The sequence below is a fragment of the Eptatretus burgeri genome, chromosome 4 (assembly GCF_056783735.1).
Source record: "Eptatretus burgeri isolate ZD-2024b chromosome 4, Ebu_testis_v1, whole genome shotgun sequence".
Classification (NCBI taxonomy): Eukaryota; Metazoa; Chordata; class Myxini; order Myxiniformes; family Myxinidae; genus Eptatretus; species Eptatretus burgeri.
In genome coordinates this window covers 5259712-5403890 of record NC_140964.1, presented here as the reverse complement: position 1 = coordinate 5403890, position 144179 = coordinate 5259712, and the positions used below count along the sequence as shown (strand labels likewise).

At 42.7% G+C, this 144179-nt stretch overlaps 1 protein-coding gene, 1 long non-coding RNA gene and 2 pseudogenes across 3 annotated transcripts; 1 reads left to right on the top strand and 3 right to left on the bottom strand.

Moving 5' to 3' along the window:
* Positions 1-22946: 22946 nt before the first annotated feature.
* On the bottom strand, positions 22947-44410 carry LOC147027388 (uncharacterized). The gene is made up of 2 exons (XR_015057024.1): positions 44217-44410; positions 22947-23244 (listed from the first exon to the last, which is right to left on the bottom strand). It is a non-coding gene; the product is annotated as an uncharacterized LOC147027388 (long non-coding RNA).
* Positions 44411-62698: 18288 nt separating this feature from the next.
* On the top strand, positions 62699-133235 carry KBTBD2 (kelch repeat and BTB domain containing 2). 2 transcript variants are annotated; one of them, XM_085876746.1, is made up of 6 exons: positions 62699-62880; positions 74659-75180; positions 82487-82652; positions 83017-83361; positions 95765-96238; positions 130537-133235. In XM_085876746.1, exons 2-6 carry the CDS (start codon positions 74987-74989, stop codon positions 131281-131283), a joined length of 1926 nt encoding a protein of 641 aa, XP_085732872.1. In that variant the 5' UTR covers positions 62699-62880; positions 74659-74986; the 3' UTR covers positions 131284-133235. The 2 variants fall into 2 exon arrangements, with proteins under 2 accessions (XP_085732872.1, XP_085732871.1); XM_085876745.1 differs by having other exon boundaries at positions 62700-63097.
* Positions 105989-107536, bottom strand: LOC147027387 (uncharacterized; annotated as a pseudogene).
* LOC147027386 (signal recognition particle RNA) lies at positions 111096-111236 on the bottom strand (annotated as a pseudogene).
* Positions 133236-144179: the final 10944 nt, after the last annotated feature.

Below are 144179 nucleotides of genomic sequence, written 5' to 3'. Positions count from 1 at the left end.
TCCTTCCCTGCATTTCCACCTTCGTCATGTGGGCCAACACTTCTCAAGAACGAAATAAAGTACGACGTTTTTTCCATAAGGGGTAAAGTACAATGCATCTCGCATACACAATACAGTACTCATTGTACAATGGAACATTTGTGTGCGAGAGAAGTAGCGGGGGCTCTTGTCGCTGCCTTTGGCACGTGAAAGGAGCGATAGATGCGCCCGAGGATGGCACCACAGCATGAAGTGAGATTATCCACTGCTTGCTCACGACACACACGCCCATTGAACACGCACCAATGAGGAGGATGCTCGCGTGATGTTTACTCCTGTGAAACCATGCCCAGCCGAAGCCTCTTTCAGAAACGAAACGAAGACGCGTTCGAAGCTGCTGGAGCTGCTGCTGCAGTTGGTGATGTCCTGAGAGGTGTTGTTGAGGCACTAGGAACCGCTGTTCATCGATACTCTAGAGATGGAATGCGAAGAGCTTTCGCGCCTGTTGCGGAAGCCCTGGGGCCTATTGTTGATGCACGAAGGGTGCCGCGAGTGTGTCAGACTGCCTGTTTGAGATTGTCTGCCAGAGTGCGGGTTGTGCTGGACCCATCTGCACTGGGACATGTAGCACAGGGATGAGTCATGCGAGGGCTGGAGGAGAGCGGGCCACGACCGAGGAGCACGGGGAAGTTCCCAGATGTCACACGGCTCCATACTCGCTTGCAACACACGCTTCCGACATGCTTCTGTCACTCCATTGCCCATCTTTCCCATCATAACCTCCTTTCACAATATTTGGCCAGACTAAACCCCACATGGCTGCATGAGGTAAGGGAGGAGTCGCCCACACACTCCGTTCTGATTCTTTCTCCTCAGTTCTTCTTGTCTCTTCTTCTCGGACTGAATGATGACAATGTCTTTTTTTTCCTTTTTTTTGTGTACCTTGTCGAGGCTCGTATGAGAGGTAACACACAATGCACATCAAGGGGGGCATGAGACAAGAGGGGCGGGAGTGGGAAGGACAAAATAATGGGGAACAGAGACATTAGAAGATATGTGGAAGGGAGAGGGATGGGGCGGGGAACATGGGGAACACAAGATGGACATTACAGGGACTTCCAGGAAGGAAAGCAGGAAATTTGAAGGAGGTGGGTTTGGGGTGGATTAACAGGGGTAGAAAAGATCAAGGATTTGGATGGGGGACAATAAGAAGTGGTGGTGAACAGCCGTTTTGAAGGACTGGAGGGAAGAATGGGATTGAACAGAGTGGGGGAGTTTATTCCAAAGACGGGGAAAAAGAGGGATGAAAGAGTGAAGGTGAGCAGTGATTCGTGATTTTGGTACTTTTGCCAGAAGGGGGTTTTTGGTGGATCTTGAGCACCCTAAGGAAATATGGTGTGGACATATTGCAGACACAGCAGAGGGGGAGGGGCGAGACCGGAGAGGAGATGGTAGAAGACAGAAAGACCACCAACCTGCCTGTGGTGAGAGAGTGAGAGTGAGAGGTCCAAAGACTCAGCCTCATCGCGGGATCTTAAATGCCTTGGTTTCCACAGCATGAAGCCGAGAAAGGTGGGAGGCAGGAGAACCAGCCCAGAGGGGAGAGCAGTACTCCATCATGCTGCGTACAAAAGCTTTGTATGTGTTCAGGAGCTCAGGTTGGCCAAGGAAGGACTTTGCACGACGGAGGATTCCCAGTTGGCAATTGGCTTTGGAGGCCAGGTTGGAAATGTGGCTTTCCCAGGAAAGATCATGGCAGATAGTGAGATCCAGAAGCTTGAAAGAAAGGACTTCTTCCAGAGGATTGTTGAGAAAGTGGATGGGGGGGGGGGGTTCAAAATGGTCCTTTCGGGGAGACATAGTGAGAGTGTGAGACTTTTGTCTCAGTGAGTCTGTCTAAGGGGAATAATATGAGGGGCAAGTCTGCTCTTCTGTGCCTTTTGCCTTTTGCTTGCTTGTAAATACATGTTTGATGATTGCTTGCTTGTGTGCATGTAAATAAATAGTTGTTACATTTTCCAATCTGTTCGGATGTGCTTTCTTCCGTTGGTCCAACAAAGTGTGAACGTAATAGGTAGACGGGAAGTTTTTGCCCTCCGAATTGGCTCCACAGGTTAGCCAGTGCTGCACCTACTGCCCCACTTGGCAGTAATAATTATTTGGCTGCCGGCTGAGGATGTGGACCCCAGCTCAGGTAGTTGTACCAACGAGTAGGTGATGCGGTTGTGGACAGTGCAATTGCTTTTGCCGACGTCCACGGTTGCTAAACAACCCATCTGACCATTGATTTATCCACACCACGTCACCCGACAGGGCCGGGCATTCGGCAGGGATATGAGTGCTTCCACTTGTGGAAATCCCCGAACCCCAAGTCCACAACATTTGACGTATGGAGGGGGGCCTTTCGAACCCCCCCCCCCGCCCCCCGACTCCGTAACATCAGGCATCAGGACTGTGCAAATTCGAAATTGTGTCGGAGCATGAATGAAGTGCAAAATTTATTTGAAAGGTTATTGTGCAGAGTCGATTCAAGTTTCTCCAAAATTAGCATAATGGGTTTGAGGGTGATAAAATTTTTTTTTTTTTAAATGTTGCAAATTAAACTTGATTGATAATTAACTTGAAAAAGTAAATGTTTTTCATATACAGCACAAGTTATTGTTCTCACCCTTTAATGGAAATGTACTCAAATACAACATGATTATATCATCTATGCGCTTGAACATGTATATTTTAAGAAGATATATTTGCATTTTAAATGACCTTGTATCTCTTAGGCCGAGAAAATGTTTGCTTTTGTGCTGGGAACATATGACAGAGCACTGTTATTAAACAACAAAGATGGCGATATCTTGTGGTTATCTGCCATGATTGAGAGAGGATGCCATCCCCACAATTAAGTGGAAGAAGCAACCATCGCTTGAAGCTGCAACACCATTTAAACCCAGCGACTAGCACATGAACATGGCCGATTTGAGTGGTGAGTCAAACACCTGTTGCCATTTCCCAGCAGTTACCACAAGAGCACCCGAAACTAATCATCTATTATCAACACAAATTTCGACAAATCGAATGAACCACAATCTATTTGTAGTGGAGAGAAAGTATGTATGTATCATCATCTACTTCTCAAAGAGGATTTGACCAAGGATGCAAAAACTTTCAGGGAACCCCTCCCCTCCCCCATCTCCCCCCCTGTCAATCATCACCCCCAACAATACCAACCACCATCCCACACTTCCCCTCATTCCCCTTCCACAATCCTCCATCCACTGCTGAGGGACATCAACACCTCTCGGACATGATGGTGGGACACGGCACGGACACAAATGGCGTCCGGGAAAATTATGAAACGGGATGATCCTGTAAAACACACGACACCTGGTCTGCCTGCATTGGTGGGCCACAGCATTCGTTGCCCATTTTGTCTGCGGTTTCTGAGTCTGCCTTGGCGGTGCCAGTGCTGTCTGACGATGACGGGTATTTCTGCCCGAGTCATATCCGTGCAAAAACCGATTTATCAATTAATACAAAATCCCTCCCTTATAAACCACCGATTTAACGGAAAATCAAACCGTACCGAGCTAAAGTGAACATGTGAGCAGCTTTTTCATCTTCACGAACACCTCTGCCTTCTTCGTCTGAATTGCTCGCACAAGGCTTGAAACCCGAAAGCATTTCCATCACTAATTTTGCCTCCAATAGTTTCTTCAAAAATCACACTGATCAGTTTCAACATTCTGAGAACCATCAGCGACTAATGACGGTGGAAACAGTATCTGAATCTGAGCGTTGCACGCACAATTCCTCCATATGGAAGCCGTCGTTCAGATAAATATGGCTTCAAGGTGTGACATCACTGGCGATATCGAAAATTAACACACTAGGGCTTCTTTCGATAATCTATTTTCCCCTTCAAATTAGACCGTGATTAATGATTCTCAATGGTTTTCAGAAGGAAAAAAAAATTGCGTTGGGGTTCCTCTTTAATTCAGAAATGTTCTCTACGTTTAAATTATTACCTTCACCGAAGGAGAGGGTATTGCATTTGAGTCCGTCTGTTTGTTTGTTTGTCCGGATAGAACTTTTGTGTTTTTCTCTGCAACTGTTTGTTGGATTGAGACGAAATTTTCACCATTGGTGCGACGACTCGTATGAAATGTTTTAATTATAATTATGACGTCATAGGTCACGTGGTGTACCAGCCATGTTGGAAAAACGGGAAAAAAATTGGACCTCTATTTCTGAAACCATACAAAGGAAAAAATAGAAATTTGGGGCATCGCAAGTACTCCTCAGGGGGAATGAGTGATATCTTATATCATCATAGGTGCCTTCATTATGATGTCATAATTGCATATGTAGAACGCTATATCCGATCAGTATGAAAATTTTTGAGGGTCATCTCGGGATAAAATGGTCCACAAAATTTTTTGATGATGTCATCAGTCACGTGATTCGGCAGCCTTATTGTTAAAAAACAAAAACAAAAAAAAACACCTTCAAAAATCTCTGAAATGGCTGAACAGATTGAGGTGAAACTTTACACAGATGACTGCCTATTCATGATGAACAAAAGGGTCACATATGACATCATAGGTCACATGGTTTGGCAGCAATATTGGATTTACCCAAAAACCTATGAAAATACTCCACTCAAAAGAAGTCCTGGCGTGGGTCTACAACTGATTGCTCTTTTAATTCTTGTGTGATTGTTTTATCTTCCATCCCATCATTTTTTGGGCCATTATCGCTTATCTTTTCTCCAACCTGAACAGTGAAGCACACATTGTTACAATATCCATGTGTGAAGTGACGAGTGAGTAGTGGACAACCAGTGGTTTTATCTGAGATTTTCGACCCACTCCTGTGTGCATTCATTCTTACATTACACCTCTGCATCATTTCACCAACATATTGCACCGCACATTTGCTCCAAGTCAAAAAGTAAACTATGTTTAAGGTTTTACATGTCATTAATGCTTTGTTTTTTTTAATTTTTAATTTTTATATTTAGCATCTAAAGGCTCGTAGTGGAGCTGCCACACACATCTCTCATGTGTGGACATGCAGGCGAATAGATGACACAACACTTTTCGACAAGACAAAGACAGCCACTGAATTTGGGAAAAGTTTGAGAAGTGTCGTCACTTCCCAGGGAATTCTGGATACCAAAAGCGGCACAACAATAGCACCACATTTCTAACCACACCGAGCAGGACAATTCCTAAAGAGGAATTTCCTCCTCCCAATGGATGCCAGTCAATGGGGATTGTCTGTACTCTATCCTTTTAAATTCTGATCGTCAAGCAAGGAAGCAGCACGTACCATTTTTAAAGTCTTTGGTGTGATTCTGCCGGGGTTTGAACTAATAACCTCCCAGACTCAGAGTAGACGCTCTAACCAGTACATCGGCTGGTGGTGGCTTATTTTAACTTGAAAGATCTTGCCATTGCTGAACAAATATTCTCGTGTTTGTGGAAAATATAGGACAATCTCACATTTACAGTTTGGATTTGAATGCATTTTGGACAGACAGACAGACACACACACACACACACACACACACACACACACACACACACACACACACACACACACACACACACACACACACACACACACACACACACACACACACACACGTAAATAATCCAGTGCATTTGTTGTTCATGTGGATTGTGGAGGATGGAATTTTATTTATTCGAAAATGAAGTGTAGATGTTAAAGTCGTACATTTGTAATACAGTGCTCATGAGGTTCAAGACGCCTTGTTTTGGTAAATATTTCCTGCGCGAAGAAAGCCAGATCCCAATGAGAACATGTGAGCGATGCAAGTGCTGTTTAGATCGTTTCAAGCAACTATCAACTCCAAGGAGAGGTTCAATCTCAAACTCGGCCAGATTATCTTCCAGTTTTGTTATCCTTCATCCGTTTAAACATCATCGACTTGCGGTTCTTTCGCTTGTCTGCAAGCGTTATCTGATGTTATAAGAAGGATTTTATAAGGTTATGTTATCCCTGAAAACGGAGCAGTCATATTTGGTGTACGAATCTGAACTGCATTTCTATGGCTGATTATTTTTATCCAGCAGGACAACAATGGACCTGGGTCAGAGGCCTTGCGTTTCATTGCACGCACTAGGGCAGCACAAATCGATCAGAAAGCCAGTAACAAAACTAGGAAGTTTAAAGAAGCGTTCCATGATAGTCAGATTTGTCACCACCATGACCCGAGAATGCTCGAGTCAGATGGATAGCCATAGGCAAACCGTCCATTTAATAGTGGCCTTGTCTGCTTACTTGTTAAACAACCATAATGGAGTCAGGCTTTCGATAAATGGGCTGTCACTTATGGAGGTCCAGATCGTGAAGACGAGAGCTTTGTCTCCAAGAATACAATATTTCACTTTTTACCACTCTTCAATAAAAAAAATCGAGATTTCCTTTTCTTTAGAGAATGTGTCAAGTAATAAAACTGTTTGAATGTGCTCGAACAAGCAACTATTACTTTGACAAACCCCATATCGCAATTGAGATTTTGTTGGGAGACGTTGACATAAAAAAAAAAATTATTCTCATATTTCAACAGCGACTTCCATAACAAGGGGAAAATGAAGTTATTGTTATTAGAATAGGTATGATCTATCTCAAAACGAGAGAAAGAGAGAAAGAAAGAAAGAAAGAGAGAAAGAAAGAGAGAATGAGTAACAATTTCAAATCACACCTGCAAAAACCATTTATACATACTCGCCTTTCAAAACTACAAAAATATTGAGACTAAGATGGGTTCGGAGCTACAAATTTAATAAATAAGGAAATATGGAGAAATATGAAACCCTTTTGCTCTTTCTCTTCCCTTACTGCTGTCTCCTTTAAAAAAAGAAACAAAAAAAACTTCTCTTTATCAACGTACCGGTACTCCTTCGACTCTCATCATTCTCCCTTATTTCCACGCTCATCCCACACTCCCCAATTATCCATTCTCTCTTCCCTCATACACTCCTCTCCCCTCCATAATCCTCCTTCATCTCCACTCATTTTGCACTCCCCTATCTCCCATTCTCTCTTCCATCATCCTCCCTTATTTCCCCACTCATCCCACATTTCCCAATCCTCCATTCTCTCTGCTATCATCCTCCCTCATCCCACATTTCCCAATTCTCCATTCTTCCTGCTATCATCCTCCCTAATCTCTCCACTCAATCCAACACTCCCCCTTCTCCCATTTTCTCTTCCATCACCCTCCCATATTTCCCCACTCATCCCACATTCCCCAATCCTCCATTCTCTCTCCCTAATAAGTCTCCATATCATACAGCACCTTGACTTGTTAATGCTCCCACATATGTACATACTTCTTGATGCTCGGATCCCAGGTTCAAACCATGTATGCTCTGTTGATTTATAACGTTCTTGTAGCTCATTGTAGAAAAACTACGTTAATAAAACTACCTTGTGCTTCATCCATCAAGTATGATAAAATTGAGGTTACGGGCCTGATTGAAAAGGTTAACAGGTTTAACAAAGTGTGTTTCGATGTTATAATGGACGTCCCATCTGCCAGCATTAGTTGGTGGACATTAACGATCAAATTTCAAACTCCTGCTCTAACCTACGAGAGACACTGCATAAGTAGCACTGCTGCGCTTTAATCAATTTTCTTGTGGACAAATTCGACATTTGTGGATGAGCGAGAACATAGAACGGATCAGGATGTCATCGGAACACAAGGAACAGGAGAAAGAGAGGGGGGAACACACCAACAGCAGGGTTGAAGGACAAAATAGAGGGAGACGGATAAATAAGGGATTTGGGGGGGGGGCAGGATGGGGGGTAATGAGAATAAGGGGTAGGGGAAGACACACGGCGGGGTGGACAAGATGGATACAGCTGCAATCTCTCAGGAAGGAAAAACTGGAAACTTGGAAAGACGTGGGCTTGGGAAGGATTAGCAGGGGTAGAAAAGATCATGGTTTTGGAATGGGGATGATCTGAGATGGCAGTGAACATCCGTCTTGATGACCTGGAGGGAAGAGTGAGATTGAAGAGAATGTGGAAGTTGTTTCCACAGGCGGGACCGAATGAGTGGAGTGGTTTTTGGAGCGTGTGCACCTCACAGAAACCTGGAAAAGAGGGGTGGCAGAGCATTGAAAGAGCAGAGGGTGCAAGACCAGAAAGGAGGCAACGATGCAAAAGACAACCATAGGCTGCAAACAAAATAAATAATGGCTGTGTTCAAGAATTCACACAAAATCACTTCACACTCCATCCATGTAAAAGAAACACAGAAAGTGCTCCTAATGGTCTAAGGTTAGTCCTTCATGTACAGTTTGAAACACTCACAAAAGCCTAATGGTTCTGGTGACAGAGTGTGATAAGTAACCTACAAGGCAACAGATGGTTTCGACGAACAATGGAAGCAAGGTGGAGAGTGTTTATTATCTTTCTGAAATTCAAGGGGTTCCTCCGACCCAGCAGAAAATTTGTTGATTTTAAATGAATCCATTTTACCACCTGTTATTACTGTAGGTGGGAGACCGCTTAAAATGTGACCGTCACCGATTTCATAATGAAAGACAGGACATGTATCTTGTTTAAAATTGCTTTTCAGCATTACGCACATTACTGTGGAAAAGGTAATACTGTAGTGGGGGTCATACAGCATTGATGGGATTTCAAATTTTTGTTTGTATGCAGAGTCGAGGCTCATGGAAGAGCAAGAACACTGAACGGATCAGGATGCAACAGCACAAAAGGAAACGGAAGAAAGAGAGGGGGTGGGACACAAACAGCAAGGTCAAAGGAGAAATTAGAGAGAGACTTGGACAAATGAAGGATGTGGGGGAAAATGAGGGGTACGGGACGATGCACGGTGTGGACAAGATGTAAACAAGAGCAAACATTCAGGAAGGAAAAAAACGAGAAATTTGGAAGGAGGGATTGGAGTGGGTTAACAAGGGTAGAAAAGATCATGGTTTTGGATTGGGGATGATCTGACATGAGCGTGGTTAACAGCTCTCTTGGAGAACTGGAGGGAGAAATGAGATTGAAGAGAATATGGAAGTTGATTCCACAGGCCGGAAAATAGAGGAACGAATGAGTGGAGGTGAGCAGCGGTCGTGGATTTAGGTAGTTTCACCAGATCGTGGTTGATGTTGGACCATGTGCACCCTGCAGAAACATTGGGGACAAAGCATGCAAAGAGCAGAGGGTGGAAGACCAGAAAGGAGGCGGTAGAAGACAGAGAGACCGCCAACTAATCCTCCAGGAGAGGTTGGGTGTGACTGAGTAGGGTGGATACATAGAGCAAAAGGGTTGGGGACACAAGATTTGGAATCAAACACAGAATTGAGGCATTTGGATTTCTCACGAGCAGAGTCAGCTGTGGTGCCATTTGAAAGGAAGGAAGGCATGGAAGGGGGGGGAGCATACTCCAGAGATATATTTATCAAGGTGCCATCACGTTTTAGAGGAGGGAGACAAGTTTGAAAGTTCAATGTTGAGGTTGGACAGATGTTGTGTTCTGATTCTCCTGAGAGTGAACACACTTGTTGCGTGCTTTTTGGACTGAGCTCAGATTTCCTTTGGTTGGATTTGCTTTCCAGGAAGAGAAGGCAAGTTTTATCAGAGCAACTGCCTCACCACAGGATTTAGTGTACCATGGTTAGGAAGAAGAGTAGAATAACTGAAGACAAGATGGGATGGATCTGTGCATGAGAGAGCAGGTGCCTGTGGGAGTATTCCCAGGCTGAGTTAATATCAGAGGCAGGAGATATGGAAGACCAATCATAAAGAGAGATTGCTGCTTGCAAGTTCTTGCCAATCTGCCTGAGTGAACTGCCAGACTCGCCAGCATATCAGTGGGATACAAAACGTAAACTGTTCAGCCAGGCAGAGGTATATTCCCTACCGATTGCCATTCTAATTCTAAACTGTATTACCAATCCCAAATGTAAGCTAATTGCTCACCTTCATTCCTTTGTGCTACATATTCTCTCATCTGTGGAATCCCTCTGCAGTCTGTCCAGTCAAGTTCATCCTTTAAGATAGTGAGGTATTACCAGATCACTGTCTTCCCTATTCCATCTCACAATGTTCTCTGCCCTCTGTGTTTAACACACACTCCATCTGCACCTCCTTTGTCCAAATTTACTCTGTTGGCTTTGCTTGGCTGATCATATGTCTTTTGGCTATGTATCCACTTGTACTTCATATTTGACTGTACTGTACTCTTGCACCATGGTGCCTGTCTGTTTTCTTACCTTACCTGCCCATCTTTTGGACACTTATTCTGCTATGGTGTTGGTGTGGCGACTTCTCGCCCCGTGTTGTTTTACCTTTTCATGTTTGTCTGCATTAAAATTATGAGAGAGGGAGAGAGGGAGAGAGGGAGAGAGGGAGAGAGGGAGAGAGGGAGAGAGGGAGAGAGGGAGAGAGGGAGAGAGGGAGAGAGGGAGAGAGGGAGAGAGGGAGAGAGGGAGAGAGGGAGAGGGAGAGGGAGGAGAGGGAGAGGGAGAGAGAGACACTGTTAGAGTTTAGTGCTGCATTCACCCCTAGAAAGCAGCTGAAGGGCGCAGATTTACCATCGTGGCGAATCCATCTCCGAGAATGGATATCAAGTCATTACACGCCTTTATCCGCAGCCCAGCCCGGCAGCAGTGTCTAACATTGAAGGGCAAGCGTGGCCCATTTATCTCTTTGCCATGTTCGTAGGTGATGGTGCATTATAGCTCTCATGGCTGGCCCGCCGCCAGCTGCCCTCCCTCATCCGCGTTTGTCGGGGTGGGCAGGAGAGTACCCAAAAGGGACGATAGCTCTCGTTCATCCTTCCCATGGGTAACAGGCCATGACACGGACTATGGTGCAGTCACAGGCCTGTGTGGTCGGTCTTGTACTCCATCCCCACTATTACTGCAGCGCTGTCATTCACCGCTCACCGCCAATAGTATCTAACGACTTGATTCCTCGCAAAGCGTCAATCGTGGTGCAATGCACAGTGATGCTGCCAACTGGAAGCAGTTGGAGGTTGTCGTGGTAATAGACATCTGGAAGCAATGAAACAATGAAATTGGTGAAAAGATAAAGTGAGAGGCTTGACTGCATTATTTTACAATAAAGTAAATAAATCGCATTTAATCACCTGCTTTTTAAATCATCTTCGCATTGCAATCACAGTTGGTTTGGCCTGTTGGTATTCCCATCTGATCCCCCGGCTCAAGTTCCTCCAAGAGCTTTCGACCCCTCTAAAAAAAAATTTTTCATTCACTTACAGTATATCCGTTGCTGGTACTGATATTAAAAAACATGAAGACGTCATCAATCAGCAAAGCTGCTCAACAGGTAAGGTCTGGCATTTCGACCCTTGAGTTGTCTTCAGCCAAGATTTTCAAGTTTGCGAAATGCTGGTTGTCGTTTGGAAGTTCCTTATTAAAAAATGAAGGCACCACCAACTTATAGATTTCCCAAATATTCCTACCTCGAAGGAAAGGCTCATATCGGTTGTTTTCCCACGCGATGCCTGCACACTACGGGGTGAGCACGGTCTTCATCCAGCAGCAAGTAGGAATCATTGTGTTTCCTTTTAACAAGTACAAGCAGTTTTTTGCGAACTATGACAAAGGTAATATATCACACGGGTGATGTGAAAGAGAAATCGTAAGTATATGTTGCATTCAAAGCAGAAACACAAGTGGGATTAAGTATCATAGAGAGGCAACCGTGTCCTTTAAAAAACATCCACACTTCGCGCGTCCAATATCATGTTTTGTTTCTTCTGAACAAATGGGAAATATTAGACATTTCCTGCTCTTCTCAAGTGTTGTGCACGAACACAATCAGAGCAAATCAGAGGTTTGGAAGCTGTCACTGCTGGCTTCTCACCTATCAGCAAAACACCTGAAAGACACATGGCAGGAAAGCTCGACATCCGAAGCTTGTCTCTTTAACCTTGTAGGCAGGTGACAGCAATTTGCATACCTTGTTGTTGGCTGCCAAAGGCTTGATGCTTCAACCCACCTTTGATGTGATTTCAAACTCTTGTGACCTTCTGCTCTCTCTAGGAACATTGGTAGCTTCAAGTTCCCCCAAAATTGTATATTTTTCAATAATTCAAAACTTTGGAACTTTGTTGAACTTTTTTTTTTTTTTGAAAACTTTTCATGCGTGTCTGCACAAAACTTTAAGAAAACTTTCTGAAAGATAAATGCTTTATTTATTTATTTTAACTTTCCGGAAATTATTTTCACCATTCGCGCGCTCCTATTGTTGTTCATTGCACTCAAGATGAAAGTGAGCTTGGGATCAATCGAGAATCAAAATAAAACTTCCCAAACAAGTCGCCCACCGTTTCACGTCTAGCTCTCCATTTGCTGGAATCCAATGCCATTTCCAGTCGGCACTCAAATCTTCATAGTTAATTATGGTGATCTGGCTAGTCATGTTTCCAGCAGTAACTTCAGCTTAAACAGGAAAGAGGCAAATGCATACAATCATTCATCACCCCCAACCACTCATCTCAAATTGCTGATGTGTTGGCATATACATCGAATCAAGAAATGTTTTGTCAAATTAAAAATCCTGCTAAATAAACTCCAGCTATTCAAACTACTAGAATCGACTGAACATGCAAAGAAACTTCCACAACTGAGCAGGCCGTTGGGCCTATCATGCCTGTGCTTCATTCATATCACAATAATGGAACCTAAACGATCAATTCACTTGTAGACAAACAATATCATCCTTTCAGCAGATACAGTGAGATCTTTAATGTCCGCAACTTGCTATGGACAGGACAGCCGGCTTTATGTCTCCTCCTTAGGGGAGTGTACTTCGAGATGCAGCACCCCCGTGCTTGCATTGCATCAGAGCATTAACCTTTAGTGAACTTTAACCCCGTTGGGGATCGAACACAGATTTCGTTATGAACTTTCGTTGTTGAATTGAATCGTATCGTGAAGAACCAATTGCTCACGAGGTAATGCGAAACAGGCTGAAAGTTTCTTCAATATCCTGGTCACTACAGACTGCACGTTTTGATCGTTTGACTGACTCACTAATGGTGGACATGCTCCTACTAGCAATTCGAAAAGATTTTTAAAAAAAAGAAATAAAACCTAAAAACTTGGAATATCAACCAAAGGTCAGGACGGTCTCACTGGCAATATCGCACGGATGTGACACCATCTGTCACTATGCCAATTAACTCAATACCAATGGTATCCAAGGTGTTGCTCACCACATCACCATCAATACACTTGCTTGCCTTCACAAGAGAAGCACTCGTCGGCATCGCATTACCTACTGTGACCTGGCATCATTGAAGGTCGTTTCCTGGGAACAATTTCGCTCCTTGGTAGAATGAAAAATGACCTTTTTAAACTCCTTAGAACAATTCCTCAGCAGACGATTCCATTATTTTCCCAAATATTCCTCATTCTTGCAACAAACAAGCTGCCGCTGTGTCCCATATTGCATGGCCGATGCTGGTAGAGTTCACCTTTGCAGCCAACATCGATATCTGTACAAAATTTCAGGCCATGAGCCTTGTTGCTCACACAACGGCAGACAAATCGAAAGCCTCAAGGTCTCAAGTGTTTTGTCTTGTCTTACTTACATCACATGGTCTTCAGCCATCTGCTGATCTTCCTCCTGATGATCCACCAAATCATCATCCGATCATCCTCTGAAGGTGTTGACTTTAAACTTGCCTCTCTATTGTTTTTCTTTTGTAACAATGGAATATTCTCTGTATGACCAACTGTTCAACCGCATCCTTCCCTCAATCATTTCAAGATGGCAGTTCATGACACTTCATAATCAACTGCCGTGCCTATCTGGATACTTTTAAAACTTTTCCCTAAGTGCAGAAAGTGCATCAAATAATAATCCTTGGACATCAATGTGAACTTGAACAAGATTCCATTATCCTAGCAAGCCCATGGGCCCCAGGACCACTTTTTGTTGCCTTGTTTGTAGTTCAATGTTTTATTTTTTTGAAATTATGAGAAGGGTAAACTGATTTTGTGAGTGCGTATTGAAATGTCAGTTGCCAGGAGCCAATCACAATGCACCTAGCCTCACACAGACAATCAACGCTTTGCGTCTAGTCATCAAACCACACGAAGCTTGCTCTGTCTATCGATGTGAAAAATTCAAAAGAAAACATTCAAAAAAAATTGTCAAAAATAAATTATTTTTGACCTTACACTGCCCCGGGTCCATAGTGTTTAATGTGGTACCATGTTCAACGATGTGTGACTAGTGGGTTGGGAGTAGATGCAAAAATGACACACTTGCACTGGATCTCATCACGTAGATTCCACTAAAAAGACTCATCATATGTATCATATATTAATCTAAGTTCCTCCAAAGTTATACGAGATATCCTCGGCATTAAAACAAGGACGATGGAGTCACGATCGCTTCCCTTACTCGTTCAATCGAGCATCGAAATGCAATTCAAAATATCCCAACTACCCATCACGACATCCTCTAATCCCACATTGACACGACATTTGTTGTGAAGATAAGTTCACTTGATTGACTCGAGGTGGCTGTGACTTTCAGACTCTTTTGCCATTACTGGAAGACCTATATAAACTGCTGCCCTTTGTAAGAACAATGCTATTGTTATTCTGCCTTCTCTCGGTATAGAACACCAAAAGCTTTCAATAAGGTCGTTATTCATTATGTGCCAGTGGTGGGGCGGGCAAGTGCGAGAGGGGCAGAACCGTTGTAAGAACATTACCACCCATGCCAATACATCCTGCCTATTTCCAATTAGCTTTTGTAAGTGACCTTAATTATTACACAAACTGACATGTATTAATTCAGGCAAAGGCTTAGCTTAATTATTGCAGTGTGATGCACTGGTGTTGAGGATTGCTTCATTGGATAGTTAAAGTCTTTCACTAATCCAATAGCATGGAAGCAATATCCCTTACACTCTGACGTCATGGTTCAGCAATAAAAGATGGGTACAAAACACTCTATCCCTGGGGGACAGTTAACCTTGTGCAGTGCTGCTCATGTTGTAAGGTGCAGATTTATTATGCTGATTCATAGCTTGTGTGTGTGTAAATACATGCTTACTGTAATCGGCCCAGCAGCAAGCTGTAATTACTCAAACACAAAGCAGTCTGTGCCTGCCATGGCACATTATTTATTTTCTGAATCATCACGACGGTACAAAATACCTTTTGTCATCAGAATTCGGAAAATAAACTTGTCGCGGAGATGTGGCGCTTCTTTTCACTCGTCGTGTGCAATATTAGTTCAAAAACAGGGTTCACCTGATAGGATTACCACCTCAACGACTGTCTGATCGATATGCAGGTAGGCCAGGTTCCCATCTCAAATGCTGTCTCATCAAGATGCAGGTAAGCCAGGTTCATATCTCAACGACTGTCTCATGGAGATGCAGGTAAGCCAGGTTCCCATCTCAAGGACTGTCTGATCAGGATACAGATGAGCCAGGTTCCCATCTCAACTGCTGTCTCATAGAGGTGCAGGTAAGCCAGGTTCCCATCTCAACTACTGTCTGATTGAGATGCAGGTAAGCCAAGTTCCCATCTCAACTACTGTCTAATCGAGATGCAGGTAAGCCAAGTTCCCATCTCAACTACTGTCTAATCAAAATGCAGGTAAGCCAGGTTCCCATCTCAACTACTGTCTGATCGAGATGCAGGTAAGTCAGGTTCCCATCTCAACTACTGTCTCATCAAAATGCAGGTAAGCCAGGTTCCCATCTCAACGACTGTCTGATCGAGATGCAGGTAAGCCAAGTTCCCATCTCAACTGCTGTCTCATCGAGGTGCAGGTAAGCCAGGTTCCCATCTCAACTACTGTCCGATTGAGATGCAGGTAAGCCAAGTTCCCATCTCAACTACTGTCTAATCGAGATGCAGAAAAGCCAGGTTTCCACCTCAACTACTGTCTGATCGAGATGCAGGTTAGCCAGGTTTTCACCTCAACTACTGTCTGATCGAGAAGCAGGTAAGCCAGGTTCCTACCTCAACTACTTTCTGATCGAAATGCAGGTAAGCCAGGTTCCCACCTCAAATACTGTCTGATCGAGATGCAGGAAAGCCAGTTTCCCATCTCAACTGCTGTCTCATCGAGATGCAGGTAAGCCAGGTTCCCATCTCAACTGCTGTCTCATCGAGATGCAGGTAAGCCAGGTTCCCATCTGAACTGTTGTTTCATCGAGATGCAAGAAAGCCAGTTTCCCATCTCAACTACTGTCTCATCGAGATGCAGGTAAGCCAGGTTCCCATCTCAACTACTGTCTCATCGAGATGCAAGAAAGCCAGTTTCCCATTTCAACTACTGTCTGATTGCAGAAAAGCCAGGTTTCCACCTCAACTACTGTCTGATCGAGATGCAGGTTAGCCAGGTTTTCACCTCAACTACTGTCTGATCGAGAAGCAGGTAAGCCAGGTTCCTACCTCAACTACTTTCTGATCGAAATGCAGGTAAGCCAGGTTCCCACCTCAAATACTGTCTGATCGAGATGCAGGAAAGCCAGTTTCCCATCTCAACTGCTGTCTCATCGAGATGCAGGTAAGTCAGGTTCCCATCTCAACTGCTGTCTCATCGAGATGCAGGTAAGCCAGGTTCCCATCTGAACTGTTGTTTCATCGAGATGCAAGAAAGCCAGTTTCCCATCTCAACTACTGTCTCATCGAGATGCAGGTAAGCCAGGTTCCCATCTCAACTACTGTCTCATCGAGATGCAGGTAAGTCAGGTTCCCATCTGAACTGTTGTTTCATCGAGATGCAAGAAAGCCAGTTTCCCATCTCAACTACTGTCTGATTGAGATGGAGGTAACCCAGGTTCCCACGTCAACCACTGTCTGATCAAGATTCAGGTAAGCCAGGTTCCCACCTCATTGACTGTCTGATCAAGATACAGGTAAGCCAGGTTCAAATTTGCACAACACCAGATGTGTTGTTTGTACATTGTCTGTAAATGTCCTTGTCAGTCACGTAAAACGTACACCTGTGTCTACCAGCATGTGTCTTGCAAGTAAGTGATTTATGTACAAACCCCTCGATGAGCCTTATTTCAGTGTATAAGCGACGTTAACGATATGCCCTAAACGGGATTTGAAAATGTGGGATTTGTGGATGTCATGATGGGTCGTTGTGATATTTGGAGTTGTATTTCGACACTCAATAAAACAAATAAGGGAAGTAATCGTGACTCCATTGTCCTTGTTTCAGGCCTCGGATATTTTACAATTTTGGATGAACTGAGATTAATATGATGAGTCTTTTTAGTAGAATGTATGTGATGAGATCCAATGCTTGTGTGTCATTTTTGCATCTCCACCCAACCCAATGGTCACACATAGTTGAACATGGTACCATGTCTATCACCAAGGACCCAGGCAGTGTGGGGTCAAAAATAATATATTTTGGACAAATGTGACAGTCTTCAACTCCCCACCCCTCACAAACCCCAAGTCATCAACCACCCCTCCCAAACCCCAAACTCCCCCTACCAAACAAGTCATCAACCTCCTTCTCCCAAACTCTGTCCCATTTTTGCTCTCCCTCCTCTACAAACCCCAAGTCTCTATCTTCTCCTTCCCTCTTCCCCTCCCTGACTCACCCCCTCCCCCTGCTCGTGAAAATAAAAAAAGAATTCTTACATGGATCATTACATATTTAATATTGTCACCACAATCCCCAAGTTTGAAGTTGCATTACTGGGAAACCTCATTATTATTACTCATAAATAAACGACTATCTCAATATTCGGAAGTATTCTTTAGTCCATTGGAGATGGGGGAGAGTGCTCGTCACGCTCCACACATTTTGATCTGCCGGCATATCACATCACGTCCCTTCTGGTTGAATGGTTTGAATTGGTGGGAACAAACATCTGGGTGGCAGACAGACTGTTGTCCTTTGTGGATTATGCGGTTTTACCATGCGAGACATAATCCACGGTTGATCCTGACCATAAGAGCTAGGAGGTGCGTCGTGTGTGTGTGTGTGTGCGTGTATATATTTATATATAATACCAGGCTTACACACTAAAAACTCGGCTTGCCATCACACAATCCCTATAAAATTGCTGTGGCACTTCGCGGACATGCCGACAATGTTTGGGAAGTCTTGGCGTTCCATAGTACCACTTGCATTTTGCACAATACGTATTTTTGTCATTCCCCGTGTACGGTCTGTCGTCTGCTACCAGCTATGTTGTCCTGCTATCCCGTGCATGTGCACGGGTATCGCTAGTATATATATATATATATATATATATATATATATATATATATATATATATATATATATATATATATATATATATATATATATATATATATATATATATATATATATATATATATATATATATATACATACACACACACACACACACACACACACACACACACACACACACACACACACACAAAATACTTCTACTCATCACAATACATGTCGTAAATGAATGGTGACACCTTGGATCAAGACGACGAGGTACCTCCGCAATCAGCAACCCTCCACTCCTAAATTGCATCGACTCTTCTCATCACCCAAAATGTCTCTGCGATTCACTTTGTGGAACATTGCATGCATTTTTGTGAATGAACCCATTCTAAATAACACAAGACAAATTGGATCCACACTAACAAGAATCCATCCACCTCTCGAAAGATTCTGTTCCGGCTTAATGATGTCGTCGGGTGTTCAACATTGGAAGATTTAACCGATAAGCTGATACTATCCTGATATTTTACATGTTTATAAAAGAGGCTTGTTGAACCTTCCGTCAATCTGGTGAATGTTCAGGATTAAAAAAAATCGGGTCTTACCTCTTTATTTGTCATGGAGATATTGATGACGTCACGTGTGATCATATATGATGTAATATTTTCATTTTCGTTCCTCCGTAAGGATAACAAATTACCGGATTTTCATGCAACTGCTTTATTGATTTTGGCTCCGTACGTTGAGTTTGAACACAGTACGGTTACGCCTGGAAAGCCAGTTGGATGAAAATAAAATTAATCTCCTTGGGTTTAAAGTTTCATTTTGAAAAGCTATTTTGTGATATGGACGCGTCACAAGTCTGCAATTTAAAGTCACATCTCATTCTTTACAAACAATCGAAAAGTTGCGACTGCTATGATTACTACCTGTATTACTATGCCAAATAATGCCACCTTATTGTGGGTCCGGCCGCCATTAGTCACAAAAACAAAAGTGAATAAGAATAAAAGGCAGCAGAGCAGCTGAGCAAACATTGTTCCAAATAACCCTTAAAAGGAAAAGTACAAATGACAACCTTGCAGTACTTAAACGGTGTTGCGATAAAAAGAGAAATATTTCCATGAATATTAAACCTTTTCACAAAATGCAGGTGGAGGATTGAGTCGACGCATTCTCTTGGGGGGACTTGAGGGGTGACTGCTCCGCATGGCCATCGGTTAATTAGCAAGATGACATCGAGAGCACCACAAATCAAGAGAGACCGATTTCTCAACCGATGTATTTTTATCAACTGCCACAGCGAGCAATGCGAAGTAGACGTTTCGAGCATTCTCCCTTCGTCGGAGCAACTTCCAGGCTATAAAACCCATCATTGGAACCATTGTCCGCTGATGTCCATCGACACCAACATTGACAAAGAATAGTATTCCCCAATTTGTCGACCTCCTGATCACTTGCTCTTTGGGCCTGGTTTTAGGCCCAATTCCACAAGAGACCCTGAGCCAACACCTCATGGTCGTGGCCCGGGTATATCACAATGTCAGAAAAATGCTCAAAATTCCTGAGCAGAGGAACAAGAACTGCTGGTTTTGGACGACTGTTTATCTGTCCGAGTCGTATTGTGCTGGCCAAGATTATTTTAATGGCAGCTATAAAAGCACAGACAGTGCAGTGGCAGGGTAATACATTTTACGCATTATTGTGGCACATCAAAAGCAGAATAAAATGAGAATCCCAAAGGCATAGTATCAACTGCAGGTGACCGCACACACCGGCGGAATTGCTGCTGTTTCATCGTCACGATTTATTTCGACTTTCCGCAACATGTCAGCTCATGTTTTTTTATCGAAGAAAACAAGCCACGAGATACCTATTATATTTGGAAAAATAATTTGATTCTCCTTAACTGAAACGTTCGACACAGCCAAGCCCCCCCACTGAGTTACAAAAACTTCCAAACTCAACGAAGCTTAAACGTGGAGAGGACGATTGGCCCAGCATGCTCGTGTCACACCATTACTTCATCATTCACACGTAATGCCCGTTACCAACACAAACAAAAGCAATGAAGGAGAAAGGATGTAGGTTGAGGTGGGGAGATGAGTGACAAAATGGTCACTCTTACTAACAACTTATCGATGATTTATTTTTCTTCGAAGAACACAGTTGTTCAGGCAATGTCATCCTGGTACCAAATGATGCAGAACTATCGACGTCGAAGGTATTTGGATTATTTTAAGCATCTCAATCATTCGTCATTTTACCTTGTTAAGTCTGTCTCTGGTGTATGCTCCACCTCCATCACTTCCCTCTCTTCAAATGACACCATTTATAACCGACGTTGCTTGCGAGAAGGCCGAATACCTCGATTCGTTGTTTGCTTTCAAACCTTGTGTCCCTTACCCCTCTCTCTGCACCAACACTTCACTGTCACACCCAACTAACTGCTCGTGGACCCTGTGTGTTTTGCATCCGCGAAGGTGGACAAGTTTCTGTCAACCCTCGATCGATTCTGCAACTGGCCTGGATGGCATCAGCTCACGTGTCCGAAAAACCTGCTCTGCTGGTCTTGCACTTCCTATTTATGCTCTGTTCACCCCACCATTTGCCCACCGAGGTAATATTTCATCTGGTTGGAAATCAGCCAACATCCCTGCATTATATAAATAAAGTGCAAAACAGATCCCCTTGACTACAGACCCATCCGCTTACTTTCAATCATCAGCAATGTCATGGAATTCATCATCAGAGTTGAGATAAAATCCTTCCATTTCTCCAACAATCTCATCTCAGATCATCAATTCGGATTGAGACCAGGTCACTCCACCCTGGATATGCTGCTTCTACTCACCCAACAATGGATGGAAGCCCTCAATGACAGGCACAATATCAAGTCCGTTTCTCTCGACATATCTCGAGCATTCGACACGGTCAAGAATCCCGTCTTACTCAACATGAATACTGTCTGTCTGTGGCATCCAAGGCCAACTCCACAAATGGGTCACTGACTTTTTTCCACTCTCATATCCAATGTGTGGCTCTGCATGGAATCCTTTCATCTCTTCTGCCTCTCAAGGCTCGAGTGCCCCCCAAGGCGGTGTTCTGGGCCCAGTCCAATTCATAATTTTCATCAATGATCTCTCCGATTCTCTGGAAAATCCTCTTTGTCCATTTGCTGATGACTCCACCCTCTGCTGTGACATCCCTCATCCTTCAGGTAGGCAAAGCAGCACCCTCTTTTCTCTTTTCAGACTTCGCCAAAATCACGATCTGCTCAAACACTTGGAATACGTCTTTCAATCCGAACGAATCTCACACTCTCACTATTGCTCTCCAAAAGACTGTCTGTTAAACCCTCCCATCTATTAACTTAACGATACTCTTGCATTAGTTCAGTCATTCAAACGTTTGGACCTCACAATCAGCCATTAATATCTTTCCTGGGCAAAGCACGTACCTAAGTACGTGTCCAAAGCTAATCACCAACTGGGCTTCCTCCATCTTGCAAAGTTTTTCATTGGCACACCTGAACTTTTATCTACCTGCAAGGCCTTCAGCCGAATGTTGCTTTCCCCTCTAGACGGGAGCCTCTGCCTCACATCTTGCTCAGTTTGATTCCGTGGAAACCAAGGACTTCAAAATCAATGGACTCTCCCACAATGCAGCTGAGTTTCTGGGCCAATCACTGGGAGGTAGGTGGTCTCTGTCTCATACCACCACCTTTCCTCTCTTGCACCCTCTCCCCTTTCCGTGCTCTATGCTCCACCCCCTTACATATTTCTGCAGGGTACACGGGGTCTCCCAGTAATCCCCTTCTTGTGAAATCCCCAAAATCCAGAGTGACTGCTCATGGATTCGTTCGTTTTCCCAATTCCGCAGTCTCTTCAATCTCATTCTTCCCTCCAGGCCTTCAAGACAGCTGTACACCCCCCATCCACAACCATGTTCTTTTCTACCTCCATTTACCTTCACCAAGACCACATCTTTCCGTGCTTTCAGTTTTTCCTTCCGCTTCGGTAATCGAGTGTTTGCAGTGTCCTCCGCTTGTTGTATCTTATCGTCCACTTGTTGTAAGATGTATACATATTGTCCACCCACCTGTGTCCTCCACTTGTTCTCGCATTTTCCCACATCCCTTGTTTCTCCAAGTCTCCCTCGATTTTGGCCTGCAACCCTGCTGTTTGTGTGTCCTCAACCCACCCCATCACCCTCCCCATGTCCCCTCTATTTCTACTGTTCCTTTTGTTCTGTTATATCTGATCCCTTCTATGTCCTCGCTCCTCCATGAGCCTCGACACTGCATACACAAAATTTTTTTTTTTTTAATGCCCACCGTTGTCAAATCAGTTCCTGTTTGAAATAGGTAGGGACCTCATATGCAGCTGAATAAAGATGGGGTATATCATTTGGTCCATCAAACCATGGTCACTCGTAGCCTATGCACTCTCTGCACTGGCTTTCATATTTACATAAATGTTCCAACGACTTGTATTTCCATATTTATAACAATTTCCTTCAATTCAAACCCTCCTTTATAAAGCATGAAATGAAGTCCTCGTGAAAATCTGCTCGCTTCACTCAGGTCTTTACTCACCTTGATGTTTTTCACCCAAGCCAACCTTGGAACCCTCGTCGTTACTTTGTACCACAATCATACTGCAAACGTTATTATACATATACATTATGCAAAACTGTCATTATTATGCATCACAATGTTTAATGTGCAAAGAGAGCAATTTCTGATGACAACTTGGGACTTTTTAATTTCGTTAAAAAAAAAAAAAATCCCAAAAAAGTAAATCACAATGCCTCGTATGTTCAAATAGACGTAAAAATTGCTTACAATTTATGGGCTTGAACAACGCACCTGATCCAACCATGGGTACTCAGCCGGGATGCATGGTCGAGCCCAGTGATAGTACTTGGATGGCAGGCCTCAATCGAAACGATGGTTGGAAGGTGCAGTAGTTGGTATATCCTTCCTTCTGAGCTGTTTGACCTTTTGAGTGTACAAAGTTGAGGCTCGTCGAAGAACTAGGACACAAAACAGAACATAGCAAGAGAAAGAGCAATCAGAGATTGCAGAACCACGCCAGGACTTGTTTTTTGTGGTGTTTGTGTACTGGTGTGTTACGTAATTAATAAGAGACGTAATTAGAACTGCCACTTTATAACTGCTGGCACTGATGACCGGGTACCAAGACGTTGCACTTTGATGGGACACGTGACGCTGACCCATGACATTTTTTATTATTCAATTTAATTTTTTTGTATAGATTATCGAGGCTCGTATGAGAGCTAACACACAAGGGACAACGAGGGGGGTGGGAGAGGGAAGGACAAAACAGTGGGGAACAGAGACATGAGGAGATCTGTGGAAGGGAGAGGGATGGGGTGGGGAACATGGGGTATACAAGATGGACACCACAGGGAGCTTTTGGGAAGGAATGCAGGGAATTTGAAGGAGGTGGGTTTGGGGTGGATTAATGGGGGTCGAAAAGATCGAGGTTTTGGATGGGGGAAGATAAGAGGTGGTGGTGAACAGCTGTTTTGAAGACCTGGAGGGAAGAATGGGATTGAATAGAGTGAGGGAGCTTATTCCAAAGGCGGGGAAAAAAAAAGAGTAATGAAAGAGTGAAGGTGAGCAGTGATTCGTGATTTTGGGAGTTTTACCAGAAGGGGGTTGCAGGTGGACCTTGAGCCATATCGTGGGGACATATCGCAGACAGAGCAAGGTGGGGAGAGGGGGTGAGACCAGAGATGAGACTGTAGAAGACAGAAAGACCACTGACTTGCCTGTGGTGAGAGAGTGAGAGGCCCAAAGACTCAGCCTCATCGCGGGAGATATCAATGACCTAAATGCCTTGGTTTCCACAGTGTGAAGCCGAGAAAGGTGGGAGGCAGGAGCGCCAGCCCAGAGAGGAGAGCATTTCTCCATCAGGCTATGGACGAAAGCCTTGTATGTGGTCTGGAGCTCAGGTGGGCCGAGGAAGGACTTTGTACAACGGAGGATGCCCAGTCGACGACTGGCTTTTGAGGCCAGGTTGGAAATGTGGCTTTCCGAGGAAAGATCATGGCAGACAGTGAGATCCAAAAGCTTGAATTAAAGGACTTCTTCCAGAGGATTTTTTAGAAAGTAGATTTGGGGGGGGGGGTCCAAAAGGTCCTTTCGGAGAGATGTAGTGAGAGTGTGAGATTTGTCAGGATTGAAAGACATGTTCCATGTGCTGGACCAATTCAGAATGGAATCAAAGTAAATTCAATTCAAATCAAATGGAAGACCAAATAGGTACAGTCCTGCATTGGAGTCATCAGAAAGAACCCAAACAAACAAAAAGGAAAGATGAAATCATCAGGAGGAACCCGCATAGGATTCACATTTCCACTGCTACTCTACCCTCAAACTCATCCAAGCACAGCCAAGTGAGCCTTATTCAAAATAAAATAAAATAAAAACCCAGATCAAAAAAATTAAATAATTATGCCTGCCAGACCATGTGTCTGATCAAGTTGAAATTTAAAACATGTATTCCCCATCACTACAAGATCACAATTGTGAAGTTTCTGTGGGGAGTGTCAAGCTTGCAATTTGGGGTTGTGAAATCAGATAGGCAGGCATTTGAATATTGTAATATACCTTTGATCGAACGTGATACGAACTTTCCTAATTGTGACGGGGAGAACTTCTTCACCTGACATCATGGATGATCAATCGATGTGACGAGGTATCGGGGTATTTAGCTGCGTTGACTGTTGACGAAATCCAAGTCATCAATATGAATGGTGGTGTTGGTGAATTGGTTCCTCTGATAGAGCATTTCGTTGGAGGTAAAACCGCACCGACCCAGCCAAGAATTTAAGCGAGAACACACCATAATCGAGGGAGACAAGCGAAAACAGGGCCACTAGACAGGTCCTCATGCTTTAGTTCAGACCGTAATGCACTGATAGTGCGTTCAGCTACTGGGTTTTTGTTGGGGTTTTTCACACGATCGACTTCAAGGGTGATTCTGAAGTGTGAAAGATGGCCGCGTTTCCTGATGGCAACAAATCCAGGATGAGGGTCAACTCTGATCATAGCCGTGGGGCCCTCGATCGGATGGATATGCAAGCAGAGCCGAGTCAGGGCCGAAGCTAAAGTGTCCCCACGGTCTGCTCAACAATAAGTGGAGGTAGATGTCGCAGTGAGGGGAAAATGTGACATCTTCTGCTGACTTTGTCAACATACTGGTCGAGGTCAAAGGCATAGAAATATCTCATGAACATCTGTTTCAATTGATGTCATGTGGGATGCTGAAACCAGATGTGGATGGCTGACAGTAATCCTTTGATGGCTTGACATGGGATAATGATGCATTCATGGCATGGTGACAATGGGTCACTGTACAATGAGTAAATTGTCCCTGGAAATGGAGGTGACACTGAAGTGCCACTTAAGATATTGAACATTTGTGACCACCTTGGACAATCTAATGCCCTGTTGGAGATGGGCACAAGTCCGTCGGAGGTCGAGGCATTCTGGTTGGGTAGACACACACCATGCGTTTGGTGTAAGGTAAACTTGTGGAGCCCGAGAATACGTCAACAATTGTGACTTTGAGGATAGTAGCATCCTCTAGTTGGGACAAGAAAGAACATACCTGGCATAAACATGACAACATCCTCGCACTGAGGCAAAACGCACGTGAGAGCATTTCAGCTCGTAAAATCGGAGGGCAGATTGGCCGAACCGGCTAGATGCATGAGGGTAACATGGCAGGGGCTCACAGTTGAAAGTGAAGTAGGAAGTAGAAGACTAGCAGAGAATTCACCCCAGCATAGCTTACGGTAAGCATCACCACAGGGTTTGCTGTTGGTCAGAACATAGGCGGGTTGGCTGGATTGGATGATGTACGAGAAGTATTTGATGAACATAGCGATATTGAGGGCTTCAACTTCACAGGGAAGCCATGACACCTGGTGTTTCTCCATTTTAGCGATGAAGAAACCAGCAAGCAGAAGTTTTCTGTTGTACCACGTACAATGTGGCGCCATTGGCGGCGCGTCTAGTAGAACCATCAGCAACAATCCACAACTGGTCTGACGCTTTCAGTAAGGTTATTGTGCAATGTGATTGAAGGGCTGCCTGAGCTTTAGCGAACACAGCAGTTAATTTGTCCGTCCATGACACATGGTTCTGTGAGGGCCGGCTGGCACTGGCATCCTCCAAGAGGGAAACAAGGCAGCCACATTCCGTAAAACACACGCAAAGGCCTTGGAAGTGCCAACAAAATTAATGATGGAAACATGTTCAGGGGAATTGTGCAGCCGAATCGTTTCGAGCCTTGGGCAAGCAATTGAGATGAAGAAGGTGGAGGTGTTTTTGAAGATGAAAACGCTAGTCACGCGATCACTTTAGCGCAGTAAGGTTGGATTTTCCATTCAATTAACCAGGTCATAAGTAAGGGATTTGTATTTTAATTGATAAATAAGTTTATATATTACTCAAGCAGAAATACCCATCATCACGTGACAGCACGGCACCCGCCCCAGCACACTCAGACACAGCGGACAAAATGGGCAACAAAATCTTTGTCCCACCATTGCAGATTGACTCGGTGTCTTGTACGTTATGGGATCGTCCCGTTTCATACTTTTCCCAGACACCATTTGTGTCCGTACCGTGTCCCACCGTCATGCCAAACAGGTGACGATGTCCCTCCCCAGTGGTTGGGTATTCTGGAGGGGGAAGAGGGGTGTGGGATGGTGGTGGGTAATGTGCGGGTGGTGATGGGTATTGTGGGGAGATTGTGGAGGGGGGGTGGGTTGGAATGGTGATGGATATTGTAGAGGATGCGTGCGATATGGTACTGGGTATTGTGGGCTAATGGTTGATGGAGGGGGACCCTGAAAGTTTTAAGTTTTAGCATCCGATGTCAAATCCTCTCGGACGAGTAGATGACGATTATAAACATATATATATATATATATATATATATATATATATATATATATATATATATATATATATATATATATATATCTTCTCATCAATATAAATCGATGGTTCATTTGATTTGTAGAAATTTGTATCAAAAAATAATTAGTTTCAGGTGCTCTTGTCTGGTGGGCAATGGCAACAGGTTTTTGATTCACTACTCAAATCGTCCGAGTTCATGAGCTGGTAGCTTGGTGGAGATGGTTATAGTTTTGAGCGCCTGCTGTTTCTTCCACTTATTCGTGGGGATGGCATCCTTTCTCAATCATGGTAGATAACCACAACATATAGCCATCTCTGTTGTTTCATAACAGTGCTCTGTAATATGTTCCGAGTGCAAAAGCGAACATTTTCTCAGCCCGATCCACATTCGGGTATTTCGGACAAACCTCGTCCAATTTCTGGCAAACAGGGTGTTTCATCCATTGGTGTAACATAAACCCCTCTCGGTTTGTATGACTACAAGCACCAAGGACACATCGACTCGGAATATTTGTGGAAAATCGAAAATTATTCTCCGTTTGAGTTCAACCATCCCACGATGTAACCCAGAAACAGTACGGATGTGGTGGTCTACTTCCATGCGTGATGTCAAAGCTAATCTGAGGAAGAAGAATATTTGCACTTTAATCGCAAATTTACCAACTTTATTATTCATAAATCGGAAAAAGACATCATATCTATTTTGTGGGGTATCAAGTGTTGCATCCCGACGGATAGACCACACAAACAGACGGGACCAGAATTAACACGACTCGTGTATTGCAGCCAACATGGCGGAATCTCAATCACCGGCGAGGCAGGTCAAATGATCTGTGATCCACTGGTGTATTATGCGACAATGCAAACGCAACATATTTCCCCCCGTTCCCCAAAGGTTAAAAACATTACAGTCTCTGTAATAAGGGGCTCAGTGACAATTAAGCTTAGCAACCAACAAACCAAAATATGATCAATGATGCCCATGAATTAAAGTCTTGGAACCTGTCAAAGTTGCCATCAAATCAACTTTAAAAAAAATCACTTGCTTTGTTACAAAGTCAGCAAGGCATCTTGGAAGATGCTAATTGCACCTTGGACGTAGAGGCGGTTGTCTGGTCAGGTCTGGATTATGAGTAGGAGTATCAAGCAGGTTAACAGCGTCAATATTCCCTTTGGAATTCAAATGGGTATGACCAGTCTGGTGAGACGTAACACATCGTCGGGAATTCCGAGAACAATCTTTGATGACGAAAGTATTTGGACTGCCTTTGTGAACAATGTCTTGTGGCTGTGATAGAGATGATACCAATTTGTGCTAATGAATTGGTTGCTTATTTCAGACTCATTCACCTTGGTTCAGGGTGGTGTCCACCTCTGCGACACAGGTCTGTGTACTCTTTCACCTGTTGCTGGTTTTCTAGAATAGCACTTGCTAATCCTGTTATGGGCCCTGTCACACCTTGACGTTTTAGCCAGCATATGGCAAGGTATCAAAATGTTTGTAAAACGCTGGCGTACGCTGAACTATTGATGTTTTTTTTTAAGTTTTGGGCATATAATAATGCGTTGGATGTATGCATAACGTATTAGGAAGTACACAGAACGTTTCAATCACAAAAAGATAACTTATACCAACGAATGCTGAGCGTGTTGTCGGCGTTCACAACCTATGCCCAACGATAGTCTAACTTATGCATAGCGGGCGGCAGCGTATCGCCGACGATCACATGGCGTAGGCTATTAATAGGCTGCGGCTCGACGATTCAAATCATAACCGCACGAGACATCGAAGTGTGAAGCCGCTGTCACACCTTGACGTTTTAGCCAGCGTATGCCGACGTATGAAAAATTTGCCGAACCAAGCTGGCACACGTCGAATACGTTATGGGTAAGTTTTGTATAAGTTAAGAGCATGCTGGCATACGTCGTAGTACACTGGCAGACATCATAGTACGCTGGCATACGTCGTCATATGCAGAGTACGTCGAGAAATTTTCAGCATGTTGAAAATTTCTCGACGTACTCGGCGTATGACACACGTTCCGCATACGCTGGCATAAGTTGTAGGCACGCTACGCGATCGTTGCCACACGTTACTCATAAGACAAAACACATCAACGTAATGGTTAGCGTCAGTGTTCCAGACTCCCTGGTTTTTTTTTTTTCTTCGGTATGATGGTGATGTTGACACTTCCATTTCTAGTGCGGTTATGATTTAAATCGTTGAGCGGCAGCCTATTAATTATATTATATCATAACCGCACTAGAAATCGAAGTGTCAACATCACCATCACGCCGAAGAAAAAAAAAAAACCAGGAAGTCTGGAAGACTGACGCTAACCATTACCTTGACGTGTTTCAACTTATGAGTAACTTACAAGTAACGTGTGGCGACGCGTGTCAACGACCGTGTAACGTGCCTACAACACGCTACTCATAAGTTAGAAATAAGTTTCCGGTACGCTAAACATTACTTCGACGTGTTTCGACTTATGAGTAACTTCCAAGTAACGCGTGTCGACGTGTGTCAACGATCGTGTAACGTGCCTACAACTTATGGCCGAGCGTATGCGGAACGTGCGAGTCATACGCTGGCATACAACGAAAAATTTCAAGCGTGGAAAATTTGTCTAACACCTTGGCGTACTACGACGTATGCCAGTGTGGGGGAAAAATTTATATTAATGTATTTTAAATTGTAACAAATGGAGTTTCAGAAATGTAACTTTTATGCTCCAAATTGAATTGGCTGTCATTTCTGGCAAAAAGACTTTTGCCCTAAATGATAAGAAATGTGTTGTTCTGGAGCAGAGTGACCGAGCTGATAAATGAACCTTTGCTTAGAAAGTGTATGAAGTGGCTTTTTGTCTAAAGGACACGTCTACACTCTGGGTGAATATCCCCCCAACCTCTCTCTCATGGAAGTATAAAATGCTTTGAAAGGCACATTGTTCTTAGTGCAAGCACGTGAGGAAGTATAGTTTCTCAGTGGCTTGTACTCATTGGAACTGACCAAGTACCAAGTTAGAATAAAACTCTCTGATGTAATGTAGAAGTGAATTGAATCGGGTTGGTCTAACTGTTAACTAAAGTAAGAATAAATGAAAAAGAACCAAATAAAATAATATTGCAATCAAATGGGGATTTCTTAAGTTCATTGTACAAGGGTGAGAAGTGTATGGTGTATAATTATAAAATAAATTGTTTCACAAGGAAGGACTTGTGTGGACATCAGTTTTATCAGTGTCGATAGGGTTTTTGTAGGACTTTATAATCAAATCGGACAAACGTTAAACTTTGTCTGAAGTCAAATAGGATTCCACAATCGGCCAGTTAGAATCCTTCAAGAGGACAACGATCACAACAAGGTGGGTTTAAAAAAATCCACATCACCAGCGTACAAAGACGTATGCCAGCGTACTACGAAAAAAAGCCAGCGTTCTACGACGTATGCCAGCGTGCTCTTAACATATAAAAACTTACCCATAATGTATTCGACGTGTGCCAGCGTTTTAGCCAAATTTTGCATACGTCAGGCATATGCTGGCTAAATCGTCAAGGTGTGACAGGGCCTTTAGCTGTTGATGTCTGGATTGTTTTCAGAGCTTCCAGTGGATATTGAAGTTTGAGACCTATCGTCATTTCAGCTGGGGTACGAGACGAATTGCGGGCCATTGTCAGTGATGATAACTTCGGGCAGTCCCCATCTAGAAAAGAGCTCGCTGAGAATGTTGATGATAGTCATGGACGTCACGACTGAGGTTACAGCAATTTCTGGTCACTTTGAATGGATGTCATGGACTACAATGAGGAACCCTTGATTGTAGGGAGAAACATTTACTTCACCAAAGATGTCCACTTGAATCTGGCTCTATTGGTTTCTCTGGCCAAGGTATGGGTTGGAGCGCTGGTTGCATTGTTTTTGAAGATTTCTCACTTATGCTTCAGTCACATTTGGCTCGGCGGCCGTAGGGTCTAAAAAAATCTACGGCCACTAGCAATTATAGGGCGGCCGCAGTATTTCCACGGTCACACAATGTAGCAGTCACATGTGTTTTTATTTTTTGGGTAGCTGCATGGGGTATTTAGAAATTGTGGAGACCGAAAACGTGGGGGGTGCAGTACGGTCTTTGATTTGACGTCGCACGGTGACCTTAGGGCGTCCGTGGCTGCCATAGAATTTTCAAGGCAGACGCAAGGTCGCCTCAAGGTGCCCGCAAGGCGACCGCAGGGGGGCCCTAAGGCGAACGTAATTTTTTTTTTTGTAATTTTTGGGGGGTTGGCAAAATTCATATTTCATTGTTCAGAGCCTACGGCAGCCGCACGAATAACGCAAGCCCACCGTACGCCCTACGTACGGTCGATGTGGAAGATCTACGTCATGGCTACGGCTTGTCGAATTGCTACGGCCAACCGAGAAATGAAAAAAGTTACAACTCCGCGCTTTAATTCCACGGAAACCCCTACACCTGTAAAAGATAGCCATACGGCGTAAGGCCACCCTAAGGCCACCTCAGAAACTCTGCGGCCACCGCACGTTTCTGTCAATTCAGGGGGGGGTACGGCCGCCGTATCCTAGCCGTCGAGCAAATGTGACTCATGCTTTACTGCTCATGCTTCACAGTCCCTGTTGTGCTCTTCGATACATCGGTCAATACCTGGCTACCACACCGAAGCTCGACATTGTTGTTTTGTCCGAACGATGCCTGGATGACCCTCGTGAACCATCTTTAAAACGTTCCTCTAAAGAGTATTGGGAATTTCAGCATGTAGCCTTCTGGACACACAACAGTTGTTGAACATAGAAAGTTCATCCCTGAATCTGAAGTACGTTTCAAGTTTGTGTGTTGGTGCTTGGTGAGGCCAACTATTTTGGATGAAATGGCAGACATTTTTTTAGAGTAGGGTCCTCTGTTGAACTATTCTGTAACTTTGCTGCTGTTACAAAGTTGTCCAAGTGTATTTCCATAACATTTGAGTCTTCAGTAGCTGCCAGTACATCTGGGTGACTGTCGTAGATAAGTCCACTGAGCAAATCCGCAACTTGCTTCTTGGATCCTGTCACATACTGGATATAAAAATTGGATTGATGAAGTCGATCAGAGCATCTTTAGATGTGCAATAGCTTGTGACCAGATTCCGTCGCTGCAAGTAGTGTCATAAGAGCCTGATGGTCAGTCTGTAGTGTGAATTTTCTCTTAAAGAGAAACACATTCCAGTGTTCACACGCAAATATACAGGTGAGGACTTCACGTTCACCTGTGGAGTACTTTTGTTCAGACTCGGACAGCGTTTTTGATGCATAGGGAACAGGTCGTCCCACTCCATTTGACACTTGAGAAAGTACAGCACCCAATGTAATTCCTGAGACGTCATTGGTGATGATCGTTGGTGGATTGGGGTCAAAGAGCGCAATAATAGGGACACTTGTAATCTTTCTTTTCCAACTCTGAAAAGCTTGTGTCTGTTCATTAGACCATTTCCTTGGGGTGTCTCTACACAATAACACGTGCAGTGGTTCAGCCACATCAGCTTAGTATTCTACAAACTTGAGGGAGAAGTTAGTTGCACCAATAAATGAGGCAAGTTCTGTTGAATTATTTGGCTCTGGAAGACCATTGATGGCTTGCACATTGGAGTGTAGTCGACAAACGCCGACTGAAGACACGTGGTAACCCAGGAAATCAATCTCATCTCGGTTGAACTGGCACTTGTCGTTGTTAAAAATAATGTTACTCTCTGCTAGTGTGGTCATCAGAGTGTTCAGCCTCTGGTATGTTCTGCATTATTGTGACCATGTATGACGATGCTGTTGAAAAGATGAATGCATCCCTCAATATATGTTTTATGGAAATAACCCCAAACAAGGCATAAAGCCACTCTAGATAAGGGGTGATGGGAAGGTTAGATAAAGATCAGGATAAAGCAAAACAAAAACTAAAGAAGAGAAAAATAACAAAAAACATCCAAGAAACAGGAAGTAGCAGAAGTAAGGTGAAATGTGATGCAATCTCAAATATGAAAGGAGTAGTACAGGCATTTTAGCAGAAATATTTGGTCAACCTCCCACAAATTGCAACAAAAGCAAACTCAACAGATTTTGATTCTTGGATATGTCCTCAGTGAGTGAAAAAAGTCCTAAGGGATCCTCCGGGGGGAAAGTCCTGAAATCATGGAAATCCAATATGGCACCCCAACCGGCTTCGGGGAAAGTGAGAAAATTGTAAAGATTGATATTTTAATATGTAAATATGTTTTTCTACATTCTAATTGTTTCTAGTTATGGTCAGTATATTGATATACAAGAATAATTATAAAAAAGTGAAATGTATTAAGGGTAAAATAAAAAATTATGCCTTTTTTGTCCAAAAATGTCAATTTTTTGTCCCGAAAAAAAATTTCTTTCCTGATACTGATTTTGGCTCCTGGACAAAAAAAGAAAAGAAACGTTGAAGACACAAGATGAAATCAAGTCTATGGCAATACAATATAATTATGTAAATCATTGAAATATGAAAAAATTCACAATTACACTCGGGGCAATCACATCTGCCTGACGAAGGTTTCGAAATGAAAATGAAAATTCGCATTAAACTCAGAAACGACATCCATTATAAACTTACTATACATGTTGAGAAAATTCAAGCGTATTAAAGTTAGAAGTCGACAATGTCGCCATCATCCTCATCATTGTCACATGGAGTGTTTGTGCAGCCAGAGCCCCTGCAGTTTCCACAAGCTGGAGTGCACTCAATGTTGTGCTTCTTGCATGTGCATCTCATGGTGCTACATTCAGCCTGGCAGTTGCACCTAATAACATGTAACATCTTTTCAGGAGCTGGAGCTATTGATGTCTGAAGTGGCACAAAACCCTCGTCACACTTCTACCAACCCCAGTCTGTGGAAGAAGTATGCAAGTCTGACGTCTTTAAACGAATCAAAGACCACCTTCAGAAGCATGCCGAGTCTGCAAAGATATCTTATAGAACTTCAGCGCTCTGGGTTCAGTATATGGACATGCTAGACATTCTACGCAAATATATCCAGGCAGAGCGCACTGGGAACTGGGCACTACATAGGCCATCCAGGAAATGTTGCCTTACCTGGCAGCCTCGGGCCACAACCTGTATGCCAAATCTGCGAGGGTGTATCTGCAGCAGATGTCTAACCTCAAAACTCAACATCCCAATGTCCAACAACGTTTTGATGAGGAGTTCGATGTTGTTCGACGAAGTGATCGCCTGTGGGCAGGTCTTTTATCTGACCTGATCATCGAACAAGTTCTGATGAGAAGTTTGAAGACCAGCGGGGGGTTCACACGAGGGCGAGGAATGACAGAGCAACAACGGCTGGTATGGCTACTATCAATGCCTGCCTGTGCAGAAATCAACCAGGCAATGCAGGAGCTCACAGGTGTGAACTACGGCACTGGAGAGCAGAAGGAGGACATGACCAAGGCAAGACAATCTCATGACTGGAAGGACACACTATCAGCTCTTCAGAAATTACAGGAACGGAATCCGTTCAGTCGTGATCCACGTCTGAGGAACATTGCCACTGGAGTTCATTCACACCCCACCGTCAACGTCGATACAGCACATGCTGTAGGAGCCAAAATATTGAAATCTATGGATGGGAAAACACCTGCCGAGTACACTTTTAAGAGGAAAGACCAAGTTGTCACCCTCGACATGGTCATCTGTCAAGATTGATGGAGAGCAAGTCCAGGTTGACCCACAACTCCTCTTCCAGAGACTGATCACTGTTGCACAGACAGCAGAAGAACTGGAGTCGGCCTTCAAATATGAACTGTGCAGCTATCCACCAGCCCTCTGATTCCTCTCTTCAGCTCCGAGAAGCACACAAGCCAGTCTTTGCTGATGCCATCTGGGATCTTCTTGGATCCGATGTCCCAGCCAATATTCCCAATGATGGGCAACAGTATGTTTTGGATGGCGGGGCACTTGTTCAACACATTCCATGGTCTCATGGATCTACATACAGAGACATATGCCACCAGTACACTGATTATGTAACGAAGAAGTACGGAGACGCCATAGTGGTGTTTGATCGTTATGAGAGTACCAACACGAAGGACATGACACACCAGAGACGGTCTAAAGGGAATGCTGGCACCACTGTGACATTTACAGCTGACATGCGTCTCACAATGAAGAAGGAACAGTTTCTTGCCAATAGGCAGAATAAACAGCGATTCATTTTTATGTTGAGTGAAGAGCTTCAGAAGAAGAACTGTGAGACACACCATGCCTCAGGGGATGCTGATCTCCTGATTGTACTGAAGGCCGTGCAGTCTGCTACTGTCACCAACACTGTGTTAGTTGGTGATGACACAGATCTCCTCGTCCTCCTTTGCTACCATGCAAGCTTAGAATCCCATGATCTCTTCTTTTGTCCCAAGCCAAAGAAGAACACGAAGAAGCCTCACATCTGGAACATCAAGGCAACAAAGAAAATGATTGATACAGACAAATGCAAGCACATACTGTTTCTACATGCAGTTCTTGGGTGCGACACGACATCTCGTCTTCATGGGATTGGAAAGGGAGCTTCCCTCAAAAAGTTCAAAGCAAACAACATTCCGTGAGGAGGCCAAGGTTTTTGATACATATCCAGCTTCCGTATGTGATGTGGCAGATGCAGGAGAAAAAACATTGGTGATAATCTACAACAGAAAGTCAACTGACACCCTGGACACCCTCCGGTATCAGCGATACTGGGACAAGGTGGCTTGGAGCTCCTCTCACGTGCAACCACAGACGTTACCACCAACATCAGAAGCAGCAAAGTATCACAGCCTGCGCGTGTATCTGCAAGTCCAAGAATGGAAGGGATGTGCAGATGAACTTCTCCCACAGACTGGGGTTGGCAGAAGTGTGACGAGGGTTTTGTGCCACTTCAGACATCAATAGCTCCAGCTCCTGAAAAGATGTTACGTGTCATTAGGTGCAACTGCCAGGCTGAATGTAGCACCATGAGATGCACATGCAAGAAGCACAACATTGAGTGCACTCCAGCTTGTGGAAACTGCAGGGGCTCTGGCTGCACAAACACTCCATGTGACAATGATGAGGATGATAGCGACATTGTCGAGTTCTAACTTTAATACGCTTGATTTTTCTCAACATGTATAGTAAGTTTATAATGGATGTCGTTTCTGAGTTTAATGCGAATTTTCATTTTCATTTCAAAACCTTCGTCAGGCAGATGTGATTGCCCCGAGTGGAATTGTTAATTTTGTCATGTTTCAATGATTTACATAATTATATTGTATTGCCATGGACTTGATTTCATCTTGCGTCTTCAACATTTCTTATTTTCTTTGGTTCAGGAGCCAAAATCAGTATCAGGTAAATCTTTTTTTTTTTCTCGGGACAAAAAATTGACATTTTTGGACAAAAAAGCTATAATTTTTTATTTTACCCTCAATACATTTCACTTTTTATATAATTATTCTTGTATAACAATATACTGACCATAAGAAGAAACAATTAGAATGCAGAAAAACATATATTTACATATTAAAATATCAATCTTTACAATTTTCTAATTTTCCCCAAAGTCGGGTGGCGGCCATATTGGATTTCCATGATTTCAGGACTTTCCCCCAGAAGATCCCTTAGGACTTTTTTTCTGTCACTGAGGACATATCCATTATCCAGGAATCAAAATCTGTTGAGTTTGCTTTTGTTGCAATCTGTGGGAGGTCATCCGACATTTTGACGGTCCTAAAGTAGGAATTGACATTTCTCTTAAAGCTGGGTAGATCGTAGGATAACAGGAAGCACGTTACAGGTCGTGAATTCCAAAGCGAGACAGAACGAGGGATAAAACTATCTGCAGAGCCTTTCAATCTGCACTTCGGATCAGCTGCAGTGCATGGATGTGCAGAGATGGCAAACGGAGTCTTGTGTCCAAACAGACACAGGAGGAACCAAGTCTGAAAGTCCAGCAGAACATTTGCCATGAAAATATCTGCAGAACAGACCAAGAGTGGCAACTGATCGACTGTGAGAGAGCGCTTGAAGACTTGAACCCATCTCTGCACCAACAAGGTTCATGGTTGGTGCGTTCACAGTGATCTGTTTGAGGGGACAGATCACTGTGCACGATGCCAGGCCCTCTTGTCCCAAGCAATGGATGAGAATGGCTCTTCTCTGAGTGGTCGTCACTCTCTCATCGTCAAGGCCACTTTCACCAAGGTACGTCTGAAAATCGCAGTACCATCGCTTCCACGGGACCAGCGGTTCTCTCAGCGTTGACAGAAAGGCTGGTGGAGGATAGTTTATTCTGCCATCCTTGGCACCAAAATGTTGTATCCAGATGGATAGACCATGCAAACACATGGAACCAGAGTCAACACGACTTACGAATTGCAGCCAACATGGTGGAATCTTAATTCCCAGCGGGGCAGGTCACATGCCCTGTGATCCGCTCGTGTATCACATGACTATACAAACATCAAGGGATACATTAACGTCGAGATGGTCTGAGCATTTGGGTTCCCTTTTCAGATCAACATGGATCGTGTTAACATAGGTGTGAGGTGAAGGTGGCAGTGCACACTTGGGTAACACTGGGATGGGGGTGATGGGTCACAACCTCAAGGATTATAGTTGTATGCACGATGCCTAAATGGGATATCACTTGATAGTGATGGGACTTGTAGTACAGTTAGGAATGCGAACATGGCCGCAAACACTGTGCACGATGTCGGGTTAAGGCCACACCTGCATTGGCGATGAGACCCGTGTACAAAGGGATCTTGGTCAGAGTGGGCTCTTTGGTGATGTTGGAACACATCATGGTGGTGGGGATGTCTGAAAGGTGGATTTAAAGGAGCTCGCTGGGCCATAATATGGTTGTAGTCATTGGGGAGCATAGAACAACTTGTGTGTGGCAGATTTAATAGACCACACCTGTCTTAGGGGATAGATCACTGAACGTTCACCAATCGTGATCACCAATGCAAATGAGATGCCGTGTGGGGTGAATAGAAGAGTCATTTTGAGACCTTCCCACGAGGACGTCGACATCGAGATCTGAAGTAATCGTGGCTGTGATCTCATGCCTGGCATCGAGAATCTCCATCCATTATTGGGAAAGCAGGAGCAGCAAGTCCAGGGTAGAATGATCTGGTATGAATCCAAATTGATGATCGGTAGTCAAGCCATTGGAGAAGAGGAAGGATGGATTCCACAACCTTGCTGATGATTGGGAGAAGGCCAATTGTTCTGTAGTTGCAAGGATCTGGTTTTGCACCTTTTTATGCAGAGCAGTAATGTTTTCTGATTTCCCAGCAGATGGCAGATGATCTTGAGCAAATGAGAGGGTGAACAAAACAGACAGAGGGTGAGCAATAGCAGCAGTGCAGGTTTTTACGACACATTGGGCTGATGCCGTCTGGACCTGTTGCAGAATCTGAGTCGAGGTTTGAAAGCAAACTCTCCACCTTGTCAGGAGAAAAGGACATAGAGTCCAAGAACAGCTGGGTGCGATTGGGTACAGAAAGCGATCGGTTTGGGACACAAGATTTAGAAGCAAACACGGAGTTTAGGCATTCAGCCTTTTCATGTGCAGTGTCAGCTGTGCAGCCATTTGAGGTAAGGGAGGGGATGGTGGGGGAACATACACCAGAAACAGACTTAACCAGACACCACCAGGATTTGGAGGAGGGAGACAGGTTTGACACTTCAGACTTGAGATTGGAAAGATGGTGTTTCCTGGCTCTCCTCACGGTTGACACACTTGTTCCGTGCTTTGGTAGATGTGAAGAGTTTCGCTATGCTGTGTGATAATTGGCCCTGAAAAGGGCCGTTTGCAAGATTGTTGGACTACATGTGTCGATGAGATGACAATAGTTCATAACAGGGTGGACCACGGGAAGGTAGCCACTGCCCACCCTGAGGAGGAGGTGAATTGCAATTTTGAATCCATCAACGTAAGAATGACTGATTAGGAAGTTGATTCCACAATGACTGATGAAGTAGATTCTGCTGGCAAGAAAAAGAGGAACAAATGAGTGGAGGTAAGTAGTGACCTTGGATTTTTGGAGTTTCACCAGAAGTGCATTACTGGCTGACCACATGCACCCTGCAGAAAGTTGGGGGCAAAGAAAGGGCAGATGGTGCAACATCAGAAAGGAGAAGGCAGAAGACAAAGAGATCACCAACCTGTCTTCAATGTGGGCGTAACAGGTCCAGAAACAACTTCATTGCAGGAGATTCCAATGATTCTGAAGGCCTTTGTGTTCAAGCTATGAAATATGCAAGGCTGCGGCACAAGCCGAAAGGAAGGAGCAGCACTTCATCCAGCTGCCGATGAAGCTTTGTAAGCTGATTAAATTTGACATGCGTCAAGGAAATATTTTTCACGACGAAGTATGTGAAGTCGGCAACTGACTTTGGAGGCCAACTTGATATCATGACTGATTGTGAGGCCCAAAAGTTTGAGCAACTGAATATTTCTTCAAGAGGTTTGTTAAGGAAGGAAATGGGAGTGTTCACCAGATGGTCCTTTGAGAAAGACAGAGTGAGAGTGAGAATTGCCAGAGTTGAAAGATATATTCTGAGTGAAAAATCTTCTGATTCTATAAATGTCGAGAAAGGTAAGAGGAATTGAGTAGATTTCCCCATGGAGTCAATTCCTACTAAAAATGTCATCCAGGTGCAGCGAGTGCGAGTGGAGTGCTCCATCTCAGTGTACACTGTCAATGAAGGAATTGCAAAAGGACATAATCCGCTCCAGAATGCTGGGTGCACCTGAGCAGAAACCCCTAGAAGAAGCAATCTTTGAGCCATGTGAACTTCTATTGTGCATGCGCGGGAAGGATTGTTATTGAAAATGGCTCACAAAGCTTCTAAGAGAAGTCGAAAATATTTGGAAAAAGTACCCGAGAGAAATCTTGGGTGTGCCTCTGCACAACAAAAGATTTGGAGGGAGACAACGTATCAAGGATTTGTTCCATTAGCAAGCAGCTTGGTTGATTCAAAGTCTTCAAGCAAGTACTCCAGTGGAACGGAGTGATCGGCACCACTGAACAACATGGCGGTCTCCATATAAACATTGCTCTCATGGTACTTGAGCAAATGCAATCCGAGCCGTTGTTTTCAGTTTTATTCCATCCTTCCGGTTGGACTTCCGGTTCTGGGTTTGAAGCATAGACTCCTATAGAGAAGGACTGGAACCTCACGATCTCGGGATTTGTAACTCGAGTCTGAAGGATTTACTTGAGTCCGGGGCAAAAATGACTTCTGGAAGGGCTGGAGACATGATCTCGGGATCGATATCGGGGTTTTTGAGGACAGCGAGTTAAATCGTGTCATTTTCAACACCACCTGGGGTCATCTTCAAGGTCAAAAGGTAATATTTCAAGGTCAAATTACTGAATTTTGGTATTTTTTGCCCGTTTTTGTGTCTAACTCATAGAGGAAAACTTTTGTAAAGTCTATGACAAAACATGACATTGTGTACCTACTGCACCTACTTGCTGATTTCTATCATCGTTAACTAATGTATGTTTTGTTTGTTTCTCTTTCAGAAACTGCCCCGCCGGTGATCTCACAGGATCTTTGTGTCGTTTCCTGCTTTGGTGACAATATTCCACGTCGTTGCAGCTGCTTTGGTTGTAGAGGAAACTATGATGGGACGCCTTATGTAAAGGTCATATCCTTCCCGAAAGATCCTGAGGAGAGGGAGAGATGGATATTGGCAATGCCAAGTGAGAAAGAAAGCTTGAGGTGTTTAAAGGAGATATATATATTTGTGAGACACATTTCAATTGTGATTGGGTGTCAGTTAGGGGTGGCAAATGACCCAAAGAACCCCCATCAATATTTCCTGGAGTACCGAAATCAGCTTTGAAGCAGGTGACCTCAGCCCCACGCCCAACATCATCTTCTACGTCAGAATCATGATCTAAGAAGATGCAGGCAGCTGATGAGGCTGCAGACAATGTCCCAGATTTCGACCACTTCTGTGCTAAAATCAGCTCCTATTTTCCTGGCTTTAACGTCATAAAAGACCACGAAAACATTGACCTATCAAGAACTGATGCTACTGGACAAACTGTCAAGCAGTTCTTTCATTTCCAACAAGTTCACTCACCTTTTGGATTTCTATTCTTGAATAGAGTTGAGAAAGATGGCATTGAGATGCCCAAACGACTTTTTCCTTTACAGAAGAACAGCCTGCTCTCAAAATGGTCCCAGATTAAATCCATAACTGACCAGGTAAACATCTATGAATGCACAAGCAAGGAAATTCTTCAGCTTGTAATAAGCCAGCTCTGTTGGATGACTGAGGCACACAAGCTTCCTCATTTCACCTTCCTTCTGTCGCGGCTGCATCTTATGTTCAAACCTCTAGATCGTCGCCGATTTGATACTGATACTATGATTTTCGCAATGCAGCTTCACAACATATCACCCAGTGCATACAAAATGATTCGTCGATCCGGCTTCATCATTCTACCATCAACAAAAAAGGTAAAACAGATGCTTGCTAGTAGTCAGCAGGACTCCAACCTCAAAACCTTGTTCGACCAGCTTAAACCACAGCAGCGTTTGGTCAATTTAATGTTTGACGAGGTAAAGCTGGTCGAGACATTGCGATTTTCTGGAGGGCATGTTGTAGGATATGCTCAAATTGCAGCAGTGGGTGGTGAACACGAAATGCTTACTTCACATGCTATGGTTGTTGAAGTTGCCTGCCATTTCGGTGGTCCACGCTATATTCTACGCATTTTGCCCTGCAAAAAACTAACTGCCGATCAGCTGAAGGAACTCCTTATCGAAGCTGCTTTAGCTGTAGTTGGTGCTGGCGGTACTGTGATTTCTTTGATATGTGACAATTGCAATACCAACCGCAATGTTTATTCAAAACTTGGAGGACCAGGAAGTTGCCAAGTGCTGTCAATTCAAGAGCAATCAATGTTCTTAGTGTACGACTACGTGCACATCTTCAAAAATGTTCGCAACAACTGGATTACTGTTGATGGCAAGACACTCTCATTTGTCGTAGATGGTAATGAGTACAAAGTTTACTGGAGTGATATTCAGAAGGTTTATGAGATCGACCGGGGTACTCCTATTCGCTCAACCAAGCTGACGCACACCGCTGTTTTCCCCAAGCCCCTTCAACTCCAGAGCATACTATTGGTATGCCAAGTGTTCAATGACAAGACTGTCGCTGCTTTAAAGACCTTCAAGGATTCACTGGGCATCAGCGAAGGCACAATCATCCTCACACAGATAATGAGTGAGTGGTTCAAGATGATGAATGTGAAAGACCGTTTCTCAGCTATCCATCTGCGTGACGAATCCAGACAGCCTTGGACAGCAGACTGTACAAGTTTCACTCGGCTGGAGCAGGCCTGCCAAATTATATCTACCTGCGCATGGCAACGAGGTGGTGGTCGTAAGCTGAAGCTAACTCAGCAAACTGCTGAAGCCTTCACTGTGTCCACATGTAATAATGTGGATGCTGCGAAATTGCTTCTGGTAGAGAAAGACTTTGACTACGTTCTTCCTGCTACATTTGCAGATGAAGCCTTGGAAAAGTTTTTCGGCCAAGCCAGGCAAAGAAGCGGTGGAAACTTCTACATTGACGTACTTGACATTATGGCTGCAGCTAAAATTGTAAATTTGCAAACACTCATTAAGCATGACATTATGCCCGAATGTAGTTGTCGTGTGATTGATTGCGACAAGAACTGCACAACTTCCATAAATCCAGATGAGCGAAGTGAACTCATTGACGAGATTACTCCTCAAGAAACTCAGGATCTCTTGGGGTCTGACGATGCCCTGAAGCAAAAAGTAGTTTATTTTGCCGGACACCTTGTTTGTAAATATGGCGATAGCACTAGTATGGAGGAGATCATTGATGATGAAGATGGTAACGAGGTGTCATCTGAGTTTCTAGATGATTTGAATAGAGGTAGATTGAGTGTGCCGACTATGTCAACCGTCTATTTTGTACATAATGCCTATAATTTGAATGACAAGACTAAAATGCGTTGCCGATTTCATTTTGCTGAGCTGTTATCCTCTGTGGATGCACCTTGAGCTAGTAGTAATGCTGCATGTACTACTTTAGCTAACATTCTATTGAAAGCTCATGTCCTCAATGTCAGTGACAAAGAAATAGCTTTGGGATGCCTCAGGAGGCAAGAAAAGCTCTCCAACTAGTGATAGACATAGACGTACTTGTAATAGGAATAGTGTTGTGACATGCATATAATGTTTATGTAATACGATATATGACAATAAATATCAAAGTTTGACAGCTCTACACACTTGCATCTTATTACAATCAGCCATCTCTCACCGTTTATGAGTTCGACACAAAAACGACCAGAAAAATACCAAAATTCAGTAATTTGACCTTGAAATATGACCTTTGACCTTGAAGATGACCTCAGGTAGTGTTGAAAATGACATTATTGAACTCGTTGTCCTCAAAAATCCCTATATGGATCCCGAGATCATGTCTCGTGCCCTTCCAGAAGTCATTTTAGCCCCAGACTCAAGTTAATCCTTCAGACTCAAGTTACAAACCCCGAGCATGGGAGGTTCCAGTCCTTCTATATTGGAGTCTATGGTTTGAAGCGACGGCAGGGTCTCTCAGGGCTCTCTGCTGACTTTCTCAAAGTTAAGTTTCCGGTCGTTATTGTGGTATCCGAGGCGCAGCGGTTAACTGTGCTCTATCACCCAATCACGTGATACAGCACAGTTATCTGTCCCGTTTTAACTGTTCATTTTCTCACCTACATGTTACTGTGGGGTTCCTAGTTCGGTTTTGTTTCAAAAATCATGCTATTTTGTGAGTTTTCGTCGACCTTGTCTTCTCGGGTTCCTTGAGGCCTACCCATCGTTCCCCTCTTGGTGGACGATCGTTTTTATTTGTATTCTCTCCTTATTACCATCAATTCCTATTTTCCCCACTTTCCCAACATCCCTCCCATCAAAACACTCTGTTTCTTGTCTTAAATTCAAAACAAAAAAACAAACAACAAAAAAACTACCTTTCTCCTTGAAAACCCACGAGTCCCATTGTTCCTCTTCCTCTTCCTCTTCCTCTTCATCTTCATCTTCCGCTTCTTCTTCTTCTTCTTCCTCATCTTCATCTTCTTCTCATTATTATTATTCCTCCTCCTGCCGGCACACCATCTTAATTGCACTTGAGCTGATCCACTCTCGCCATTACGTTCATGATTTCTTCCCACAACCTACCATTCCCGAATCTTACCTATTCTTAAAAAATACATCAAAAATGAATAATTTCCCATGTATCCTTTCAAGATATACACCTCCTGCAACCACGCGTCTCTCCACAATCTTCCTGACACGTTTCATCGATCCAGCAGCTTCACTCTGCGTTTACAGTTCCAAATTCACCACACACCTGCACGATTTTACTTCAACATTCCCTTTTCTGAATGTTACACAATCCTTATTTGAAATAATTAAATTCACTTTTGATTATACACCTCCCATAGCCACGTGATCTGTTTTCACCCCCTCCCCCCTGCGTTTCCCGATCCAAATTCACCATTCACCTCACGATTTTTTTCTACAAACTTTCCATTACCTAATCTGATGAAAATTCTCTCAAACAATAATAACAATAATAACAATAATAATAATAATAATAATAATAATAATAATAAAAACTATCTCTTATAATGCTTCATCTTCCTCTTTCACATGTGTGGTACTCTTTACTGTGTCATAATTCACTACTCTTCTACGATTTAAACAGACTGCTCTCGATTCGACCTTTCCTTCATACCTTGCCTAAAAAATCCAACTGTTACAGCGTTTCTTCTCTCGATTCTCTGGATTAGTCTTTATTTCATCCATTAAGAAACGTGTTTAATCGCATTTCTGACCTAAAAATAAAAAAACTCCAGTTTGCTATGAATGTTCACTTTCCATCAACCATTCTTTTTTTTCCTATTTCAGTGCCAACTCACCCCTCTCATCCCTCACTCTCAAAGCAACCATCCCACTCTTCTCCCTCCAAGCCTCCCTCTTACCTCTCTCAAAAACTCCCCCTCACCTTTCTCCCACCATTCATCCTCCTCACTCATCCTTCTCAAAGTTGCCCCCCCCTCTCATCCACAAAGCTGCCTCCTTCCACTGCCCTCTCACCTCCATGTCATCACTCCACCTCCTCAAATCCTCAACTGCCTTCTGCCCCCTCTCTTGCCTCCTCTCCCCTCCCCCACCCAGCATGACAGAGCCTTTTCTCCTCCTCATCCAGCCCCTCCCCGAGCTATTCTGAAATCCCCCACACTCTTTTAACAACTCTCCTTACCTCCTCCCCCCCCCCCGTCCTCTCCTGCCTTGTCCTACCCTCCCCCTCTCCTCCCATCCCCTGCACCCAAAGCCTCCTCCCTCCTCCCTCTTCATTAAAAGTGTGGACCTCAAATATCTGGGTCCTTCCCACAAACCTTAATGATCTTTCCATACAGGTTTCCACTGACAAACCAGACATAATCTGCCGAACAGAAACTTTCCTCCTTCAAGACATCTCTGACTCCCAAGTATCTCTCCCTGGTTACTCCTCCGCCGGTATGACAGACCTGAGCCTCGTCCTGGTGGAGGAGTTGCTCTCTTCATCAAAGACTCTATTCCTCACTCTCCATGCACTGCCCTCACTCCCCCACACCCCCAAGAATACCTCTGGCTACGGCTTACTCTCCACTCCCACCTCATGTTTATATGTGTACTGTACCGTCCACCTAACAGTGATGACTCCATTTACACCTCACTATCTGAAAACATGGACCATCTTCTATCTTCTCATCCAAACTCTCTCTTCCTCTTATGTGGTGACTTCAATTGTCATCACGCCAGTTGGCTGAGTGTGGGTACCTCTCTCACCTGTCATGACACTTCAGCAAGAGCTTTCTGCAACTCATTGGGACTGACTCAATCATTCAATTTCCCGACCCGGATCTTATCCAATGGTACTATATCTCTTCTGGATCTGATTTTGACAAATTTCCCTGACAATATCTGCTATTCTTTCTTCGCTCCAATTGGTTCTTCTGACCACATGCTTGTCAAAGTGGACATCTCTCTGGCTGTTATCAGAGAACCACCTCACCGCCGTCAAGTCTGGCATTTCACTCAAGCCGACTGGCAGGGTCTCCAAGCAGCCATCAAACTTATAGACTGGTCTCCCATCGCTTATTTCTGCAACATGAACTCTTCTTGATAATTCTTTCAAAGAAACTTGCTCTCCCTTCTGCACAGATTTATCCCTCTTGTCTTCAGTTGTCCAACACTTCCTCCCGCCCTTGGTTCACTGAAGCTTGTGGCGAGGCAGTTGTACTGAAACAAATTGCCTTTGCTCATGGAAAGCAAACCCAACTCAGGGTAATCTTAGTTCCTTCCATAAAGCTCTGAACAAGTGTGTATCTACCCTCAGGAGAGCCAGAAAACAACATCTTTCTAAGCTCAAGTCTGAACTCTCAAACCTCTCTCCCTCCTCCAAATCCTGATGGCATCTAATCAAATCTGTTTCTGGTGTATGTTCCCCCTCCATCCCCTCCCTTACCTCAAATGGCCGCACTGCTGATACTGCACGTGAAAAGGCTGAATACCGAAACTCGGTGTTTGCATCTCATCAGCAAGGTTATGGAATCCATCATCACTTCAGACATGAAATCCTTCCTCTTCTCCAATGGCTTGATTTCTGATCATCAATTTGGTTTCAGACCAGGTCACTCTACCCTGGATATGCTGCTTCTGCTCTCCCAACAATGGATGGAGGTCCTCAATGCCGGACATGAAATCAGAGCCCGATCCCTCGACATATTGCGGGCTTTTGACACGGTGTGGCACCCTGCCCTGTTCACCAAACTCTCTTCCTGTGGTATCCAAGGACATCTCCACTCATGGCTCGCAGACTTCCTCTCCTGTCGCAGTCAATGTGTGGCCTTAAATGGAGTTCTGTCATCCCCTCTTCCTGTCCAGATTGGAGATCCTCAAGACAGAGTTCTGGGTCCTGTTCTTTTTCTGGTTTTCATCAATTATCTATCTGACTCTCTGGAAAATCCTCTATATCTCTTTGCTGATGACTCCACCCTCTGCCATACCATCTGTCATCCCTCAGACCGGCACGCAGCAGCTTCTTTGCTCACTGCAGATCTGGATAAAATCACAAAGTGGTCCAACACGTGGAACATGTCTTTCAATCCGGACAAATTGCACATTCTCACTATGTTTCTCCAAAAGGGCCGTGTGGAAACCCCCTCGCCCCCCCCCCCATCCACTTTCTCAGCAATCCTCTGGAAGAAGTCCATTCTTTCAAGCTTTGGGGTCTCATTATCTGCCATGACCTTTCCTGGGAAAGCCAGATTTCAAACTTCGCCTCCAAAGCCAGTCGCCGACTGGGAAATCCTCTATCATGCAATGTCCTTCCTCGGCCCACCTGAGCTCCTGAACACATACAAAGCTTTCGTCCACAGCCTGATGGAGTACTGCTCTCCGCTCTTTGATGGTGCTCCTGCCTCTCACCTTTCTCGGCTTCACACTGTGGAAACCAAGGCATTTCGGATCATTGGCATCTCCCGCGATGACGATGAGTCTTTGGGCCTCTCACTCTCTCACCGCAGGCAGGTCAATGGTCGTTCTGTCTTCGACCTTCTCCTCTCCGGTCTCGCCCCCTCTGCTGTGTCTGCGATTTGTCCCCACCATATTTCCGCAGAGTGCCCAAGGTCAGCCAACAACTCCGATCTGGTAAAACGACCAAAATCACGAATCACTGCTCACCTTCACTCTTTCATCCCTCTTTTCCCCCCGCCTTTGGAATAAACTCCCACACTGTTCAATACCATTCTGCTCTCCAGGCTTTCAAAACAGCTGTTCACCAGCACCTCTTCTCGTCCTCCATCCAAATCTTCAATCTTTTCTACCCCCTTTAATCCACCCCAAGCCCACCTCCTTCAAATTTCCTGCTTTCCTTCCTGAAAGTCCCTGTAATGTCCATCTTGTATACCCCATGTTCCCCACCCCATCCCTCTCCCTTCCACAGATCTCCTCATCTCTCTGTTCCCCACTGTTTTGTCCTTTCCACTCCCTCCCCTCTTGTCTCCATCTCCCTTTGCTGTGTGTTGTGTGTTTGTTCTCATGCGAGCCTCGACAAGGTATACACAGAAATCCTCTTGCGACAACGTCCCCAAACAAATTTATTGTGTTAGTAGTTGCAACAGAGAACAAGGAAGAGGGAAAGAAAGGTAAAGAGATGCGAGTCAGAAGGAGGAGCCCCCTGCCAGCCTTATCTATGCACCTACGACTGTGCATTTTGGAGCAGTGGGGAGTAGTATTGCATGTTTGTACATCTTAATGGATGAGGATGAAACGTTGAAAAAACAATTAAAGTATGAAATGTACATTTCAATCATATTACATGGATACAGTACCTATAGAAAGTGTACACCCCCCTTTCAAAATTTTCACCTTTTGTTGCCTGCTAGTCTGGAATTAAATTGCATAAAATAAGACTTTCCCACCTTTATTTACACATCTAAACCAACAACTTTCAAGAGAAAAACAAATTCTGCAAATTTCTGAAAATTAATGAATAAATACAAAACTATAATATCTTGCTTGGAAACGTGTCCACCCCCTTCCCCCTCCCCCCCCCCCAAGTTAATACTTGGTCGAAGCACCTTTGACAGCAATTACAGCTGTGAGTCTGTTGGGATAGGTCTCTACCAACTTTGCACAACTTGATTGGGAAATATTGTTATGGGGCCGAGTTTCGGTGGTGAGCACGACTGCGAGGTGGAGCAGTAGAGTCGGCTCCACTGAACACCCGGAATCTAGATCGTCCTTCTTGGAGAACTCCGAGAGGCATGTGCCCCTTACAGGACCGTGGTCGCCAATACTTCGATGGCATGAGGTAGGGTCCACTTGTCTAACTCCAATTTGCCTAAGTACTCACCCCATCCAATTACTGGAGAAACCACACCCTCGGCCGACTCTGTCTGATCCGAGTCGCGGTAATGGCTCGGATCCGGCGTAACCGAGCGGAGTTACCAGAGCCGCGCTGGACCGAATGCACAATTTGCCGCTTCCCGATTTCCCAACACGCACCGCTCTAACCCACTGAAAGAAACACAGAAACGAGCTGAAACATTTAACGGGATTTATTTATGATGGGGGGGGGGGTGGGGGGAGGGAACACACAAAGAGCAGAGTTATCCGACTATAAGAAATACAGTCAATGTCCAAGCACTTAAACATTTGCTACTTATAGACTGGGCCCACAGACAAACACGTGCACACACAAATACCCAAAAGAAGATAGACCTCAATGGTCTTTACTGAAGGTTCCCAGCTCAAGAGAAGATGAGCTGGAAATCAGAGCTATCTTGGACCTTCCCGCTTTGTGCGGCCCTTGACGATCCGGCCTGGCGGGACTTGAACCCACAACTCGATGCCGCTGCAAGCACTGGGTACGGAGGGCAGCGTCGGGCTCCAGCACGCTCCTCCGGCACGCGACGAGACCAGAAACCAGCGACGAGACCGGAAACCAGGGACGAGACGAGACCAGAAACCAGTGACGAGACGAGACCAGAAACCAGCGACGAGATGAGACCAGAAACCAGCGACCAGACGAGACCAGAAACCAGCGACCAGACGAGACCAGAAACCAGTTGACCGTGCCGTCCCGTCTATTTTTCCCTCCTTGCATCGGGGGCGGGGGGGGGGGGGGACGTGTCTCACCTCTCTGCACCACTCATTCATCGGGGGAAATCGGTCGTCTCTCCATGATTGGTTGGGGGCATCTCTATCCCCCCCCCCCAGAAGAGGCTCTGCTTCTCTTGGAGCTCTCTCTGCACCCATTGGCTGAAAAATGACGCATACCCTTATTTGGTACCAGGCCAGAACGAAACGCTTCGTGAGCGTGCGAAAAGCGTGGACAATGCCGCGAGCAGAGTGCCAGGATGGAGCGAAGGTGTTGTAGTTGTTGTTGTAAGTGTAAAAATCCTATCTATAAAATAACTTCGCAGCGCATGCACACTTAATTCCCATTAGACATAGGGGAAAGGGAGCTATCTATCCACATTTAGTTATCGAAATAACTGAGCTATGGAGACCTGAATGTTGAGTGCTCATGGCTGCCGGATCCGTAACAATATTTTGCCCATTCTTCTGCACAAAACTGTTCAAGTTCCAGAGGGAGCGTTTATGGACAGCAATCTTCAAGCCGTGCCACAGATTTTCGATTGGATTTCCGTTGTGGCTCTGACTGGGCCACTCGAGGACATTCATCTTTTTGTTCCTGAGCCACTCCAGCGAAGCTTTGGTTGTGTGCTTCGGGTCATTGTCATGCTGGGTGTGGGTATGACTAACAGCTCGCTGTGCCTCTAAACATTTTATTGGTTGTGGTCTCATTTTGAATCCGATTACGTTGGCCATTTTGCTAACATAATAAAGAACTCTCAATCGTTTGCTCTACTTGCCAAGCAGCTGAGCGAGTAGCTTGCAAAGCGGTTGATACATAACGACCGGCTTGGAAATAGATCGAGGTTTGCTAAATACCGATGGGCGGGTCATAACTGGGATTTTTGAATACACGGGGTACGTTTAAAATTAACTTTTTAAAATGATGATATTTTCGATGAATCATGTTGGGGGGCAGGCGAGGGGGGAGCTGTGAGGGATGTTTTAATTATATTGTTTGGTTTCATCGCCAGTGGGCGTCGTGCCGCCGCTCGCTTGTATTAACAGGAAATTGAAGGAACTCGTCTCCCGTCATCCACGGATATTTGTCGGATGTCCGACATTTCCTCGAGTTTGATTTGCTTGCAGGAACACAACAATTATGGGCAACCATTTTGAAATTGCCATTATTTTGTCGTGTAAATGCTGAAAATTATGTTTGAAAGTCGATTTGAATTCCAGCCCCTGCGCTGTTAACGGCGGGTTAAAAGTGCTCGGCGAGCAGAACCGAGTCGGTGTGAACACAAACGCGGCGCACGCTCGAAAGGCAACATTTAGCAATCATACGTCATCTCGAAAATCCCATATTTTAAGGAGGACAAATCCAATTTTCCCCATCTGCATTTAGGTTACGGATATTATGGATCGCACAGCATCTGTAGTTAAAAGGTAGATCATTGTGTGCCGGTACATGAAATCGATTCCCTACCCCGCATCCAACATATAGCGTTCCTTTAGGTTTCAATGGGATGTCGAAGCTGATTATAAAAAGGGACGTTTGTGATTTTTGTCTTGGATGAAGTTGCTGGTATAAATAGGCCAGGTGAAAGAGAAATAAATGATAGCTTTAAAGTATGGGGTAGTTCAGTGTAATAACTTACAGGCATCAATTGACCAAATGACTTGCTGTGTTCGGTTACTTGTTGCAGTTGGTCGTTAAGATGTTGTTGTTTTTTTTTTAAACTACAATAAAAAAATGTTTAGAAACTTTGTGCACGTGTTACCTTCGATAAGTTTGATGTTGCATCGCCATCTTCTGGTGGAGCACGTTTTACGACTCAGGTGTGGTGCAGATAACGAGCGACACTTATTGTCTGCACCTGACATTGAGGGTTTCCATCACCTTTTCGCCATTGAACTCTCCCATCCGCAAAAACCCCAGTCCAGACGATCAGTCATAACCTGTAAACTGAGAACGTCAGTTTTAACCGACAACGACAAGGTTAGTGTGAACACGAGAACTGTCCAATGTTTTGAATGATAGTTTTGATCGAGGTTCGTTTTCATCAGTCAGGCCCGTTAGTTTTGAGAGGGGATTGCCAATTGGAGCGGCCGAGAGCATCTACCTGAAATTCCAGGTGTTGCTTGTAGCTGAGCTGCAGGTGTGAACATCCCTCTCGAATTTGTGTCCCACTTCTCTACGCAGGGTTTCATCTTTAAAAAAAAAAAAAGGGAATCGAACATTTCATGGGACACGGGAACGTAGTTGGTGAAGTATTTAAGCTCCTCCACACAATTGTTGAAAATACTTGACTCAAACCCTCATCGATTTCTTCATGGAGATCCTTCTTAGTTAATCACACACCGACGCATGGGCTGTAATTACAGCCAATAATGAAACGGTTTCAAGTGTTTTTGTACCAAGAACAATCATTGTACACTATATAGTCAGAATGATACTGAACGAGGTAATGCAAAGTCTGGACACCATGGCACCTCTCAGTTTGCAAGTGCCATTGATACTTTACCACTTATGAATGACTAACATTGCCGGGCAACACCGGGTCCCTCCTCCCACCTATTCCCCTGCCTCCTTCCACCCACCTCTTCCCCTGTGTTGTGACATAGCCCTTGGGTAGAGGACTCGGGGTACTGTCTATTGTTCCGGAGGTCCTGATCGATGTGCTCGGGAGACCAATATGTACCCCATGTGCAGTCGCGCCGTTTCGGCCGTTGGTGGTGACTGAACGACGTTAACATCCTACTGCTGATGCCAATTCACACACCCCACTCTTGAAAACATAGTATTGTATGCAAATCCAATAATCTTCCATATATTACTGAAACTCTCATATTGTATGTATGTATGTATGTATATTCCCAAAATACAGCCAAAACAGTACACGATAGCGCAAAAACGTTCAGCCCACCTTACTCACCATTCTCCTGCGGTGTGCAGTATCAAGTTTCGTTCAAATCGGGCGACGAATAAAATTATTTAAAAAATCAATTCCCGATTTAGTTAAGGACTCTTCGGGAGAATTTGATCAATGTAAACAACCTCAGCGGTATAGTTTCTTGGAGCTATCTCTTTTTTCTTTCTTTCTTTTTTTTTTGAAATGAATTTTTTATCAACCGCTGTCACAACGGGAACCCAACGGTTTCACGGGTCATCGAGTGCAATACAAAATTCAAAACAGAGGAACAAAGGCAACTGTTTTACTCAGGATAAAGAAACACTGGGTATACCTTGAATAAATAGATAAATCATGGAAAAAAAAACAAACAAAAAAATGATTATAATAAAATATATGCAGTCGTAATAATTAACAAATAAAGGACAGACAAGCGCCAAGACAAAATAGACAAAACAATTCAACGGCCCACCAGGTATCCCAAGCTAATCCCAAGCTAATCCCAAGGGGAGGGGGGCAAAATAACAAATGAATATTTGCCAAGATATGAAGAAAATAATGTGTAAAGGAGAAAGGTTGGGTGGGTGGGAAGAAAAATTCAGGCCTGTTTAAGTTGATGTTCCAGTGGCCTCACCCCAGCCACAGGCCACAAGGATGACACCTCACCACCACCCTTCCCTCTCTCTGGGTGTGCTCTCAAACTTCGCCAATGGACAAACCAGAGCAATTCCTGCAAAACCGTGAAGCCACTCGTTGCTTCAGGTCAGCTCAGGTGACACTCAGGAGGAGAAGGAAATGCTTCTGCTCCCCCTCTGATCAACGTGCCCCAGTGAGGCTCTCCTCTACCTCAGTGTCTTCAACACAGACGGTGCCTCCAACAGGCGGCCCTCGGAGGGATCACTCCGATCCTCAACGAGTTCTTACAGGCCAGGTCTCTCATCACCCAAGCCAGATGCATGTCCCCTGTTCATTTCCCACCTTTTTCACGCTCTCACTTCTCACACTCACCTTTCCACCCACCACCACGGTTTTCGTGATAACGTGGAGATAATGTGGAGGCCCCGAAAAGAGAATAGAAAGAGAAGGGGAAGGAAGGTCCTGCAGCAGAAAGATCAAAAACAAAACAAGAAAAAAAATAAGGAAGAAAGAACCCCATTTTGAGAGCCACAGCAACCTCGGCGAAACGAATTAAATACCCCCCCCCCCCGTGAACGTAACAGAGGGTATAGAAGAGGGTTTGGGCTCCATGGTCGGTGTGTGAAGCTACCTCTGTGTTTTGGGGTATGGCACTCATGGGTGTGTGGTTCGACCCGGCAGGGGTTCCTCTGTTGCGCTGGGACCGACGGTGCGATGCGGTGCCGGCTCGGAGGCACGTACAGGTGGCCGAACCTGAGCCTGCAACGTGTGCGGGTCTGAGCTCGCACTGGAGAGTGAGGCTGCGTCCGTTGTGCGGTGTGAGTTGTGCTGGTTCCCGGGGTGTTCGGGGAGGACCCTATCAGAGTCGACTCGGTGCCCGGGGTTGTCGATCTGCAGCACGCGGGGTGTGTTTTGGCTTCCATGGGACAAGGGATAAGGAAAATGTGTCGTCATAAGATAGAAGGAGACAGGCAAGTGTGGGCCGGTGTCAGTTTGAGCCTCAGTTGGTCTTGAAACGTGCTTGTTCATGCAATGTTGGAGCTGTGAGTCGTGAACAGCTGGCGGCTCCTGACGATGGAGGAAAGTGGAAAGAGTGGGAGGCTCAGTGCCACCAGTGGCAGCCAGAGGGCATAGAAAAGCCCGTTATTAACAATGGGTTTGCATGCAGCCACGTTTGGAAACACGAGGTTCGGAAATTTGAAATTATAATTAAAATGGGGAATCATTTTGGAGCAGCCTTGATGAGAGTTAGTCCCCAGGCTGCAGAATTCGGACCAGTGAGGGTTAAAGGGGTCGGCCACATGGAAAAATTCCCCCAGAGGAGATTGGGTTGACCCAGGCAGGAGCTGCACTGGCGGGATTTAGACGTGGGGTCTGACCACGGGTGCTGTGGCACAACCCGGGTCCCACGGGGAGTCTGGTGGAGTGTGGCGTCCCTTATTAATCGGGGTACCGTCCAAGTGTGTCTTGGGCTGGTAAGGTCACCGGACCCTGGAGGGGGTTGAAACCCCTTGCGGTCCGAGGTGGTTCCCCCTGGGCACCAGTCATGGTGCACCATGAGGACAAACTAGGGGGAGGTGTTGCGGGTCGTGCTTTGGTGGCGGCACCACTGAGGGCCAGTAAGGGCCTGATGAGGTGACTGCCCAGAAATGCGGCCTGGCAGCTTCTCCTTGAGGCTGTGAGACAGCCCGTTTGTGGTGACTGGCCATGCTGTGCTGGTCTATGGACGCGGGTCGATCCGCGTGGACCGGGTATGAATACAGCCCTCCGGACACCACTGGAGCATCTGTGGAACATTATGGAATGTTTGCGAAGGCCTGGAAAGCCTTGGATAACCTTGCACAGATGGTCCACCATGATGTATGGGCTCTCAGTTTGGGGAGAGCCCTGGGTTCAATTTGGAATGGGATACTTGGGAAGAATGGCTGCAGCAGGTGATGTTGGTATTGAACATACTCCCCAGTGGTGATGGAATTTGTTCCTAAATTTACCTTTTCTCCATTGTCAGGACTAGCCTTGCTTTGTTATTGGGGGTACATGCGTGTGTGTTGGGGGATTGGTATGGGTGATGGGCAAGAGTGGCAGTGAGAGCCAAGTCTGCGGATCGGGTGGAAAGGGTTAAAATGTGATGTTTGTTGAAAATAGAGGATGGCGTTTTTGTCACATCCGCTACTGGAGGTGAAGGAGGTTATGTTTTCACCCCTTTTTCTCTTTCTGTCTGTTTGTTTGTTTGTCTGTTTGTTTGTCTGTTTGTGTGCAGGATATCTCCAAAAGTCGTGGACGGATTTGGACGAAACTTGGTGGACAGGTTGTGTGTGTGGCAAAGACGAATTGGTTCGATTGTGGTGAAGATTCGGATCCGGATCTGGATATGAGAATTATTTAATTTTCAAAGTGATTCTTCACCATTGATCGGACCAAAAACGATTATATGCAGAATGATATTTCAAAAATGTAATGGGCCGGATATGTTCTCGTGGATCAGGCATTGCGTGGTGGAGTTATGCACTCCACCGAGTGCTCTTCTAGTTTTGGTATGTGTTGATTGTTAGTGTGTACATAGGCTATGGTAGGTTAGGTGTAACATAGTGTGTATTTCAGGTGGTAGAAAATTGTATGGCAGTGGGGGAGGGAGTGACATTTGGGGTTTTGTGGGTGGGGAAGGTGTGTGTGTCCGCAGATATGGATAAGGCTCTGGAGGAGCTGTGACTGCAACCCCTCCCGAGGTAACTCACCCCATGCAGTCAGAGGCGTCTGAAGTTCTGGGGGGGGAGGGGGGCTGTCAGAGGATGGTCTGGTTTGGGAGACCATTGGGTATGAGTCCCTTGGCAACCTGGGTGGAGGCCAAGAATGTCGTAGGCCAGGAGAGCCTGTGTTGTGGAGACCCTTCCCGGCAGGACGTGCAATGAAGGAGCTGTTTGGCTGCTGGGGGCTGAGAAGTTGGAAGGGGGATGGCAAATAAGTCGTGAGGTCGGCGGAGGTCGGCGGCTGCGTCTGGACTGCGGCTGGACTGCGGCACCACCGCCTGAAGCACCCCCACCATCTTGTTTGTACAGAACCTCCCTGGTACCAAGTTGAGGGCCACACCTGCAGTTTTTTAAGAGATGAAGCCAAGGCTCAGCAGGGAATGTGATGGTTGTTGTTGTGAATGAGGGAATTGTGTATGAATGTGGAAATGTTCCACTCCGTCCCATGCAACTTGATACGTGCTGTAGAGGGCAGGTAGCCTGTGAAATTGGGTATTTGGGTTCAGCTAACAGCTGGAGCAGGTGACATCTGCTGGGGCACGTGGTCAATTCGAGGGGATTGATTGTTTGAGAAGTTGAATTGTGGATAAGGTATGCCTGTTTGTTGTGTTTTTGGAGCCATCCTCTCCCCGCTCCAGGACATCGGAGCGAGGAGACGAGAAGGGAGAATCCACTACATGTAAAAAATGTACATTTTTGGTATTCTACTTGCAACTGAGGGGGTAGTATGGTAACGAGGTTAGGTGAGTTAGCCTCGGCTCGCTTCCCACAGCCCCTCCTGATTTATTTAGTTGAGGTTAATCAGGAGTGAGTCTGTAAGTGTTAAGGCTCGAGCTGTTGTCCCTGCATTGAAACTTGCAGTAGCTGCGGTTCCGTGGGAGGGGGGGGGCTGTGTTACGTTTGTGTGAGGGGGGGGTCAGGTTGGATATTCCCGAAGAGCGGATAGGAATGTATAGAGTAGCATAGTCCATATGTGAGTCGATAGCCATCTCGATGTAGAAGTTGGGAAATGGCTAAAGAATTGTCCTGTTTGCACAGGGGGTGGTGGTGGTAATAATTAGGGATTAGAGTGAAGGAAATTGTGTGTATACCTTCTTTGTCAACATCTACCGGGGGGGGGGGGGGTGGGGGGGTGGGCAGTGCTGGAACACTGAGTATGCGAGAAAAAGAGGGCGGAGCTTGGAGAGCCACGAGAGCGACGGGGGACCGATGGAACAGCACGGGGTTAGGTGGGGGGAGCGTTGCTCCAGGGAGAAGGAGGAGCCTGATTGGGCAGTTGATCAGAGCATTGAGAATCTCAGAGAACGGAAAATGCAGCTGGGAGTTTTTGGTGTGTGCAAGAAAGTGGAGAGTTTTAAGGAGGTCGTCCAGCCTGCCTGTCTTTGTCCAGTGTCTCCTCGTCTTGCCTACCTGCCTCTGTCCATTTTGTCGTTCCTGCCTTGCTCCGTTTCGTCGACCTGCCCGTGTGCTTCGTCCCCTCATCGTCCCTGCTCCTCGTCCCTCCCCATCACCTGCTTCTTCCCACTGCCACCAGAGCTGAGTGCCCTGGTTTTGTTCCCTTTCCCCCATCTGTGTCTGAGTCTGAAGTGAGGTGCCTTTGTTCCTTTAGATTCATTTCGACCTCAGTGTACAAAATAATTTATTACATGCATTCCATTCCTTCCCTCCCAACCTGCCGTTGTTTTCCTCGCGAGTCAATCATCCCTGGTTTTTAGCTCACCTGGAACGTAGTTCCGGGGAACTTATGGGATGGCGCGTCGTCCGTCTGTCCGTCCGTCCACAAATACTTGTAACTTCTTCTCTGAAACTATACATACGATATCAATGAAATTTTAGCACAACGTCCATCACCTTGTATGTACCAAAGTTTGTTCATGGCATTAAAAAAAAAAATCAGACTCTGAGGGTGTTCTACGGAGGGGAGTTTACAGAGGGGTTGCCCCCCCCCCCCCTTAAAGAGGTATTTGCTTTCTTCTCAGAAATGACTCACAATTCCGAAGAAACTTGCCACAAACTTCATCATTTGTGATGTTCCAAAGTTTGTTCACGGCATTAAAAAAAAAATCCATCGGTATTGACTTTATTCTCCGTTACATATTTCATGGAACATCCGTGCCTACCACTGCTTCCCTGGTTATCTTCTCCAGCCGCCACCAGGTGAGCACCCAGGGGTATTTTTTATTTTTGTATACACTGTCGTGGCTCGTCTGAGAGCTAACACACAGAACGTACAAGGGGAGCAGGAGACAAGAGGGGTGAGAGAGACAAGGAAAAAACAGTGGGGAGCAGAGACGCGGAGATCTGTTGAAGGGAGAGGGATGGGGCGTGGTACACGGGGTAAACAAGATGTACACTACAGGGACTTTCAGGAAGGAAAGCAGGAAATTTGAAGGAGGTGGGTTTGGGACGGATTATTTGGGGTAGAAAAGATTGTGGTTTTGGATGAGGGAAGATAAAAGGTGGTGGTGAACTGCTGTTTTGAAGGCCTGGAGGGAAGAGTGGGATTGAAAAGAGTGTGGGAGATTATTCCGAAGGTGGGGAAAAAGGGGAATGAAAGAGCAGTGATTCTTGATTTTGGTAGTTTTATCCGAACCGGGTTGCTGGCGGACCATGAGCGTCCTGCGGAAATATGAGAGGGGGGGGACATATCTCAGACAAAGCAGGTGGGGGGGGGAGGCCAAAAGAGAAGATGGAAGAAGACAGAAAGACCACCGACCTGCCTGTGGTGAGAGAGAGAGAGAGTGCGAGACCCAAAGACTCAGCCTCACCGCAGGAAATGATCCGAAATGTCTTGGTTTCCACAGCATGAAGACGAGAAAGGTGAGAGGTGGGAGCACCAGCCCAGAGGGGAAAGCAGTACTCCATCAGGCTGCGGACGACAGTTTTGAAAGTGGTCAGGAGCTCAGGTGGGCGGAGGAAGGACTTTGCATGACAGAGGATTCCCAGTCGGCGATCTGCTTTGGTGGCAAGGTTGGAAGTGTGGCTTTCCCAGGAAAGATCATGGCAGATAGTGAGACCCATAAGCTTGAAAGAAAGGACTTCTTCCAGAGGATGGTTGAGAAAGTAGATGGGGGGGGGGGGCGGAGGGGTTGGTGTTTCCAAACGGTCCTTTCGGAGAGACATAGTGAGAGTGTGAGATTTGTCTGCATTCAAAGACACGTTCCACGTGTTGGACCGGTTTGTGATTTTATCCAGATCAGCAGTGAGCGAAGAAGCTGCTGCTTGCCAGTCTGAGGGACGACAGATGGCACCGCAGAGGGTGGAGTCATCAGCAAAGAGATAAAGAGGATTTTCCAGAGAGTCAGAGAGATCATTGATGAAAACCAGAGAAAGAACAGGGCCCAGAATGCTACCTTGAGGAACTCCAGCCTGGACAGGAAGGGGGGGGGATGAAAGAACTCCATTTCGGGCCACACGTTGACTGAAACAGGAGAGGAAGTCTGCGAGCCATGAGTGGAGATGGTCTTGGATACCACATGAAGAGAGTTTGGTGAGCAGTGCAGGGTGTCAGACCGTATATGGCTCGGGATACGGCTCTGATTTCATGTCCGGCATTGAGGACCTCCATCCATTGTTGGGAGAGCAGAAGCAGCATATCCAGAGTAGAGTGACCTGGTCTGAATTCAAATTGATGATCGGAATTCAAGCCATTGGAGAAGAGGAAGGATTTGATGTCTGAAGTGATGATGGATTCCATAACCTTGCTGATGGTTGGGAGAAGGCTGATTGGTCTGTAGTTGCAGGGATCTGTTTTTGCACCTTTTATGCAGAGCGGTAATGTTTGCTGATTTACAAGCAGGTGGCAGATGATCTTGAGCAAATGAGAGGGTGAGCAGAACAGAGAGAGGGTGAGCAAGAGCAGAGGAGCAGGTTTTTAGGACACGTGGGCTGATGCCGTCTGGACCGGTTGCAGAATCTGAGTTGAGGTTTGACATCAAGCTCTCCACCTTGTCAGGAGAAAAGGACACGGAGTCCAGGGACAGTTGGGTGCGACTGGGTAAGTTGGGTACAAAAAGCGATGGTTTGGGACACAAGATTTCGAAGCAAACACAGAGTTTAGGCATTCAGCCTTTTCACGTGCGATGTCAGCAGTGGTTCCATTTGAGGAAAGGGAAGTGATGGAGGGGGAACATACACCAGAAACAGACTTAACTGGAGGGGCACTCAGTGGAGAACATACCTCTGCCACGTAATGCCTGATCCACGAGAACATACCGGGCCTAATATATTCTTGGAATATCATGATATACAGTACGATATCGTTTTTGGCCCTATCTCTCAATGATGAAGAATCACTTAAAAGATTCTAGTATTCGGATTCGGATCCGGATTTTCACCAAAATCTAATTATTTCGTCATAGTAACACACCGAACCTGTCCACAAAATTTCATCCGGATCCGTCCACAACTGTTTGAGATATCCTGGACACAAACAAACAGACAGGAAGGGGTGAAAACATAACGTCCTTCACTTTCGGTAGTGGAGGTAAAAACCCATCAAGTAAAATAGTTTTTCTCATCGAATGAAAGTTGATTAGTACACATGATGGAACGTGCTGATGTGGAATTGATCCAAAACACAAAATGTGATCTCATTTTAAAATCCAGACAATGACCGGGTCGAAATACAAGATCGAACGAGCCTGGCGGGGAGGACAAATGGATTCAGGAAATTCGTGTTGTGTTGATAAAAGTGTTTGTCAACTTTTACCCCCAAAAAATGCCTCGAGGATCTTATGGGGCGCGGCTCTTCCTTTCCTTCTTCACCATTTCCTCCCTCTCCTCCCTCCACTCATCATCGCTTCTCCCCCTCCTCCTCTTCTCCTCGTGCCCTTCATTCTCCAATCCTCATCTTTTTGCCCTCCTCTGGACTCCTCCATCCCATCCCCTCGTCTTTCTGTTCAATCTGCCCTCCTCTCCCATTCTCCCTCCTCAACCTACCCTCCTCCCCTCTTCAATCTCCCCTCCCCAGCATCCTCAACCAAATCCCCATCCTCCTCAACCTTACCACCTCCCTCCTCCTCCCTCCTCAACCTTACCCCTCCCCCTTCTCAACCTTACCTCCTCCTCCTCCTCTTCCATACCCCCACCTCCTCCTTCTCGACCTCTACCTTCCTCAATATCCCCCCGTCCCCATCCTCTTTCCCTTCCTCCTCGTCCCCTGGCCTCCGCCTCTTCCACTTCCCACCCTTTTATTCGCTTCCTCTGCTTCTCCTCTGCTGCACTTCTTCTCCCCACCTCTTCATCCCCTCTTTCCACTCCCCTACACCTCATCCCCGACCACCTCCTCAACCCCTATCCCCTCCGTTTTATATTTCCTCACATCACAACCTTTTTCGAATGAACCTTCCACATCCACGACATTGGATAACATGACGGTGCACATTCTGCCTCCAGGAACCTCGGTCCATGACCCTGCAGCTGTGGAGATCTCGTCCACAAATTACATCCCCACCATTCCCTTGTGTTCATGCATGTTATAATAATATAATTATTCTCTCACCATCGACCCCCCTACCCCCTCCCCCCTTCTAATTTCTTATCTTCTCTTCACGTTCATACGTCCCCTTATTAATGCCCCCCTCCTTCCCTTCGCATTTGAAACCTTGTAAATCACCTCTTGTGAATTTTTTTCCTTTTTTCCAACATCTCACAGGTCGAATAACGATGACGTACACACGAAGTGTGTGAGGGCTGAGTGGAGAAAATAATTTAAAAAATGATCAAAAGTAGAGAGAGGAAGGTGGTTGGAGTGAGGTGGGCTCTTGTGGTGGGGAGTGAGGGGAGGTGATGGTGGTTGGAGTGAGGGGAGGTGATGGAGGTTGGAGTGAGGGAGGTGATGGTGGTGGGAGAGGAAGGGTTGTGGTTGGAGTGAGGAGAGGTGATGGTGGTGGGAGTGGAGAGTTGTGGTTGGAGTGAGGGGAGGTGATGGTGGTGGGAGTGGAGAGTTGTGGTTGGAGTGATTTGAGGTGATGGTGGTGGGAGTGGAGAGTTGTGGTTGGAGTGATTTGAGGTGATGGTGGTGGGAGTGGAGAGTTGTGGTTGGAGTGATTTGAGGTGATGGTGGTGGGAGTGGAGAGTTGTGGTTGGAGTGATTTGAGGTGATGGTGGTGGGAGTGGAGAGTTGTGGTTGGAGTGATTTGAGGTGATGGTGGTGGGAGTGGAGAGTTGTGGTTCGAGTGATTTGAGGTGATGGTGGTGGGAGTGGAGAGTTGTGGTTGGAGTGATTTGAGGTGATGGTGGTGGGAGTGGAGAGTTGTGGTTCGAGTGATTTGAGGTGATGGTGGTGGGAGTGGAGAGTTGTGGTTGGAGTGATTTGAGGTGATGGTGGTGGGAGTGGAGAGTTGTGGTTGGAGTGAGGGGAGGTGATGGTGGTGGCAGTGGGCAGAAGCGTTCACGGGAAACATTGGACGTTGTGGTAAAAAAACCACTCCGCCATATTGAGTACGTAATAAATATTTTTGGTTCATTATACTCCAACGTCGATCCGTTTCCTTTTATCCACTCCCCCTGAATCCCTCCAAACTTCCAGGAAATGTTTGAATCGACCATTTCCTTTTTCCCTTTAACATTAGAGTCTGGAAAACAATCACGGACATCTTCTCCTTCGTCCCTCCTTCCTCCCATCGGGCCTTCCCGCCCCTTCCTGCTGCTCATCTCGCCGTGGCTGCGACGCCGGTGATGTTCGTGTGGAAAAGGAAGGAAAAGTAAGAAAGGAAGAAAGAACAAGAGGGAGGGAATGATGAATACAAGGGCCGAGGGGCAAAAAAGGGACGAGGCGGCGGGAGGACGGGGAGTCTGCTCAGGCAGAATGGAATGGTTGGGCCTAGTGAGTTGAGGAGACTCGGCTTGTTTGTGGGAAAGACTCCTCAGTTTGTTGGATCCTCGAGAATTCCTCGCCGACCACTCGCTGAGACCTTGAAGGTATTGGATGGGAATGAGTTCGTGTGTTCGATGAACTCATCCGGACATCGCCGGGCACCAGGTTTAGTGTAAGGTCGTCGGTCCGTGTTGGTGCCCACGGGTTCCCTCGTGTCATGGTGATTACCGTGTGAGTGGAGTTCGTTGTGGTATAACATGAAGAGTGCTGTGGGATAACCTCGGATCGTGTGAGTGGAGTTCGTTGTGGTATAAGATGAAGAGCGCTGTGGGATAACCTCGGATCGTGTGAGTGGAGTTCGTTGTGGTATCAGATGAAGAGCGCTGTGGGATAACCTCGGATCGTGTGAGTGGAGTTCGTTGTGGTATAACATGAAGAGTGCTGTGGGATAACCTCGGACCGTGTGAGTGGAGTTCGTTGTGGTATAAGATGAAGAGTGCTGTGGGATAACCTCGGACCGTGTGAGTGGAGTTCGTTGTGGTATAACATGAAGAGTGCTGTGGGATAACCTCGGACCGTGTGAGTGGAGTTCGTTGTGGTATAAGATGAAGAGTGCTGTGGGATAACCTCGGACCGTGTGAGTGGAGTTCGTTGTGGTATAACATGAAGAGTGCTGTGGGATAACCTCGGATCGTGTGAGTGGAGTTCGTTGTGGTATAAGATGAAGAGTGCTGTGGGATAACCTCGGACCGTGTGAGTGGAGTTCGTTGTGGTATCAGATGAAGAGTGCTGTAGGATAACCTCGGACCGTTTGAGTGGAGTTTGTTGTGGTATAACATGAAGAGTGCTGTGGGATAACCTCGGATCGTGTGAGTGGAGTTCGTTGTGGTATCAGATGAAGAGTGCTGTAGGATAACCTCGGACCGTGTGAGTGGAGTTCGTTGTGGTATAACATGAAGAGTGCTGTGGGATAACCTCGGATCGTGTGAGTGGAGTTCGTTGTGGTATAAGATGAAGAGTGCTGTGGGATAACCTCGGACCGTGTGAGTGGAGTTCGTTGTGGTATAAGATGAAGAGTGCTGTGCGATAACCTCGGACCGTGTGAGTGGAGTTCGTTGTGGTATAACATGAAGAGTGCTGTGGGATAACCTCGGACCGTGTGAGTGGAGTTCGTTGTGGTATCAGATGAAGAGTGCTGTAGGATAACCTCGGACCGTTTGAGTGGAGTTTGTTGTGGTATAACATGAAGAGTGCTGTGGGATATCCTCGGACCGTGTGAGTGGAGTTCGTTGTGGTATAAGATGAAGAGTGCTGTGGGATAACCTCGGACCGTGTGAGTGGAGTTCATTGTGGTATAAGATGAAGAGTGCTGTGGGATAACCTCGGATCATGTGAGTGGAGTTCGTTGTGGTATCAGATGAAGAGTGCTGTGGGATAACCTCGGATCGTGTGAGTGGAGTTTGTTGTGGTATCAGATGAAGAGTGCTGTGGGATAACCTCGGATCGTGTGAGTGGAGTTTGTTGTGGTATCAGATGAAGAGTGCTGTGGGATAACCTCGGATCATGTGAGTGGAGTTCGTTGTGGTATCAGATGAAGAGTGCTGTGGGATAACCTCGGATCGTGTGAGTGGAGTTTGTTGTGGTATCAGATGAAGAGTGCTGTGGGATAACCTCGGATCATGTGAGTGGAGTTCGTTGTGGTATCAGATGAAGAGTGCTGTGGGATAACCTCGGATCGTGTGAGTGGAGTTTGTTGTGGTATAAGATGAAGAGTGCTGTTGGATAACCTCGGATCGTGTGAGTGGAGTTTGTTGTGGTATCAGATGAAGAGTGCTGTGGGATAACCTCGGATCGTGTGAGTGGAGTTTGTTGTGGTATAAGATGAAGAGTGCTGTTGGATAACCTCAAGAATGAAAGACATTTATGAATGTGGATTCCACCCCTGCCCCCCCCCCAAAAAAACCTGTACATGGAGGATGTTTCATGAAGATTGTGTTTTTCATTTGAGTGTGTTCAGTTTTTTGAGGAATACTGCAGAGTGCAATCCCTGCTCACCTTCTCTTTCATTCCTCTTTTTCCCACCTTTGGAACAAACTCCCACACACTCTTCAATCCCACTCTTCCCTCCAGGTCTTCAAAACAGCAGTTCACCACCATCTCATATCTTCCCCCATGCAAAACCACGATCTTTTCTACCTCCGTTAATCCACCTCCAACCCACCTCTTCAAATTTCCTGTTCCCCTTCCTGAAAGTCCCTGTCGTGTCCATCTTGTTTACCCCGTGTACCCCACACCTTCCTTCTCCCTTCCCCAGATTTCTTCATGTCTGTGTTCCACACTTTTTTTCCTTCCCTCTCCCACCCCTCTTGTCTCCTTCTCCACTTGTTGTAAGTTCTATGTGTTAGCTCTTATTGGAGCCTCGAAATTGTATACAAAAAAATAAAATAAATGCTTCGGCCGTGTTGTTACCTCTTCAACTGAAGGTGGACGTGGATTTTGTTTTCAAGTCTGTCTGTCTGTGAGTATGATGCCTCAAAAAGTTATCTCGACAGATTCTTACGAAACCTGTTGGACATGTTGGGTCGATGACGAGAACGAACTGATTTTATTTTGGTGAAGATCCGGATCTGGATATGAATTATTTATTTATTTAATTCCTTGATTGAATCTTCACCATTGAGAGATTGGGCCGAGAGATAGAGATAGAGATAGAGATGAGAGAGATGGAATGATATATCAGAGTTGTGCCTGATGAGTTGTGACAAAACTTGGTGGATGAGTTTGGTAGGTGACAAAAATAAGCTAATTACCCTCGCTGGAGGACAGGGTGTTGTATTTGTGTCTGTTTGTTTGTTATTTTGCCAAAACGAAGTTTTTGCAAGATATGTTATTCAGCTTGTATGTTTTTTTTTGTTTTTTTTGTTTGTTTGTTTGTTTTTTTGTTTGTCTGTAATCACGTATAAAAAAATTCTGCAGAGCACAGTTATCATTGGAAATTTTTGTAACTTCGCATATCAGAGGCCTATAGAGGTCCCTTTCAGTGCACAAAATTTTGAAGGTCAAAGGTCAAGGTCACTTTGTCGCAAATCAGGGGAGTCGACAAAACCCTTATTTTTTGAGTAATTTTGATCGGATTGTCTTAAAACTTCATGGGAATATAGTTCATGGTCTGGCGCTCAGCTGATTAATTTTTGGTGCCGATTGGCCTTGACCTTCATATGTTTTTTTTTTTTGTTTTTTTTTGGTCTGTAATCACGTATAAATCACTCTGCAGAGCACAGTTATCATTGAAAATTTTTGTAACTTCGCATATCAGAGGCCTATAGAGGTCCCTTTCAGCGCATAAAATTTTGAAGGTCAAGGTCAGTTTGTCACAAATCAGGGGAGTCGACGAAACCCTTATTTTTTGAGTAATTTTGATCGGATCGTCTTCAAACTTCATGAGAATATATTTCATGGTCTGGCGCTCAGCTGATTCATTTTTGGTGGCGATTGGCCTTGACCTTCATGGTTAGCGCCTTAGGTCAAACATATTTGACCCCAAGGTCAAATTTTCAAGTTTTAGGAACCATATCGTGTAGTACCTCAAATTGAAGACCTCGATGAGTGCTTTCTAGATATGTCAAGCTTTAGACATTATGACGTCATTTGGTGACGTTATGAGGCAAAAGCATATTTTTCATGGTTACTCTGTAGAATGATTCTCATCGGAATCTCTCGTAGGCAGATATTCCTCAAGGAGTCGCTCCTGGTGGATAGCAGCTCTGTTCACCTCAGTGTGACCTTAAAGAAGTCACACGTGGTCACCTTTTGGCAAGATACGGGTCACCCTGCGGGTGACATTGGTTTATTTATTTGATTGTTTGATTGTTTGTCTGTTTGCTTGTTTGTTTGTTTGTTTATTTGTCTGTCTGTTTGTACGCACAGAACTTTAGTGTTTTTCTCCTCAACCGCTTGTCGGATTGAGACGAAATTTTCATCAAAAGTACTACTCATGTAGAATGTTCTAATCATAATTATGATGTCAGAGGTCATGTGGTGTGGCAGCCGCGTTGGAAAAACGGTGCTGGACATCTGTGTGATGGTGGTCAGAGGTGATGTTGGACATCTGTGTTGGCAATAACCGATTTTACTCGGCAGGTAAAATATCATTAACGCAGACGTTGGACATCTGTGTCTCTGAAACCGCACCAAGGAAAACTAGTCTAATAATATTTTTTTATTAAGCATTGCAGTGAAGTCTGATCCAAATAATTTTAAAGCAATATATGTATTTGTGTATTGTAATCAGTAAACAATAGTGTGGTAGATAAAAAACATTACAAAGGAAATAACTTGCACCAAAAACTTTAACATTTTCACGCTCACGTTCACGCTCACGCCAGGGTATCGCTATAGCTCTCTGTTCTTCGAACAGGCGAGCTAACCAGAGTGGTGTCAAAGCCACCCAATGCTCGCCTGTTTATACATTTATCGTTTTTCGTTTTTAGCTCGCCTGTTCGAAGAACAGAGAGCTATAGCGATACCCCCGGCGTGAGCGTCAGCCTCAGCATGAGCGTGAGCGTGAAAATGTTAAAGTTTTTGGTGCAAGTTATTTAGAAGCTTGCCATTCATTTAATATGTGTACTAGGATGCTGATATTTGACATGGAGGTTCCTTTGGGGTATATTATTGATGTAGTGAAGTAGAAATTAAAAAATAATTTCAAATGTTTTAAATTTTTGACCTGTTTTGAACTTAACTTTTTTGTAGCACATCAACGTTAAAGTTTTTTTTCCTTTCTAATGTTTTTATCTACCTCACTATTTTTTACTGATTACAATATACAAATACATATATTGCTTTAAAATTATTTGGATCAGACTTCACTGCAATGCTTTATAAAAAATATTATTAGACTAGTCTTTTGAAAACAATAAATGTATAAACAGGCGAGCATTGGGTGGCTTTGACACCAACTCTCTGGTTAAAAGACTAGTCTAATAATATTTTTTATAAAGCATTGCAGTGAAGTCTGATCCAAATAATTTTAAAGCAATATATGTATTTGTGTATTGTAATCAGTAAACAATAGTGTGGTAGATAAAAAAACATTACAAAGGAAATAACTTGCACCAAAAACTTTATCATTTTCACGCTCACATTCACGCTCACGCCAGGGTATCGCTATATCGCTATAGCTCTCTGTTCTTCAAACAGGCGAGCTAACCAGAGTGGTGTCAAAGCCATCCAATGCTCGCCTGTTTATACATTTATCGTTTTTCGTTTTTAGCTCGCCTGTTCGAAGAACAGAGAGCTATAGCGATACCCCCGGCGTGAGCGTCAGCCTCAGCGTGAGCGTGAGCGTGAAAATGTTAAAGTTTTTGGTGCAAGTTATTTAGAAGCTTGCCATTCATTTAATATGTGTACTAGGATGCTGATATTTGACATGGAGGTTCCTTTGGGGTATATTATTGATGTAGTGAAGTAGAAATTAAAAAATAATTTCAAATGTTTTAAATTTTTGACCTGTTTTGAACTTAACTTTTTTGTAGCACATCAACGTTAAAGTTTTTTCCTTTCTAATGTTTTTATCTACCTCACTATTTTTTACTGATTACAATATACAAATACATATATTGCTTTAAAAGTATTTGGATCAGACTTCACTGCAGTGCTTTATAAAAAATATTATTAGACTAGTCTTTTGAAAACGATAAATGTATAAACAGGCGAGCATTGGGTGGCTTTGACACCAACTCTCTGGTTAAAAGACTAGTCTAATAATATTTTTTATAAAGCATTGCAGTGAAGTCTGATCCAAATAATTTTAAAGCAATATATGTATTTGTATATTGTAATCAGTAAAAAATAGTGTCGTAGATAAAAACATTAGAAAGGAAATAACTTGCACCAAAAACTTTAACATTTTCACGCTCACGCTGACACTCACGCTCACACCGGGGGTATCGCTATACCTCTCTGTTCTTCGAACAGGCGAGCTAAAAATTGAAACTTGGCACACAGCAAGTACTCCTCGTGGGGAATAAGTGTGATTTTTGTGTGACGTCATAATTGCGGGTGTAGAACGCTACATTTCATCAGAATGAAGAATTTTGAGGGTCATCTCGGGATAAATGGTCCGCAGAAAAAAAAAATTGATGATGTTATTGGTCACGTGATTCGGCAGCCTTATTGGATTTACCCTAAAACCCATAAAATAATCTTCTTCAGAACGGCTGGACAGATCGAGGGGAAATTTCATATCGATGTTCTCCAAGCCTTGGGTGTACAAGTTTGTTCAGGAATCATTGAAAAGTCACATGGTTTGTCAACCATATTGGATTGAAGAAAAATATAAAAAAATGTTTTCTCTGGAACCACCTAATTAATCGACATCAAACTTAGCAATTATGATCTAGTCGTGATGGGGATACACTTGATTGAATTTCAACTTGATTGGACACATGGTCTGGCAGCCAGAATTATTTTATTTTTTTGATCTGGGTTCTTTTTTTAATTTTTATTGTTATTGTTTTTTTTGAATAAGGCTCATTTGACAGTGCCTGGTTGGGTTTGAGGGTAGAGGAGTAGCAGCTGAAATGCAAATCCTATCCAGGTTTGTTGTGTTATTGGGATGGTTAGCTTGGGTTATTGGGGTTGTGTTGTGGGGGTGGTTAGCTTGGGTTATTGCGGTTGTGTTACACCATGGTTTGGTTGGGTTATTGGGGTTGTGTTACGCAGGTGGTTTCTTGGGTTATTGGGGTTGTGTTATGGGGGTGGTTAGCCTGGGTTATTGGGGTTGTGTTATGGGGGTGGTTAGGTTGGGTTATTGGGGTTGTGATACGCAGGTGTTTTCTTAGGTTATTGGGGTTGTGTTACGTGGGTTGTTAGGTTGGGTTATTGGGGTTGTGTTATGGGGGTGGTTAGCTTGGGTTATTGGGATTGTGTTATGGGGGTGGTTAGCTTGGGTTATTGGGATTGTGTTATGGGGGTGGTTAGCTTGGGTTATTGGGGTTGTGTTATGCCGGTGGATAACTTGGGTTATTGGGGTTGTGTTATGGGGGTGGTTAGGTTGGGTTATTGGGGTTGTGTTACGCAGGTGGTTTCTTGGGTTATTGGGGTTGTGTTGTGGGGGTGGTTAGCTTGGGTTATTGCGGTTGTGTTACACCATGGTTTGGTTGGGTTATTGGGGTTGTGTTACGCAGGTGGTTTCTTGGGTTATTGGGGTTGTGTTATGGGGGTGGTTAGCCTGGGTTATTGGGGTTGTGTTATGGGGGTGGTTAGGTTGGGTTATTGGGGTTGTGTTACGCAGGTGGTTTCTTGCGTTATTGACGTTGTGTTACGTGGGTGGCTAGGTTGGGTTATTGGGGTTGTGTTATGGGGGTGGTTAGCTTGGGTTATTGGGATTGTGTTATGGGGGTGGTTAGCTTGGGTTATTGGGATTGTGTTATGGGGGTGGTTAGCTTGGGTTATTGGGGTTGTGTTATGCCGGTGGATAACTTGGGTTATTGGGGTTGTGTTATGGGGGTGGTTAGGTTGGGTTATTGGGGTTGTGTTACGCAGGTGGTTTCTTGGGTTATTGGGTTGTGTTATGGGGGTGGTTAGCCTGGGTTATTGGGGTTGTGTTATGCGGGTGGTTAACTTGGGTTATTGGGGTTGTGTTATGGGGGAGGTTAGTTTGGGTTATTGGGGTTGTGTTATGGGGGTGGTTAGCTTGAGTTATTGGGGTTGTGTTATGGGGGTGGTTAGGTTGGGTTATTGGGGTTGTGTTATGGGGGTGGTTAGGTTGGGTTATTGGGGTTGTGTTACGCAGGTGGTTTATTGGGTTATTGGGTTGTGTTATGGGGGTGGTTAGCCTGGGTTATTGGGGTTGTGTTATGGGGGTGCTTAGCTTGGGTTATTGGGGTTGTGTTATGGGGGCGGTTAGTTTGGGTTATGGGGGTGGTTAGCTTGGGTTATTGGGGTTGTGTTATGGGGGTGGTTAGCTTGAGTTATTGGGGTTGTGTTCTGGGGGTGGTGAGCTTGGGTTATTGGGGTTGTGTTATGGGGGTGGTTAGCTTGGGTTATGGGGGTTGTGTTATGCAGGTGGTTTCTTGGGTTATTGGGTTGTGTTATGGGGGTGGTTAGCCTGGGTTATTTGGGTTGTGTTATGGGGGTGGTTAGCTTGGGTTATTGGGATTGTGTTATGGGGGTGGTTAGCTTGGGTTATTGGGATTGTGTTATGGGGGTGGTTAGCTTGGGTTATGGGGGTGGTTAGCTTGGGTTATTGGGGTTGTGTTACGCCATGGTTAGCTTGGGTTATTAGGGTTGTGTTATGGGGTGGTTAGGTTGGGTTATTGGGGTTGTGTTACGTCATGGTTAGCTTGGGTTATTAGGGTTGTGTTATGGGGTGGTTAGGTTATTACCCCACGCACACAAATAAAAATGTCGGGTTAAGTAGTTGGCTCATGTCTGTCCGTCTGTCTGTCCGTATTATCAGTTTATGATTGAGGTCCGAGGAACAAATTATTTAATTAACGAATGTTATCAGAATTTGAATGTTATCGGGAGGGGGTAATGTTTTTTTTATTGCACATGTGCAGAGAGGAGTCTTAAAGATAATATTTTTACTCGAGCTGTCTGACACTTAAACCAGATTGAAAATCATTACAAACAGGAAACTTAGTTTTTTATTTTTTTTTAAGAAAAGAGAATCATAATGGACATAAACATCAGGCACGAACCACAATAGTAATGTGTTCGACAGGGTGGTATAATAGCCGCTGGAGAAAACGGTGTTTACACCCGACATTAATTAATTTATATACGCCTTTAAACATCTTTAAATCTTCATGTAAAATGACTTGTATACTTGAACACTGTATAACACAAACCACCTTCATAATCCTTCCAAGAACATGCAATTGAACACTTCGTGAGGTCCCATCTAGAATATTATGTGCAAGAATTATTCAGTACAGTGGACTGTGGTCGGACCAGGTTCCATAGCCTGAGAGTACAGATGAGGAGAGTTAAGATGGTCGTAAGGCACGGGTCTTTCGCTCAGAGAGTAGTTGAGACATGGAATGGTCTCCCAGGAAAGGTAGAAACAGTAGATAAGCTTAAATTAGAATTAGATCGGTACTGTACCTGAAAGCATTGGAGATAGAAGGTTTTTGAGGTCAACATAGGCCAAAGGTCATCAATTTTCATCCCAATTCACTTGAAATTTAAAGAGGATTTATCTTTCAGATCACTGAATTCAACTAGCAAATTCCTTTTGAGGTCAACATCGACCAAAAGGTCAACATAGGCCGACTTTCTAAAATTGTAAATTTTCATCCGATTGACTTGAAATTTGAAGAGGAGTTGCATATCTTGTCACTGAATTCAACCAACCAATTATTTTTGAGGTCAAATATGTTTTATGGATTTTGCAAGTATCGTGCTATGTATGACGTCGTCTTCTTCTTTGTCTGTTTGTTTGTCAATCGCCTGCAGGTCACAATTTTAAACTGATCTTCATGAAACTTCACCAAATGGTAGGAGTTTGTCAAAGGCAAGAAGTCTATTGTTTTTGAAGTCAAAGCGTCAAAGGTCACCTTAAGGTTAAACTTCCACGATCATCAATTTTTATCTGGAAAAGCGTCAATTTTCATCCGATTGACTTGGAAATTAAAAAGCAATGGCACACTCCATCACCGAATTTGGCAACCAACTATTGTTGAGATCAAAAGGTCAAAGGTCAACTCAAGGTCAAACTTCTAAAATCAATTTAAATCTGAAAAATAATCAATTCTCATCTGGTTAAACTGAGCTTTGATTAAGATTTTCAATTTTAATCTCAATGAAACGGACAATTTGAGGTATCCATGGCAACCTTTGGAGAGGGGGTGGATTTTGCAACCTCGTCGTCTTGTTTGTTTGTTTGTCTGTTTGTTTGTGCGCAGGATATCTCAAAAAAGTTGTGGACGGATTCGGACGAAACTTGGTGGATACATTGGGTGTGTGACAAGGAAGAATTGATTCAATTTTGGTGAAGATCCAAATCCGGATCTATATCCCATTATTACCTCCATCACCGAAGGTGAAGGAGGTTATGTTTTCACCCCTTTCTGTTTGTTTCTCTGTTTGTCTGTGTGCAGGATATCATAAAATGTTATGGACGGATCCGGATGAAATTTTGTGGACAGGTTGGGTATGTGACAAGGATGAACTGATTAGATTTTCGTGAAGATCTAAATCCTGTCAGACGACTCAAATTTTTTAAGTGATTCTTCACCATTGAGAGAAAGGGTCAAAAGTGGTATAGTACTGTGTAGCATGATATTTCAAAAATGTAATGGGCCCGATATGTTCTCGTGGATCAGGCATTACGTGGTGGAGGTATGCACTCTACCGAGTGCCCTTATAGTTTTCATTGCGTTTGTGATGTCACGAGGAATACTGTTTGATGAATGATTAGGTGCATAAGGGGGGGGGGGCATTTTATTTTATTGGAGTGATTAGGTTGTGTTATGAGGTGGTTATGTTGTGTTATTGGGTGGTTGGGTATGTAATGGGTTGGGTAGGTTGTGTGGTTCGGTTGATATATGGCGTTGTATGGTTGTGTCGGTGGTGGTTAGTTTGGCTTTTGGGGTTGTGCTTTGATTGTGTTATGCGGGCGATTAGGTTTGTTTTAGTGGTTGGTTAGGTTGTGTTGTAAGGTTGTTGCTGTTCCGTGGTTAGGTTGTGCTACAGGAGCGGATAGGTTTGTTTTTTGTGGGTGTTGTGTTAAGGGGTTAGTTCGGTTGTTTCCTTGTTATGGTTTGGTTGGTTTGTGGCGTGGTTAGGTTGCATAATTGGTGTTGTTTAGGTTGTCTTCTGGTTGTATCGTGGGAGTGGTGAAGTTGTGTTTGAGGGCGGTTAGAAAGTGAAGCATTGTGCAGATTAATCTGTTCAAACTCGAACAGCAATGAATGTAGTACATACCTCCGCCAGGCTGAACAGTTTACGTTTTGTATCCTACTGGTATGCCAGATTTGCATCTGGACCTTAACCAAAATCGAATCGGCTTGTTCTTGTCAACTACCCAACTCATCCACCAAGTTTTGTTGTAATCCTCTCCAACTTTTTGAAATAACAAAATATCATGCTGTGTACCTATTTCTCAATGGTGAAGATCCACTGGAAAAACAATTCTCGTATCCTGATCTGGATTTTCACCTTCAAAATTTCATCAATTCATACTTGTCACACGTCCAACTTGTACACCAGGTTTCATCTGAATTGGTCCATAACTTTTTGTGATATCCTTCTCACAGTTAGACAGACAGACAGACAGACAGACACAGACAGAGGTGAAAACACAACCTCCATCCACCTTCGGTAGTGGACGTAATAAGATTGTAATTCACATGGATTTCCTCCACACTTGTGTCCGTCGACGGGGGGGACAATCATCTGTATTTCATTCATATTCTGTTCAGAAAAAGCCGCCATCAATTGATAAGTTTTTATTGATTTCTGCATATCTGCATCTGAGTTCCCAATACACTCATTGCCTACACATTTCTCCTGTACGCATGTAATCATGTATTTACATTTTGCTCAACTGTATGAATGACATCGGCTTTTCATTGAGATTCAGCAAACTCTGAATGAATCACCCAAACCGTTGGCGTTCACAGTGTTTCTTCAGTGGAGCTTTTCTCTATCTCTGCAGATAAACTACTCTCCGTTTCACTTCCGCCATCGAGTGTGCTGAGGGATCTCCCGGTGATTCTGCCAACGGGCGGCCGAGCACACCGCTCGCTCTGTGCTGTCGGTTCACACGCCTTGTACGGAGTAATGATCGGATCAGCGCTGCTGTGTGAAGATTGTGGGTGTAGTCACCGCCATTGAAGACAGACTTTCCTCCCTCTTCAAATCCCCCCCCCCCCCCACTTACTCTTCTGGCCGCCTGATTTACCTCACTTGCTTTCCATACTGAACCGAGGCTTTCCCACTGTTTTGTGGGCGATTCTTCCTTTCGGTGCAGGAGGTCAGGGTGTATGCCTGAGCACGCGATGTCCGAAGAGGAAGAGCCGTCAGTGGTGCAAGTAAGTACCCAGTACGCCGTGTCACTGCTCGAGAAGCTCCATGGCTTCTACGAACGGAGCGTCCTCACGGATGTGGTGCTTGTGGCTGAAGGTGCTGAGTTTCCTTGCCATCGTACGGTGCTCGCGGCTTCCAGTGCTTACTTCAGGTGTGTAGCGCAATCCCTGATCCTCATTTTTCCATTTCTGTTTGTTTGTTTGTTTTTCACGCTCATTGCACATAACAGTCCGTTAACATGACATGAAACTGTTTCACAATTTCAAGCATTTGGGTAATGCAAACCACCCCCTTGTGTTATTTTTCTTAATATCAATGCCACGCTGCTTAAAGAGTCATGAGGTATGATCTGTTTTGCCCAAGACGAGACACATCCATTGTTGGTAATTGTCTACAATATCTCTTGTGTATAAAATTACAGACAATGAAAGGCCCATATTTTCAACCAACGGTTGTAAATAGATCCAGGTTGGAGATTCATGTACCAGGATCCTTAGAGCAACATTCAGACAGGTCAAATATCTGGGGATGAATAAAGTCAAAAGCACGAAACGTTTCGGGGGTGCTAATAGGTGTCCGAGTGGATTGACAAGATATCTTTCTATATTGTACAACAGAAGCAGCTGGCGCATTGCATGTCCACGAATATGAGCTGCGTTTCCTCACCTTGGTCAGCTCACCACTCTGTTGAAGGAAATGCCTTGCTTGAGCGGCTTATGGTTAAGCAAAACTGGAATTTGGTGAACGTACTGCCACACATTGGGCTACTCATTTAAATAAAGATACCGTGGGATCAGAAATCTCCACGCGTGAAATGGCGGACGGGACATTTGGCTTTTCCCCTCTGAAAGGACTGGACATTATGATGTCACTCTTTGCCTGCAGCATGCTTGGATGACAGTTTATCATCTGATCCTATTCGGCCAGGAGTTTATCCCAAACTCCAAGGTGGGTAATGCTACGTCTTAGCTATCTTGCCACTCGAGATTGAGGAAGGATTCAATTCTTCATTGGAATTTGAGACGAAATGGAAAAGTGAGAAATAAAATTTCAAACTGTGATGATGTTGCGCAGCACAATGACCAGATTGTTCGACCCCCCCCCCCCCCCCCCGACAGTCCAACCGTCGTGATGTGGCAGGTGCTAGTAAATCGCTTTTTTTTGGCGGTTTGCCGGTGGTTCCTAAATTTGTAATCTGCCAATGTGGTTGAAGATGGAAATGCATACAAAATGTATGAAATGCAATTAGGAAAGTGTGTTTTTGAGGTCTGTAGAACTAAGGCGTCCCATATGTGTTTGGGGATGAATTGGAAAAGTCTTCCCTCCCACTCAGGACTGCCCGTGCTACATTCTCAATGCTTGAGTCACATGCCTTGCGGCTGCCTTCTCTCCCAGCTCCTTGTCCTGTGTCCTGCGTGCCACGTTGCCTTTGCTCGCATGCACAGCAAGACCCAATCGTCTTCCTGTTAGTCATGTGATGTCAGCCCTGAGGCATCTCATCCTTGACATAAGATTGTCTCAATGTCTGTGCAGGGAATGAAACTTTTGTAAATGGACGTATTGTATTCATTGTTGATGCAGAAATATGATTCAGTTTTACAGGTGTGCATTACACAAAGGGATGAAGAGGTGTGTTTATGGAAATGTTTCGTGCATAAACAAAGGCAAAATGCCTTGTAGAGCAAACCATGGTGAAGTTAGCTAACATTCATTATTATCCTTTCTGGGCCGCAACATGCTCATTTGAGGTGGGTGGAAGTGTGGGGGGTTCGGGGTAGGCTTTGCCATGGTTCAGGGTAGGCACGTCAAAATGACGCAAAATATAATTGCCATTTTATCTCGACACTGAAGAAGTACAAATGATCGATTATTTATTTTTGCGCGCCGAAGGAAGGGAATACTTGGTTTTCGCTCCATTTTCTTGTTTGTTTCTTTGTTTGTTTGTCCGGGCAATTATCTCAGACATCCTTAGCGAGGAATCTGAAATTTGGAGACAAAAGTGAAGATGTGCTTTCGTCAAAAATTTAAAAATACTATTTTTCCCAATCAATTAACTAAATCGATAATAATTAAGTAATGAATTTTTATCCCCCGCCGCGTGGCGGAAGGGGGATATTGTTATCACCCGGGTCGTCCGTCCGTCCGTGCGGCTGGCTGGGTGTCAACATTTATAGTTGTGAGTGCGATAACTCATAAACTGTTCGCCATATCGATGTGAAATTTGGGTCACACATGTACCACCTGAAAAGGAAGAACCCTATTGATTTTGGGCGTGGCCGGCTCCAAGATGGCCAACTGGGGCGGCGTCAACATTTACAGCTGTGAGTGCAATAACTCATAAACTGTTCGCCATATCGATGTGAAATTTGGGGCACACATGTACCACCTGAAAAGGAAGAACCCGATTGATTTTGGGCATGGCCGGATCCAAGATGGCCGGCTGGGGCAGTCGTCCGTCCGGCTGGCTGGCATGGCGTCAACATTTATAGCTGTGAGTGCGATAACTCATAAACTGTTCACCATATCAATTTGAAATTTGGGTCACACATGTAGCACCTGAAAAGGAAGAACCCTATTGATTTTGGGCGTGGCCGGCTCCAAGATGGCCAACTGGGGCGGCGTCAACATTTACAGCTATGAGTGCGATAACTCATAAACTGTTCGCCATATCGATGTGAAATTTTGGTGACACATGTACCACCTGAAAAGGAAGAAACCTATTGATTTTGGGTGTGGCCAGCTCCAAGATGGCCAACTGGGGCGGCGTCAACATTTACAGCTGTGAGTGCGATAACTCATAAACTGTTCGCCATATCGATGTGAAATTTGGGTCACACATGTACCACCTGAAAAGGAAGAACCCTATTGATTTTGGGCGTGGCCGGATCCAAGATGGCCGACTGGGGTGGTCGTCCGTCCGGCTGGCTGGCATGGCGTCAACATTTATAGCTGTGAGTGCGATAACTCATAAACTGTTCGCCATATCAATTTGAAATTTGGGTCACACATGTACCACCTGAAAAGGAAGAAACCTATTGATTTTGGGTGTGGCCAGCTCCAAGATGGCCAACTGGGGCGGCGTCAACATTTACAGCTGTGAGTGCGATAACTCATAAACTGTTCGCCATATCGATGTGAAATTTGGGTCACACATGTACCACCTGAAAAGGAAGAACCCTATTGATTTTGGGCGTGGCCGGATCCAAGATGGCCGACTGGGGCGGTCGTCCGTCCGGCTGGCTGGCATGGCGTCAACATTTATAGCTGTGAGTGCGATAACTCATAAACTGTTCGCCATATCAATTTGAAATTTGGTCACACATGTACCACCTGAAAAGGAAGAACCCTATTGATTTTGGGTGTGGCCGGCTCCAAGATGGCCAACTGGGGCGGCGTCAACATTTACAGCTTTTTTTTTTATTATTATTTTTTTTTTTTGTATACCTTGGTCGAGGCTCGTATGAGAGCGAACACACAACTCACAGCAAGGAGGCATGAGACAAGAGGGGCGGGAGTGGAAGGGACAAAACATTGGGGAACAGACACAGGTGAACTGTGGAAGGGAGAGGGATGGGGATGGGACGGGGAACATGGCGAGGAGAAGATGGACATTACAGGGACTTTCAGGAAGGAAAGCAGAAGAATTGAAGGAAGTGGGCTTGGGTGGATTATTGGGGGTAGAAAAGATCGAGGATTTGGATGGGGGAAGATAAGAGGTGGTGGTGAACAGCTGTTTTGAAAGCCTGGAGGGAAGAATGGGAAAGAATAGAGTGAGGAAGTTTATTCCAAAGGCGGGAAAAAAGAGGAATGAAAGAGTGAAGATGAGCAGTGATTCGTGATTTTGGTAGTTTTACCAGAAGGGGGTTGTTGGCGGACCTTGAGCGCCCTGTGGAAATGTGGTTGGGACAAATCGCAGAGAGAGCAGGGGGGGCAAGGCTGGAGAGGAGTCGGTAGAAGACAGAAAGACCACCGACTAACCTGCGGTGATTGAGTGAGAGGCCCAATGACTCAGCTTCATTGCGGGAGATGCCAATGATCTTAAATGCCCTGGTTTCGACAGCGTGAAGTCGAGAAAGGTGGGAGGCAGGAGCACCAGCCCAGAGGGGAGAGCAGTACTCCATCAGGCTACGGACAAAAGCTTTGTAAGTGGTCAGGAGCTCAAGAGGGCCGAGGAAGGACTTTGCACGACGGAGGATTCCCAGTCGGCGACTGGCTTTTGAGGCAAGGTTGGAAATGTGACTTTCCCAGGAAAGGTCATGGCAGATAGTGAGACCCAGAAGCTTGAAAGAAAAGACTTCTTCCAGAGGATTGTTGAGAAAGTGGATGGGGGGGTTTTGTAAACGGTCCTTTCGAAGAGACATAGTGAGAGTGTGAGATTTGTCTGGATTGAAAGACATGTTCCACGTGTTGGACCAGTTTGTGATTTTATCCAGATCTGCAGTGAGCGAAGAAGCTGCTGCTTGCCGGTCTGAGGGATGACAGATGGTACGGCAGAGGGTGGAGTCATCGGCAAAGAGAAATAGAGGATTTTCCAGAGAGTCCGAGAGATCATTGATGAAAACCAGAAAAAGAACAGGGCCCAGAACGCTACCTTGAGGAACTCCAGCCTGCACAGGAAGAGGGGATGAAAGAACTCCATTTAGGGCCACAAGTTGACTGCGACAGGAGAGGAAGTCTGCGAGCCATGAGTGGAGATGGCCTTGAATACCATGGGAAGAGAGTTTGGTGAGTAGGGCAGGGTGCCAGACTGTGTCAAAAGCACGTGATATGTCCAGGGATACGGCTCGGATTTCCTGTCTGGCATTGAGGACCTCCATCCATTGATGGGAGAGCAGTAGCAGCATATCCAGGGTAGAGTGACCTGGTCTGAAACCAAATTGATGATTGGAAATCAAGCCATTGGAGAAGAGGAAGGATTTCATGTCTGAAGCGATGATGGATTCCATAACCTTGCTGATGATTGGGAGAAGGCTGATTGGTCTGTAGTTACAGGGATCTGTTTTTGCACCTTTTTATGCAGGGCAGTGATGTTAGCAGATTTCCAAGCAGATGGCAGATGACCTTGGGAAAATGAGAGGGTGAATAGAACAGAGAGAGGGTGAGCAAGAGCAGAAGAGCAGGCTTTGAGGACACGTGGGCTGATGCCGTCTGGACCGGTTGCAGAATCTGACTCGAGGTTTGAAAGCAAGCTCTCCACCTTGTCAGGAGAAAAGGATACAGAGTCCAGGGACAGTTTGGTGCGACTGGGTAAAGTGGGTAGAGATAGTGATGAGTTTGGGACACAAGATTTAGCTGCAAACACCGAGTTTAGACATTCAGCTTTATCACGTGTGGAATCAGCAGTGCGGCCATTTGAGGTAAGGGAGGGGATGGAGGGGGAACATACACCAGAAACAGATTTGATTAAACGCCACCAGGATTTTGAGGAGGGAGAGAGGTTTGAGAGTTCAGACTTGAGATGAGAAAGATGTTGTTTTCTGGCTCTCCTGAGGGTAGATACACACTTGTTCCGAGCTTTGTGGAAAGAACTGAGATTGCCCTCAGTTGGGTTTGCTTTCCATGAGGCAAAGGCAAGTTGTTTCAGGACAACTGCCTCACCACAAGCTTCAGTAAACCAAGGGCGGGAGGAAGGGTAAGACAACTGAACACGAGAGGGGATAAATCTGTGCATGAGGGAGAGCAAGTTTCTTTGAAAGAATTCCCAGGATGAGTTGGTGTTTGAGAAAGTAGTGATAGGAGACCAGTCTGTAAGTTTGATGGCTGCTCGGAGACCCTGCCAGTCGGCTTGAGTGAAATGCCAGACTCGACGGCGGTGAGGTGGTTCTCTGATAACAGCCAGAGAGATGTCCACTTTAACAAGGACGTGGTCAGAAGAACCAATTGGAGCGAAGGAAGAGCAGCAGATATTGTCAGGGAAATTTGTCAAAATCAGATCCAGAAGAGATGGAGTACCATTGGTTGAGATCCGGGTCGGGAAGTTGACCGATTGAGTCAGTCCCAATGAGTCACAGAAAGCTTTTGCTGATGTCCCATGGCAGGTGAGAGAGGTACCCACACCTAGCCAACTGGCGTGATGACAATTGAAGTCACCACATAAGAGGAAGAGAGAGTTTCGATGAGAAGATAGAAGATGGTCCATGTTTTCGGAGAGTGAGGTGTAGATGGAGTCATCACTGTTCGGTGGACGGTACAGTACACATATAAACATGAGGTGGGAGTGGAGGGGAAGCCGAAGCCAGAGGTATTCCTGGGGGTGTGGGGGAGTGAGAGCAGTGCAGGGAGAGTGAGGAGAGTGCAGAGCTGTGAGTGCGATAACTCATAAACTGTTCGCCATATCGATTTGAAATTTGGGTCACACATGTACCACCTGAAAAGGAAGAACCCTATTGATTTTGGGTGTGGCTGGCTCCAAGATGGCCAACTGGGGCGGCATCAACATTTACAGCTGTGAGTGCGATAACTCATAAACTGTTCGCCATATCGATGTGAAATTGTGGTGACACGTGTACCACCTGAAAAGGAAGAACCCTATTGATTTTGGGCGTGGCCGGATCCAAGATGCCCGACTGGGGCGGTCCGTCCGTCCGGCTGGCTGGCTGGGCGTCAACATTTATGGCGTCAACATTTATAGCTGTGAGTGCGATAACTCATAAAATGTTTTACATATCAATTTGAAATTATATCCCTGTGTCGTAAGAGGCCACCAGGGTTGCGTCAGGCAGGGCATCCGGCGTAAAACATGTGCCAAATCAGTATGCGGATCATAACAGATGATCCGCTGTGGCGACCCCTAACCGGAGCAGCCCAAAGACGAACAACAACATATCGATTTGAAATTTGGGTCACATGTACCACCTGAAAAGGAAGAAACCTATTGATTTTGGGCGTGGCCAGATCCAAGATGGCCGACTGGGGTGGCCATCTTGAAAAAAATGTTTTTTGTAATAAATTGAAAAACGCTTATCTGATTTCAATTATCTCTGATGGTATATTTACTTCTTTATTTTGTTTCTCATCTCGGCGATATCTCGGGCACCTTTTGAGCTATAAAGCTGCTATTTGGACATGACGGTGAACATTGATTTAGCCACAAAGTGTTTTTTGATTTATTAATTAATCAATTAATTGATTGATTAATTCATTTTTCTTTTATTTAATTTTTAGAAAGTTCCAGATTCGGATGTAACGGTGGTAGTTTTTGTCTTCTATTTGCCAGTTGATTAATAAATTAATGATTTTATGACTAATTTACGGCATCGCGAAAGACTTCGAGAAATCTTCTTTGCTTTAGGTATCCAAGTTCAGCTCAAGTGGGATTAAGATATTTTTGTTGCTTAGTTTATTGTTGGCGTAGCATCTTTGTGAAGCCTGACCATTTTTTTCACCACTTGCTTCTGTTGCAATTGTGACTGCGATTTGAGTTAATCATTCTCTCCCACTGTGATCCCTGATCGTAGGGCCATGTTTACCAGTGGCCTGAGTGAGAGCAAGCAGTCTCACGTAAGTCTCCAAGGTGTTGAAGCGGCCACACTACGCCCCATCGTGCAATATGCGTACACGGGGCAGCTGCAACTCGATGAGTACAATGTGGAACAGCTGTTTGAAACGGCAAGCTTCCTGCAGGTTTGTGGGTTACGGCTGCTTGCAACTTCATATTTTGTCTCTTCAGGAAGTCTTCAGCTTGGAGAATAATATTCTCCACTAAAATGTTTTGCAATTCGTCGCCAATAGATGGTGTGAGTGGCATTTCTTGGTAATTTGCCAGTTCGTTTTCAGAGGTTTAAAAAAAAAAATGACTGCAGAATCTTTTTTGGTTGAGGATTTCATGCAATCCTTATGATGTAACATGATTATCTTTGCAAGTTATGCTGGAGAACTGTCACGTACTATCTTGCATATCATTTATGCCAGCTTCATCAATTTGAACAAAAGAGTGAGTGGTCGCATTTCTGCCGGATATGGACGGTCTTTATTGATCACCTTTCAGGTTGAGGAAGTGGTGCACCAGTGCTGTGCGTACTTGCTGAAGAAAGTGAGCGCTGAAAGCTGTTTGCACCTTCTGGCATTCGCCGATGCATACTCCTGCTTGGAGCTGAAGCAGGTGGCACGACGTATGGTAGAGCATCGCTTTCCGGCGCTCTGCCGCCAGGAGCAGTTTCTGCAGCTCCAGCCACAGCTGCTCATGGAGGTATTGGGCAGCGACAACCTCAACGTGGAAAAGGAGGAGACTGTGCGCGAGGCTGCCATGCTCTGGCTTGAGTACAGTCCGAGCTCTCGCTCCCAATATCTGTCAGCAGTTCTGGGACACATACGTATCGACGCGCTCTCTGAGGTTAGTGCCACTTATCGCTGAGCATCCAACTGTTCTTCAGAAGCAATCTTAATCGGGATTGTTTCCGTAATCTCCTTGTCACACCATATTCACTCTTTCTTGATTGTTTTGCATTTGGAGACATTCCATGATTCCCACATTGACATGCTGTCGTGGTCGGTTCTACTTCCACAGCCTGAATGGGTTAAATTCCTCTCCCCTTCATTACCCCGTACAAGCGATGTGAAAGGTGGTGTCAAGCAATTGGTTCACTTTGTCTGTCCACAAACGTCAGTTTCTGATCAAGGAACAATTTAATTTAGAACAATTTCTGAATGTGATGTTTTGAACACGAATCGGAACACGAACCTGTCATTTTGCCATGATTTGCCTCTGAATTTGTCCCGAGCACACATGCGCAGAGTTGAGTGTGATACATTTTTTTTGTTGGTTACCCTGTTTGTCTGTCTGGCAGTCAAACAAAATTGAAAATCATTCCAAGCAGGAAACCTACTCTTTCTAGCGTTGTCATAAAGGACACAAACAATAGGCACGAAGAACTCGTGTCACGTGTTAAATAGGGTGCTGCGAAAGTTATGAATGAGGGTAAACTTCTGAAAAGTCTTTTTTCCACAAACTCTAAAATCTTTATTTTATCTCATTTGAGTCACATACTTGAACACCGTCCAACACAAATCGCCTTGTTGACACTTTCAAAACCCTTCCGTTTCGTAGTACTTGGCCAAAAATATTACGGCATTTTATATAATCTCGACCAATCAAATTTGCTGCTCACAGACCCTCCCCATGTCCTTTTTGTTTTTCTCAAGACTGCGTGGGGTGATGTGTTCGACGAACTCTCGAGTTGATTTATTTGTTTTCGCGATTCCATGCTGCTTTGGGTTACGTGTTCACATAGATAATCCACATTTATTAAATCTGCACTTGTTCCCATGACTTTTAATCCGAGTTAAGGAGTTGGTGGTCACATGAAATATTACATAAAGGTCAGGTCGAGAAGTGTCGTAGAGAGCATCTTCAGTTGGTGGGTTGTGCTGAACTAAATGCTCACGCAGTGCTCACACAGATTTAATCCCCGCCACTAATCCTTGGTCCCAAGCGGATTAAATAGTCCTTAACTTCCATTTGCACATACATCTGCTCTTAAGCTTTAGATTTGTGAATTCACGTTTGTGGGTGACGGCAGAAGAGATAGATCTCTGTTTTATCCCATTCAACCATTTATAAGCAATTTTTATTTGCTCATTCCTGTTGATCTTTTCCTTGCAAGAGCTGCCCAAATTGTACCACGTTTAATCGAACCAAAATGTGTTTGATAAACATTTAGTCACTTTGCAATCCGATAACCATCAAAATAAGTTTTTTCCAATCACCGTGTCTTTAATCAGGAGATTCTGATTATTAAAATATTTTTATTCTGAATATGTATGGAAGTTTAACTTTGAAAAGAGATTCCTGCCAAAGCAAGCGCTATATATAGTTTACATCCTTTAAGATCAGAGATGTAACCGGAGGATACATTTTCAGTGAGAAGAAAATATAAAGCATTAGATGCTTGTCTGACACTTTCAACAGGCCATTCAATGCAAGCAAATCTTACCTTATAACCCTGTCTCTCTGAAAGGATCTGATGGTCTTAACAAAATGAGAAATCTATTTCCAGGATCCACCACTGGAAGAGGTACACTGGTACAGTCTCTTGAACTTCTGGACCTCAGCATCAGCCACAACATCTCCTGTAAAGACTATTTATCAAAGCCAGACTCCAAAGCCAGTTGTAATCTCGGCATACCCTGTCATGCTAAGCCTGAACTTCTTCCTTGATAAGTCTGAAGGAATAAGTTCAGACTTAGCATGACAGGGTATGCCTAGACTACAACAGCCGACAAGGTCCTTGTCCAGAGCTCTGTGGAGTACTGCTCTTCCCTATGGGCTGGTACCCCTACTTCATCCCTGTCTCCACCGGATGTGCTGGAATCCACAGCTCTGAACATCATTGATAGAAGCACAAGGCACGCAACTCTCACATCACAGACAGGTTGGTGGCCTCTGGTTTTTTTGGGGGGGTTTTTTTGTTTTATGTTTTTTAACTGCCTTTCTTGCATCTCTCTTGTGCATCAGTATGCACAAGCTATTTCAATCACTCCTTCCTTTTGAAACTCCGAAATTATAGGTTTGCCGGCTCACCTTCATTCCTTTGTTCCTTTTTTCTTATGCTTTGTGGAAAATGCCAAATTATTGAGTCATTTCAATCCCATTCTTCCCTCCAAGGCTTGAGGTTGGCAGTACCTCACTTTCTCATGTTATTCTCCATCACTACCTTTCCTAGTACCATTAACCCTTCTCCACAATCTCACTTCTGGAGGTCAATGTTTTGTAGCCACTGCAGAACATAATTTTATAGTCTTACAAGTCTTAAAGATTTTGCCCTGAAAGGTTTTTTTTTAATTTTTTTATTTTTTATTTTTAAATATCGATGATCCTGACGGGCATTCACCTGTGAATTTCAACAGGCTTGATAGTTTTTAAAGCAGCGATTTCGTCATTGTTTCCCACCCACATTGGAGTCCGAGTGCTGGCGTTTGCAATTGTCACCACCATTGACATCATAGTCGTTCCAAAGCAGCACATGGCTGTGGGTTAGCATAAGTTCTCACAGGGGCATAAAAGTGCAGCTGATGCATCGCTCCCTCCAGGTTCGAGCAGGGATTTTTAATTTGTTCAGGGTGCCAACGGTAGCTCATGCACTCTTCGCCAAGGACTCGCCAGCATCTTTCTGGTCGGCCATATAATCCAAGCAGATGGGACACCCCAGATTAAGGTTCAGCCGAGAGATGGCACACACACATCGATGCCTCGCCCTGCCTGTGAGAGACCAGGATGACGTGTTTTTTTAAATAGCTGGCTGAGATGTGTACCCCGGTAAGACAACTCAGGGGTGAGTGCGCAGACGTCAAGGGTATCCTACCAGCCCACCATTGTTTACACAGTAAAATGAATGGTGATATTTATTCCCCGCGCTCGAAGCACAAAGTGGGGTGAAGCAATTAGTTCACTTTTGTTTTTCTGTCTGTCTACAAACATCAGTCTATGATCGAGGAACTACAAAATTAGCCTGTCCCCCATGCAGTGGGAAATGGGGTTTTGCAATCACTTCTGTGTCTGTCCGGGCCATAACATTTTTCAATTGAATTTTATATTTTGATAATTATAGAACGTGAAGCGGAACCCGAACCTCCAGTTTATTACTTTGGCTCTGAATTTGGCAAATTGTTCGGAATCTTGCCTCAATTGCACATGTGCAGAGAGGAGTGAGATAATTTTTTTTTTTTTTAACACTGTCTGCCTGTCTACCATTCAAACCAAATTGAAAATCATTCCAGACAGGAAACTTGCCGTTTTAACGACGTCATATTGGACACAAACAACAGTTACAATAGCTAATGTAACGTGTTAAATAAGGTCTAATAATCCAAAAGGACCATCTGGAACCCCCCCCCCCCCCACCCATCTACTTTCTCAACAATTGTCTTGAAGAAGTCCTTTCATTCAAACTTTTGGGCCTCACTATCTGCCATGATCTTTCCTGGGAAAGTCACATCTCCCAGCTGGCCTCCAAAGCCAGTCACCGATTCGGCATCCTCCATCGTACAAAGTCCTTCCTTGGCCCACCTGAGCTCCTGACCATGTACAAAGCTTTCATCCACAGCCTGTGGAGTACTGCTCTCCCCTTTGGGCTGGTGCTCCCACCTCTCACCTTTCTCGGCTTCACACTGTGGAAACAAAGACATTCAAGATCATTGGTATCTCCCGTGATGAGACTGAGTCTTTGAGTCTCTCACACTCTCACCACAGGTAGGTCGGTGGTTTTCCTGTCTTTTACCATATACTCTCCGGCCTCGCCCCCCCCCCCCCCAGCTCTGTCTGCTATCTGTCCCGCTCATATTTCCGCAGGGCGCTCAAGGTCTGCCAGAAACCCCCTTCCGGTTAAACTACCGAAATGAAGAATCACTGCTCACCTTCACTCTTTCATTCCTCTTCATTTTTTTCCATCTTTGGAACAAACTCCCACGCTCTCTTCAATCTCACTCTTCCCTCCAGGTCTTCAAAATAGCTGTTCACCACCATCTCTTATCTACCCCCATTAATCCACCCCAAACCCACCTCTTTCATATTTCCTGCTTTGCTTTCTCAAAGTCCCTGTATTGTCCATTTTGTTTACCCTGTGTACCACGCCCCATCCCTCTCCCTTCAACAGATCTCGTCTCTGCTCCCCACTGTCTTTTCCTTCTCTCTCTCACCCCTCTTGTCTCCTGCTCCCCTTGTACGTTCTGTGTGTTAGCTCTCAGACGAGCCACGACAGTGTATACAAAAATAAAAAAAATACCCCTGGGTGCTCACCTGGTGGCGGCTGGAGAAGATAACCAGGGAAGCAGTGGTAGGCACGGATGATCCATGAAATATGTAACGGAGAAGAAAGTAAATATGATCCATCTTGGTTACCTCGTGTGCACCGCCCCATCCCTCTCCCTTCCACAGATCTCATCATGTGTCTGCTCCCCACTGTTTTGTGCTTCCCTCTCCCATCCCTCTTGGGAGAGATGTTATTAATTATTAATTAACTTATTAATAAATCAATAACAATAATCAAATATGTGCAATGACAATAACTCAAATTATAATAATGAAATGACAATGTGTGGTAAACTAAATCTAATTAAGGCTCCTCCACACAGACTTAAATACAGACAACGGGAAAATGAAGTGAAAAAAATCCCTCCTTTGTCCCGGCACTTAGCTGTGTGCCAGAGATGGTCTTGAGGGACTTTTGAATCGAGGATCTTCGGAGGCGCACCCAACAAAATGGCACCAAGCCGCCTTCTCGCCGCGGGAAGAACGTACGTCAGGGAATTTGTAAGCGGTAATTAACACCAAGGCTCAGAGACTCCGAGCGGCTTATTTTCACGAGCGAACATGCCGACCGTTCCTCTCCTGCACCTGGTCTGTTCACAACGATGGCCGACACGACGAGACGATCTCTGCGGCCACATGAGGAGGCCACGAGGAACGCTCTCCTTCCCTCCTCAGAATCGTACACACTTCATGGCTCAACCGAACCCGTCAACGGCCAAAGTCCTGCTCAGCACGCGAGCCAATTCACACAGCACGAACACAAGAATCGTGCAGCCTTCGTCATGCCGAGAGCAAAAGCAAGATCCTCCGTGTCCTCTGACTAACGTGCTCTGTGCGATACCTTTCTATTGGCACGGAACGGCGCCGCACCTGGTGGTGATCTGCCCAGTGGAACAGATATGTGCAGCACCGGCTAGTCAAGTGAGCCAATTAGTGGGGTAGAACGTCCCATATGCCAACGCTAAGTGTGGACTATACTAGGCCAATGAAGAAAAAGACGTGACGAGCAAATTGAATTTCAATTAACAGAGTTTATTTATAAAGAGCACACGAGGAAAAGCAAGAGGTTCATTTAAAAGAGCGGTTTATTTACAGGCATTCACACAGCAGGGACATGCAAAATGGGTGAGGTGCGGCAAAGGAAATACAGTAAGCAAAAGAAGACACGGTGAAGAGCTAACCCGATACTAATACCTGGACTTATAAACAATCTTAATGATGCTAACAAAACCGGCATCAACAGAATCATTCTGAGGAAGGGTACATTTAGCTGGGAAAAGGCTAGCACGGGAGGGGTGTTGCTATGCAGCCAAGTTATTGTTCCACCTCGTCCCGTGGTGCTCCGCTGCGTGCCTTGGTGCCTCACCTTGAACCCACCACCAAAAACTGCACCCATAATCAGGTCTAAAATAACCTGAAAGAAAACCTCTGAAATATCTCCTGAAGAACCTCATGAAACCACCATGAAATACCTTCCAAAAGAACCCTGAATCCTCCTGGAACCCTGAATCCTCCTCCTGGTTCCCAGAACCGCAACGATACCATGCCATCTCGATCAATCAGATGTTTCGATGGCACCTTCATTGTTGCGGAATATCGAGGTTCAGCCAGAGTTGCAGCTCGTAGAATATTGATAGGTCGTGCTCGGAAACGCAAAGCAACGGTTGACAAGACCCTTCCCATGTTCTTTTTCTCAACACTGTGTTGGGTACGGGGTTCTATGAACACTTGAGCTACTTGAAAATCGAAGATTTTTCAAATACATTCTTAGTCGATTTTGATTGTCTGTCTGTCTGTCTGTCTGTCTGTCTGTCTTTGTCCATGTCTGTTTGTCAGTTTGTCTGTCGCCGACAGGTCACAATTTTAAACCGATCTTCACGAAACTTTTCCACATGGTACAGTTTGTCATAAGGAAGAAGCCTTGTTTTTCAGGTCAAAAGGTCAACATCGGCCAAAGGTCAACAACTATGGTGGTTTTTCTAAAATCCTCAATTTTCATCCGATTGACTTGAAATTTGAAGAGGATATATATTTCACGTCACTGAATTTAAACAACGATTATATTTGAGGTCAACATGGACCAAAAGGTCAACATAGGCCAAAGGTGAACAACTTATGTGTTCTTTATAAAATCCTCAATTTTCATCCGATTGAGTTGAAATTTGAAGGTTTTATATTTAAGGTCACTGAATTCAAGCAGCCAATTATTTTTGAGATTAACATAAAACAAAAGGTCAACATAGGCCGAGTTTGTAAAATTGTCAGTTTTCATCCGATTGACTTGAAATTTGAAGAGGATTTGCACATTTGGTCATTAAATTCAACCATCAATTATTTTTGTGGCTAAATATGTTTTATGGATTTTGCAGTTATTGTGTGTGTGTGTGTGTGTGTGTGTGTGTGTGTGTGTGTGTGTGTGTGTGTGTGTGTGTGTGTGAAACACACACACTTGATGATCCCATCCAGCGTGAACATAGAAAATAAAGCAGTGCGACCAGACAGAGTACTCAGATTAAATAAGGAAAAGAAGGCTAATTTAAAGGCCCGGTCACACCTTGACGTTTTAGCCAGCGATGGCAACGTATTAAAATGTATGTAAAACGCTGGCTTACGTTGAAATTTTGATGTTTTTTTTTAAAGATTCGGACGTATTCAGAGCGACTTGGTCTTATGTATAACGGATTGGTAACGGACACAGAACGTTTCGTTGTGTTATAGATAACTTATACCAACGAATGCTGAACCTGTTGTCGGCCTATACAACCGATGCCCAACGATAGTCTAACTTAGGCATAGCGCGTTGCACGCATCGCCGACGATGTCGTGACGTAGCCTATTAAAAGGCTGACGCACAACAATTCGAATCATAACTGCCGTAGAAATGGAAGTGACAACATCGCGGTCACACCTTGGCGATCTTGCCAGCGTATGCCGACCTAAGAAAAATGTGTCTAAAACGTTGGGGCACGTCAAATACGGTATGAGTAAGTTTGGTATACGTGAGTAGAACGCTAAAGTACGCGATCATACGTCGTAGGAAGTAGAGCACCTCAAGAAATTTTAAACATGTTCAAAATTTTACGACGTACTCGGCGTATAACACACGTTCCGCATGCGATGGGGATAAGTTTTACACACGATATGTGGACGCTTACACACGTCCACAAACACTACTTACAAGCTACTCGTAGGTCGAAACACGTCGCGGTAATGTCTTTTTTACGCGAAACTTGTTTCTATCTTATGTTTGACGTGCTTTGAACCAATTCTTTACGTAGTCCCAACACACATTGACGTATGTAGACGTATTCCAATGACGTCTTCCGGTCGACAAAAAAAAAAAAATGAACGTGTTTCTAGCTTACAACTGTCATATAAAGACGTGTTCCCAGCGGTTTTGGGAATTGGTATATAAAAATGCTGCTCATAAAAGGGGAACCCAACAGTGTTTTCGAGTCCTTTTTGAGTCGATGTCCATGTCAGCAGTAACAGTATCAGTATCAGTATTGGCATTAGTATTAGTAGTAGTTTGTTCATGTTGGCAGTAGTAGGTGAGTGTGAGGGGGAGGGTGTGGGTTATGATGGATCGTCCTTGCGTCCGCGTGTCCACGGGTAGGAGACATCTTTTCACCATTGTTCAAAGTTCTTCGCGGCTAATTTTTTATGGGGCTTTTTCAACAATGAGCTATAGCTTGTTTTTACGATTTAGGTCTATTCATAACGGGTTGGACAAATGCACAATGAACTAATAATGTGCATAGAGCGCTTTGATTACTTATAGATACGATATACCAACGAATAATTATCGTGAAGCCGGCGTTCACAAACTATGCCCAACGATAGCCTAACTTATCCATATCGTGCGGCAGTTTATCTTTGCCGGTGACGTAGGGTTTGCTATTCATAGGCTGCCACTCAACGATTTAAATGGCTGCATCTCCACTATTGAAAGTAGATGCTTGCGCTCAACAATTGGATTTTTTTTTACACTCAACGACTTTTAAACGGTACCACTCAGCTATTTTCATTGTTTACAATGAACGATTTAAATTGCTGTCACTCGCCTTTGTTTTTTGACGCTGGGGTTTGGAAATTTGAAGCGTTTCTTCTGAACGTGTTAAAACGCTCAAACTCGACTATTTTAAATAGACGCTGCCGATGGACAATTGGAATCATAGCCAAGCTAGACATCGAAGTGTGAACATCCTCGTCATGCCGAAGAAAAGTTTGAAGAATGCTGCAAATAAGTGTCCTGGCCGTGGCCGTGGACGCTGACGCAAGGACGATCCATTATACCAACGTCTTTCAGCCTATGAGTAACTTAAAAGTAACGTCTGTCGATGTGTGGCAACGATCGCATAACGTGCCAACAACACGTTAATCATAGGTTAGAAATAAGTTTCGGGTATGCTAAACATTAACTCGGCGTGTCTCAACTTATGATTAACTTACAAGTAGCATGTGTTGACGTCTGTCAACGATCGCAGACCGTGTATACAACTTGTGGCCAGCGTAGCGGAACGTGTGAGTCATACGCCGGCATACGTTGTGAAATTTCAAGCATGAAAAAATTTGAGGACAACCAAAAAGTACAACGTTTAAAGCCAACGTACAACGACGTATGGCAGTGTTTTTCAGCGTGCTCTCAATGTTATCAAAACTTACCCATAACGTATTCAACGTGTGCCAGCGTTTTAGAAAAAAAATTCAAAAATTGGCATACGTTGGCTAAAACGTCAAGGTGTGACCGGACCTTTAGTTTCAGTTCCCAGTGATTTTGGTGTAAATAACATGGAAATCAAGAAAATGGCCAAATATCTAGACCTCAAGAATGAAATGAAAAGATCCTGGAAGCTGAAAAATGCCAAAATTGTACCAGTGATAATTGAAGCAACGTGAATGATGAAGAAGAACCTCACAGAGATCCCACACACCATCCCTGGGAACCGTTACCACAAACGAACTACAGTTGGAAGGTGTCTGAGGCTCAGTGACTATTCTGAAAAGAGCCCTCGAGACAAAATTCTGAGACCAACACAACTTCACAACTCAGTATATGAATCACAATCCTTCTCCGAGACAATGGTGGATGCTTCACGTCTTGTATTGGGAGAACTCCGTTCCACCTTCTGAATCCCAAATTATGGCGATAACTACACACACACACACACACACACACACACACACACACACACACACACACACACACACACACACACACACACACACACACACACACACACACACACACACACACACACACACTATGTGTGTGTGACCATTTTACCTTTGCGTGTTTGCCTTGGGTCTCATTGTTAAGAATTTTGATTCGAACATCCATAAGAGCCCTTCCTCGAGAAAATGCCACTTACTGTTGGCCATTGGTGAAAACTGGCTGAGGTCAGTAAATTCCAACCTTGTGAAGTGTCTGGCCTTGTACCTTGTTGATTGTCATCGAGTAAGTCAAGCGTAGGGGAAACTCGATTCTTTGTAAAATGAATGGCAAGCTGTTGTCACTCGGGGCGAGTCTTACTCGAGGTATGAGAACTCGATTTTCAGATCTCGGCCGAAAAGTCACTTTTGCTTCAACACAGTTTTCGTGCAGGTTAATGAACTCCAATCTGGTACCATTGCATAGTCCCTGTTCCAGGCCAAGGTTGTGAAGCAACATTATGATAAAACCAACCTTGAGATGAAGGTCGTGAGGTGGCATCCCAGATGATGAAATGAATTGATGAATAATACAGGATAATTCTCTGCCTCCTCAACATTGTTGTACTTAACTGAAGCTGCGTTGAGGAAAGTGACTGTTTCACCTGGCAATATCTGCATGACTTCTTGATTCATGGCCAGTCGGTTGCCGTTTTTAGGAGACAGCATCACACATGTGTGTCTGTCCTCACTGGTTGTATTCGCGAAAACGTCCTCAATCAGGGAACCTCTTACAAGGCATGCAGCACGTACTTCTATGACGTCTCTTACAGTTGGTCGGAGATCAGCAACAAGGATTTCACTGCCAAGAAGAAGCAGCCATGTTGAAAAGTTTTCCTGGTCTGGGCGATTGCGCGCGTTTTTCGTGAGCACCAATTGATGAAAATATTCCCACAAATGTGAACGTTCGAGTCATGTGTCGATAACGATGACTGGTAGGAATTGTCTGAAATCCTCACCGATCAGAATGGTTTTGCCTCCAAAAGGCTATTTGATTGCAGTATCGTCTTCCAAACATCTATCAATGGCGTGAAGTGCATGGGTAGGTATCATGGACGCTTCATCAAGGATGAACAGCATCTGATTACGCAGGATGTCAGTGTGATGTGAAGTGGGAGAAACGTTGCAGGAAATGGTTTCTACTACTGGCACTGGAAGCTTGAACAAACTCTACTGTCCCCACCCCCCACCCCCCACCCCCCCGAGTCAAGAGGGTAGCTGCAATTCCAGTCTGCTTTGTAAATAATAACAATATCATTCCTTTCGCACCGTAAAGACGTGTAGTGCTGCCGTGGCAGTTTCATTGGCAAGGAGTACAGTCCTGAACGTGTCGAACAGGACGCAAATTCTCTGTAAATGTGTATCATATAACGCCGCCTCCAGGTGGGGCATGGAATTACAAGTCCACCATTTACAGTGTAGTATTCCTGTTCTCACGTTTTTCCAGTGCAGTGGATTGTTTTGAATTGTAAGCAGTCGGTATGTTTTGCTTCATACACGTAACCCGGGTTATCTTTCTTTTGCCTATACACAACCTAAATAAAGGTGTGCGTCAGAAGAACTCGCTGCATGCTCGGAACCCGATCGCCGAAAGGGTGGGGACTCTGCTTGTAAGAAAAATAATGAAAATTATTTAAACAAAATTATTAACTTGTCTTCTCCAAATTCTCATAATAAAGCTTTGGCAACTTTTTTTTTTTTTACATTTGAGCTTTTGTCATAACATTTTCAACAGACACATACACAGATACACACAAGTGATTGCAAAACCCCATCTTCTGCTGCCCGGGGGACTGGCTAACAATCTCGCCAACAAAGCTTTGCTCCTTGTAGATAATGCCCCTGCCCATCCTGCGCAGATGCAAGACTGCTGCCATAATCCAATACCATTTAGACCATCCTCTATGTAGAAATGAATTACCTTGTCCTGGCACACCGACACAGTCATCCAAGCCTTAAGATTTGACCTCCATATGACAGGAAGCTGTGGCTTCAGGTATCCCTTCAGTGCTCGAGGGTTTTCAAAATGGTACAGTTGGAGCTTCATTTTCGGAGAACTTTCAACAATCAAACGCACATTAGATGCAGCGATTCCATGCACATGTCCAACTTGCTGTCCCTGCTTCTTGATACCAGTTGTGCTTGGCGAAACACTCACAGGTCTCTTCAAACTCATTACGCACGATGTGGGGTTTAACAGCTCATCCTCTCAGCTGGGTTTATAAAGAAATATGCAATGCAAATTGCGTCCGTACATTTTGCATAATGGCTGCTCTCGTTCGTAGACTGATCGTCTTCCACCAAGAGGCAGAGACCCGGTGGTGCATAAGTTACCAGACCGCCATCTTGACCGCTGAGGCCCATGACACCTATCGGCTCAAAATCCTGTTAACTGTCGCTTTGGTTGGTTTACAATGAAAGGAAAATGTATCTGGAGTGAATAGCAATTGTTAGTATGACAGCTCCAAGGCATCTTTGGCTTCGCAGAACACTGAGAACCACAATCGCTGCTGTAAGATCTTTCATCAGGATGAAGTCATGGGTGGGTGGAGTCGGTCCAGCTGTCCAACCAATCTGTCGGAAAGATTTTTACTGAAACACACACACCACACACCACACACAAGCAAGTGTATTATTATATTGATAAAAAGGGACATTCTGAGCTGGAGATCATTGTTTGCAAACTCCAGACCAAATTCGAACCATCATTGCAATAAAATGTTTCCAGTTTCTTCAATTGCACTTGGTGTAACTCTCCCACCGTTTCCCCCCTCTACAGGTGACGCAGCGAGCGTGGTTCCAGGGTTTACCACCCAATGACAAATCAGTCGTGGTACAAGGCTTGTACAAATCCATGCCACGATTTTTCAAGCCTCGCCTTGGAATGACCAAGGAGGAGATGCTGGTATTCATGGAGGTGCCGTCGGGAGAGGGCCCGCCGGGACCAATGGCACTTGCTTCTCAGGTGTCCATCTGCTACAGTCCACAAGCAGGCAAGGTTTACAAGCTTAGCGGTCTTCCAGCCGGGCTGCGCAAACTGGGTGTCCTGGTGACGCCGGATAATGACGTCTACGTCGCAGGTGGAACGACACCCACACGCAACTCTGCTGGCCGCGTGTCTCTGTCTCCGCTTGGCCTGCGCAGTGCCGTAAACTCGCTGTACTGGTTAGATGCACAACAGAATACGTGGGTGTCCAGAGCAGGAATGGTGCAGACACGCATCCAACCTTCCCTCGTGAATTGCTGCGGACAGGTGACCTCATCTCAATGCCTAACTCATTATGTAGCAAGCTGTTATTAAAAATGAATGGATCCACTCCATGGATTATTCGACTTAACTGAATTGTACAATAACATTATCAGTTCTTAATTATTTGTTCTTCAAATCCGTGAATTTTAATGATTATTTTGTTTGTTTTTATAATTCTATAAGGCTTGTGGAAGAGTTTGAGTACAACAAGAGACTGTGTGTATCTTTGTTGCACCTTTGTTCAAAGATTGTGCTTCGTAACATTGGCGTCTGCTCGTGAGATATTTGCTTCGTGATTTGAAAGATGAAAAAAGTGTACTATGAAAGCTAGCTTGATAAAAGCTAAGAAAAAACTTCCTTTTTTATAATGCTGAGTTTGGACACAAAATAAATGAATATCAGATTCGAGGGGAAGGAGATCTGACAGGGTGATGGGTTGGAGTATCTGGGGGGAACAGTGAGCAGGGATGGTAGTTCGGAAGGGGAGGTCCAGAGGACGATCCAGGTGGGTGAGAATGAATGGAGGAGGATGGAGGGATTGGTGGCAGACAGAAAAATAACAAGGGAATTTAAAGAGAAAGTTCTGGTGTCTTGTGTGATGTAGGCCAACGTTTGTGGTTTGGAGATGGTGACACTGACAGAGACAACCATAACGATTGCAGGTTTGTGAGAACAACTGGGTCAGGAGGATTGTGGAAGTGAAGAGGGTGGATACCAATCGTGCACGGCCTTTTGGCTGCTGGTAGCATCATTGGTTCGTGGCGTGGCTATGCCGCTGATCCAGTGCCCCTATTACCAGTGCGCTGGTGCTCATTTCGTCGACCTCGGAAGGATGACAGGCTGAGTCAACCCCCTGGTGTTAATCCTGCGGCCCACAGGGCTCAATCTCAGGACCCAAGGATCCCAAGCCAAAGAGGGTGGATGAACTGAGGGAGATTGGTGTGCAGATTAGCTTGACGTGGAAATTGGTGATAAGCTGGCTAATGTGGGCTTTGGAAACTTGGTGCAGATGTAGGAAAGGAGAATGGCAAAGAAAGCGGATAGGTTGAGGGAGCAAAGGAGGAGGAAAAGATGTAGACCGTGGTTGAGATGGGAATATTGTGTGAGAAGGAATCGATAGGGTGGTGGTGGTTGGAGAGTGGAAAGAGTTGGCTGAGGACAGAGGGAAGTGGGGTAGTATCGTGTTCAAGGTACGACAGAAGCTTGGTACCATTGGACCTCAACCCTTATATAAGGGAAGAGAAGAAGAAGAAGAAGAAGTTTGATCACATGTTTTTTTTTAAATCTGATGTGCTTCAGGAGATCAACTGAGCATGCAAACTTCCAACGATCCAACAGGAATACTCAACTTTGTCAAAACTCATATTGGTCTTTGTCAACAGACATGTCAAACAACAGGGTTTATTGATTGAAGGTTGATAAAGTTGTGCCATGGGAATCAAAGTAACGCTGACGATTCAGGCATCAGCCCTTCTCGTCCAACAGCTGCTGTTAGGGTCCAAACAGGTTCGTTCACCACAAGCTTCTCCTATAAATCATAGTGTGGTTGAAGTAGAATTAAACAAAAGCAGGTGTCATGAGAATTTTGTTTCGTCGAAGATAGAGTGCCGTGTCGACAGTAAAGATGGACAAGTACACAAAATGGTCTGGTGGGAATCAATGCACCATGACTGGCTGAGAAGCAAATGCTGTACTCTGAGCTCAGTTAAAAAAAAAAAAATCTCCATCTTCTCATTCCATTTTTCTTGAGGTTGCACAAATATGAACAGTCTGTGCAAGTGCTGCCTCTCTTGTTGAGTACTTGTCTTATCAATTGTTATATATATATATATATATATATATATATATATATATATATATATATATATATATATATATATATATATATATATATATGTATATATACTAGCCTGGTGTTGGTGCAGTGGTTAGGGCAGCGGCTTGGGATCCAAAAGGTCCTGAGTTAAAGCCCCGTTGCGCCACTGAATTAATACACCAGGGGGTTGACTCAGCCTGTCATCCTTCCGAGGTCGACGAAGTGATTACCAGTGTACTGGGCCCGGTGTATACCCCGGTTAAAATAGGTGTACCATATCCCTGTGTCGTAAGAGGCGACCAGGGTTGCGTCAGGAAGGGCATCCGGCGTAAAACATGTACCAAATCACTATGCGGATCATGCGGATGATCCGCTGTGGCAACCCTTAACGGGAGCAGCCGAAAGAAGAAGAAGAAGAAGAAATGTGTATATATGTATATATATATATATGTATGTATATATATATATGTATATATATATATATATATATATATATATATATATATATATATATATATATATATATAATGTATCCACACGACGTGGTCAAAAGTATGTGGACTGCTTGTCCAACATCTCATTCCAAAATCATGGGCATTAATAAAGAGTTGGTACCCCCTTTGCTGCAATGACAATCTCCACTCTTCTGGGAAGGTTTTCCATGAGATGTTGGAACATTGCTGTGGGGATTTGCTTCCATTCAGCCATAAGAGCATTAGCGAGGTCAGGCACTGATGTTGGGCGATTAGGTCTGGGTCACGGTCAGTGTTCCAGTTCATCCCAAAGGTGTTCGATGGGGTTGAGGTCAGGGCTCTGTGCAGGCCAGTCAAGTTCTTCCACACCGATCTCAACAAACCTTTTCTGTATGGGCCTCACTTTGTGCACGGGGGCATTGTCATGCTGAAACAGGAAAGGGCCTTCCCAAAACTGTTGGCACAAAGTTGGAAGCACAGAATCGTCTAGAATGTCATTGAATGCTGTGGTGTTAAGATTTCCTTTCACTGGAACAAAGAGGCTGAGCCCGAACCATGAATAACAGCCCCAGACCATTATTCCTCATCCACCAAACTTTACAGATGGCACAATGCATTCGGGCAGGTAACGTTCTCCTGGCATCTGCCAAACCCAGATTCGTCCGTCGGACTGCCACATGTTGAAGCGTGATTCATCACTCCAGAGAATATGTTTCCACTGCTCCAGAGTCCAATGGCGGTGAGCTTTCCACCACTCGAGCCGACGTTTGGCATTGCGCTTGGTGATCTTAGGCTTATGTGCGGCTGCTCGGCCACGGAAACCCATTTCATGAAGCTCTCGACGAAGTGCTTGTGTTGACATTGCTTACAGAGGTAGTTTGGAACTCAGTAGTGAGTGATGCAACCAACGGCAGGCGCTTTTCCCACGCTACACGCTTCAGCACTCGGCTGTCCTGTTGTGTAAGCTTGTGTGGCCTACCACTTTGTGGCTGAGCTGTTCTTGCTCTGAGACGTTTCCACTTCATAATAACAGCACTTTCAGTTGACCGGGGTAGCTCCAGCAGGGCAGAAATTTGACGAACTGTCTTGATGGAAAGGTGGCATCCTTTGATGGTGTCACTAAGCTCTTCAGTACGGCCCATTCTACTGCCATTGTTTGTCTGGAGAGATTGCATGGCTGTGTGCTTGATTTTATACACCTGTCAGCAATGGGAGTGGCTGAAATAGCCGAATCCACTAATTAGAAGGGGTATCCACAGACTTTTGGCCATGTCGTGTATGTATGTATATATGTATGTATACATATTATTTTAAAAAGATATATATAATATTTATAAATACTAGTGCGGTCCCGTAGGTGCGTGCCCATAGGTGTGTGCCCGTACATGCAAAAAATTTTTTTTAATTGTGACGTCAATAGTGATGTCATACCACCGTGTCCTATGACATCAATAGTGATGTCATAGCACTGTGTCCTGTCATTGGTTGGCAAATAAATGGCCATAACTTGGGAACCGCTTGTCCAATTAATATCAAACCTTGAAAAGGCACATCCTCGGGTCCCCAGCAATATTCCTGGCAAGTTTCAATTAGATCGGACCAGGGGTTATCGAGAAACCGCGGTCGCAGACAGACACACAGAGATTGCTGGAATTATATATATATATATATATATATATATATATATATATATATATATATCATTTATTTAAATATAAATTATGTTTATATATTTATTATATATTTGTAAAAGAAAGTCGCACACTGAACCAAATTTTTTTTTGAAATTCTTTATTTAATGCCTGACGTTTCGAGAACAAACTAGTTCTCTTCCGCAGAGGCTTTGAGAGTGCTGTGGTGATAGTCCAGTTCCGTCGGGGACATTTTGTGTCATGGATATATATATATATATATATATATATATATATATATATATATATATATATATATATATATATATACATATACATATATGTTGTTCCTCTTTCGGCTGCTCCCGTTAGGGGTCGCCACAGCGGATCATCCATTATGATCCGCATACTGATTTGGCACAGGTTTTACGCCTGATGCCCTTCCTGACGCAACCCTGGTCGCCTCTTACGACACAGGGATAAGGATTGGGTTTCGCCATGATTCCGGGCTGCCCAACACCCTCTCATAACGCGGCCCAGTGAAGAGCACCCATCCTCAAGCGATGCTCCAACCCAAGCCTCCGAGTAGCCGGATTACAGGCGCACGCCACTACGCCCGGCTGTGTATATATATATATATATATATATATATATATATATATATATATATATATATATATATATATATATATATATATATATATATATATTTATACAGTGGGGAGAACAAGTATTTGATACACAGCCGATTTTGCAGGTTTTCCCACCTACAAAGCACGTAGAGGTCTGTAATTTTTTTATCATAGGTACACTTCAACTGTGAAAGATGGAATCGAAAATAAAAATCTTGAAAATCACATTGTATGATTTTTAAATAATTAATTTGCATTTTATTGCATGAAATAAGTATTTGATACATCAGACAAACAGAATTTAATATTTTGTACAGAAACCTTTGTTTGCAATTACAGAGATCAGACATTTCCTGTCGTTCTTAACCAGGTTTGCACAGACTGCAGCAGGGATTTTGGCCCACTCCTGCATACAGATCTTCTCCAGATCCTTCAGGTTTCGGGGCTGTCGCTGGGTAACACAGACTTTCAGCTCCCTCCAAAGATTTTCTATTGGGTTAAGCTGTGTAGACTGGCGAGGCCACTCCAGGACCTTGAGATGATTCTTACGGAGCCACTCCTTAGTTGCCCTGGCTGTGTGTTTCGGGTCGTTGTCATGCTGGAAGACCCAGCCATGCCCCATCTTCAATGCTCTTGTTGAGGGAAGGAGGTTGTTGGCCAAGATCTCGTGATACATGGCCCCATCCATCCTCCCCTCAATACGGTGCAGTCGTCCTGTCCCCTTTGCAGAAAAGCATCCCCAAATAATGATGTTTCCACCTCCATGCTTCACGGTTGGGATGGTGTTCTTGGGGTTGTACTCATCCTTCTTCTTCCTCCAAACACGGCGAGTGGAGTTTAAACCAAAAAGCTCTATTTTGGTCTCATCAGACCACATGACCTTCTCCCATTCCTCCTCTGGATCATCCAGATGGTCATTGGCAAACTTCAGACGGGCCTGGACATGCGCTGGCTTGAGCAGAGGGACCTTGCGTGCGCTGCAGGATTTTAATCCATGACGGCGTCGTGTGTTACTTATGGTTTATTTTGATACTGTGGTCCCAGCTCTCTACAGGTCATTGACCAGGTCCTGCCGTGTAGTTCTGGGCTGATCCCTCACCTTTCTCATGATCATTGAGGCTCCACGAGGTGAGATCTTGCATGGAGCCCCAGATCGAGGGAGATTTACTGTTATCTTGAACTTCTTTCATTTTCTAATAATTGCGCCAACAGTTGTTGCCTTCTCACCAAGCTGCTTGCCTATTGTCCTGTCACCCATTCCAGCCTTGTGCAAGTCTACAATTTTGTCCCTGATGTCCTTCGACAGCTCTCTGGTCTTGCCCATTGTGGAGAGGTTGGAGTCTGATTGATTGAATGTGGACAGCTGTCTTTTATGCAGATAACGAGTTCAAACAGATGCAGTTAATACAGGTAATGAGTGGAGAATGGGAGGGCTTCTTAAAGACAAAACTAACAGGTCTGTGAGAGTCGGAATTCTTACTGGTTGGTCGGTGATCAAATACTTATTTCATGCAATAAAATGCAAATTAATTATTTAAAAATCGTACAATGTGATTTTCAGGATTTTTGTATTAGATTCCGTCTTTCACAGTTGAAGTGTACCTATGATAAAAATTAAATTATGTTTATATATTTATAACAGGGAAATCTGCAAAATCGGCAGTGTATCAAATACTTGTTCTCCCCACTATATATATATATATATATATATATATATATATATATATATATATATTTAGATATATATATATATATATATATATATTAGATATATATATTAGATTAGATATATATATATATATATATATATATATATATACATATATATATATATATATATATATATATATATATATATATATATACATACATACATACATACATACATACATACATACACACACACACACACACACACACACACACACACACACACACACACACTCATATGTAAGACCCACTCACATCTCACCTTTGAAGAGAAGGAATAACCAACCAACTGCGTAAACTCAGCTTATTCACTGGAGGAGTGTGGGAGGGTTTAATCATTTATATAATGCTGGATACATCCACCTACACCAACCTGGGTGTCTTTGATTAGGTGAGAGTTGATTGGCTATTCCCTCCATTCACAGGTAAGAGATGTGGGTGGGTCTTTATTTATTTATTTATTCACTGCTTTTGACATTTGCTTGTAGTACATGCTTGGGAGCCTCATTGGTATGCATTGCTGAAACCAGTCCGGTCGCTGAATGGGTGTACAGCATTGGAACTCTCATGTGCGTAACATGTGTGAACGTCTTTGGAGTTGTTGAGGAACTCTGGGAAGGGTGCAAAACAGCATAGCACTTACCTTGTGTACGTCCCCTTAGGTTACTTTACACAGCTTATTCGGCTTGAGTGTGGTTGGGGTCAATGATATATGTATGTATGTACAGTGTGTATGTGTGTATGTATATATATATATATATATATATATATATATATATATATATATATATATATATATATATATATATATATATATATATATATATATATATATATATATATATATATATATATATATACATATATATATATATATATATATATATATATATGTATATATATATATATATATATATATATATATATGTATATATATATATATATATATATATGTATATATATATATATATATATATATATGTATATATATATATATATATATATATATATGTATATATATGTTTTAGATATTATATTTATATTATCTATATTATATGTACATGTATGCCTTGCCTGGTGTTGGTTTAATGGTTAGGGTGGTGGGCTTGGGATCCTGGCGTCCTGAGTTCAAATCCCGTTCAGCTGTTCAATTAATACCAGGTGGGGTTAACTCAAAATGTCATTCTTCCGAGGTCGGCCAAATGAGTGCCAGCTTGCTCATATACTGTGTCGGAGTGGCGACCCATCCAGGATTGTACTCAATAGCCAAGGAGACTGCTTCGGTAGCACCAACCCTCTACACAGAGTATGGTCCCAATGGATGGATGGATATGTATGTATGTATGTATGTGTATATATATGTATATATATGTATATATATATATATATATATATATATATATATATATATATATTGTTGTTGACCTTAGGTCAGGGTGAGAAGACCACGGAGGGGCGGGGGGGGGGGGGGAGAGAAGCTTTCTCGTGTTCCCACCAGACTCTTCGGAGTCGCAAGCCATCGCACACAGATAACTCCGTTACACGGCAGGTCGTGAACTGACCGTGACGCCAATAACTCGACCACGTGTCTTCGATTTAACTGGTTACATAAAAATAATCGCGTGACCTAATTACCGGGGGACATGCCCTCGGTACGCCTTGTCCGAACCGGGTCACCTGATTGGATCAGATGCAGCCGAGCGACACTGTCAAGGAACGTACCGGCTGGAAGAAAGGATCGTTGGGAATAAAGTCCTGGCTCGGCGAGGATACGGACCATGCTGGATCAATGAAGGAAAAGACAAAAATGAGCTGGGAACATTTCCACATAAGCATTTATTACAGGCAGGCGAGGAAAAATATGTGGCACAGTGAAAGTAGTTTATTGTTGTATGTAGAGCAGGGATAGAAAGAAATGTGTGGTGCGACAATAAAACAAGCAACTTACGAAAGCAGACACAAAGCAGACTGAAACCGATATATCTTCTTCAATGTTAACTTAAAGCTCAGACTGGCGCCATAACACACACACACACACACACACACACACACACACACACACACACACACACACACACACACACACACACACACACACACACACACACACACACACACACACACACACACCCCGATAAAGAGGAATTAATGAGAAAAAGGAGAGGAGATGAGGCTAACGGTCTCGTAATACCTTGCATAGTTGACCGAACGCGCTACCCAGTATGTTTTGGGGTGGCGCTCCGCTGAACGATCCCTCCTTGAGAGTTGGCATGTCACCTCCTGCTTGGCTGCTGTGCTGGCACAGCGTGTGCACTGATCTAGAGAATGGGCGAGGCCGTCAGGCATGAGGGAGGACTTTAGGTGGAGCTCGGTGGGTGGGTGGAGAAGGTGGAGTTAGCATGTGAGGTCAAAGGTCGAGAGACAGGCAGATGGAGTAGGCGGATCCAGACGATGAATGTTGGGATTCCAGAAATAGGAAGGCGGAAGTCGAGAACGAGTGGGCAGAGTGGCAGACGGGACTGGTGGAGCAGTAGTCGCATGCAGAGATTTATCCAAGGCCAGACAAAGAGGACGACTACGGACGGCTTCGTGATCCGTCCTTTATAGGCCCTGTGGTGCATGGTGGGGTGCCACCCCAAAGGGATACGTCATCACTCAAATCAAATCGGGCGCTCCCATTGGGCCCTGGCCACCGCACGGCCTGGCCGCCATGGCCGGAAACGGACTCATTGTACATCTGGCGAGACATAGCTGAGCTGCGGAATCGTGTCGCTCCGAACCCCGTGATATGAACCGCCCCGCGGTTGGTGCCGATCAATGTGCTTGTCCAATCCGTACGCCATGCGGCCCGAGCGATCCGGGCCGTACAGCATGCCTCTACTTGGTGGCGGCTGCATCAAGGTGGAGGTGCGGGAAGATATTGGTGGCCGAGGTGGCGAACGAAGGTCGATAGCAAGATGCCATTGTAATCAGCACGCAGACCCGGAATCAGCACGCGGCCGGGCCATATATATATGTATATATGTATATATGTATGTATGTATGTATGTATATATATATATATATATATATATATATATATATATATATATATATATATATATATATATATATATATATATATATATACATATCATAGACTCCTATAGAGAAGGACTGGAACCTCACGTTCTTGAGGTTTGTAACTTGAGTCTGAAGGAGTAACTTGAGTCCGGGGCTAAAATGACTTCTAGAAGGGCCAGAGACACGATCTCGGGATCCATATAGAGGATTTTGAGGATGGCGAGTTCAATAGTGTCATTTTCAACACCACCTGATGTCATCTTCAAGGTCAAATTACTGAATTTTGGTATTTTTTACCCGTTTTTGTGTCCAACTCATAAACATTGAGAGATGGCTGATTGTAATAAGATGCAAGTGTGTAGAGCTGTCAAACTTTGATATTTATTGTCATATCGTATTGCATAAACATTTTATGCATGTCACAACACTATTCCTATTACAACAATGTCTATGTCTATCACTAGTTGGAGAGCTTTTCTTGCCTCCTGGGGCATCCCAAAGCTATTTCTTTGTCACTGACATTGAGGACATGAGCTTTCAATGGAATGTTCGCGGAAGTAGTACATGCAACATTACTACTAGCTCAAGGTGCATCTACGGACGATAACAGCTCAGCAAAATGAAATCGGCAACACATTTTAGTCTTGTCTTACAAATTATTGGCATTATGTACAAAAAAGAAGGTTGACATCGTCGGCACACTCAATCCACCTCTATTCAAATTATCGAGAAACTCAGATGACACGTCGTTACCATCTTCATCATCAATGATCTCCTCCATACTAGTGCTATCGCCATATTTATAAACAAGGTGTCCGGCCAAATGAACTAATTTATGCTTCAGGGCATCGTCAGACTCCAAGAGATCCTGAGTCTTTTGAGGAGTAATCTCGTCAATGAGTTCACTTCGCTCATCTGGATTTATGGAAGTTGTGCAGTTCTTGTCGCAATCAATCACACGAGAACTATATTCGGGCATAATGTCATGCTTAATGAGTGTTTGCAAATTTACAATTTTAGCTGCAGCCATAATGTCAACTACGTCAATGTAGAAGTTTCCACCGCTTCTTTGCCTGGCTTGGCCGAAAACTTTTCCAAGGCTTCATCTGCAAATATAGCAGGAAGAACGTCGTCAAAGTCTTTCTCTGCGAGAAGCAATTTGGCTGCATCCACATTATTACGTGTGGACACAGTGAAGGCTTCAGCAGTTTGCTGAGTTAGCTTCAGCTTATGACCACCACCTCCTTGCCATGCGCAGGTAGATATAATTTGGCAGGCCTGCTCCAGCCGAGTGAAACTTGTACAGTCTGCTGTCCAAGGCTGTCTGGATTCGTCGCGCAGATGGATAGCTGAGAAATGGTCTTTCACCTTCATAATCTTGAACCACTCACTCATTATCTGGGTGAGGATGATTGTGCCTTCGCTGATGCCCAGTGAATCCTTGAAGGTCTTTAAAGCAGCGACAGTCTTGTCATTGAACACTTGGCATACCAATAGTACGCTCTGGCATTGAAGGGGCTTGGGGAAAACAGCGGTGTGTGGTGGCTTGGTTAAGCGAATAGGAGTAGCCCGGTCTATCTCATAAACCTTCTGAATATCACTCCAGTAAGCTTTGTACTCATTACCATCTACGACAAATGAGAGTGTCTTGCCATCAACAGTAATCCAGTTGTTGCGAACGTTTTTGAAGATGTGCACGTAGTCGTACACTAAGAACATTGATTGCTCTTGAATTGACAGCACTTGGAAACTTCCTGGTCCTCCAAGTTTTGAATAAACATTGCGGTTGGTATTGCAATTGTCACATATCAAAGAAATCACAGTACCGCCAGCACCAACTACAGCTAAAGCAGCTTCGATAAGGAGTTCCTTCAGCTGATCGGCAGTTAGATTTTTGCAGGGCAAAATGCGTAGAATATAGCGTGGACCACCGAAATGGCAGGCAACTTCAACAACATAGCATATGAAGCAAGCATTTCATGTTCACCACCCGCTGCTGCAATTTGAGCATATCCTACAACATGCCCTCCAGAAAATCGCAATGTCTCGACCAGCTTTACCTCGTCAAACATTAAATTGACCAAACGCTGCTGTGGTTTAAGCTGGTCGAACAAGGTTTTGAGGTTGGAGTCCTGCTGACTACTAGCAAGCATCTATTTTACCTTTTTTGTTGATGGTAGAATGATGAAGCCGGATCGACGAATCATTTTGTATGCACTGGGTGATATGTTGTGAAGCTGCATTGCGAAAATCATAGTATCAGTTTCAAATCGGCGACGATCAAGAGGTTTGAACATAAGATGCAGCCGCGACAGAAGGAAGGTGAAATGAGGAAGCTCGTGTGCCTCAGTCATCCAACAGAGCTGGCTTATTACAAGCTGAAGAATTTCTTTGCTTGTGCATTCATAGATGTTTACCTGGGCAGTTATGGATTTAATCTGGGACCATTTTGAGAGCAGGCTGTTCTTCTGTAAAGGAAAAAGTCGTTTGGGCATCTCAATGCCATCTTTCTCAACTCTATTCAAGAATAGAAATCCAAAAGGTGAGTGAACTTGTTGGAAATGAAAGAACTGCTTGACAGTTTTCCAGTAGCATCAGTTCTTGATAGGTCAATGTTTTCGTGGTCTTTTATGACGTTAAAGCCAGGAAAATAGGAGCTGATTTTAGCACAGAAGTGGTCAAAATCTTGGATATTGTCTGCAGCCTCATCAGCTGCCTGCATCTTATTCGCTCTTGATTCTGACGTAGAAGATGATGTTGGGCATGGGGCTGAGGTCACCTGCTTCAAAGCTGATTTCGGTACTCCAGGAAATATTGATGCGGGTTCTTTGGGTTGTTTGCCACCCCTAACTGACACCCAATCACAATTGAAATGTGTCTCACAAATATATGTCTCCTTTAAGCACCTCAAGCTTTCTTTCTCATCTGGCATTGCCAATATCCATCTCTCCCTCACCTCAGGATCTTTTGGGAAGGATATGACCTTTACATAAGGCGTCCCATCATAGTTTCCTCCACAACCAAAGCAGCTGCAACGACGTGGCATATTGTCACCAAAGCAGGAAACAACACAAAGATCCTGTGAGATCACCAGCTGGACAGTTTCTGAAAGAGAAACAAACAAAACATACATTAGTTAACGATGATAGAAATCAGCAAGTAGGTGCAGAAGGTGCACAATGTCATGTTTTGTCATAGACTTTACAAAAGTTTTCCTCTTTGAGTTAGACACAAAAACGGGCAAAAAATACCAAAATTCAGTAATTTGACCTTGAAATATGACCTTTTGACCTTGTAGATGCCCTCAGGTGGTGTTGAAAATGACACGATTTAACTCGCTGTCCTCAAAAACCCCTATATGGATCCCGAGATCGTGTCTCTATCCCTTTTCGAAGTCATTTTCGCCCCGGACTCAAGTTAATCCTTCAGACTCAAGTTACAAACTCCCGAGCATGGGAGGTTCCAGTCCTTTTCTTTTGGAGTCTATGATATATATATATATATATATATATATATATATATATATATATATACATACATACATACATACATACATACATACATACATACATACATACATACATACATACAGTCATGCGCCGCATTACGACGTTTCTGTCAACGATGGTCCCATAAGATTATAATGGAGCTGAAAATTTCCTATTGCCTAGTAATGTAGTAGCTGTCGTAGCGCTGCCAGTCGTATAAAAGTACAGTGCAGCACATGCATTTATGTACAGTACATACTACTTGATCATGATAATAAACAACTGCAGTGTGGCCCCGTTATTATGTGATCGTTGAGGTCCATAAAATGTCATTGCAAAAAAAGTGGGGTCTCGCTAAATCGGGGTTCAACAAAATCAGCGTTCAAACTGACCCAATGTTGACCAAGCATCCTAAAACACCCCTATTTTCACCCTATTTGACCCGTTTTTTGCACGTTTACCTTCTCGCAAGTAAATTACCTTTGCATTAAAGAATTCCGCGAATAAATCGTTGTTACAGTCAAAATTAAAACATGAATTGATTGTTGGTAAAGCATTTTACGTTGTTAAAACATTCACACTGTTCCGAAAATACATCACACAATTGACAGGTGCTCGTTTCTTCATTTGTAAATTATAACATCTATGCAATGATTACGTATTTATAAAATCCAAACGCTATTTATTCACCTTTGTATAATCGATGCGAGAGGAGATTGTAAGCAGCCACGAACAACATACATGGCCGTCATGAACAGCACAAAGGTAAAACTAACGCGGCTTCCGTCTCTCTTGGATGTGTGTTGCAATTGCCGACAGCATTCAGTACAGTAACATGCTGTACAGGTTTGTACCCGAGGAGCAATCGGCTATACCATATAGCCTAGGTGTCTCGGTTTGTGTAAGTACGATGTTCGAAAACGAAAACGAAAAAAAAAATAAACCAATGTCACCCGTAGGGTGACACATATCTTGCCAAAAGGTGACCACGTGTGACTTCTTTAAGGTCACACTGAGGTGAACAGAGCTGCTATCCACCAGGAGCGACTCCTTGAGGAATATCTGCCTATGAGAGATTCCGATGAGAATCGTTCTACAGAGTAACCATGAAAAATATGCTTTTGCCTCATAACGTCACCAAATGACGACATAATGTCTCAAGCTTGACATATCTAGAAAGCACTCATCGAGGTGTTCAATTTGAGGTACTACACGATATGGTTCCTAAAACTTGAAAATTTGACCTTGGGGTCAAATATGTTTGACCTGAGGTGCTAACCATGAAGGTCAAGGCCAATCACCACCAAAAACGAATCAGCTGAGCGCCAGACCATGAACTATATTCCCATGAAGTTTGAAGACGATCCGATCAAAATTACTCAAAAAATAAGGGTTTCGTCGACTCCCCTGATTTGCGACAGTGACCTTGACCTTTGACCTTGACCTTCAAAATTTTATCCGCTGAAAGGGACCTCTATAGGCCTCTGATATGCGAAGTTACAAAAATTACCGATGATAACTGTGCTCTACAGAATTTTTTATACGTGATTACAGACAAAAAAAAACATACAAGCTGACTTACATATCTTGCAAAAACTTCGTTTTGGCAAGATAAAAATATGATGTTCACACAACGACGATGTCGGTTAACGATGCATTTCTCAGAACGTAACCCTGTCGTTAAGTGGCGTATGACTATATATATATATATATATGTATATATATATGTTTTATATATGTATGTATATATATGTTTTATATATGTATATATATATATATATATATATATATATATATATGTTTTATATATGTGTATATATATATATATGTTTTATATATGTATATATATATATATATATATATATATATATATATATATATATATATATATATATATATATATATATATCTTCTTCTTCTTTCGGCTGCTTCCGTTAGGGGTCGCCACAGCGGATCATCCGTTATTATCCGCATACTGATTTGGCATAGGTTTTACGCTGGATGCCCTTCCTGACGCAACCCTGGTCGACTCTTATGACACAGGTGAAAAGGATTGGGTTTCACCATGATTCCGGGCTGCCCTCCACCCTCTCATAGCGCGTCCCAGTGCAGAGCTCCCGTCCTCAAGCGATCCTCCAACCCAAGCCTCCGAGTAGCCGGATTACAGGCGCACGCCACTACGCCCGGTACATATATATATATATAGTTCAAAAAATCACGAGGAGTTACTTCATCACTTTCTGTTGCTGTTACAGCTTTGGAAATAGTTGTGCGCAAATAGTACGCTTTGAACGTAGCTCTAGCCCCCTGGTCTATTGGCTGAAGGATAGCAGTCGTGTTTTTGATACTCCGACTATGCAGGTTGAATCTCCGAAACCGTTGAAACCATCCATTGCTGACCGTAAATGTTTCCGTCGATTCTTCGCCTTCGCACGCCTTCAGAGTCTCAAAGATACTGCGTGCCTTGGCTTGAATTATTGAAAGGTTCATCGGCATTCTTTTTTTGTATCTGGTCGTCAAACAAGATCGCCAGTAATTTCTCCATTTCATGAATGAGGCCTTTCCCCTGCCTAGTTATTGTGGCTTTAAATCCTGTCGATGTTTGCACTGCCTCTTTCACTCTATCTTTATCCTTCCAGATGGTCAAAATGGTAGAATGCGCCAGCTCCAAGTCACGTGCTATTGCTTTAACTTTCTTACCAGCTTCATAATCATTTATGATCTTCATTTTCATCTCAAGATCGATAGCCTTCCTTTGTTTTGCGAAATATGTTGTCTTGGAGATTGCGAACGCTCGTGTAGTGAATACCGACTGACTGCGAGAATGAGACTGAGAAAGGGTGATGTGAGATGAGATGCTTGACACTGAGATGCCACGATGCCTTTTCCACAACCAAAGTTCTCGTACAGCGTACAATACCAACTGGTGGGAGAGCTGGTCGTGAGTCCGCGCGGTTGTTAAACAGGTAGGTCGTTAAGTGAGTGGTGCCTATATATATATATATATATATATATATATATATATATATATATATATATATATATATATATATATATATATATATATATATATATATATGTGTATATGTATATGTATATATGTATATGTATATGTATATGTATATGTATATATATATATGTATGTGTATGTATGTATGTATATATATATATATATATATATATATATATATATATATATATATATATATATATATATATATATATATATATATATGTAGGGTAAGAATACTGATTCTGGCCCACTTTTCCCCATGTAAATGAATGGGGGATTTTCAGCGATTCATATTTTTTTCCCTAAAAATAAATCCCCTTTTTATCCCAAGGTATATTTATTTGTCTCCCCTTTTAACCTGGAGGTTGAACCTCATTGAATTGAACACCTGGGGGTTGAACAGCTCACTCATTGAACCTATAAAGATTTGTTCATTCTCAAATTCCTTCAATAGTTTAATTTTCTTTGCACAATAATCCCCATCTAAAATATTGACAAACAAAACATTTGAATCTTTATATTTTTTAAGATACCCCATTTGTGCCATTACGAAATGATAAACTTCTCTTAATGCTCTCATCTGACCACCTCCTGAGCCACAGGTTATTTTTTGTTAAGCCCCGCCCACTTTTCTTTAAGCCCCGCCCACTTTTGCTAAGCTCCGCCCACTTTTCATAAGGTATTTTTTCTAAGCCACGCCCACTTTTCCTAAGCTCCGCCCACTTTTGCTAAGCTCCGCCCACTTTTCATAAGGTATTTTTCTAAGCCACGCCCACTTTTCCTAAGCCACGCCCACTTTTGCTAAGCTCCGCCCACTTTTCATAAGGTATTTTTTCTAAGCCACGCCCACTTTTCCTAAGCTCCGCCTACTTTTGCTAAGCCCCGCCCACTCTTACATCATTTCCAGTTCATCTCTGACTCGCAAAGAAATCACTAGAAAATTACAGGATGTTATGGTTTTGAAAAATTTCCCAATGAAGGCTTGCCTAGGCTTGCCCAGGGAATTTCCAAAGGAAACCACACCCACCAGTCTTTCTCTATAAAAGCTTCAAACCCAGGCTCCATTTTAAACATTTGTTTTTGCTGGCAATGGTGTTTTGTGTGCTTGTCTCGAACTCTCTGTCTTCTATGGAACTAAACCTTCAAGTTGATGAACTGGATTCAAACCTCTTATCTATTGAGGTAAGATTTTTTATTTTCCTATTTTCAAACTTTGATTGAAGCATACTCATTTAATAATTAAATAACTTAATTAATACATTATTATTTTCTCTCACAGGAAATTGTGTCTGAAATACGAAATGAAAATACTGCTTTTGCTACAACTTGGGGGAAATTGTTGGCTTGGTTGAAGACCTTATGAGCGACCAAGACCTTGAGTGGGATGACTTTGGTGTTCCTTGGAACTCTCTGTCTTGTATGGAACTAAACCTTCAAGTTGATGAACTGGATTCAAACCTCTTATCTATTGAGGTAAGATTTTTTATTTTCCTATTTTCAAACTTTGATTGAAGCATACTCATTTAATAATTAAATAACTTAATTAATACATTATTATTTTCTCTCACAGGAAATTGTGTCTGAAATATGAAATGAAAATACTGCTTTTGCTACAACTTGGGGCGAAATTGTTGGCTTGGTTGAAGACCTTATGAGCGACCAAGACCCACAGAACGAGTTCGTCCTTGATGACCCAACCAAAGAGTTATACCTTGGAGACCAGCAAAATCCTGAAAAAGAGTTTTACAGCAATAGTACTCATTGTGAGTTATCAAGACAATACCCACTGAACAAGTTATACCTTGATGAGCCAGAATACAAGTTTTACCTTGGAGACTCACAAATTTTGAAAAAATCAAGAAATGAGTTCTGCCTTGATGGTTTAAATAACTACCTTGGAGACTCAGGAAAAGGGTTCTGCCAAGATGGTTCTAAATATGGGGCCTACCTTGGAGACTCACAAATTTTGAAAAAATCAGTAAATGAGTTCTGCCTTGATGGTTTAAATAACTACCTTGGAGACTCAGGAAAAGGGTTCTGCCAAGATGGTTCTAAATATGGGGCCTACCTTGGAGACTCACAAATTTTGAAAAATCAGTAAATGAGTTCTGCCTTGATGGTTTAAATAACTACCTTGGAGACTCAGGAAAAGGGTTCTGCCAAGATGGTTCTAAATATGGGTCCTACCTTGGAGACTCACAAATTTTGAAAAAATCAGTAAATGAGTTATCCTTAAGAGACTTTGTAAGTTGGTTTTACTTTGAATACTTGAAATGTGGGTTCTGGATTGATAACTCACAATGTGATACATATCTTGGAAACTCAACGGGAATGTGGTTATACCTTGAAGACTTGGAAAGTTGGGTTTATGTTGGACACTTGAAACTTTTTTGGGGGCTTTTATTTATTTATTTATTTATTTATTATTATTATTATTTTATTTATTTATATTTTGGAGACTTTTGGAGTTGCTATCACTCTTTGGGATCTAAACCTATCGATGTAGTTCTTTGTCGGATGGTGCTTGATGGGAGCAAGATCAAGAAAGTTCTGGGAAGAAAGTGCAGGCTTACTCCCCCTTTTTACGTCATCAAACCTGAAAGCCTTAAAAGACAGAATTGGAAGAAGAAAAAAAAACGTAAAAATATATATATATATATAGGTGGAAATCTCATTTTGAAAAAGACATTGTGTTGGGCGAGGATTGAGTTGGGGTTGAGATTTTGAATGTGAGGGTTGGGGTTGAGATTTTGAATGTGAGGGTTGGGACACACACACATACACATCAACAAACAAAAGTTAAGCCTTGACTATTCAGTTGAGGATTCTGTGTTTGGGGTTCACAGATCTAAGAACGTCCCCCTTGACACACATGATATACTGTTATACACCTCGGACTTGGCCCTCGAGTGTCCACAACGGTGTATAGTAGGAGGGAGTGAAGCGCCAACCTATTGCTCCCATTGCACACACACACACAAACAAAAGTTAAGCCTTGACTATTCTGTGTTTGGGGTTCACAGATGTAAGAACGTCCACCCCTTGACACACATTATATACTGTTATACACCTCGGACTTGGCCCTCGAGTGTCCACAAAGGTGTATTATCTGCTTAGTTTTGTCTTTTGTAATTCCTGTGAATAAAATGAACCTAAAATCTCTTCCCCTTCCAAATCATATATTTTATAAGTCCAAGGAACTGTATCTATTACATCAACAATTTAAAAAAGTTCTTTCGTCCATCGTTCAGTAAAACCCTTTTCAAAATGAGATTTCCACCTATATATTCTTACGATATCACCAACTTTGAACTTAGGTTTTCTGACATTAATCTCTTTTTCATATTTTAATTTTGTAAATGTTTCTGATGGTTTCATATTTGTTGCTGTGTGAATCGTGTCATTATACTTATCCACAATATCCTGAATAAAAGATGACCATTGTTGTGAACCGAGTTGTGTGAATTTTTTATATAGTCTCTCTTTTAAGGTACGATTAAAACGTTCAACAACAACTGCCTTCCCTTCATTAAAGGTACTGTATAATGTAATACTGTTATTTTTTAGAAAATTCATAAATGTCTTGTTATAAAACTCTCTACCCTCATCAGTCCACAATTTTTTAGGTTTTCTCTTACTTTTATTAAATATCTGTTGAAAAGCTAACATAAGAGTATTACCTGTTTTGTTTTTTAAAGGGACAACCCACGCATATCTACTCCTCAAATCAATAACGGTTAAAGCATACTTGTACCCCTTATCATTATTGAGTTCAATCAAATCAGCAGACCAGATATAATCAACTTCCTTGGAATAAACTTTCCTTCTCTGAAACTTTGTGAATATTGGTTAATGTAATTCATCAGCTAATTGCTCTTCAGTCTTAATAGCATCATTAGAGCCTATAAGTTTTTTGAATTTCCAAGTCCAAGTTTCAATTTAGCACTAATCATCTTCTTCACGATGAACCCATCAACTTTTTCTCTCAAGGTTGGATTTTGTATCAGAGACAAATTATACAACATTTCTCTATCGGCTTCATGCTTTTCTTCCAACGTTGTGGTATTCCCATAATCAATATCGTGTCTCATGCACACTTCATCAACTCTATTGATTGGTTGACTCCAGGATTTAGGATTGTCTGCCTCATCTAATCTTTTATCTAAGTTTGTGCCTGGACCACAGAAAGAATAACCTGGAAGATGTAATTCCCCTGGTATTCCAGTAGTTGTAAATTTACTTCCTGATAAAAACTTTTGTATATCTCCTCCGAGTTTGTGTTTGGAGATAAATTGATTTTTTTTTTTGAACCACACACCGAACATATACCTTTTTGTATAACCCTGTTATTTTTACTTTTAATATATGAAATATTTTTAGTATTAGTTTTCTTTTTACATTTGAGACAATAACTCATTTATTTATGAGAAAAATTCCTGCAGAGTGCAAAAACCTTTTTAGTTTCCAACATGCACATTTGAATCTTAATTTTTAAAACATAAAGAATCCTTAGAAATGCCTTCACTCTCTCCTCCATTTATTTAAGAAAAAACTTGAATTAAAATGAATAGCTTGACGATGCTCATAGTTTTGTTGAAAGTATTGCAAATAGACTTGTTAATTCTTTGTATTCCTTCCTGGTGGGTTGAGTTATTTTCTTTAATACCTCTATTCTTTTTTGAATCTCACTGGTTTCCATATTTTGATATTTATTCATTCTCTCTCTTTCCTCCCTCTCTCTCTTCTCTCTTTCCTCCCTCTCTCTATTCTCTCTTTCCTCCTTCTCTCTCTTCTCCTTTTCCTCCTTCTCTCTCTTCTCTCTTTCCTCCCTCTCTCTATTCTCCCTCTCTCTATTCTCTCTTTCCTCCTTCTCTCTCTCCTCCTTCTCCTTTTCCTCCTCTTCCCTCTCTTCTTCAACTCCTTCCTCATCCCTTACTATACTTGAATCGTTTACACCCCATAGAATATTATACATATATTCATCAGGATTTCTTGTTATTCCTGTATCCAAAATAATTTTTTACAACAGGAAACCAATAAAATTTCTTTTGAATTTCTAAAAGAGCCTTACCTTTTCTTAACCTTATAATTTTTTCATTATTTAACATTCTAATTAAATCTAAAGTTGTCGGTTTATCAACATCAGCATAATGCCAATCTTTTATTGAAAATACCTCATTCTTATGTTGTAGAACATATTTATTAAAATACCGAATACCCTTTTCTTGAAGGTATGCTTGGACACAGAAATGATAATTTTCTTGAAGCCTTCTTGCTGTCATTTATGTATTAGAAATATATGTTAGAATAATATTATGGCACGAAACACCTCCCCATCTTCCCATAGTTAAATCATTTTGTATTTCCTTACTTATTATATATAATCCTGTTTTTTCTGTTTTCATGAGATAAACAAGGGCAAAACCATTATTATATTTACCCTTATTAAATTCTTTTATTTGTTGTTTACTAATCGTGGCTCCACAAAACTCATTCTCGATACCAAGTGGATAATATTCTTCCTTACGAGACTGATTTAATTGTTCCAGGTCTTCGAGGTTAATTTTAAATGACCAATTATACCCTAAATCATTCATATCATACCCCCATTGTTCTATTCTCATACAAACGATACGCCCTTCTTTATAAAAATTTATTTTAATTCGAACTGTGAATTCTGTATGACCTGGAGATAATATCAACACTTCTGTATCTTTAGAATACACAGCCGTTTTATTTAAGTATATATATTGTGATAAATCGCTTAATCTCACCAAGTCATTCGCGTCAGTCGGGCTTGGATAATTTTTTAATTTATAAGCATTTTTCATGTTAATATTTTTGTTTATATTATATTTATATCGTTCAGCCTGTGCCTTTGTGTAATAATTTGATAAATCAATATCCAGTTCTTGAGATACACCAAAGATAGAACCATCTTTACCAACATAAGTCATTTATATTAGATTAAAAATAATATCATAAAATTTTTTATTTTTGTTGAGTTGAAATAACACATATAGACATAATTGACCACAACACTTGGAATTTAATTCTTGGACTTGAAATGTTTGATAAACACCATTCTGAAAGAATTTTATGACTTCAACAGGTGGTGGAAGACCAAAACTATCAAAATAATATTTGTCTTGACTATTAAAAATACAAACCCAATGAGAACCGTTCCCATCATTATCTTCTAAGTTCATAATAATATTCTTTGTATGTTTCGACACATTTGTTAATTCATCTCTCATACAAATAACCACATTATGAATTTTTAATTTCTTACAATATTTGGCAAGTTGTAAATTTGATGTTGTATTCTTTCCAAATTCTTTCAACCACTCATCAATGCTCATTTATTTATTAGAAAGATATAATCCATTACCTCTTTTCGTTAATTTTACACCTGCTTGTGCTATAGAAGAAAGCATATCTCCAACTAACAATCTCGCTTTATCAGGCAGACCTTCAAGTTTTTCAGCAAAATCTACAATTACACCACTTCCACTAATTTGTTTCTCCAACTCTTTGTTATGTCTTTCCAATTCTTTTTGAGCCTGGAGTTGAGCCTTCCTTTCGTTGGCAGTTTTGACCGCTGTTGAAATACCACCCGTCAATGCTCCAACCGCACTTAAACCAGCAAATAAAGGAATTAGAAATGGGAGAAATCCTCCACTCGTCTCTCTTATTGAATATTTTTTCAACATTGGTTTTGTCATTTTAATTTTAAGTGAGCCAGTGTCATTCAAGATTTTAACCTGTTCTCTTGTGAGCAAAACATCAATTCTTACTGCTCCTTTTCTCTGAATTGTATTAACGTTAATCGTACAAGGCTTTTGATTTTGAACACAAGATGATAGTTTATGAAGATTGATTTGATTAACATATACCCCAGTTGGTACTTTGCCACTCATTTATTTAACAAAAAATTATGTGAGACTAATCATCACACCATTATCTGTATTAATCTGCAATTCTGTTTCTTCCAAAAGCAAACAATATGTATCAACTTCTTCACTCTCTCCTCTTTCAATGTATAGGGAAGTATCCACTCGATTAGACTTTATAGTTTCTTTTTGAGCGCTCAGGTCAAACGTATAGATTGTATACAAACTTTTAAATGCTGTCATATCCAAAATAGGTTCTTTATTTCCATTACTTTCACACACCTTTTGGTAAGACTTGTATGCTTCAGCAAAATCATTTTTTCCCAATTAATTTCCAATCTATCTCGTGGATAAAATGTTCCATCTAGAGAAACGCGAAGTTGTTTCACCTTAGCATTATCACTCAATGCATTATTCTTATCAGTCGCAGTATCACCATCTGGCTTTTTAAAAATCATCCACAGATATCGTGGCTTTCCTTCCAGAACACCCAAATTCCACGTGTAAGTAGTTTGATTGAGTTTAACGTGTTGACATCTTCTTTTGAGGTATGATACACTGAGTGGTTTCTTTGAGTTAAGTCTTCGATTCAACATCTCTTCTGTTTTAAGATTAGGAGTATATTCACTGATATACCAACTCATCTCCTCAATTACAAATTTATTCTGATCACCAAAAGCATTACCAACACCAAAAAGCAATCTATTTTCATTATCATTCCTTTGTAGTTGAAATCTAATTTTAAGACCATACAGAACTTTATCATAATCACAAAATCCAAATATACCTTTAAGAGGAACTGCCACAGTAAAACTATTTTCTGCTTTTGTATCATCATTATACATTCCTTTCCTTTGAATATATCCAGGGTCTGTGTTTGTTCCCGTTGACATATCAGGAATAAAACCTTCGACAGACCCCTTTCCCATTCTATCACTGAATGTATAGAGTGTAAATTTCATCATTTCAGATACAGCAGAGACATAATCAACCGCTTCAACTTCTTGTGTTCCAATATACAATCGCACACTATCAAACATTTTCCAGAAGAAATCATTTACAAGTGTAGCGTTTGTGTTATTCCCAGCCTTAGTGAATTTAAATTTACACAACAAGAAACTTTCGGAGAGATTCAAATAGGTTTGTTGATTATTTATTTCAAAACTTTTTGTACCATTTGTATTCCAGTCTGTTCCAGTTATTGCATTTACCTTGAAGTAATCTTCTTTTTTAGTGGAGTTTGAGATAATAATAGTATCATCCAAATCATAGATACTATCAATTGCTTCCATACTTGTATTTATTTAGGAAAAAAGATGTTAAAACTTTTGAAACCCTGATCCAAGTATTTGAATTATTTTCTGTCGTTCTTGGGGGACAACTGAGTTTTACCTTTCTTAATTTCTTTTATTGCTTGTAATTTATGAGATTCTTTCTGAGCATCTTTTATACTCTTTACAGCACCTGCTACATTTCCCACAGCAGAAGCAGTTGAACCAATTAGGTCTTTATGTTTAAGAATAGTTGAACCAATACCCATGAGAGTATCAATTATCCCATCTCCTCTAAATTGATGTCCGACACCCCTTTGTCTCTTAGGTTTATAGTATCCTCTACCAAGATACATACCTTCACCCTTGTAGTACGGGGAAAGGAACATCCCATCCCCTGTAATTATTTTATATTTTCCCAACTCGTGCTTCCTCACAATAACCATCGTATTTATTTATCGAAAAACTTCACGTAGGTGAATTCTGATGGATATAACTTCTCCATTAAAAGAAATCACACGATTATCTTGGTCGGTTATCCTAAAATTTACTCTGTGTATGGTTTTTCCTGACACAGGTAGATAAACCAAATTTTTAGGCTCCATATTGAATTTATAACCAATTGGGGTTGAGTATGCGCTGAATGAAAATATTGTATTTGTTTTTAATCCATCATTATAAGCACCATCAATCAAATCACAGTGAATTAACACCGAATTTATTCCTGAGGATATTTGAATGACATTATCACTGTAAAACGTCCCATTAGTTTCAATCTTTTTTGAGGAGATACCTAATAACTCTCTAAATGAATTATCAATTGTGAAATAAACCTTGTAGTTATTTTTTACTTTAATCGTTGATTTTGAAGTATGTTTTTGAATGTTTATAACAATATTTTTTGGTTCATCACCCTGTTCTTTCATAAGACGAGCAATTTCGGAAGATATTTGAGAAATCTCGTATGCTCCGGGTGAGACTGTTATCATTTTGTATCCACTTCCCGGATTATAACTAAACTTGTCATTTTTCTCGGTTATATTAAATAAGGTATTATAAGTCTCCATGGACAATAAAGATGCCTCATATTCTTTTGTTGTGTCAAGTTGTAGTGGGTATGGGAATGAAGATGTGTGGTCGCTTGTTGTGAAATTAAAACTCAGGATTGTGCTTCTCATCTTATTTAATATGAGATAAAATGTCTTTATATTGAGATTTATTAATTATTTTCATGTTCATCAACTGGTCTAAAATGGCTGATGCTTCATTAAAACAATTGTTATTTCCAGCCTTCTTACTGCCGAACAACAATAACAGTCTATTAACTAATTGCGATGGGTCATTTGGAAGAAAACTAATACCTGAACCAAGGATACTTAAAGCCTGAATAATGTGTTTCTCCTTCTCATTCTTCCTACTTTTACCAGAAAGAATAACCTTATAATTTAGAGTGTTCAGCAAATCAATATATACTCTATCATCATTATTTTCCATATCCAATGGTTTATCAATATACTTTGATTCATCCCTCACAGTTGAACCTTGTCTTCCATCTTTTGTGAGAAGAAACATTAATCTCGGAGTTAGTTTAACAGGGGTTGAGCAGAACTTAAGAACCTTAATTCATCATTAAATATCAATACCTTTTCTTGAACAAGATGAAATATTGCTGGTTGTTCTGTTGGAATGAGTCCTGCTTTGGTTTTTGAATCCGCTGAATATTCATTGTTTTGAACAGCATTCACAATATAATCAGGGGTTGATTAATCTCTTCCAGTTGTTGAAATAAACCTTCATCATGTTCTAATTCTCCAATATGCTCTAATTCTTCCTCCGTCATTTGACTGAAATCTTTTAACATTTGAAGCTTTCTAGGAGTATATTCTACTGTGGGAACTGTGGAAACATCTTTCATTTTTTCTTGGGAAGTTTTTAAAAGTGGTTTAAAAAATTTCTCTTGTTTTTTTCAAATGCTTCTTCGCCCGTTAGTTTCTGTCTGCGTTTCTTCTTTATGTCTTCCTGTTGTTTTACAACTTTTGAAACCAACTCTTGATGTTCCTTAAATCTTCTTGCTCTTTCTTTTGTATCCATTTATTTATTGTAAAATATCATTTAATGAATTGTAAAGATCAACAGGGAAATTTTCCTTTTCTTCATCATTCAAGTAGATGTGTTCAAATAAATCCTTTTCTTTAAATATTTCATCAAATTCTTTATTAACATTAATGCGAGTTGTAATTTCTTCTTCACTAATCCTTGCATCTCTGCTTTTCATACGTTTGTGTTGAGTTTCTTCATCAACATCAAAACCGAATGATAAAATCTTCACTCCGCTCAGATATTTAATAATTTGTCTCGTTCCTTCTGGATTAGTTTCTAATATCCCAACACCACCAGATTTTAGTTTCTTTAACTCACTCTTACAATGTGAATATTTTGTTGTACCAAGAGAAACCTCCTCAAATATTTGTCCTTCATTCCTCAATCGCATATGTTCCTCCACTGAAATATAGTGATAATCTTCACCTTTTACTTCTCCAGGTCTTATTGCTCTAGTTGTTGTTGATACAATGCGTATCACGGGGTGTTTTTTAAGTAAATTTACAATATTCTCATTTGTACTACACAAGAACCTTGATTTATGAAAGTTTTTTCCAGAAGCAGATTTACCCACAAGATTTATAATAATAGTTGTCATTTATATATGTAATTGTTTATAAAACAAAAAATATATCCCTTAATATCTCATCTTGTTTCACAACAATATATTTATATTTTTCAGTCGTGTGCTTCATATAATCCTCAAATTTCTTTTTACTACATAATGTAGAACAATTATCTCTCCAAAAATTATTGATATCTATTGAATTTAACTTGAATAAAATAAAAGTATTAGCATTGTTTCTGATGGAACGACGAGGAAGTTGAAAGTACGATTGACTAAGATAAATACAATTACAAGAAGAATGTCTCCCTCTTGTGTAGTAGCTGTCCATTACCGTTTGGTTTCTCTCATTAACACAATCATCAAAGATAACGAGGTTCTTTTTTGATTTATCCAAATCTTGGGGAGACGGTATATCATCCGTATTATCACTAAGAATACAAGTTATAAGATTTGATTTCTTTTTACATCTCTGTGTATCACAAAATAGTTGAATTATATCTTCAATGTTATAATCATTTAGGTTTTTTTGACGTTTAAATAAACCTATTATATCTTCTTTTGAAGACCAGCATTAAAACCTTGTGAGAGTAGTTGATACTCTGGTTGAAAACTCAACTTTGTGAAAATTATTAAATTATCATAATCTAAAAAGTTGGGAGTGAGGAGCATTTTTAAAAGTAAGCAGGTTTTTCCACATCCACTTGAACCAACTATGAGACATCTTAATGAATTTGGGAGATTTTTATGGTTGTTAAATTTTATCTTATTTTCCCAAATAGGTAAAAAATCATTCATTTATATATTTGAAAAACAGGTTATTTAATTTATTATTGGCTTTTTTAGAAACTCTATATTTTATCCTAAGTTCAGGTTTAATTTCAAGATAATCCATTATTTTATTTATACAATATCTTGTGTTGATATTTCCCTGAAAATTACATCCATGAATAATATACAACAACAATCCTTTGAACATTTCTCTTATACGTTCAGTTTCTTCCCTTGTAAGGAAAGGTGTGTTATCATCCTCATACTTTACATTCATTTCTCTAATCAATCTTGTAAAGTAATTCATTTTTGGTGTAAATCTAAAAGAATTATTTTCCTTTTTATATTTTTTATTATCATTAATTAGAAGATAATCACAGAATATACATTGTTTATAGGCTTTTGACTCTGTGTTTAATCCCCGTCTTTCACACGCAGGACAATTCTCAAATTTGTCATATGGAGAATCAGGAAAGTCTAGCATATTTATAAAGTAAAACTTTACTTAAACTGAAATTCATCTATACTTTCAGTTGTATATTACCATCGATATCGATATACTTTTTTTCATTATCAGATTCAACGACAACATATTTTATATTAAAGGTAATTTTAAAATTATCGTTAACTACTATTGAACGAAATGTCATTTCACCTGATATATTAACATCCTTTATTTCATCAGGATTTACATCTTTAAGGTTGTTGAAAAAAATACAAATTTCTCCTTGCATATTACAGATGGTCTTATCTTTTCTTTCTAAAGCTTCATCCATAAGGTTTTTGTTCTTTGATACTTTTTCTTGTTTCATTGCTTTTTCTAGTTTTGAATATATTACTAGAAGGAGAGGAGAAACTTTTGTTAGAGATACTTTAATTGATGTTCTACCAGGTATACTAAAAGCCCTTCCACTGAAGGAAATTGAAGAACTCATATTATTTACCATAATAGTTTTTATCCAATAGTTGTTATATTTATCTTTGTTCAATTTTACATCCTTGACATATTTCTCAGTATCTTTAACAGATGAAGAGATTGATTGAAACTTGTCTTTTGTGTCTTGAAACATTGTATTTATTAAGTGAAAAAGTTGGAGGATAAAATGTTTTTAAGCACAGATTCACCTATAAATTAAACGAAATTTTCATCAAGAAAATTTTAGTTTAAGCAAAGTTTTATTCTATAAATATGGTGAATACAACGTACTGCGATGTTTGTAATCACGAATATAAACATTATAGAAAACACCTCCGAACCAACAAACACACATTTAATCTATTTCATCAAATATCTCCTCTTGAGTTGGAAAGAAAACATTGTGATATCTGTTCAAAGGATGTTTTGAAGAGTAGTTATAATCAACATCTTCAATCACAAAAACACAAGAAAAATGAGTTTAAAGTAAAGGGAGACTATTATATTGAAAACACTGATGGGGCATTTAAAGGGCATATAAAAATAAGGATTTTTCAATTTGGAGAACCCGGTCCATCATCAATAGCTGAATCAATTGAAATAGTGAAACCCGATGTTGAAAAATTTATTAAAAAGACATTAAAAGAAATGAAAACTTTAAAGTTTTATATGGGAGTGAAAATGAATATGAAAAGACAAGATGAAGAACATACTCCTTATATGAGAACAGGTCTTCATTTTATAACATCATTTCAAGATTTTTTGAATAGTGGGGTTTATGAAGAACTATCAAGACAAGAGGAGGATGTTGATAATACAGTGGTAGGAAGTGGATTCAATATTAAAAAAATCATCTTTTTAGATATACACATTCTAAAATCAAACCCTCTTAAAGCTTCTTCTTATATTGAATTACCAAAAGAAATAAAACTAAAGAAGGCAGTTGTTAATATTAAGAACAATGATAATAAATGTTTTCTCTGGTCTGTTCTTGCTCACTTTCATCCACCAAAATGTAATTCAGAAAGAGTAAAACAATATATGAAATATTAGAATACCTTGGACATTAAAGATTTTAAATTCCCAATGCCACTAACAGATATTCCTAAATTTGAGAAAAAGAATAATCTTTCTATTAATGTATATGGATTAACGGATACAAACAAAGTTCAAATATTAAAAATTTCAAACAACTATAAAAATGAAGAAACACACATTGATCTTTTATATTTTAGTGTTGGAAAGAATTCACATTACACATACATCAATAATTTATCAAGATTAATCTCTTCTCAGGTATTCAGAACAGCAAACAAAATATATCCTTGTAAGCGATGTCTTAATTCATTTCATACAAAAGAACGATTAGAACAACATTCAAAATATTGTAGTAATCATAAATCAGCTGTAATTACAATGCCTAAACCTGGTGAAAAGATTTATTTTGAAGATTATAATAAATCTATCATGCACCCATTTGTGATATACGCTGATTTTGAATGTATCCTTAAAAAGATAAATACTGCTTCTCCTAATCCAAAAGAACCATATACAAATAAATATCAAAAACATATTCCTTGTGGTTTCTGTTATTATATCAAATCATCTGTTGGAGAAAAGTATAACAAACTTGAACATTATCGTGGAAAAAATGCTTCACAAGAGTTTGTAAAACGATAAGAAAAGGATTGTATAAGACTCACTAAATTAATGAAAGAAACAAATGAACCGATGAAATTAACCAAAGAAGAAAAATTAGAATTTAGAATGAACAATATCTGTCATATTTGTGAGGGGGAAATTAAGGAGTCTAAAGTTAGAGACCATTGTCATCTTACTGGTAAATATAGAGGTCCCGCTCATTCCTGTTGTAATCTTAATTATAAATTACCTTCTTTTATTCCAGTCTTTCTTCACAACAGCGCCAACTATGATACACATCTATTTATAAATGAACTTTCAAAAACACCAGGGAATATTTCTGCCATAACAAACACAAGTCAAAAGTATATTTCATTTTCAAAAATGATATTCACAAAACCTTTAACTCGTATTAGGTTTCTAGATTCTTACAAGTTTATGGGAACACCACTAGCCTACCTCGCATCAAATCTAAGCTCCACGGACTCTTTTCCAAATCTTAATTCATTCTTTCCAAAAGAGGAAATTCTCACTAAAGAGGAAATTCAGATTAAAGAGAGAATTCAAAGTAAAGAGGAAACTCTAATTAATGAAGAAATTCTAACTGAAGATGAAATTCTAATTATAAAGAAAATTCGAACTAAAGAGGAAATTCAGATTAAAGATGAAATTCTGATTAAAGAAGGAATTCTTACGAGAGAGGAAATTCAAACAAGGAATGAAATTCAAAGTAAAGAGAAAATTCTTACAAGTAAGGGAATTTATCCTTATGATTATATGGATTCATTTATGAGATTTAAAGAAACACAACTTCCTTCAAAAGAAAGTTTCTATAATAACCTTTATGAAGAAGAGATAAGTGATAAGGAATATAAACACGCACAAGAAATATGGAAAATATTTAAGATAAAGAACCTTGGAGAATATCACGATTTATATCTAAAAACAGATGTTTTATTGTTAGCTGATGTGTTTGAAGCTTTTAGATCACTCTGTCATAATAAAAATTGTTATGGATTAGATCCTGCCCACTATTTCACAGCTCCTGGTTTAGCTTGGAGTGCAATGTTGAAAATGACAAAACAAGATATAGATTTAATCAGTGATGTGGATATGCTTTTGATGATTGAGAAGTCCAAGAGAGGTGGAATATCACAAGTATGTTCAAAAAGATATGCTAAAGCAAATAATAAATATCTTCCAAATTATGATAGTGAAAAAGATAGTAATTATTTGATGTATTTTGATGCTAATAATTTGTATGGATGGGCAATGTCTCAATCTCTGCCTTATGGTAAATTAGAGTGGGTGGAAGAAAAGGATTATGAAAAGGCTTTGATGAATATTGTTATTTCTTCTCAAGAGGAATTGAATGACGAAGAAGAAGGTTATTATTTTGAAGTTGATTTGAGGTACCCGAGTGATCTTCATAATAAGCATAAAGATCTTCCTTTTGCATGTGAGAAAGAAACTCCAAAGAAAGAATGGTTAAGTGATTATCATAAAAGTTTTAATATTAAAGGCAAATCAACAGAAAAGTTATTAACAACATTCTATGATAAAGAGGGATATGTTTTACATCAGAGAAGCTTAAAACAGTTTTTGAGAGAAGGATTGAGAGTAGCTAAAATTCATAGAGTTTTAAAATTTAAACAAAGTCCTTGGGTGAAAAAGTATATTCAATTTAATACAGATATGAGAGCAAATACAAAAGTAAAATTTGAAGGGGACTTTTATAAATTAATGAATAATGCTGTATTTGGAAAGACTATGGAAAATGTTAGAAACAGGCAAAACATTAGATTCGCAACATCTTGGAAAGAAGCTTCGAGATTGATAAATAAACCAAGTTTTGAGAGAGAAGAGGTTTTTTCAGAGAACTTTTCTGCAATTCATATGAAAAAGGAAAGTATTGTAATGGATAAACCAATTTATATTGGAACAGCAGTTCTTGATTTATCAAAGATATTGATGTATGATTATTTGTATAATGACTTAAAGAAAGAGTATGGCGAAAATGTTTCATTGTTGTATATGGACACTGATAGTTTTATCCTAGATATAAAAACTGATGATGTTTATGAAGATATGAAGAAAAATATTGGAGTATATGATACAAGTAATTTCAGCAAGAAGAGTGAGTTATTTTCCAAAAAGAATGAAAAGGTTATTGGTAAGTTTAAGGATGAGTTGGGTGGAAAAGTAATGAGTGAGTTTATTGGATTGAGAGCAAAGGCATATGCTTATAAGTATGGTGAACAGATTGATAAGAGGTTAAAGGGAATAAAGAAATATGTAATAAAGAAATCAATAACTTTTAGAAATTATTATAATTGTTTGATGAATAAGAAAGAAGAATATAGGAAAATGAATACAATAAGAAGTTATAAACATAACATATATAGTGAAGAAGTAAATAAAAAGGCATTAGGAGCCTTTGATGATAAGAGATTTATTTTAGATAATGGAATAGATTGTGTTCCATATGGATATTGTATGATAGAGTGTATAAAATAGATTATGTTTTAACGATGGGAAGATGGGTTAGGGTTTTTAAGGGCTACCCACGCGTTTTTTCACAATATATAAATGGTTAAACCAAGTATTAATCAAACTAAAGAGTGGAGAAAATCTCAGTCTTGGTATATAAATGGAAAACATAATGAATGTGAAAAATATCAAATAAGTCTTATTGAAAAAATAACTAAAACAAAGGTAAATAAAACAAATAAGCGAATTAATTTAAAAACTAGTAAGTTAGAGGATGTAAAGAAAAAATGAATATCCTTGAATGGACTGAAAACTTTGATGGTTATCAATTGAACAATGAAAAAACAATTTACTATAATCTCAAAATGATATGTGGCTCAGGAGGTGGCCAGATGAGAGCATTAAGAGAAGTTTATCATTTCGTAATGGCACAAAAGGGGTATCTTCAAAAATATAAAGATTCAAATGTTTTGTTTGTCAATATTTTAGATGGGGATTATTGTGCAAAGAAAATTAAACTATTGAAGGAATTTGAGAATGAACAAATCTTTATAGGTTCAATGAGTGAGCTGTTCAACCCCCAGGTGTTCAATTCAATGAGGTTCAACCTCCAAGTTAAAAGGGGAGACAAATAAATATACCTTGGGATAAAAAGGGATTTATTTTTAGGGAAAAAAATATGAATCGCTGAAAATCCCCCATTCATTTACATGGGGAAAAGTGAGCCAGAATCAGTATTCTTACCCTACATATATATATATATATATATATATATATATATATATATATATATATATATATATATATATATATATGTATATGTATATATATATATATATATATATATATATATATATATATGTATATATATATATATATATATATATGTATATATGTATATATGTATATATGTATATATGTATATATATATATATATATATATATATATATATATATATATATATATATATATATATATATATATCATTACTTGTCTCATTCAATCCTGTGTCATGAACTGTTTGTTTGTTTTTGTGTTTTCATTTAAAATAATAATAATTGTAGTCTTCATTCTTTCTTTCATCTCTCCTTTTCATGCAGAATACTTTGTTCTTTTATTCCCCCACCATGAGTTCCTCCACCTCCCTCTCTGAATCATTATGTTTTTCTATCTGCCCTACATTGTGTTGATCTTAATAGCATAGATTGTTGTTTTTCATGCCCATGACCTTCCTAATCCGTGTTGCATTTTTTTTTCAACTTCTTGCAAATGTGACTCCATTATATATGCTGTACTTATTTTATTGACGATTCGACCCCAGCATTCCATCTTGTTTTTGAACAGATGTTGTTTAACTTCCCTGTCATCCACCACTCTGTGCTTCCGACAAATTTGCTCCTTAATCCAAAGATTCAATGCAGTTTCCTTCCTTTCTCTTCAAACGCTTCCTCCATTAACTGCTTTCTGCATTGTTACTCAAACTACCTGTATCCAACTCAGTCTCACTAACCCCCACCTTGTGTTTTTTTTTTAAACCCTTTAACTTTTCCTGTCCCTATTTGTGCTTATCTCTGTCCATTTGTCCAACTCCCTTATGTTTTGCTGTTGTTGTTTTTTTCTTCCAACTCCCCCATCTTTTCCTGTATTACAGTTCTGCACTTTGTTTTTTTGTTTTTCCACAACCTCACATATTGAGTCCGTTTTCTTTACCATGTACCTCTCTGATTTCCTTATATTCTCCTTTTTCTCCTCTCACCCTTAATTTTAATCTCTTTGCATTATTTATCTTTGGCTTATTTCCTTCATTTAAACTCTGCTATCCCACAGCTGTATGCAATTGGAGGTGACGTGAATGACTTGGAGTCCCATCGGCGCTCGGTTGAGCGTTACGACGTGCGACGAGACGAGTGGACGACCGTAGCACCGGCTCCCTTTGGCTGGCAGTGGTGTGCCACCGTGGAGGCTCGTGGGCGTATCTATGCCATGGCCCATGATTGCACCTTCTCATATGACCCTGCTGCCGACTCGTGGGTTGAAGTTGCTCCACGACGTTCAAGCCGCTGCTTTGCATCTGCGGTCTCCCTTCTGCAATACATATACTACATCGGTGGACTCCACACCAGTGGCGGCCACTGCGGATCTCTCCGAATGCCGTCGGGCACGCTCGACAGTTCGTCCATAATGGTGGAGGCTTACAACTTGGATACAGATGTCTGGGAGGAGCGAGCCAGTATTCCTGCTCGCCGATTCTCGGACCCATGCGTTCGTGCATTTGTGCTCCTCGGCTCATTGTGCGTGTTCCTGCGAGAGAGCCACCTGGCCGAACGCCCACGCTATGCCATTTACCGCTACGACTCCATCACTGACCGCTGGGAGTTGTTGCAGCAAATCCACGAGCGGGTTCTCTGGGACCTCGGGCGCGATTTCAAGTGCACCGTGGCAAAACTGTACCCCTCTTGTCTCACCGAGACTCCCTGGAAGCCACCACCACCCACTGCCCTTAACCCTTATGGCGAACTCGACAGCTTTGAGGACTATGACGACGAAGAAGGAATTGTAATCCCTCCGGACTAATAATTATTCAAGAGCTTTCCAACAAACTCTTCTAAAATGGGGACTGTGATTCCATGGTGAACTTTTTACGTCCAAAGGGGTTATCCCACCCTCCATCAATTGGGAGTGAGGTGAATGACGATGTGTGAGGAGGTATAAGTTAATGAGCAAAAGGCACTACCAAAAACATCAGCAGCAGCAAAATGTCCTGTGTTGTGCACAGTGCTTCCTTGTGTGCTTTTCAAGCTTGCAAGATCTTGACTTGCCAAAATAATTGAATAACGAAGACAAAGAAAAACAAACCTCACAATTGCAAGGTATTGTCCTTTGCTTTGTTAACGCTCGTCTCACCATGCCACATCTCCACATTTTGTGTGCCACTGCGGTGAGCGTATGGCGTCGCCTTTCCTTATAACTTCAGTCGTGCGTGTGGTCGTCAATTCAAAGAGATTGACAGACTTGTTTAAAAAAAAGAAAATGGGAATATTTTACGTTAACTTCACATGTATTTACCAGGCAGTAACTGCCCATTGTTAATCTTTTATATGAAGGTCTTTGTGATAGCTTTGTGCCGTTGTTAAGTCCCTTTGGCTCCTGGGTGTGTTGTGCAACGTGGCGGTATGTCATTTCCCACGATCCACTGCGACTTACCTTGAACTGCACAGCCTTCTGAAGAGAAACTTGCAGAACTCCCATGAAGACATTGTTCGTTTACATGTTTTTGGCACCCTCATCTCGCTTCCTTGTTAAATGGTCAAATCACTTTTGACAAAACATTAAGTTATTACAAAGTGCAATCGTCCCGTGTTCGGCAAAATCTCGTTTCCCATTGGTCGTGCAAACTATGGGTCAATTCCTCAACACTGAGGACGACGTAGACCGAAAGGTTTCCTCCGTTCATGGGTCTCGGGTTGTAGTTTGCCACAGTTTTCCTGACCTTTGATTTGATTTTTTTTTAAACAATTAATTAAACAAATTTGGCCCATCAAACGCAACCCAGCCTTTCTAATTGTGATGGAAATGGCCCATTCACGTTGCTCACCTGGTGAGCCCTAAGAAGGTGTCTTCCATCATTTGCTGAGTCTGCACTTTTGTTTTTCTCCTCGTACGGATCGCACTTTCCAGTGAACCTGACATCCTGCTTGCACTGGAAACCGCTTCCTCACCTTACGAGCAGACAGAACATTTATTTATGTACAGACTACTTTGCGCATTCAAACACTGTCTGATTTCGGTTACGTTTGTACAAAATCAGGAATGTACATTGCTGCTAGGTTTGACTGTTTTTTATACGAGTCGCTGGATGTGAACCCCTGCTTGGTTTGGATTTGTTGTCTCATCCCTTTTTGATACATTAGTAATGTAATACAGGTTCACCGAGCTCTCTGTGCTCACGTACATAGCATGTGCAGTGTTTGCTGGAGTGTGTGCCCCCTTTTTTTTCTTTTCTTTTTTTTTTTTTCCTTTGTTTTTATTTTTCACCAGGACTCTTGAAGATGTAAGCAATTACGATGTCACTTTTGGAACCTATTAGTTCTCAATGGGCCAGAAAATGTTAGAAAACATTTCCTCGATTTGTGCAGTACAGTTTTCGTCTATGTTGGCACACATCCTCGATTGGAACACTTTAGGCGTGCCACGGCGTCTCGCCGTCTGTCATGCTCCGCACACCCTTTGCATGGGTGTGAGGAGTTGGAGGAGTGGACGAGTTCTCCGACCGTCTTCTGCCTCCATTTACGGCCGCGCTGGTAACGACTCATGTCGAGACCATGTGAACCACTCGGTAGAAGCCATTTCAGTGAGTGGTATTGATAACATGGGCTCTGTGTTTCGTGTGGGGTCCACATGAGAAATTTCATCCACTGTATTTTTGAAATCTCGATTTTGTTTTTTCTTGTTCTTCTTCTCTTAAGACATCAAACCTCAGTGAATATGGCTTTGTTTTTCATTTTGAATACATTAATAATGCTCGATGCTTTGTGTTGTCTTTATTGTATGCAAACACTTTTTCTGGGACAGTACTATGATTAGATTGATGGTAATAATGGGGTTGGTACCATCGAAGTGAAAGCTGATGGATTGGGTTAATTGGGTGTGGATAATGCATAAGCATGATGGCCAAGTTGCCTCCATTGCCTGTGTGAAGGATGCCGTGAACATCGAAGTATGCCAAAATCACAAAAACCCTTCCTGAAAAAGATTCTATTCGGAGAAATGGACATCATGAAACAACTATTAAGTTTTTTTTACTTCCTCTCGTATGGTCCAACACCTTCTGCTCTCTTGGCTCTCTGACCCTCCCAACCTCATCAAGGATGCACATCCTCTTCAGGTAAGTCCCTCCTGATTAATCTCCCGTAAATCAGGCAGCCGGACACCTCAACTCCTTCATTCCCCTTTTCTCCTGTCTGTGGACGTGCCTTAGGGAGGCTGCTCAATCTCACTCTTCCCTTCAGGGCTTCAGGCAAGCTCTGTGCATCTCCATCTCATGTCATTCCCCATCCCTACCCACAATCTTCGTTTTTTTACTTCTTTTAACTCCACCTAACTCAATCCTGTTCTTGCAGGTTACCGTTTCCTCCCCTACTCTCTATTCTCTTCCTGTTAATTCCATTGTTGCATCTACCAGTTGCCTCACTTCCATTTTGTTGCCTTTTTGCTTTCTTGTCACCTCACTCTTTTCCATCAGCCTCGATTTTGTACACATGAAAATTCAAAAATAGGCCAAGAAATAGGTTATGAGTAGTGATTGGGGTTGGGGGGAGGATTGTACTCATTACTTATTTTTATTATTAATGTCACAGGGGGAGGGTTGAGCCCAAAAACCAAGAGCCCCCCCCCCGAGTGGTAAAGCAAAGAAAGAAAACGGGAAAATATAATTAGGATGGGAGTACCACTGAAGATTGGCTCACTGTGAAGTAAAGAGGGGGTGAGAGACTTTGCAGAAAAACCAGGAGCTTTCCAGAAGGCATCGACAGTGCAAACTAGTGGCCTCGGAAAGACTTCCCTGAATCTCTTGCTCAGTGCAGCTCCAGTTGAGATCTGGCGGAGGAGGAGACCCAATATTATGAGTCAGCTTCTCAAGATGGTATGCCTGGGTTGGGGCCTCCAGCTTTCTGGCGGCAAGCCTGTGGGAACACCGACTCCATCAGTATCCACTAGCAGGCACCAGCAAATGGGGAGCGCAACCCGTAAGGCAAAATAACCCCCAAAAACCTACAACCCCCCTCATCCAGAAACCTGCCCCAATTGCTTGTATCAGTTCTGCTAAATAGAACCAAAGTTCTGCTAAAGTCTCCGAAGGGACAGGCGGTGGTACCATCCCAGGTAGCTGTGGACAGCCTACTTGTATGAATAATCCTATGAAAAATATAAAGTAATATACATCCAATTTTCGTTTTTTTTTTTTTTTTTAATTACAGCAACTATTAACCAGTGTGACCACTCCTCATTTTCATAAATGCCAAGGTGAGCCAATGAAAAAAGCCAAGAATTCACAAGGTTTCGGAAAAGCAATGATAATAGAAAACCAATACGCCAAGAAAACCTATAGAAAACCAAGACGCCAAGGTGAACAACGAATAGCCAAGATCTTGCAACAGAACCAATGTTCCGCTAAGGCCTCCTAAGGGATAGGTGGTAGTACCACCCTAGCCGGCTGCAGACAGCCTACCCCAGGCAAAATACTACAGTTAGAACGATAGTATATGAAAGTTATACTCTCATATTATAGTTGGTAACAGGTCTTACTAAACCCTCTTCAATGTGACAACTAAACAGTCATCTGCAGAGAATTACTACAGGAAAGAAATGTAATTTTCCTGGGACATGTATGAATAATCCTTAGAAAAAACAGCAAATTTAAATGCTCTTTTTGTATATATTTTTTGTTGTTGTTGCAGCAACTATCTTCCAGTTTTTGTGTCATTCACAAATTTGAGCATCCACTGTATGGAGAAGGAATGTTAACAATGTGTGATGTCTGTCATGCTCCATTTTTTTTTTCAGTACATATGAACAATGTGGGATTAGAAAGAGGGAGACATTCAGCTAATGCCCTTGACATAAATTCCTTATCACTGTAAGTAGACCTGACAAGTGGCTGAATGAGAGTTAGAACGATAAAGCCCAGTGCTGATGGCCTGATGATCGCCAATGAGAGTTTGAATGATAAAATGCACTGCGTAAGCAAGTTACATAGCTGATGGATTAGAGTTTAATTTATCACTGGCACTTGTAGCTCGTTGGCTTAATGGCATGCTGATGATGTATGATCAAACCATTCGATATGTTGTTGTGGCTTCCCGGCCATGTTCTGGACTCTGCCTTGGACAATTGGTCCATAGTGGCTGATGGCAACCCCAACTTGGGGTCGGTTGTTGTGGAGAAAGGGCAGGAGTTTGTAATTCGTTCAGCTTGCTGGTGATAACTCACCTGATCTTTGTTGAAAGATACCATGGGATATTAATTCACCTGGCAATCAATGCTGGTGGAAGGGTCCCCTGTTTAGCGTGTCATCCAATGGATCGTGCACGCATAAAGGTAATTCCATGACTCTGAAGCACCAATCTGACTGTCATTGAGAATCGAGACAAGACTGCTCTTGGGCAAGTGCACTCATTTACCACCATCCTGCCAGGCAGAATTTCATGTTAAAACATTCAGCTCAGCCTCATTTTAACTCTGCCAACAAAGGTGGACAGAGGTTATGTTTCTCACCCCTGTTTGCCTGTCTGTGAGCAGGATACAGTAAGTCTTTGCTTAATATCATCTCGGTTAACATTGTTTGATCATTAAGCCAACACCAGGCATACAAAAGACAATTTTGAGGTCATGCCATATATCGTTTTTGTTCCGATGTGACGAGGATGAACTATCTCTGAATGGTGAAGAATCACTATATAAATATTTTAAATCTTGCATCCCAATCTGGATTCAAATCTTCACCAAAATCAAGATTCGAGGCTTCACCATCTTTCTATGTCGATTTGCGTAGGTGGGATGTGGACTCACCAGCACTCCCTGGTCCAACTACCCACTTGTGAAATCGGAGAAAACGTCGCATCGCGAGTGTAGCCCATCAAGAACTGTTACTTCAAGACTTTAGTTCCTGGCTGAATTTGCAAACTCATGAAAACCATCTTCAAAAATTAAGCTTAAATCATGAAAATGATTAATCACATTTGCGCAACTTCTCTACATTCTACATTTGTCACACAATTTGCTCGTTTTAAAACCAGTCGTATTTTATATTGTTTTAATTGGAAGTGTGCACTGAATTTGACTGCAGCGGCTGCGATGGAACTTACATCCACAGACATGTACACAGATAAGTGTTGCTCGCATATCAAGCACGGAAACGGAAAGTGGAAGTGAACAGAGAGCGGCAGTGCAGCTCTCGGCGCTGCGGCTCGATAGAAGCGAGGAAAACTCGGTATCGACATGGGGAAAATGATTGATTCAACGAATGGTGCAAGAGTCGTAGACGAAGATATGGATTTTTAATTGGTACAAACCGCTTCAATATTTGGTATCATTTCTGAACTGTTGCCCACCTTGCAGAGCTCACACCATCTTGATCAGTTTGGGATGCTCAGGTCATCAATCAGCAGTGCTACCCTGGCTGACTCAATGGACCTACTACGGGGAACCTGTCCCGTTATCATAATCCTGTGTGGGTGCACGCACACACCCACTGCTCTCTCCCCACTCACTCCACCTCTCCCCTCTCCCTCGACTCATCTCCACCACCCTCTGAGCTACTTCTCTCAATGGTGCAGTGCAGCATTCTTTGTTATTGTAATTTTAATAGCTTGAAAGGATTCAACTAAAAGTACAAAAAACTGCATTCCTTTGTAAAGGAACAGGAAGGGATCACATTGGTGGATGGGACTACGATTGACAATCAGCCTGATGGAGGCGGGGCTGCGAGACACATTTGTCCTCGGGCAAATCAGACCTATGTGGGTGTGGTTACTGGCAGAAATTATCAGAAAGTCGGTGACAACAATAACAACACACGGATTTCTGTAAATTATGTACTGTACTATTTAGAATGTTAGATCGTCTATAAAGTATTTACAGTACCATTACAATGTGAGCACGTCTATAATAATGTTTGTACTCCAACAATTGTAAATCAGGAGAAGAACATCAATATATATATTATATATATATATATATATATATATATATATATATATATATATATATATATATATATATATATATATATATATTTCGAAAAAAAAGTAAAGAAATAATATAAACATTTTTAACACGAAGGGCATTCGGTAGAGCGCATACCTCTGCCACACAATGCCTGATCCAGAAGAACATATTGGGCCCAATAAATTTTGAGGTCATGCCATATATGATTTTTGTTCCTAGATGTGACGAGGACGAACTATCTCTCAATGGTGAAGAATCACTTTATATATATTTTGCATCCCGATCTGGATTCAAATCTTCGCCAAAATTGAATAATTTCTTCCTTGTTACACTCCCAACCTGTCCACCAAGTTTCATCCGAACCATCCACAAATGTTTGAGATATTGTGCTAAATTTCGTTTTTGGCCCTCTCTCTCAATGGTGAAGAATCACTTTAAAAATTCTAGTAGCCAGATCTGGATCTTCACCAAAATCTAATCAGTTCATCCGTGTCACATACCCAAGCTCTCCACCAAATTTCATTTGAATCCATTCACAACTTTTTGAGATATCCTGCACACAAACAAACAAGACAATAAAGACGTCGTGCACAACACGATACTTGTGAAATCCATGAAACAAATTTGACCTGAAAAATACTTGGTGGTTGAATCCAATGACCAAATATGCAACAACTCTTCAAATTTCAAGTCATTGGGATGAAAATTGAGGATTTTAGAAACTTCACCAAAGTTGTTGACCTTTGACCGATGTTGACCTCAAGATTAATTGGTGGTTTAATTTGGTGACCTTACATGTAAATCCTCTTCAAATTTCAAGTCAATCGAATGAAAATTGATGATTTTAGAAATCTCACCTTGACTTGTTGACCTTTTGGCCTATGTTGACCTCAAAAATCATTGGTGGTTGAACAATTATGCAACTCCTCTTCAAATTTCAAGTCAATCCAATGAAAAATAACAGTTTTAGAAACTCGGCCTATGTTGGCCTTTTGGCCTCTGTTGACCTCAAAAATCATTGGTGGTTGAATTCAGTGACCTGATCTGCAAATCCTGTTTAAATTTCATGTCAATCAGATGAAAATTGAGGATTTTAGAAATTTGACAGTTGTTGACCTTTGGCTTATGTTGACCTTTTGACGTTAAAAACGATAGGCTTCTTGCTTATGACGAACTCCACCAGGTGGTGAAGTTTCCTAAAGATCGGTTTAAAATTGTGACCTTCAGGCAATTGACAAACAAACAAACAATAACGCACAAGACCATCCATCCATCCATCCATCCATCCATTGGGACCATACTCTGTGCAGAGCATTGGTGCTTCCTAAACAGTCTCCTTGGCTATTGGGCATAATCCGCGACGAGTCGCCACTCCGACACAGTATACCAGAAAGCTGACAATCATTTTGCCGACCTCGGAAGGATGGCAGGCAGAGTCAACCCCACCTGGTATTAATTCAACAGCCGAGTGGAATTTGAACTCGGCATCCTCGGATCCCAAGCCCACCACCCTAACCATTAAACCAACACCAGGCATACAAAAACCAACCAATATACTTAAAAAATCTTCGATTTTCACAAGTAACAAACAGACAGATAAACGGGTGAAAACATAACATCCTTCCATCTTCGGTGACGGAGGTAAAAATGCAAAAGGATGTCGTCGGTATGTTACTCGAAAAAGTTTTTTATATACATAAGCAAGAGCTCGGTGATGGTTGAAGACGATGCACGATGTTATTTGGGAGAGGTTATTGAAGAGGGCAGTCGAGATCATGGATATGAATGGAGGATGACTGCCAACTACATGCCCTGGAGGGAGAAGTGGAATTGAGATTTACAATTCTGGCTTGCCTTAGGATGGACACACTTGTTGCGAGTCTTCTGAGTTGGCATAAAATTACCCTAAATAGGGTTAGCCTTCTGTGTTGAGAAAGCAAACTACTGGACTGCAACTATGATCTCCTTAGGCTTTTGTAAAAGTATTCCCAGGCAGAATCAAGATCGGATTCTGTGGAGATGTTTTATTTAAACCATTTGAACCTCTCTCTCTCTCTCTGGAAGTTTTCATCCATTTACAACCTGTTCTCTGCATATGTGTTCGCAAGGTGGCGCAACCAGTCCACCAAGTCAGCCAAAGTGTTTGGAAATGTGGTCTAACTACAAAAGTACTCGTCTCAGGCTCCTGATAAATAAACTTGGCTCGTCACATCCGTGCTCAACTTGAGTTCATTGCACCAAAGTGCCATTTCAGCGATAGCACAACTTTGGTGTTAATTGCAGTCCTGAACAAATTGTTTGAAACCGATACTGATGTTCCTTCAATGGAGTTTAAATGTGAAGTCGATGTGTGGATCCTTCTTGATTAACAGTTGGATCGTCTGGTATGGCCCACTTTACTTCTTCAGTGGTCGGTCGTGGACCATGATCCACAGAATTGGAAGCTATTTGGCAAAATAATTACTACTTGCAGTGAAAATGAGAGTGATGATCAACTATTGTGTCACTTTGATCCTCCATCATGCGGTCAATGTAACGCCAAGAGATCAAATGCAATGGCATGTATTAGAACGACATGGAGAGGAAAACGGTGGATTCCTGCAGTAAATTCGCTCACTTTGATAAGACATTAGACAATATCGTTATGTGAAAGGGAAGGGGGTGTGGTTCTATAGATAGATTGTATTTAGAATAGTCTGGACCGTGTGATCACGTAGTGCAGATTCCTTTTTTAATAGCTACAGTATTTGTATAAGCTTGATAGGTAAGTCATATTGTAAAAGGTGCACTGCGGTACCTGTGCGAGAGGATGAAAGTCCAAGACTTCAGGTCCTTGGTGCTTCCAGTCTTGCTCTATGGATGTGAGACTTGGACTCTGACCAAGGATCTGACATGAAGACTCAACTCCTTTGGTACTAGGACTCTTCGGAGAATCCTTGGCTACCACTGGTCACACTTTGTCTCCACCAAGCAGTTTCTGAGAGAGACTTGAATGCGATTTATTACCTGAAAATCCATGAGCGTCAGCTGTGGCTGCATGGACATGTGGCTCGTTTTCCTGATGCTGATCCTGCTCACCAGATTCTCTCAGCGAGGGAGCTGTGATTGGAGAAGGCCAATGGACCAACCACATGCCTCGTGGTTGCAGCAGGTTGATCGGCTTCTCAAGGAGATGGGGATGGGCCAGGCATCTTCCTGGGAGATGGCCAGACGGAGGCCCCTGGAGTACCGGCGGAAAGTGGACGCAGAGACACGCTGATCCTTCGCATGCTCTCATACCTAACCTAACCTAGCCTAACCTAACCTAACCTCTTCCCTCTTCCGACTTGTCTGTCAACCACTTGGTTCGTCATTTTCAGTGATAGCTTCTTGTCTACCTTTATACCCATATACATTTTAGCAATTAACCCATTTTAATTTTAAGAGACTTTTTTCCCATCCTTTACCTCCCACGTGTTGCACGGTCAGCTTTGGCTGTCAATTGGGTGATCTATGAGGGATAGTAGTTGTGAGACCAAACGCACTAAATTAAAAACTTTTGCAATCTGCCGAGATCTTATTCCCCCTGGTCAGAGGGGTCTGTGTTAACGAACCCCTTTGACGCAACAACATTTTTGGAGATTGTCCTTCAATCATAAACTTGTCAATTAGTACATGTATATATGTATATATTGTTGCGGATTCGCGCCCGCCGGCGTGCGAGCGGCCACGTAACTCGAATCGCGGCACGTCGCCCACCGGACGGACAATCCCGTCGTGACCCTCTCGGACTAACGCCGGGAACTAGTCACGGGTGGGCCTTTCGGCCTCACCACGATCGTGCCAATCGGCCCCCCGCGTGGGATAGGGTTGCTCGCCAAATTCGACCGACCTAAGTACCCACACGGAGGGTAGACCGGGCGATCGCACCTCGCCACAGGTCGACTTCGGACACGGGCCACTTTAAGCGACCCGTTCCGTACTATCGGGATAACTGAGCGGTGTTATCGTCAACCTCGACGGTTCGATTAATTATTGGGCGTATTTAGCCCACGACCAACCCTTTATGTGAAGTAAGATGGACATTCAAGAAAAGAAAAGACGAAGCAAAACGGGAAAAACAGTTCAACATAAAGCACATTTATTCCGCGGCAAACGGAAAGCACACATATACAATCACAACAATTATGAACCAAAAGCAAATGTAAAAGTAACACGACAATTCTGCACAAAAAGCAAATGCAACAAAAGAGACACAATGCAGATCTACTACCGGCTACGCGAGTACACGGCAACACTTACACAGTTTTACTTCACAGACGGCGCCGACAACACATATACTCCAAAGCAAAAGAAAAAGAGGCCACCCTCAAATACAAGGGGGCAGACGGGCCTGGGGCCGAGACTGCGTCGAGCCTACCCGTCTGGTGATGAGCCGCAAAATGGCGGCGGCGCCCCGACTCCGCGGGCCTCGCTGGCACTGCCTGGAATGGGGTGGGAACGGGGCCCCCTTTTCACACTATCTCAGCGCGGGGGGAAAAGAGGAGGGGGTTGTTGATGCTCGGGGGAATGAGGATATCTGGCTGGCTTGGGTCCCGTGACGAGCGACGCCACTGCGACCTCGACCACGTTACCGGCCTCCCCTCTCCGCAGCTCCCCGACTCTGACACGAGCGCCGACCTCCACAAAGATTCTTGGCTTCTCCAGCCTCTCCGGACCCCGACAGACACTCTCGACTGATTTCGCCGCCGCCACAACTCTCCAACTCTTTCCTCTTCTCAACTCTTCAACTCTTCCCAACTCAACTGCCCAACTCTCCACAACTGCCCTGATTCGCTCCGCGCTCGGTGCTTTATAGTCCGACAGGAGAAATCATATGCAGATTTTTGGATCAGGAACGGCTCAGGGGTGGAGCCACGCTCCCCATTGGACAGAGGAAAAGTGGGCGTGAATCATTCTTGATCCGCGAATCTGCATATAGCGATTATACTCCGACGCACCTGGAGGCGGGGCCAAATCGCCCCACGCTCGCTGATAGGACGGAACAGAAGTGGGCGTGAATCATTCTTGATCCGATTTCTCGGAAAGGCTGGTGTTTTTGCACCCGCTGCTCGGTGCGCGCCCTGTACGAGTCCAGTATCGGTGCCCACAAGCAGCGCGGGAATGGCGGTGATGCGATGGTTGCGAGGGCGAGTTGTGACGGTAAAGGTCGTGGCTGTTGGCGTTGCTGTTGTTGTGAAGCGGCGTTGCGGTTGGTGGTTGGTGTGTGAAAGCGGTTGTGGAGAAGGTGGATGTTGTGAAGGCGGTTCTGGAGAAGGTGGCTGTGGTTGTGGAGATGCGGTTGGTGGTGTTTGTGGTGGTAGTAATGGCGGTTGGTCCAAAATAAAGATAGTAAAAGAAAAACGGCTATCTAAAAGGGTCGCAGCCCGAATGAATGACATTTATTCCCTCTAAACAACGGGTTTGGGCTAACTACACATATACTTACAGAGATATCTCACCTATGGGACCTGAATGGTGGTTTGCGAATTTCGTCAACCACAACAATATATATATATATATATATATATATATATATATATATATATATATATATATATATACATATATATATATATATATATATATATATATATATTTTTTGTTACGAATTTGGAATTCGATCGCACTCAACATACAGGTTCCTTTAGCTCAGATATGTCAATAAGTGCATGTTCTATAGATAGGTCACCTTCCATTGTTTAATGGGCAGAAATTGATTAAGTGCGCTTTGATTTAATTTAATAGTTGGGGAGCGATCACAACACAAAGGAAGACACCCCTCCCCCTCTTCTGCAAGGAGGAAGAAGAGCCCTCCCATCCCGTGATTCATGACGTAAGCAACTCCCTCACACCCATGGTTGAGCGGGGCATGGAGCACGAGGGCATGAGTCACGCCGGGAGCGGGGGAGGGTCTGATAAGAATAAAGAAGAGATCCTCTGCTTTGTTCGGGAGGGCTGGTTCAGTGAGCTTCGGCTTCTGCTTGGCTCGGGTTAGGGTTGAAGGCTTTTTGCTTCGGCTTGGCTTTTTGCAGGCCTTCGGGTTCTGCTTGGCGAGGGTTGAGACTTTGTGGTTCAGAAAGCTTCGGCTTCTGCTTGGCGAGGGTTGAGGCTTTTTGGAGAGCTTTTTGCTTCGGCTTGGCTTTTCAGCAGGCCTTCGGGTTCTGCTTGGCGAGGGTTGAGGCTTTTTGGAGAGCTTTTTGCTTCGGCTTGGCTTTTCAGCAGGCCTTCGGGTTCTGCTTGGCTCGGTTCGCTTTTTGGGCTCTGGCTTGGTTCGTCGAGGAGAGTCGGCTGCTTTGTTCATCAGGAGAGAGTTGAGCTGGTTGCTCGGCTCGGAGCTTTTTGTTCTCCGCTTGTCTCCCGGCTTGGTGCGACTCCTGGGCCTCATCTTGGAGGTGGTTTTTCGAGGAAGTGACACATCGACGGGAAGGATCGGCTCCTCGTCTCACCAGCACGTGTTCAGAAGCGTGAGAGGATTCGCTGGAGCTCAGGAAGGATCGCGGCTCACGGCGATTGTATCCAGCTCGCTCTCGCTGGAGCCCGGGTCCGAGCAGCTTGAAGACCACACGAGGTGGATAGGTTCGAGATAGGTTCAGGGTTTCAGCTTATCTGTCCTCTGAGTTGAAGTCCTTATTAAAGGCATCAGCCACCATTTCTTGGGTGTGTGTGTGCGTACGAGTGTTTGTGGGCCCCTTTAACAAGTAGGAAACTGTTTAGTGCCTGTGTTG

Bases quoted from the DNA above. Each gene is read 5' to 3' on its own strand.
- KBTBD2 (XM_085876746.1), top strand. From the start codon at position 74,987: ATGCCTGAGCACGCGATGTCCGAAGAGGAAGAGCCGTCAGTGGTGCAA. The intron at 75,181-82,486 runs GTGTGTAGCGCA...CCCTGATCGTAG, and splicing joins GCTTCCAGTGCTTACTTCAG to GGCCATGTTTACCAGTGGCC. The intron at 82,653-83,016 runs GTTTGTGGGTTA...ATCACCTTTCAG, and splicing joins AAACGGCAAGCTTCCTGCAG to GTTGAGGAAGTGGTGCACCA.